Genomic DNA, 144,179 nt, shown 5'->3' on the forward strand with positions numbered 1-144,179 from the left:
CCCAAGTTAATGTTTCTTTCAGATCTCAGCTTAAATCACATTCCTCAGGGTAGCCCCTAAAAGCCCAAATTAAATGTTGTTTTCATAGCTCCCTATTCTTTTCTTTCCTATCAATCATCACAATTGAATTTACAATTTTGAGAGATTGTCTATTTTTTGCTTCTTAGTACATATATATATATTTTTTTACATTTTATTCACTTTTTAATTTTTATTGGTGAGGAAGTTTGGCCCTGAGCTAACATCTGTTGCCAATCTTCCTCTTTTTGCTTGAGGAAGATTGTCCCTGTCCTAACATCCATGCCAAGCTTCCTCTATTTTGTATGTGGGAAGCCACCACAGCATGGCTTAACGAGCTGTGTGTAGGTCCATGCCCAGGATTTGAACCCACGAAACCCAGGCCACCAAGGTGGAGCACACAAACTTAACCACTACACCACCTGGCCAGCCGCCTTAGTGCATATTTTATGTCCAACACATAAAACTCAATACTTGGGATTAGACACTGAAGTGCTTGAGTGAAAAGGTGCTCAGTTCACCAAGGATGTGGAACCTTTTCTCAGTTCCTCTCGCCATATACAAAACTATCATATGAATTTAGTTACATTGCAGAGCACTTTGAGCTGGCTGCAGTCTCTTAGAATTCTCCACCATTAGACAGCAATCTTGCTTCAGGGTCTTAAATCTCCCAAGTTAGTATTTTCTCCAATCTCTCTTTTCTGTATAATTCCTAGTTTCCTCCTTTACTAATTTTTCCCGAGATTAATTTATATTTACCTGAACCCAAATCTCAAGGTTGAGGAAAATCTATAACGGAAGTAAATCCACTTATACAGAAATTTTGTGTAAGAATCACTTTCGGTTAAGAAGAGTTGTTTCCCCACTACATTATGAACTAAATAAGGCTTTATAACTTACCTTCAAATTCACTGGAAAACGCTCCTACTCTTCCAACAACATATTTGTAAACAAACTTTTGGAACACAAACTATCCTTAAATGAGTTACATTCTCTGTGTAGCACATGGCTATTTTAATTTTCAGTTGACAGCCTCTAAACATATCTCGTTAGAATTTCATGTAGATAAGAACACTATTTTTAAGATTAATAATTGTCATTCTTAAAAATTTCAACACTTACACGTCTAAGTTTTTGCACATTTTTTGCTAGCTTTATTTCCAATTAAAAGAATTCTTTCAGAGGGCTGGCCCTGTGGCATAGTGGTTAAGTTGGGTGTGCTCTGCTTTGGCAGCCCAGGTTCATGGGTTTGGATCCTGGGTGTGGACCTACACCACTCATCAGCCATGCTGTGACAACAACCCACATTTACAGTGGAGGAAGAATGGCACAGATTTGGGCTCAGGGCTCATCTTCCTCAGCCAAAAAAAAAAAGAAAAATATTTACCTTTCAAATTAGTATGTTCTGAAATTCTTGAGGAAAAGACAATGCTTTTAACCCATATCTTAATGCTATTTTTCTAAAAATTATGTATATTTCTTTCCCCTTCAGAACTAGTATGAGTTAGAAAAACTTGAATGCAATAGAGAATAAAACTCTCTTTTAAGGAACAAATACACGACTCCCAAATGGCTATGCTTTTTAAATGACTTTGTATTTCAAACGAATGCCTTGGAAGGAGTGAGGGCTTAGAGATGGAGGTGGTAGTATAAAATCAACATGGCTGTCTCATCTGACTCATTCTAAATAAACAACCCTATGTAGATAATACCATTAAAATTACCAGCACAGAACTTTAAAGGGAAGTGACGGGGGGAATTAAAATCAAGATGCTGGTTGTAAATTATTCCATTTTACAATGGATGCCCCAATTTTTAAACAGTTGGTATTACTGGTATTTTTGAAGTAACTCCACTGTATTGAGAAATAATCTTAATAATTTCAGTCTACTCAATTTTTCTTAGTTATATTTCAAAGTATCTCACATATATGTAGATGAATAAGAAAAGTTCAACTTTAGGAAGAGAGTAATTTAACTATTTTAGCTTTCAATGATTCAGATGACATGTAAAAACTAGGAAAAACAATACTTTAAAAAATTCTGAAATTGAAACAACTTCATCTCTATGACTTCAACTTCGTAGCACTAAAATGGAAAGTGTGTGTATGTGTGGTATGAGCCACCCACATCCATACTACCCATCCCAAAAGAAGAGAGCAAGTACGAAAAGGGTATAAAATAAGGTTTATTCTGCAATACTTTATTATAATGAATTGCATCTCTTTGGTAAAAATAAACTTTATAAACATTTTAATAATTAGAGATTAGATACAAAAACTAAACATTTGTTAAGTTGTTTTTAATATGAGCAAAGACTGGCAACAGAGAAGTGGTTCACTTGTGACTGGTCATCTAATGGCAGTTTTAACTCAAACTCAGGGCAATTTTTATGCTACATTAGAAAAGAGGATAAAGAAACAGTTTAATAACCCAAATTTCTTGAATCAGAAAGCATTCTTACACTTTCATTTAAAAATAAATAATAGTTACAATGAATTGGCAATTATACATTTTTATACACTATATGATGGCAACATAATACTTTAAAATTAAGCACTTAGTTTAATAAGAAATATACAACAATTTTAAAAAACAAGTTTTGACAATGGCACTGGCAGTTAGATGCAAAAAAATGTGCTTTAAGAAAAAATGGCAGGTATAACATTAAAATAATTTGTCTTTCAATAAATATTTTTACTACATCATTAACATACTGAAGTAAACTTTGTTTAAATCAAAGCTTACACATTTCAAACTAACAAAAAACTATAAAATATATGTAAACCAGAAAGCCTCCAAGTTTAATTAAATGCTATGGTCTTCACAAAAGGTTGTTAAGTTACTGTAGTACTTAAGACAATAGTCTTTACAGCTTTGTGAAGTATTCACATTTGTTGCTAAAATTGCTGGGAAAGGCCTCCTGGTCTACCAAGACACACACATTCCCTTCTTAACATTTGCTCTAGCTTTGAATTTGTGGCAACATATTTAACTGACCATCTAGAATGAACCCTTTACATAATGCCTCAGAAAGTAGCAAAATAAAAAATATATATAAACTTCACTATATACAAAGAAATCTAAGTTAAGAGGAGACATGCCGGCTATAAGGAGGACAGGAAAGGCCCAAAGGTGAAAAAAAGGAGGTGATGCACCAATAATGAGCTTTTCCTTGAATACAAGTAATGTTTTCTTTCTCTGAATTTGAAAAGTAAAATATCAACTAACTTTGTAATATATTGCACAAATAAATTTCAAAAATACGTATTCAAGAAACACTGATTCTATTTGGGATATGAAAGATGAAAGATTAATTGTGCTGGGTCAAGACTTTTACTAGGGATCTATTATAAACAGGAATTGGTCATAACAATTTATATTGACATAAGGCAAATTATATATTAGCTTAAATCACAGTTTTAAAGTATGTTGGAAAATATATAACCTCTCCAGGATTGCCAAGTTGTTTTTATTACAGTAAAATTTGTTATCAATATACTATTGGAAATACAATTTCCAGTCCATAGGACTTGACATGACTTTCCTGAATGGGTGGTTATTAGCCATGTTTTCATCTCAACACATCTGAGGAATGGGATCATAATGTCTATGGAAGTAATAGGGGACCGTCATTAAAAAGGTTCCTCCCTTTGAAAATAACTCCCTTGGTAAATCAGCAAATGGAAAGTGATGCACTGAATTCTGAAAAAGAATTAAGTGTAAAATATCAGGTAAGGTCTTCCTGTTAGCTTTTAGTGCAAAAGTGTTTATTGTTCTTGCTAGTGATGAATATAAAGTAAACTTTTAAATTTGTGGGAAGAGTACATGAAGAGTGAGGGAAAATCAGGTTTAAAGAGTTATTCTTTATATCAAGACAAAATAATTTTGAAGATCCCTATTGAACTAGGAACAACTCTCCCCCTCCTTATCCTAGATCATTTTCCTTTACTTACAAAGAGTAATTATCTAATGGACAGGAACCAGAGAGAACATTTGTGGTACAGAATTTCAGTCGAACAAAATAAACTAGAACCAGATCACTGAAACAACGTTACTAAGGTCTACCTACAGGGCCATGGTAAATAGCTTAAAAATATTGTTATTAAAATTATTTTTATAATCTGTGTACTATTTATACTGTGGTAAAAGCAATTTTTTGTGTTATATTCACTGTCTACAGTAAAAAGTGTTAACTTGGGTTAGCCATTTTCTGTAGCACATGTGACATATATGAAGAACAAAAAAATCCAAATATCTCATCCTGCATACTTACGGACTATTTTTCATTATCAACAAATTTAAAAATTACTATATTTCAACAGCACCGATTCCATTAACGTGGCTATCCAGGTTCAATTACAATTAACATGGAAACAGGACAGATAATATTAATGTTGCTATCCCTGGCTTAACATTTTGCCAATTGAAAAAGACATTTCCATTACGCTTTTAATTCGACAACTTTGCCAAAATAAAATTTAGAAGTTAAAATTAAAATATTTTCTCTTGAAAAAAAAATCCAAGAAAATGCTTTATGGTTATAGAAACAGCTGAAAGTAACAAACCCAAATCATGAGCCTATGGGTCTATGCATGTATATAGGAAATTATCAGAAAAATGAGAATAAGGTCATTGTCCATGAAACAGGATGTAGCATGACCAGAGACTGAACTTTTTGAAAGTTGCTTCCACCATTGTAAAAAAAATATACGTAATGAATAACCTTAGTTTTCTTAGTATCCCTAGTTCTTTCTGAATAACATAGTCAAACTATACAAATGATATGAAAAAATGTCTCATACAAGCAGATTTGTTCAAATACTTAAAATGCCTCACTCAACGCATGTTTGGAACAGTAATATAAACCTTTTAGCATGGATTAATGGCACATAGCATGTAACACACTGCCTCCTCAAAAGGGTGTATTGTATAAGATTTAATTTTATACAAATTTTGAAATCCATAAAGATTTAATTTTATACAAATTTTTAAATCCATAAAGGTATTTTGTCTCTATAATTTTGTTAAATTTTTTAAATTTAATTAGGTATACACACAAACTTAATTCATACAAAGCTTAGACAGAAGTTTTTCCCTTTCCCTAAATGATCTACCTTTATTTTTGATAACATAATAAGTACTCAAAATGTTTACACTAGATTACACTCCATTCCTACTACAAGATTCTCAGAATGCAGTACATTTAACAAACAAATGAAAGATTCTCTTATTGCAACAGTGTGTCAAAATGGGTGTTAACTCCTTAACACATTCTATGGCTATATCCTCTCATTGGATAGTTTCTAATCAACAAAGACAGCTAGTGGCTAAAATTTAAACATAGTTGCAAAGCGCTATGGGAAAGAACAAAAGGCCCCAATAAATTCTATGCAACATCTGGGAAGTAAAAAATTCAAAGATAATATTGCAATAGGAATTGGAGTGTTCTTAGATGAAATTATACCACAAAACTGCCTTTTCTAAATCTTAGAATTCTTTGCTGCACAGTCAGGTGCCATATAGCGACATTTCAGTCAACAATGGATCACATACGTATACCATGGTGGTCCCATAAGATTAGTACCATATTGCCTAGTGAGTAGTAGGCTGTACCACCTAGGTTTGTGTAAGTGCACTCTATGATGTTCACACAATGATGAAATCGCCTAAAGATGCATTTTTCAGAATATATCCTTGTCATTAAGCAACACATGACTGTACTCTTTGCCTATGTCACCAAAAGGAACTTTCTGGACATCTAGCATCTTTTCCAATTTATATTCAATTTTGGTCACACTTCAACAAAAAATAATTAAAACCAAAAATTAAGACACGATAAAAAAATCCAAATCTCTTCCTACTGGATTGCATGTGTCAGGAGAGAAGTACATGGGAAACACATCAGCAGAATCTTTAGCTGGATCAGCAACTATGGTTAATTACAGATTGCAAAAGAAAATGAAAAAAGTTATAGAGTTGTAAATTCTTACATTTTTTTAATGTAAAGACTTCCATAAGTTTAAGACAGAGGCTGGGGACTTTTCTTTTATAAAAATGTTCAAATCTTGGAGACACTTATCACAAAAATTATGCCTTTAGGACTTCACACATTTATAGTTGGGCATGATCCTAACAGCAACTATTTAATAAAAACTAAACAAATGCTTTGAAATAAACAAGTAATTAGCATCCCTCCCCCACCCTAAAACAAAAGAAGTCCATTATGGCTTTGATATCCCTTGTAGAGAATTAAGTAGAAGAGTATTGCCACACTTTAAAAAAATCACACTAAGAAGTATTTCTATTTTTTCCGCTGCTTTTGATTTTGTGTCTTTGCAGTACTTATTAGGGAACCGAGACATGTACGAATTCCAGCCAGGTGGAGCAGAGATCCAGCTGCCTCTTTGAGCTCCTCATCAATTTCGGGACATGACTGTTTTCGCATCTTTTTGCCTGGCTGCCTTTTGTCAGAGGTATCTGCACAAGCCTGTGACGCATAGCCACTGTCTCCAAGAGGATCATCTTCATAATCAACGTCTGTATCTTCTTCACTGTGAAATCCTTCACTGCCATCACTTCCCACATGGCTACTCTTTGGGATAAATTCGTACACCTCATCCACAGAAGAAAGGGAAGACACACTAGACCTGGATGCACACCGCTGTGCTACCATGCTACTTGCACTGTAATTGTGGTCTTCTTTTGGATCAATGCTGGTGGCTAAAGAATCACTCTCTTGTAATTGCACAGCACTGGGATGATTAAATGCATTGCCATAACTCCTCTTTTTTTGCATTGCTGTTTTAAGAGGAAGAGGCTTCTCACCTGTGGAAAATAAAACTTCCATCAATAGGCCAAATGCATGATTGCAGAAACAGGCCATTTAAAACTACTATATCACTTCCGACTATTAAGCTTAGATAAGTAATGTTTTGTAGGGGTTTTTTTCTATGCAGACCATATCACCCTGTAGGTATTAATCTGAAACATTTTAACACATTTTAAAGCTTAACACTATGTCTTGACCTTTTCATGGAAAACATAATTACTTGGAGCTGCTTGCACAGAATGCCTCGATATGAATGTACCACTATTTAGCTACTCAACTCCTTGTTGATATTTAGGTTGTTCTCAATTTTTCACTACTACAAATAATACTGCAATGAAAAGCATTCTAGGAGCCTTTTCTCACACATACGCAAATATTTTTCTATGATACCAAGAAACAGAATTACTAAGTTAAATTGTAATTGGTATTTTCGAATTGCCCTCCAAAATGGTTGCACCAATTTATATCCTACAGTATATGACAATATCCAGTTCCCATACTCAACACCTCATATCAATTATTTTAATAACGGATAATCTCATGGACAAAAAAACACTATCTCAATACTGTTTCATTTTGCATTTCCCTGATTTCTAGAGAAGCTGCCTATCTTTTCAAGTGTGTGTTGTCCACACACATTTCCTCCTGAGACCCACCTATTCATACATTTTTCTGGCTTTTCTGTTGAACTGTTTTCCTTATTTCTTATCTGTAGGATCCTTTTATATACATATACTCAACCCTAACCCTTTGTTTGTTATATATGGTAAAAAAGTATGTTCTCACAATGTTTTGTTGCATTACTTTTCTTAAAGATATATTTTGTCAGAACTCTAAAATTTTGATGTTTAATTAAATTTACCCATCTTTTATAGATTTTACACTTTGTATCTTAAAGAAGGATTTTTTCCTATTCCACGGTTATACTTTTCTATATTTTCTGATGTATAGCTTTCATTTTTACTTTTAAATCTTCAAGCTTAATTTCTAAATATGCTATTTATTTCTTCATTTCTTCATCAGTGTAAAAAGATCTATCACGGCATTAACCTCAATCTCTCAATTGCTCACATAAACTAATCGAAATATAATAAAACGAAAACTAAGTAATTCAGATGAAAACACAATTTAGTTGGAAAGGAGTAACTTTGCCTGTAACATTTAAATATCCTACATTCTAAATTATATTTGATAAAGTGCTCACAAAAATCTATTTTAAAAAGAAAAGCACAATTGCTTACATTCTAAAATTCCTTGTTCTATAGAAGTATTTAAAAGCATCATCGCAGTGGCAGCATCAATATCAGATTCTGAAAAAGGAAAAGTGTGATAATATTAATATCCTTTATTAACAGAGAGGCTATTTTAAGTATCTGCATGCACCTAAAGGTAACCAACATTAAGATTTTGGAATATATTCTTCTATTTAAAAAATATTTATATAAATATATCAAACAAAATGAGAGATATGATTTTGCAATTTGCTTTTGTTCACTTAAAATTATGAACAGTTTTGTATAAAGAAGAATTGAGAGGTACTAGAGATAATAAAAGTTTTCTTCCTTAATTATTCACAATGAAAATAAAAACCTGAACTGCATTTCAATAAGGTTTGCCCTTAAATAGACTAAATTAGGTAAGAATGTACACTAAGGCATTATTACTTTTTAGCATTTTAAAAATATCCTTTCCTATACATATCTGCAGTTATGAAATACTGCATTAATTACATGCTAGTTATAGGTGATAAAAATGTATGTAATTGGTCAGTCTAGATCATGTGAATCTATACAGTAAATGCTAAATGAATAATTATTGCTGGAACAAAAATATCAGTAATGTGTCTTTAGTCATAATTATAAATGAGCCTACAAGTACTACAGAACTCAGGAGTTCAAACGTTAATTATGGATATTCCATAAGAAAAATAGGCTTTAAAAGGCTGGTAAAATCAGCAGGTTCTACTCCAGATAAGGTCATTATGCTCTCTTATCTAGCTGTACACCGAAAGTTCCTATCCATCTTGATGATCCATTAGTCTTAATTAACTGCACTGAATAAAATTCAATGGTATAATTTAACACACGGAGGAAAAGTTACAAAATGTTTATAAATTTTAGATTGTAAAGGATAAGTTTACAATAAGACAGATATGAAACCTCCCATTTCTATCGCAAAGCTGGAAGATTTTTATTCTCTCAAAGTTTTCCATTTTACTTGCAATATCTAATTATAAAGTTACTTCAGATAATAAAGCCATGAAGATATTGACTCGTTTTCTCCCCAATTTGAGCACAAACTCTGTGAAAGCAGGAAATCTTACTGTTATGACTTTAACAGGCTTAAGTAAATCAGAAGATGGTTGCTATGAAGGAGCACATAACATTATAGCTCTTTTCCCTTGAATAAAATGTGACTTCATGAAACAGAGTCTACATGAATGTCTTCTCAATGAGACTGTCAGCTTCTTTAAGGTAGGAACCAGGTCATATCTTCTATGTTCCATTTTGCCGGGAACAATAGTAGGTCCTTGATAAATGTGTAACAAATAAGTGCATTGCATCTCTGTCCTCCTTTCCCTAGGCTAAGCTAATTATCATGAAATTACTAACATTGAGTAATTTCAATGGGTTTGGCAAGTTCTAAGTATTATTAATGCATCTAATCCTCACAGCTTTATGATGTGGGAACTATTAGTATTTCCATCTTAAAGATGAGAAAACAGACACAAAGGGATCTCTATGAATGTTAGAGGTGGGACTTGAACCTCAGTAGTCTACCTCTAGAACCCACGCTTTCAATTTGTACTCTATCATCATCCCTTAATACTTACTAAGCATGCATCATTAGACTAGGAAATTTTGCAGAAAATTACAGAATATACTGGAAATTCTCTATTCTGTTATTCATTCAATAAATTGAGCTTTCTTTTATGAGCCTGACATCATTCCACACTGTGGGAATATAGCAGAAACCAAAACAGAAAAATCCCTAACCTCTCAGAACACAAAGAAATAATTCAAACACAGTTGTATGTCAGAGTGATCAACACTAGGGAGAAAAATTAAGAGGGAGGAGAGATAGAGAGTGTTGGGAAAGGTGGCTGTACTTTTAAATACAGAGGTTAGAGAAGGCCTCAAGGAGAGGTAATAGCTGAGCCAAGTCCTCAAGGAGGTGAAAGAATGAAACCACGCAGATATCTGAAGGAAAAGCATTTCAGGCGGAAGGAATAGCAAGTAAAAAGAATTCGAATCAATAATTCTCCCACGTCACAGCCAAGAGGCTAGCAAACCAAAGAACTCTCCAATTTCAGTCTTTTAGAAGGAGACCTGACTACAGTTTGATAGAGAGTTCAGTATTCTAAAATGTCTTTGAAGAAGAAAAGGTGCAGCCTCTAGCCCATATTGTATCTCTGTGTGAAATGGAAAAAAAGCAACTCTGCCTCCAGGAGAAGGCTTCCTCGTATCAAGGCACACAGCTTGAAGAGTGGGGCGTGGGCTGGATTTCAGACTCCACTCACTCCCTCAGCCAGGAGTCCTTGTGCAGGGCACAACGTGCACGGCATCACGCAAAAGCCCTAACAGACATTTCTGCCCCATGAAATAATTTTTCTTTTAATAGAAAAAGGTCTACATTGTTTCCAATTTTATTAAAAAAGGGAGGTGGTGGTGAGAGAGAGAATCTAACACTGAAATGCATTATAATAAGGAAACAATTTCAGGAAATTTATAATCTTATAAACGAAGCACCTATAAAACATTCTTCTTAAAAAATTCAAGGAGTCATATTTTATCCTGACAACATAAGAAAGCTGCATGAACACCATTTCTTTTCTTCGTTTCCAAATATTTAAAATGATAACAAAATTAGGTACTGTTTCTCTAACAGCAGAATGATAGGAAAAGTGTTCCCTGAATACATTTATTTCTTAGAGAGAATTTATTATAGCCAAGTTAATTTGAACTCTCCCACATGAAATTAACTTTATGAAACCAAAAACTTCTTTGCAAAAGGATTTATCTACATCTGATTTGTTTGGTTTACAACATTTCTAAGTATGCTTCCCACAATGCCTTGCGAATTAAATCTGAAAAAAAGTTTAACCTAACATTAAAATATGCATTAGAGAAATGACCCAAAACACCTGGTAATCAAGAACACCTGATTATCAGTGATTTGTCAAAGGTACAGTCTTGCACTTCTTGGAAAAAGAACAACAAAAAACTCTCTGTGTAGACTTTACGAACAATTTTTATTTATAGTATCCAACCTGTTTTGGTATTAAAATGGAACTGATGACTTATTTATTTATTCTCACAACTGAAAACACTTCATAATGTTATTTTTTCATTGCTAAGTAGTTTACACTATTTGAAAGGTGGCTCTGTGTTTTTAAAAAACGTACTATAAGCTATATTATTTAATATATCTAGTTCATAAAGAGTGAAAATTTGGCTCTTTTTATAAAGTCTTTTGGATATATTTTCTCTGACACTATTTAGATTAAGCAAGTAATTCACTTCCAGCTGAAAGGCATTGTCATTAAAGCCATGAGAGCCATCCAAATAGTAATTAAAAAAAAACCCTCAAAGTCATATTATTTTTCTTTTTATCCTTCATAGTCCTGATTGGAGTTCAAAACATGCTGCTGATTTAATAACTCATTCAAATAAATTCTGTCAAAAGTGTTCATTTGTGCCTCCTGGTTTATCTTTCTTTAGCCTGATGCTGGGAAATTATCAACACTAACTGAGGGAAAAAAAAGATACCAGCTTTAGTCTTCTGAAAGTGACGGTTATAAGACAAACCAACAAGTTTTTGTTACCTGATTCTCAGTCCATTTGCTTAAGGAATGATATGAGAATTGTAGAGGCAGAACTTACACGGTTATAAGCTCAGAAATAACTATAAGAGGATTTACTGCCTCTATCAAAGCTAACATACACATTCACAGAGCATCCAAATGGAGAAGCTGTCTCTTGCAATTCTTCAAAGCAGCAGGAGAACAATTTCAATAAATTACCAATACTTTAAGGTGCCTGGACCACCAGTTTACTTTTATTCCAATTAAGATACAAATTATGCTAATTTGCAACCGTAAATTTGAACTTAGATTTGCACTTAGCCCCTAACATCAACTCTCTAAATTTTATATTTGCTTGCAGTATACTAGTGCTTAAGTATAAATACTTAATATAGTATATAAGTATAAATACTCAATTTACTAAATAGAATGTGACTTCCATTTTTGTCTTTTTTGTTCACTGATATATCCTTGGTGCTTATACCAGTGCCTAGCATACAAGTGTGCTGAATATTTTTTTTTTTTTTTTTTGCTGAGGAAGACTGGCCCTGAGCTAACATCTGTTGCCAATCTTCCTCTTTTATTTTGCCTGAGGAAGATTCTCCCTGAGCTAACATCTGTGCCAATCTTCCTCTATTTTGTATGTGGGTCACCACCACAGCATAGCTACCAAAGCAGAGCGTGTTGAACTTAATCACTAGGCCACAGGACTGGCCCCTCAATAAGTATTTTTAAATAGATGCATTTATCCCAAATCCACACCAAATCAAAATACTGACCAAAAACAGGTTCTGTTTTGCTATCCCAGTATGAGATTCCTGTGTCTCCTGCACTTTGTTATACAATACTGTAACACAGACATTGGCACATAAAATTAGTCACTGTAAGATAAGCAAGAGAGACACCTATACTTTAAACAAACTGCTGCACCTGTTCTGGCTGATAGTGGTTCTGGAGTTCCTAAGCCTAACTTCTCTTGTTACTCTTACATGTCTAGAGGTAGCTCTGATATATTGATTAGGAAACATGAATCTAATATTGGATTCTAATACTGGAGCCCAACAATGACACCTAAGTGATCTTTGCAAAACACAAAGCTGACAATGTTGCCTCAGTCTTTAAAGCCCTTCAGCAGCTCCCCCAATGCTTCATAGCTGGTAGGAGCACAGGCTGTGAAATTAGAGTTCCTGGGTTTTTGCACACCATTTACTAGTCGTGTGACCTTGAGAAAGTTACTTAATCCTTCCAAACTTTAGTTTCCTAATTTGTAAAAGAGGGTAACAATACCTCAAAGCGTTGCTGTAAGGATTAAATGAGATAATGCATGCAAAGCACCATACTAAGGAACTCAATGCTAAACTCAATGCTATAGCTATTAGGAAGAAGTTCAAACTAGTCATGCTAGATAAGCTCTCCTTGATTTGGTTAATGCCTGCTTAAACAACTTCTTCATTTCCTTTGTCCATGCTAAATGATCACATCTATAACTACTGGACCAAGGCTACCTGGTCCTCTTCTATACTCCTAGGCTTCAGCCATACTCATCGACCTGCAGTTCCCAGAAAGCGCCCTCCAACAAACCTCTACCCAAGGTAAGCATCCTCCCAATTCTGAGGCCCAGTTCAAGCATCACACTTTCTTCTCTAAGATGCCTTTCCTGACCTACCTCTAAGCTTAATTTGCTACTCACTTCTTTTTCCCCCCAGTGTACTCGGCATAATTCTACTCAACCATCTTCAATTAACTGTACATTTTCTGAGAGCAGGAACTGGGTCTCTTTCATCTCTGAATATCCCAAAGCACCCGCTACAGTGCCTGGCACTACATAGGAACTCAACAATCACTTGTAGAATAAATAGCTGGATTTTTAATCCACTTAGTGTTGTGTTTTTCAAACTTTTCCCTAGAAATAATATCAAGAGAGAAGAAAAGCAAATCTCCTCAGCAGTATATGAATATACCCTATACCTGATCTAAATATAAATTTTCTTAAGTTTTTGTGCAGTCTTATGTTTTTCTCTTAAAACTAATGAGAATTTTGTATTCTATTCCAGGAAAGACCTGCATTTGCTTTAACTTAGAATACCAAACACCCTCCTCACCAAGTTAATTATTACTAGGGGAATAGGCCTAAGACTCACAAATATAGAGATGGAAGGAAGTAAGGTATTAGCAGCACTGGAGAGATGACACATCGTACGTATAAGTCATCAGAGGAAGGAGCAGTACCTATGCTCTAGTTATGAAAAACTGTGGTTGAAACTATCAGGAGAAAATTGTGAAAAGTGTCTGTTCCCCAAAGGAAGAAGCAGAATTTGGATGGAATGGAATGAGAGCAAGAAGAGATTCTACATAAACCCCAGAATTCACAAAGAAAATGTTCTCAAAATGTGTATATGAACTGAGCTTGAAAGATTAAAGGTTAGAACTTACTGAGGTAATAAAACAATAAAGGAAGTTTCAGCAATACCTAAATGTAAAGAGAAACCACATTCACCCATGCAGGTAACAGGAAAATGGATACTGGGGCCTTGCGTTAAGCCAGAACATTATATGAAGCAGACTCCTAATCCACTTAACTTCTTTGCAGAGTTCTCCTAAGCTTTTTCACACTCTTTCCCTCCCTTATTTTTACAGACACCATCACACTGCTTCCTAGGCTCGGGATGGTGTAGTTACAGCCAAAATAATTCTGATATACAGAAAGGCTTTTAGTCTGAGAATTTCTATTTTTAAAGGTTATAACAATGCCTCTAGGCTCCAAAGCAACAATGCTATAAAATCTTATGTCAATCCATCACTAATCTACAATATTAACTATGAGTAGGGAAAAAACCACTAATTCAGAATTTTAATATACTTTAAAAAAGAAGTCTACAAAATTCTAAAAGTTAACTTATTGCCTTCTTAAAGCTCTTTACATTTAACCTATTAAAAAAAAATATTCTGAACTATATTCCAACCCAGGGGTCAGCAAACTTCTGTAAAGAGTCAGTAAGTAAATATTTTTGGCTTTGCGGGCCAAGAGGCAAAAACCAAGGACACAATACAGAGGTCTCTGTTTCAACTACTTAAACTCTGCTGTTGTAGCAAATTTTCACGTATCTTGAAATATTTTTTTAAATTTTTTTCAACCACTTACAAATGTAAAACCATCTCTAAATTACAGGCATACAAAAACAGGTGGCAGGCCAGTATAGCCCATGGGCCATAGTTTGCCAACCTCTATTCTAGTCTAAGACACAAAAGATAACTCTCTACTGATGGCATTAATAAGAAATATTTTCCTATTTTCAAGGAAAACTATAGAAAAAGGGAAACAAAACAAGGGATATACAGCAGTATACACAGTATGAGTCCAGTATGTGGAGAGAAAGTGTGTGTGTGTGTGTATGTGTGCATGCATGCAAACATATCTATTCATGTATAAGGCTTAAAAAGGACCAAAGCAATTACATCAAAATGTTAACAGTAGAATAAAGGGTAAGTTTTCGTTTCTCTTTTATAAATGTTTTTATTTTCCAAGTCTTCTACAATGAACATATAACACTTTTATAATTAAAAAAAGCATAAAAATTCCTGATATTTGACCTGAGATTTTATGATTTAAAATACTGATCTTACACTTACCTTTGAGGGTTCGCACCTGGTCCTGCTTGAGTACAGAGCTTAAGTAATGAGGTGATAAAGAGCCACTGAAAAATAAAGAGATAAGACAAATGTGGTTACAAAAATCTTTATTTCACTTTTTACAGAACTTAGTCACAAATACAACTAATTTGTACAATAAAAAACACAAATTATTTTTACCTTGTTTTCTTTGCTAATACTATTCAGTTTAGGAAGAGACTGCCAAAGCAGAAAGAGCATAAGATCCAAGATTAAATCACAACTATTTGGATGTTCTCAGGCAAAATAATTAATCTCTTAGTTTCTTCATCTGTAAAATAGGAATAATTAAACCTCCCACATAGGGTTGCTGTGATAATTAAATAAGAATAATGCATTTAAAATGCCTGGAACAATAGACAATACATAATAGTTAATTATTTGGTTTTTTAGTGGATGCTTAAGTTTGATATGATATTAATACAGGTGTTACCACATAAACGAAAGGCTTTATCAAAACAAACGTTTAAGAAGGACTGCAGGGTAATGATGCAAAACAGGTAAGTTCTTGATTTTATCAATAAATATCAAAATCAAATTAAATTTTTTATATTCATGAAAAAGACCAGCAGTTCGGTTGTTTTTAAATTTCAAAAATTAAAACATTTTTGGAATGAATTTCTTCTGTTCTATGGAATTTGTGATAGTATAAAAGAATCCGTTTTGCTAACTAAATTAAAAGTTTATTTTGTAGTCACAGCTTGACACACCCTATATCTCATTCTCTTCCTCAGACTTACCAACTACGACATGAAAGGGCTACACAAAGGCATGTCAGATGGAACTGCCATTTTGCCAAACAATGAAAAAGAGAAAATGTTTCTAAAAATATTAAGGTAATGTTTTAAAGTCAAAGATTATAACCTTTATGCTGTTGTTCTTTTTCTTGAGCAATATTAGCCCTGAGCTAATATTTGCTGCCAATCTTCCTCGTTTTTTTTTCTTTTTTTGGCTTGAGGAAGATTAGTCCTGAGCGAACATCTGTGCCAGACTTCCTCGACTTTTTATGTGGGACACCACCACAGCATGGCTGATGAGTGGTGTAGGTTCATGCCCAGGATCTGAACTCGCAAACCTGGGCCACCAAAGTGGAGCACACTCAACTTAACCACTGTGCCACAGGGGTGGCCCCGTATGCTGTTGTCGTTTTATCTACTTGTTTTTAAACCACAAAATCATCTTTTTATTTAACATCTAAACATACGATAAAGCTACAAAATATAAACATGAGAATGCAACACATCAGATGCACAGTAAAGCATATTTCTGATGGTATACAAAAGAGTGCCAATTCTCCCATTTAATCTTTAATAAAAAAAAGGGGGCTGGCTCAGTGGCCTAGTGGTTAAGTTCGTGCTCTCCACATCGGAGGCCTGGGGTTCGCTGGTTCGGATCCCTGGTGCCAGTCCATGCACTGCTTATCAAGCCATGCTGTGGCAGGCGTCCCACGTATAAAGCAGAGGAAGATGGGAATGGAGTTTAGCTCAGGGATAATCTTCCTCAAAAAAACAAAAAACCTTTCATTTAAAATTCCCTATAAAAATTTCCAGACAGAAAATAAATAAATAAATAAAATAGCATACCTAAATGAAACACATAAGCGATCATCAGCAGAATTTACCACTAGTTTCTAAATCATTATTTTTCTTAACTAGGACACCTCAGATGCACCAACATTAACTAATAAAAAAGATATCAACTCCCAAACAATTAGGATATAAACTCTGATAACTTCTTTTCTTGGTTTCATTTCCTAAGGGTAAACCACTGAGTAGTTCTTATTACCATGATCCTTCTAATCTACTAACATGGTAATAAATAAGATTAAAATCTCAATAAGTATATATATATTACTGACATTTCAACTTTAACCTTACTAATTTTTACTGTATTTCAGCTACAGCCACTCCCCTAAAAATTTCCAATACTACTTTAAGAAATTAAATACCATATAAAATGCTGATAATTGTCACAGCTGGGAGTTTATTACAACACTCTCTCTACTTTCGTTTATGTCTGAAATTTTCTATTATTTCATTAAAAAGCTTTTAAAATTTTTCAGAGAACAAATTAATCATTATAGACTACAATTAAAAGTATCTTGACAAAATCTGGCATTTTCAACTCGAATGCACATTATAGAATTCAAAGAAAGATTCTGAAGGCTTATTTAGGAAAGAGAAACAAAATCAGATTTAAGGAGGTTCTATCACATTCAGATTTGACTTAAAATGGGAAAGTTATAAGGTCAATAGGAGTCACTGAGTTTGAAAACAAAAGCCAAGGAAATATACTACAATTCAAATACAAAAAAACCCAAAACATTATTTTACTTGTCAAACATTTTAAAATGTGAGACTTGAACATAATTTTCAAATATTAAATGTGCTAAGAGAAAAAAACTTAAAATAGATAAATATAAATATGTACATAAAAATGTTTCAATGACAAACTGTTAATCATCTTATTTAAAAAATTTTAAATTTCCCGCATCTTTAGGTCAGCATTAGTACTGCAGACAATTAAAATGATTTAACCTTTTTGTACCTAAAATCATATTATAACTTTCTTTAGAATTTAGTTATAACATATTCAGTATTGATTACATTCTCCGGAATTTAAGTTCTCCCCTATCCAGTATCTTGTTTCTGAATGAATGACACAAGTTAGACTATAAGTAAAAAATGCCTTAGGTGAATATCTTATCTATAAATAACTCTCTATACAATAAAAAACCCCAAAAAACCCTACAACTTTGTTAAATTTCTCCATCTCATACAATGAAATCTTATAAATTACCACTGATACTTATATGGAAGATCCTGTACCTTTGTGGAGATGCAGGAGAAGCAAAAGGTTGCTTCTTCAGTGCCTGCATAAGGTTGGGTTTATATTCTGGATCAACACACCATAAGGAACCTTTTCCATTAACCTAGAATAAAACACACAAATTAATAACCTGGAAATTTAAGACATACACAGTGTCTGAACATTTTTAATAAATGTGTGAAGGGAAAAAAGAAAACCCTATAGTACCTTTTGAGTACAAAGCAAAGGTTGAAGTAAGCTTGCTATGAATGTATTGTGTGATTAAAAGCCCTGGAGGCAGACTGTGTGGGTTCCCATCTCCAGCTCTGCCATTTACCTGCTGTGCAACCTTAGCAACATTAATTAACCTCTCTCTCTCTGGGACATCATTCCCTCATTTGTAAAGTAGGGATAATAACAGTACCTACCTCATAGGGTTGCTATGTGGATTAAATTATGCATAAAATACTCTGCATAGTGCCTGGCATATAGGGCCACAAGACTGCACAACCCCAGGACATGCCATCCACATCAGAGTCTGTGAGAATGGTACAAGCCAAAGCTGTAGAGTGAACAGCATGGAGGGCTGTCCAAGGTTGCCCTCCACATGCTAAGATGTCAACAAATGTTAGCTATTATTATTATTGTTATAGAAAAAAGCAAAAATTAAACAAACTTTCTATGCAGCATCATTTCCCCAGAAGTGATAAGCAATATGACATTAAGTGATGCATCAAAAAATAATTTTGGGAGGTGCCAGCCCAGTGGCATAGTGGTTAAGTTCGCCCGCTACACTTTGGCAGCCTGGGGTTCACAGGTTCAGATCTCAGGTATGGACTTAGCACAGCTCATCAAGCCACACTGTGGTGGCATCCCACAGAACAATAGAGAAGACTGGTATAGACGTTAGCTCCACCACAATCTTCCTCAAGCAAAAAGAGGAAGACTGGCAACAGATGTTACCTCAGGGCCAATCTTGCTCACAAAAAAAAGGAAAAGAAATGCTATATTATTTTACCTCCCACCTTTTAAGAAGGCCACACTACACTTTAGCAGATTAAGGGATCTAAACAGGCCTGCTATAATGAAACCTGTTTTAGGTGGTTTCCCAAAGTTATCTGACACAGAACCTCCTCCTCCCAGGTAACATCCAGGAAGCTAGTGTTCTGTGGAACGCTTATGAGAAAGATTGACATAATTAATAAATTCTTGTAGAATATAGTTTTCAAATACATATTAACAACTAGAAGGACCCACAACTAAAATATACAACTATGTACTGGGGGGATTTGGGGAGAAAAAGCAAAAAAAAAAAAAAAAAAGAAGAAGAAGAAGATAGGCAACAACAGTTGTTAGCTTAGGTGCCAATCTTTGGAGAAAAAAAAAAAACAAAAACAAATACATATTAATGGAACAAACTACAACCATTGATTAGGCCATGAAGAAAAACAAATTCCCTTTTAAAGATCACAATTTTAGACTCCAGTAGAAAAAGAAACAAAATTTAACTATCTCAACAATAAAATTCTCTGCACCTTGAAAATTTATAAACACGCCTGGATTAAAAAGATGTCCAAACTACAATTACAGATTGTCTAGTAAGTAAAAGGTATAAGAAACACAGTAATATCAAAACTAAGTGATGTAGCCAAAGCTCTATTTAAAGGCAAATTTATATCCTTGAACACTTTCATTCTTAAACAAAGATTGAAATAAGCTTTTATCACGTCTAGGAGGACAAAAGGAAAAAGAATTATATAATATTATACAATAGAAAATATTATATAAAATTATATAAAAATACAATTGGTAAACTAAAAATTAAGGAAAGAATGGAAGCGATCAATTCAAGAGAGTGTTCTAAAAAACCATCAATATGCTACACACACTAGTTGAGCTAGTCAAACAAAATAACTGCAGGACTTCAGGAGCTGTGATATCACCTCCTAACTCTTCCTTCAAGATAAATCTTTCCTGCTTCCTTAGCTGAACATCCCTACCTGCGTATCCTGAACAGAAGCCCGCCTACAAGCATATCCCTATAAATGTACCACATTCACACACAGCCTACACACAGAACTCAACAGTCATGCAAGAAGGACGTCCACCTGCAATCTCATCCCACTTCCCCAGAGCTAGACACTACTTGTACAGTGTTTAAGAGTCCAAGCCTTGGCGCCAGACTGCCTACTCTAGAATCCCGGACCTGTGACTTAACAGCTGTGTAACTTCCAGAAAAACATCTATGTTCTTTGTGTATTAGCATGCCCAAAATATATCTATATATAAAATAGCACCCACTTCAAGAATTACTGCTCAGAACATTGCCAGACACATAAGCACTCAATAACGTTGGCTACTGCTACTATTGATATGTTTTATGTTCATTTTATTTGCAGTTTTAAAAAGGGTTCTCATCTCCTCCAGCCTAATAGCATGCAAATTTGTTTTTGTTTCTATTCTACTAATTATTGGCATTAAATTTTAATAAATATTTTTAAAGATTTTTTTCTCTGCAAATGTTGAAAATTAAATATAAGGTATAATCTGACCCCTCTCCCACCATGTGATGTACAAAACTTCCTCAAGGGCCCAGCCCAGTGGCGCAGTGGTTAAGTTCTCACGTTCTGCTTTGGCGGCCCGGGGTTCACAGGTTCAGATCCCGGGTGCAGACATGGCACCGCTTGGCAAGCCATGCTGTGGCAGGCGACCCACATATAAATAGAGAAAGATGGGCATGGATGTTAGCTCAGGGCCAGTCTTCCTCAGCAAAAAGAGGAGGATTGGCAGCAGTTAGCTCAGGGCTAATCTTCCTCAAAAAAAAACAAAACAAACAACTTCCTCAAAACCTCAGAACTCACAAGATTGGTGAGATTCAAACTACTACTATTTTTTGTTTTTATATTATACCTTTTCTATTTCAAAAACCCTTTCTTAAAATTTGAATTACACTTTACAACTACATTAACAGTTACTTAGACAACAATAAAATCTACGTGTATTCTATTCCCCTGATCCTTTTTGCTTGTATAAAATCCTATACGATGTAAGCTATTATGATTGCTGGAAGATTTAATGTGATGCATTCCAGAGAGCTTCCACTTCCCAAATACTTTTTCAAGGTAATATTAGTGTATTACTGAGGCTCTTTTATCTCTGAATACCATGTCATAATTATTATAGTAGAATGGCATAATGTCAGAACACTCTTCCACAGGTTTAAAAACCAAAGTCCTAATCGTTGATTATTGATTGGCTATGTGATATTGAATAAATCATTTAATCTCTAAGAGTCAGCCTTCTCATTCATATTTTATCTGAAAAATAAAAAACGTAGGGCACTTCACTGAGTTGTGATGAGATTCAAATAAGGTAATTCAAATGTAAGTGACATAGAGTTGAAAAATATGTGAATACTAAGGGATTATTCTGAAATTGGCATATTGTAGGAGTTTATATGGTTTAATAAGAGTATATTCCTACTCCTTTACTTCTAAGAGATGAAGGAGTTTTAAACAAAAATCGACAATAAGAACAAAAATCAATTAATTCTGAATAAAAGACAAAAGTTAGGTAGTAAAGAACAAGAGATAAAGTAAATTTAGAAGGGAAAGAAGCTCTTGTCTGAGGAAAAATATGGTAATTGAGGGTAAGACAGTTTTTTTTTTTTTTTTGAGGAAGATCAGCACTGAGCTAACTACTGCCAATCCTCCTCATTTTGCTAAGGAAGGCTGGCCCTGAGCTACCATCCATGCCCATCTTCCTCTACTTTGTAAGTGGGACGCCTACCACAGCATGGCTTTTGCCAAGCGGTGCCATGTCCACACCTGGGATCCAAACCAGCGAACCCTGGGCCGCCGAGAAGTGGAACCGCTGCACCACCAGGCCGGCCCCCAAGACAGTTTTTAACACTCTAACAACTTAAATATATAAAAAAAGGAAAACCATGGGTGTCATATCACACTGTAATATAGAAAGAAACATACCATACTATCAGGTGAAACTTTTTTCTGGCCTTCAGCAGCAAGATATCACATCAACTATATTAAAAAAGCATTTGAAATTTTGATGTTTTTTCAAAGGACATCAAGTTTTACAACAAATGTATTTTTGGATTAAGTGATGAAACTTCTTAAATTAGACATATTTTCAGTTATTTGGCACAAATGATAAATGTGTTTCAATGAAAGGGAAATAAAACTTTAAATGTTAGCACCCACAACAGCCTTTGCCCCAAAACCACTTTAGTTTCATAGAGAAAAGATATGCACGAATTATTTTTCGCATATTGACTAAGACAATTATTTTAATAATTCTAGCCACATTCTATCTGGTTATTCCTGAGATTACACTCCTAGAAATTGTTCAGTTCAAGTCTACTTTTCAAATTCTATTGTGAGATAACTGCAAATTGTTTTGATCATAGAATTGCTATTTCCTTGAAATAGCAAATTGGAAGAACTGGTACTGAAAACTTGCAGTTCAGGGCAGTGAAGTATCTTGAGTAAGGTCTCCAAATAACAGTCTGGTTTATGTTACCATGGCAGCACTTCCTTTCACTGGGTCTGTTCACAAACTATCAGTAACAAGAGATAAAGCTATGTATTTGTTAATCTAGGTTTTAGAGTCTACAGCAAAAAGGAACTTATTTTTAATTAACTCTCACTTAAAAACTTTGGCTTTTTTTTTTTTTTTTTTTACTGTGTTTAGATGACAACACAAATAACAAAGAGTTTTAGAAGTCAAGAATGGTTTTACACTAAATTTGCCTATAACAAGATAAACCTTTTGTGCAATGGAAACAGGAAGTGTGCATTCTCTCATTTACTATTTTTGCATTTTGGAACTCTAAAGCTTCTGGACTTATTTGATAGAGAATTACTGAAGGTTTTGAAGAAATGAGAAATATACTAAGAAATAAATGTTGAAAAGATCTATCTTAATGGAAGTTGTAAAGAACAGACTGGGAGAAGAAGCAATGTTCTCTATTCCTGAAATGTTTTTACGTACTTGCCCTGTACATTTTAATAGTTTCCTCCTTGACTACTTTTTCAGTGGTTTTAAAAACCACTGAATCAAAAGGTATTAACTAATTAAAAAGGGAATTCATAACTCTTACTTATAGTGTGAACTTGATAGTGGGTAGCATCACCTCTTTGCCTGGAATTCAGCTATTGAAGCAAGTCATCACTATGCAAATGTACAGACTAAAATTGTACTAAACCAGGCAAAACTTCTAATTTCATGTTTCCCAGCTAAAATCTCACAGTTATAATGTCTTAGTTTGTCTTTATAAAAATTTTAAAAAGTAAATGTAAGACTTTGATGTTAATGTTTAAAACATAAAAACAAACCAAAACAAACAATAAAACACCATATTTAACTTTTGTAATTTTAAAATCCTGAGGCAGATAAATACCAAGGCAAGATTTTAGACCCGTCTTCTGAGAGCAGTAACTACGGTATGGACGATAGAGGAGAATCTAACGATAGAGGAGAATCTAATCAGCAGCTACACCAGCTGGCTGCATATCATTACCACTTTGTAGTTTGACCTGAACCTTGCCATCTTGCCTTCTTTTTGAGATTATCATCACTAGATAACAGCTATTCATCAGAAAAGTGTTGTCAAATTCAATTCCAACGTCTAATGGAAGTAAGTATAACTTACCTGCCTTCTGCAGATTGGAAGAGAAATACTATCATTTTGAGGCACTGATTCAAGAAGTATTTTATATTTAAAATATATATATTTAAAAAAAAGTATACTTAAAAAAAAATCCACCAGCATTCCCTTTCCTACTTAAATGTATCGCTTTCTGTCCAAATTTCAGACTTTTAAGCAAAATGGTCTATTGATTTTTGTGAAAACCATCACCTACCAGTTCCTTCCTTCCCACCCTGACTTGTGGTGATTCTATATTTATCCTTATATTATTATATCTTAAGATGACTTCTTTCTTTTTATCACACTCTCCTTGTACTCTTAGACTGTATGCTTTCCTGTTCATAAGGAATATTTTTCCTTAATTTCTTTCTCTAAGCACTCAAAAATGCTCAGGTTAATGATATAAATAATGCACACATTTAAAATTATGGACAAGAACAAGTCTCTTTTGATCACTACCACAAATTGTATCACACTGGACATACTGTTCTAAAATTTTTATTACAAACAATACCACCGTGAATATTCTTATATACATCTCCTTGCATGTAAGTATGAACGTTACTCTAGGGGAGAAATCAGAATTGGATTCACCAGATCAAAGGACATGCATATTTCTAACTACTGCCAAAATGCCCTCAAGAATGGTCAGACTAATTTACACTCCTATCAGTGGTGTAAAACTACTAATACTGATTTAATTTCCCACGTCCTCATCTAATTTGATATTATCAAACATTTAAAATTTTTACATTTTAATGGGTAAAAACTAGTGTTTTGGTCCTTTAGTTTGTATGTCCCTGTTTACTAGTGAGGACGATCATCTTTGCAAATGTTTATTGGCCATATGTATTTCCTTGTCTGTGAACTACCTATTCATATTCTTGTCCATTTTTCTATTAGGTTTTCTTTGTCTTATTGAATTATATGAGTTCCTTACATATAGTGGTGTGCTAATTATAAACATCTATCAACTTCACAGTTAATGACATAATAGTGATAGCGTGAACTGGCCAGGATGGAAATATTTACACCTTGGAAATCTGCAAAAGCTACATCCTCAGCCCCATCCCCCCCAATTGTTAAATAGTTACCAGCACACCACTGCTTATATATTTTGAATCTTGATCTTTTGGCTGCTACTTGTCTCAGTCACTTCTTCTTAGCCAATCATTTTCAAGTTTTCTGCAACATTTGACACTGTTGCTCATTCACACTTAAACTTACCCTCCTTAGCTTCCATTATACCATACGTTTCCTAAGAATCTTCTACTGAAAATCAATGCTGATAACTTCCAAACTTAGAGCTTTAATCCAAAAATATCACCACTATTTCTGTACCATATTTCTGAATATCTAGTAGATATTCCTAAAAGCTCCCCTTTTATGTACCACTGTGAGTATAAACACAATAGGTCTAAAATTAGAAAAGAATTAAGTGATACATTTAAAAAATGAAAGCTAATGATGCCCTTTAGAAAAGATATATCCAAAACTTCCAATACTTTCAGTTATCTAAAGGAAAGTTTGACTGGGGCTGGGGGAATCTACTACTAAGACGGCTCACTCACACTCTATTGGCAGGCAGCCTCATTTCCCAGCCATATGGGCATCTCCATAGGGCTGCTTAAGTGTCCTTATGATACGGTAGCTGGCTTCTCATAAAGCTAGTTACCCAAGAGCCCAAGATAGAAGCCATAATGTCTTTTATGACCTAGCCTCAAAAGGCATGCTCCACCATTTCCACAATATCCTCTTGGTTACACAAGTCAGCCCTACTCAGTATTGGAGGGGACACTACCAGGGCATGAATACTGGAAGGTGGGGCTCATTTGGGGACCATCTTGGAGGGTAGTTATGACAGAGACTGATCCTTTGAAATGACTGAGGCTTTTTTAAGGCCTAGCACATAACTTGTCTTCGTAAATATTCCATGTGTAGTAGAGAATGTGTTTACTAGCAATCTGTTACATACCAAAAGATAACTAATACAACCTCCTTTAAAATGAGCTAGCAGATGATGATGTGTCCTAACGTCTGGCTACTCAGGGTATGTCTGTGGACTAGCAACATCAGGATCACCTGGGAGCCTGCTAGAAATGAAAGCTTCAGTCTCCATTCTAGATTTGCTGAATCAGAATCTGCATTTTAACAAGATACCCAGATGATGAATATGTACATTCAAGTTTGAGCACCACTGTCCTAGAAAATCCTTCAGTCACCTGAAAATATAATTACTTGCTCTTTTTTTCTTTTACTTGCTTTTTTCTTCCCAAATTCCCCCAGTACACAGTTGTATATTTTAGTTGTGGGTCCTTCTAGTTGTGGTATGTGGGATGCCGCCTCAACATGGCCTGATGAGTGGTGCCATACCGCCCAGGATCTGAACAGGTGAAACCCCGGGCCACCGAAGCAGAGCATGCAAACCCAACCATTCGGCCGTGGGACCAGCCCCTAATTACTTGCTCTTTTAACTTTTATTCCAAATAAGAATAGGAGAGTTCTGCTACCACTTGGGGTATGGAAAGCCATAACAGAATATCACTCCCAGCCTTGCAAGAAAAAAACCTACAAAATCATAATTTTTTATAAGCCCATCTGAGAGCTAAGGCTGCAAGGCAAGTGAAAGAACTAAATTCTAAAGTATGACAGGTCCCTGTGAGGAGAGATGGAACATATGAACTGTTTTACCTTTGGCAGAGCCAAGAAGAAGTGGCAGGCATAAAAGAAGGTAAGGAAACACTACTCAAATTTCACCAAATGCTTAAAAGCCACGTGTGAGCAAGCAAGATAATTCAGCATCCCTGGCATTCCCAGACAGGCGAAGAGTCTGCATTTACTAGCTAGCATTTGTCCATGGGTCTCCATCTGGTGCTTCAGAGGAAGATTGTAGGCAGTGAAGGAGACCTAAGAGAGATATCCTTGGAGATGGAGACAGATGTGCAGAAACCACCAATATCCGAGGCTGGAGCAAGGATATCAGGTGAAGTCCATCCATGCTCCAGGCCCTGAATGAGAATAAGGTGAGATCAGGTGCCGTTATAGGACAGGCATGAAACCTGCCTACAGTACCCTGGACAAAACTCCAATATGAAGCAAAAGCTGTCTACCACTGACAGACAGGCAAAAAATCCAGTCCCAAGCAAAGAATGGCTGTTGCTGGGAGAGAAGTACAAAATCCAGCTATCCTCACACTTCACTGACACTAGGCAATGTGCCATGGGTCTTTAGGAGAAGGGCAGGAAATCTGCTCGCGCCCAGATCCTCCAATGATACAAAGCAGAGATCTGCTGCCACTGGGAAAGGAAATGGTCACTCATTTGTACCCAGGATCTCCCACTTACACTAGGCAGAGTTTACCTACCATGATGGCAATGAGCAGGTAATTGGCCTGAGCTCTGGAACAGCACTGTCCAACAGGACTTTCCATAATGACAGTTATATCCTATATCCGTGCTGTCCAATATGCCAATTACTAGCCACATGTAGATAATTGGCTAGTGATAAGTGCAGCTCTAGACTCCACTCTGAGTAGATGGGAGGGACTGTCAATTCCTGGAGGAGGCAAGGAAAGTCCCACTCTTGAGCCACAGGCAATCTAGAGCCTGCTTAAGACTAAAACTGGAGCAGAAGAACTGAGATACCCACCCTGCCCATACCCAGAGCCTTGTACCAAGTAGTAAGCTCTAGCAATCTATTGCTCTGGGAGGGGCAAGAGCACAGGGAGAACTATTAAATGACTCTCCCATCCCCAAATGTGTCACAAGCTGAAAGATGAAGGTGAAGCAGAAATGCTGATAAAAAATCATCCAATGCTCCAGGCCTCACACTAAGAACAAACTATCAGCAATCCATTTGAAGACTTCCGTACACTGGAGGTAACTATGACAACCACAAACTGTGAACCCAGCTCAATTATTAATTACATTGACCAATACCTGTTCACACTAACAACCTGACAGAAGTAGAGGCATATCCATTTCTGGGTAGAAATAATATTTACCTCTTACCATTCTTTTACAATGTCTGACATTTAATCCAAACTTATGAAACATGCAAAAATAGAAGATAAAATAGTCAACAAAACCAGACCCAGGGATAGACGAGAGGCTGAAATTACCAGACATTATGACTATGATTAATATCTTTTTGAATCTAGTTGGAAATATTAGCAGAGAGACGGAGACTATGCTTAAAAAGGAAAATGAAAATGCTAGAAATGAAAAATATGAAGAAGTCCTTTATCAAGATTATCAGCAGAACAAACATAATAGAGGAAAGAGTGAACCTGTAGAAAGATCAACAGAAATTATCCAAACCGAAACAAAGAGAGAAAAGAGTAGGAAGAGGGGCAGAGCAAACAAGAAGTGAGACAAAAGCAAATGGTCTAACATATTTTTATTTAGTCTCAGAGTAGGAAGTGAGCCACAAAAAATATCAGAAGAGATAATGAGCAAAAATTTTCTAAATTTAATGGACGACAACAAACCACAGATCCAATAACTTCTGAAAAACCAAAGCAGGATAAAAATAAAGAAAAACACACCTAGGTACATCATAGTCAAACTGCTGAAAAGTAGTGATAAGGAGAAAAATCTTGAAGAGAGTTAAAAAAAACCATTATAAACAGAGGAACAAAGATAAGAATGGCAGCACACTTCTCATCAGAAACTAGGCAAGCCAGAAGACAAGAAAGTAACATCTTTAAAAGTACTTAAAGAAAATACCTGTCAACTAAGCACTGTATACCTATCCTCCACAAAAAGGTTAAAAAAAATTTTTCAGTGCTAGCAGACTGGAACCATAAGAAATGTTAAATACACTTCTCCAGGAAAAAGGAATTCATCCAGATAGAGTAGGATTAGTCAACTTTTTCTGTAAAAGGCCAGATAATAAGTAGAATGGTATAATCTCATTTGAAGGTAGACTGATAAATTAAAGATATATACTGAAAACTGTACAGCAACCACTAAAAAAAAAAAAGAAAAGAAAAATTGCTAATAAGCCAATAGCAGAAATGAAACTGAATCATAAAAATATACTCAATCCAGAGCCAACCTCAGTGGCCTAGTGGTTAAAAGTTCAGCGCAATCCACTTCAGTGGCCCGGTTCAATTCTCAGGTGTGGACCTACACCACTCATCTGTCAATGGCCACACTGTGGTGGTGGCTCACATACCAAAAAAAAAAAAAAAAAGAGGAAGATTGGCAACAGATGTTAGCTCAAGGTAAATCTTCCTCAGCAAAAAAATAAAATAAAAAAGACTCAATCCATAAAAAGGCAGGAAAAAGAAAAAGAACTGATAGAGCAAACAGAAAACAAATAGCATGATGATAGATTTAAACCCAAACATATCAATGAATGTAAATGGTCTACATTCCAATTATAGGGCAGAGACTGTCACCCTGAACAAGAATATATTGATAGAGTGACAGGAACGCCATAGAAAGTAAGAAAAACTGGAACATTAAAAACCTAATTTATGTAGCTATTGTAGACTGAACATAATTCTGATAGGTTTATAGCAATATTTAAGAAATTTAAAAACATCTCCAATGAAAGCACATGATGAACATAATTAAGCTCAAGCTGAAATAATCTGACTTATCTTTTGTCTTCCTTTGATTTCCTCATATTTTAAAATCTGCATGTTAATTCTCTCCCACCTCCCCAAATATAGCAAATTTTCATAAACACTGACCTTGCCATGGCTTCTTTCCACTTTCTGAAAACATTTATTCAGGGACAGATTATGTCGAACAGAATTCTTCCAGCCTGTTGGTGCAGTAGCAAAATATGGGAAGCGGTCCAGAATCCAGTTATAAATTTCTTTGACAGGCAAACATTTATTTGGAGAGTGTTCAATAGCCATATAAATGAGAAGACTAAAGGAGTATGGGGGCTTTGAAGTTGCTGATTTTTTTTCTGGGTTCTGATAGCAAGATGGTCCTAAGGATGGCACATCATCTCCCTCTATGTCATACAATGGAGTAACACTGGGAAGACCCTCACTTCCGAAGCTGAAGTTTGTTAGAAGATTAGTACTTTCATGAAGCCAGTTCAAGTTTGTGAGTTCATCATCCGCTGACTCACTGTCCACTAGAGTGGCCTTTGGCCTGGCAGCATCAACAGCTTCAGGCAAGCTTCCCATTTTGTAAATCTGGCTTAATCCTGCAACCTTTTCAGCTCCTGGGATTTCAGCTCTTTTTTCTGGAGTCATTCCAATTACTGGACCCATTTACTTTTATAGTTCTGCAACAAAGGAAACAATTATCAATCAATGTAATACTTAAGATTTTTAAGCTCATAGACAGAGAAAACACATATTACCCCCAAATCAGAGAAATTCTGCAATTATTCTACATAATACTTAAGACCAATATTTGTATAACAAAGACACTAAAGGTTACAATACAAGGAACAGAACTTATTTCATATTATTTGAAATGGCTGTAAATAAAATGTAACATTATAGCACCACATGTATGGGTGATATTAATAAAATTAAATAATGTATTTTGAATATTTATTAAAGTCGCTAGCCCACAGTAACCACCTAATAAGTAATGGCTATTATTACTAAAAATGAACCGACTATTTCTTTGAATTACAAGAGTATAATCTACGCATCTTAAGGATCTATGACTTTACTATAACAGCCATACATATGGCTCAATACAAAAAGTAAGCAGGGGTCAGCCAGTGGCTGAGTGGTTAAGTGCACATGCTCTGCTTTGGCGGCCCAGGGTTGCAGTGGTTTGGATCCTGGGTGTGGACATAGTACCGCTCATCAGGCCACGTTGAGGTGACATCCCATATGCCACAACTAGAAGGACCCACAACTAAAATGTACAACTACATAATGGGGGGATTTGGGGAGAAAAAGGAAAAAGAAAAAGAAGATTGGCAACAGTTGTTAGCTCAAGTGCCAATCTTTAAAAAAAAAAAAAAGTAAGCAAACTTAAAATATTGCTTAAACAAAAATTCCAAATAACTCTTTCTTCAAATCTGAAATATTTACTATAAAGGGATAAACAATATCTGATTTTTTATAGAATATCATACTAAAAACATTTCTTATTTGCTAAAATTCATTACCAGCAAAATTATATTTACTGGAAATTTCTTTCTTTTGTAAATTCCCGTATTTTTAACTCTGCATTCTATATTATCTCATCAAGTACTGACATTGAAAGGCTGACTTTCTCTTAGTAAAGTGTGAAAAATCACTGTATTTTCAAGGAGAGGAAAAAAAGCTGTTCCTAAACTCTCCCTTTTTATTTCCATTTTTCTCAAATGACTTTTGTTTTCCTTCTGAAACACACTTCAATTCACAAAACTTGACGTGGGAGAATAACTGACCAAAGAGAAAAGTGATAGAACTAATTCATTTTCAATAGTTCATAAAGGTACATTGTTTCTGAATTCAGTGAAAAACCTTCTGTGTCTTCTGTTATCCTATTCAATCTACTTATGCTTATATAACTGAATAAGAGAAGTACCTCCAGAGTTTTATTTTACTTAGAAGATAGCTGGCAAATTACTCAAAGAATTACGAAAACCGGTCAATTTTAGATGTAGCACAGTCTATCTGGATTCTGGTAGCTATTAGTAGATGTAGTCTCTGAACACTCAATTATCAATAGCATCATCTAATACTTTTAAGGCCAGTCATTGTGCTATGTCTCAATTAACCATCAATTAAACCCTAGAAAGTGGGCATTAGTATTAACCCAATTTTATAGATGAGGAAAACGACTCCAGAGAGGTTAAGCATCCTGTTTGAGGTTGCTTGGCTAGTAACTGAAAACACCAGAATTTAAACCCAGGCAGACTGACTTCAGAACCAAAATTCTAACCACTATATCATCCTGCTAACAGTGTATACACATCATCCATGAGCACCAATGATCTGATTCTACCCATTTTAAATCTTATCACTGTTCTCTCCACATCTAGTTCCTATCTCTCTCATGTACACCTGTATCTATAACTTGACACACCAAGACAATGTAAAAAGTGAAAGATCAAACTATAACAAATTTGGTTTTTATTTCAATTATAAAAAATCACACATACATAAACATTCGCACATATGTGCACACAATATACTTCAGAGATGATTCTGTCCTATGTAACAGACCAAATTATTCATTTTACCACCAAAGTCTCTCTAACCATAGGGAATTTTTAAAAATGTAATGGATGAGGGGCTGGCCCCGTGGCCGAGTGGTTAAGTCTGTGCGCTCCGCTGCAGGCGGCCCAGTGTTTCGTTGGTTCGAATCCTGGGCACGGACATGGCACTGCTCATCAAACCACGCTGAGGCAGCATCCCACATGCTACAACTAGAAGGACCCACAACGAAGAATATACAACTATGTACTGGGGGGCTTTGGGGAGAAAAAGGAAAAAATAAAATAAAAAAAAATGTAATGGATGAGAATCATTCAAGAAAGTGCTGCTTGCTTTGAAAAAAAAAAGAATACTCAGTGTTAAAAGAAGGGAATGACTAATTTCTAATGGTTCACTTTTGTCTTTCCTCCCTTATCTCCATTTATCTTCTATTACATATAGAAATTAGAAAGTACCAAATAGCAGTGGCCAATATTTACTGAGATGTTACTATATTACAGGCACTATGCTACCAGCTTTAAAATGCATCAACTCTACTTACTCTGCACCACTAGTTAGTTCTACATACGGTCCTTTCTTCCAGCCTGTGAATTCCACAACGGTAAAAGTCTTTTACTTTTGTATTCCTAATGAATCTTAGTATGTTGGGCATAAGTAGGCACTCAAATCCTAATTATTTCAAACTGAAATGAACTTATAATGAACATATACATCTACTATGTACCAAGCGCTGTGCTACCTGCCTAAGAGTTACTTTATTTTAGAAACAAATTGTTAATGCTAGGAAACATCCTCAGTGGTAACAATCAGAAAACTGAAATTCACTGTTATGAATAAGGAAATGGAAGTGAAGCAAGCCATTCGCCTGAGGTTTTAAAGCTAACAAAAAGTAGAGCAAAAATTATAAACCAGGCTGAGCTCAATAATCAAGTTTTTTGTCCATTAGAGTACACTCAACCTCTTAAGGAACTTATATTTTTAGCAATATTACTTAAAACAGATATGAGAATATATTGATGACAGATACTCTCATCAGAAACTGATTCAGATAGTTGCAAATATACGTTATTCCTCTGAATAACAAGTTTAGAATAAAATCCCATTACTTTAAGATGTAAAGCAATACACCTTAGTAAATATGCCAAAGATTACACTAAGTGTACAGCCAAGCAAAGTTAAAAAATCAAGTACTGACAATGAAAGTCTCACATTCTCTTAGTAAGGTTTGAACTGTCACTGTATTTTCAAGGAGAGAAAAGAGCTGTTTCTAAACCATCCTGTTAGAATACTTTAGAACACCATCCACTTAGAACACTAAGTCTACCAAAACAAACAGGCAAATGATCTTTCCCACAAATAAGTATATAAATAGAAAATAAATATATTAGAAAATATTCAACTTCACTGATGATCAAAGAAATGCAAAGCACAGTGCTGGGCATGTAGTAAGGCCAAATATTAGCAATAAAAATATCTATTTTTGCCTAGTTTAGCAATGGTTTAAAAAAATACATAATATACAATTTTAGGCAAAGACCTAGGGCCATTTTGGAAAGCTAACACAATATGCAGCAAGAATCATTAAAAATGTCATATTCTAGGGCCAGCTCTGGTGCCCTTCTGGTTAAGTTCAGTGTGCTCCCCTTCAGGGACCTGGGTTCAGTTCCTGGGTGCAGACCTACACCGCTCTGTTAGCTGCCATGCTGTGCTGGCAGACCACACACTAAAAAATAGAGGAAGATTGGCACGTATGTTAGCTCATATTCTTTGACCCAATAATTCCACTTATGAGTCACTTCAATGAAATGATCTCATAAGGGAAAAAGATTCTCTCTCTCTCTCCCCTCTCTTTTTTTTTATAATTTTTTTTTTTAAAAGATTTTATTTTTTCCTTTTTCTCCCCAAAGCCCCCCGGTACATAGTTGTATATTCTTCGTTGTGGGTTCTTCTAGTTGTGGCATGTGGGACGCTGCCTCAGCGTGGTTTGATGAGCAGTGCCATGTCCGCGTCCAGGATTCGAACTAACGAAACACTGGGTCGCCTGCAGCGGAGCGCGCGAACTTAACCACTGGGCCACGAGGCCAGCCCCCTCTCTCCCCTCTCTTTTACACACACACACAGATGTTCATCCAAGAATTATGAAAGATAATAGAAAACTATAAACAACATATATATTTTATTTTAGAGAGATAGTTAAGTAAACTAAAGCACATCTATTCGATCTAATATTCAGCAGTCATTAAAAATGACTGTCTTGAAGATTGCAAACTAAACAAAAAAGCTAATTAGAAACTGAGGAAAAGTAAAAACTATACAAAAAGCTAACAGTTTATATTAGTAACTTGGTAATTTTTTTCTTTGTTCTATTTTCCAGTTTTTCTTTAATATGTTTATTATTTTTATAGTTTAAAATTAAAACAATATACTCAATGGGGAAAAAGTTGTGCTAGATTATTTTTAGTTGTAGTATTTCCATTTCAAAAAAATCAAATCACAAAAAGGTCACGGACTTATCAAAGGGCTGATGTCAAAAACAGAAACCATCTCTTATATTCTTAGTACAGCCTATTCTGTTACCAAGCTTTTCTATAACACAAATGAGCTCACTGGTAAATAGGGGAAAGATTTTAGTACAATGTGAAAATCACTTTGGTTTGTACGTGATTTTCCCCAGCCTATGTTTTTATACTACTAACAAGAGCTGAATCCAAAATAGGCTAACAGTGTAAAGAAGCAAGCTATTGAAAATATAGTACTGTACACAATTCTCATTCAACCCATCTTCTTCCTTCCTCTTAGCACAGTTTGGACACATGCATTCTCCTGAAAGTGCTTAATGAGCTCTTCTCTCCAAATCTTAATGCATTTTACCCTGGCCTCCGTAACCCTGTAGCTTCAACCCTTCCTTGCACACCCTGCCATCAGGCTACCTTTGTTTTTTGTTTTAAATCCTAAATTGATTGCAGTATTTCTTTATTTGTAACAAATTTAATATATCTTTCAAAATATTCTAGTATTCTTATCAAGATTTACTGCTAGTGTTCTGGTTACAAAGCTTCACAGGTTTGGGGTGACTTGACCCATCAGCTGGGTGCAATATTTTAGGGTTTTCAGAAAAGTATATGTAATACTACAACAGAAAAGTCTGTATACTTTACACCAAAATCAAGAAAACTTTTAGTTTTATTTATCTAGAAAATTCTAGTTTTACAAGAAACTACTTCTTAAAATGAACTGAAACCCTTCTGTAGCAGATCATTAATAACGTGAATGGAAGTTTGCTTCATAAAGCAAAACAAGTAAAGAAATAAGAGGAAATCTGGTTTAGTGATGTAACATTTCCTTTTACTAATCTTTTAAGAACAATACTTCAACAAACCACATATAATTGTTACACATAATAAATGTCACTCTAAATCAGCATTTAAGGGCAAGAGAATATGATGTGGGATTTGAAAAATGTACTCTAATTTCTTAGGAGTGTTAACTAGCACAAGCCAAGTAATGAACACATCCCCTAATAAACCACGTTCTAAAACCAAGACATTGCTACAAAATCAGGTAAATGTATAAAACAATTTAGCAAAGTATATATTTGTGTTAAGACTCCAAATCTTCTATATTTCAGGAAAGATCAGAATTTTTTTCTGACAAGAAGAATTTTAAAAGTGGACAGTTCAAATAAACCCAGTACAATAATCACTCTGGAACCCCTGTCTAGAGCTTCACTGTGGATTGGCCATGCAGTGTCTTGAGAAGAGGGCTCAGGATTAAAACGTACCATTTTTTCACAGCTGTGCAGCTCGTGCATCTGTTAAAGGTGTCTAACAGAGATCTGCATATTACACTCAATTTTACAGTGATATTCTACTCTATGACGAGAAAAATAAAATTCTATACTGGAATTCTTAGACCATTTTCCAAAAGGTTAGAGGAGAGCACTTTTGCTTAGGTTGGTAATTAACACTGGTCTGAGAGGAAATGCTTGACAGAGACTGGATAAGAGAAGGGAAACTAAGGCACAGAATTTTCAGTATTGTCTAAAACATAAGATGCTGGATTACAGACCAGTAGAGGTATTACACTGACAGCTTTTTTTTTGCCCAAAATAACTAAGAAACCTCTTAAAAACAAAATGTTGGTTATGACTGCACAGATTTTTTTACTTATTTTGTCTGTTTTTAACTAAGCAAACAAAAAAAATTTTTCTTTATAGTTTTACCATGTTAGGATCCCTAAACATTCTATTTAGCCCTCCATGTTTTTTAAACAACATATTAAATTGAATTGTACTCAAACTTATTTTTTCCCCATCAAATTCATTAACACTATTGCAGCAGTAATTCATTCATTTCTACGGATGACTAGTATTCTATTTTATGAATATACCACAATTTATTATACTCTTAAGGACATTCCTTTGTTTATGTTTGGGGCTACTACAAGTAGTATTGTTATGGACATTCTTGTTCACATCTCCTGGAACACAACTGCCAAGAATTTTTCTGGGGTATACAGCTAAAAGCAGAATATATGTGAAAGAGCAGAATTATTGGATCACAGAGTATTCTTCTCTTCAACTCTAACTGCTAATGATAAATTGCTACCAGGAATGCATGTGTATTCTGTTTGCTCCACATACTCATCAAATATTTTTCTTGCCAATCTCATGAGTATGAAATTGTATCTCCTTGCAGTTGAATTATCCTGTCCCAGATTAGTAATGGGGTTGAATATCTTTTCATATATATAAGAAAACTAATTTGCAAATAAATATTTAGGTTTCCTCTTCTATTGTCTATTGAAGTCATTTGTATTGTTTGGATACTAATCTTTTTATGTGATACAAATATCTTTCCATAGTAGGTGGCTTATCTTTTTTAGCCTTTCTTAATTGCCTATTAATGAAAAAATTCTTAACTTTCATATGGTTGAATTTACTAACCCTTCCCTTTATGGTTACTGTAGTTTGTTTCTCATTTAAGAATTCCTTCCCTACATCAAATTCATAAAGGTTTTATTCCCTATTGTCTTCTAAAAGTTTTACAGACTTTACCTTTCACATCTAAGTCTTCAATTAACCAAAAATCTATGTATTTTTAATCCAATTTCATTTTCTATATATGAATACATATGTACATATATATGTATTCATATATATATGAATATATATGAATTCCAGCATGATTTATGAAAAATTTCATTCTCCCTGTTGGGAGAACCAATCTGCCATTGGCCCCGAGCATCCCTGCACATTCTCGCAGGGTATGCCAAGAATGAAAGGACTTTACATGTGCCATTTCTCAGAGTTATGTTTGCCAAAAGCAAAGCTACGGAATGACCTAACCTCTTCTTCCAGACAAAAGGCAGTCCAAGCTCAGGGCCGACCCTGTGGCCGAGTGATTAAAGTTCTGTGAGCTCCTCCTGGGTGGCCCGGGTTAGCAGGTTCAGATCCCAGGTGTGGACCTACTCCACTCAGTGGCCATGCTGTGGAAGCATCCCATATACCAAGAGAGGAGGATTGGCATAGATATTAGCTCAGGAATAATCTTCCTCAAGCAAAGAAACAAGAAAGTTGGCAACGGATGTTAGCTCAGGGTGAATCTTTCTCACCAAAAACAACAAAAAAATGCAGTCCAAGCCTCACTAACATTTCTTCTTTCATTCATGAGTTATTTAGAAGAATGTTTCTTAATTTCCATGTGATTTTTTTCTTATTGATTTTCATCTTAAATGAAGTGGCCTATAGAATGCTACTCCTTTGAAATTTGTTGAAACTTGTTTGAAGGTCCAGTATGTCGTCAATTTTCATGATTCGGTTGATGTTTCCACAGCGATTAGATGAAAACATGCCCATTGTACCAAGCTTGTTAATTATACTGTTTAAATTTTCTATATTCCCACCAATTTTTTTCTTTTTGGTCTACTTTATCAAATACTGGGGAAGATACATTAAAATCTCCCCACTATACTGGTGAAATTTGTCAATTTTTCCCAGTAGTTCTGTTATTTTTTGTTTTGTGGTTATGGCTATTAGTTGCATACAAATTTAAAACCTATATATTCCTGGAAAAATGAAACATTTACCATTACACATCAATTCTTTTTATCTCTAGTAATTCTACTTGTCTTAAAGTCTATTTCAAATGATATGCCAGTTTTCTTTCCATTAATATTTGCCTGGTCTATCTTTTTCATTATTTTACTTTCAACATCCTTTCCTTTTGTTTCCCTGTAGTCCCTGTTCTAAATCCCATATATAGCTGAACATTTTAAAATATAAGGCATAGATATACTTGAATCTACTTCTATCACTTTATTTGGTGTTCTGCTCTTTGTTTCCTTCTTTTCTTGCCTTCTCTGGGATTGTATTCTTCTGGTTCCATTTTTTAGCATCTACTAGCTTGGAAGTTATATATTTATTTCTATAACTAAAGCGTTACCTGAAAAGTTTTACCCTGCATACTTATCAAAATCCAAAGTTACCTTTAGCTTCTCCTGAGTATTAAAAAGATCTTTCAAATACTAGCTCTAATCACCTCCTCCTGGTTTATAAAATAACTGGTATTTAGTAAATAACTAAAATAACTGGTACTTTAGTTCTTTTTTGCCCTGACCCCACAACACACTCTTCTTAATGTTTATATAGTTAATTTCTATTAATTTACCCATATACCTACCACTCTCTTTGATCACCATTCCTTCTTGAATCTTAAGACTCCCTATGAGCTTTTGCCTTCTACTTAAAAAATAGTCTGCTAGTGGATGTTCAGATTTTATTTCTCCGAGCATGTCTTTATTTTACCCTTGTTCTTGAAAGATATTTTTGCTACTTATAGAATTCTAGGTTGAACTAGAATAGGTTATAGTTGTTAAGATTTATTTTCCCTGAGTACATCATTTCATGGTCTTCTATCTCCATGACTCCTTTTGAACCCTGATATTACTTTGAAAGTGTTCTCCATTTTCTCCTAAAATTTTCTCCTTTATTAAACTCTTTTATATTTTCCATTTTCTTGTCCCTCTGTGTTGCATTCTGGATTTCTTCAGATTTATCTTTCATTATATCAATTTTTCTTCACTGGGGTCTATTTGCTTTTATCTATTCCTTGAATGTTACTTTCAATTACTCAACATTTTCATTTCTAGAATTTCTGATTCTTTTTACAAAATGTTTGCTCTTTTCCTCATTTTTAAGCTTTCATTGAACATATTAAATATACTTTTGGGGGGGGGAGGAAGATTAGCGCTGAGCTAACATCTGTCAATCCTCCTCTTTTTGCTGAGGAAGACTGGCCCTGAGCTAACATCCGTGCCCCTCTTCCTCCACTTTATATGTGGGACGCCTACCACAGCATGGTGTGCCAAGCGGTGCCATGTCTGCACCCAGGATCCGAACCAGCGAACCCCGGGCCACTGAAGCAGAATGTGTGCACTTAACCACTGCACCACTGGACCGGTCCCTAAATACGCTTATTTTATATTTTACATCTGATAGTTCCAAGATGTGAACTATTTGCAGGTTTGATTCTGCTGATTCTCTTATATTGTGCCCTGTTTCCTTGGATGGTTTGTAAACTTTTATTATAAGCCACCCATTTTCATTAGAACTTTACCAACAGGAATTCTTTGATGGTGATGATTTGTGTTGCTTCTGTCAGAGCCCTGGGATTAGTAACAATCCAAGATCACTTTAAATTCTTAGCTTGACGTTTAGTGTCAATTCAGGCTGTAAACCAGTGTGAGGGCCGGTTTGTGGCAACAAATTCTCAGTAGAGATTTTATTTTTCCCATCAGCAGCAATATTCTAGAAAGACAATTTTCCTCGTCATCCCTGGGGACATGAAGGGAAATAATTTCTAGATCACTCTTATACCTAGAAGGTATAGCCCTACAGGGCTCCAAATTAATGAAGAAGACTATTTCCTGCTGACGTTTTACCTTAGCTAGGTTTGTGCCTTGCTTCCTGATCCATAAGCCCCACAAGGTCATGAAGACAGAAGCTCACTTGATTTCGTAAATATCCTCAAGATAACAGCCAGCTTTAGTACTCAGCTTACCTCACTGAGTTTCCAATTAGTGTTCGGTCTAAATATTCTTTACTTTTGTGCCAGAGCATTGATGCATTTTGTCTAGCATTTTAGGTTGTTTTCAGCAGAAAGTCTGGTCCAGGTACTTAGTTCACCATACTGCTGGAAATAGACGTTGACATTAGTTTCTGATGGTAATATCTCTAATGTATGTTATCCTGTATCTTACAGCATTGGTTCTTAAGTTTCTTCTGCCTCAGCACACTTCAGGAATTTAACTCACTCCGTTCATTATGACAGTGATTCCCAACTGGAAGTAGATAGAGGACATTTGCCTGGAGGTAGAAGGTGGTTATCAAAAATTCTGTGCAGGGGCCAGCCCAGTGGCGCAGCGGTTAAGTGTGCACGTTCCGCTTCGGCAGCCAGGGGTTCGCCAGTTCAGATCCCAGGTGCGGACATGGCACCGCTTGGCAAAGGCCACGCTGTGGTAGGCGTCCCACATATAAAGTAGAGGAAGATGGGCATGGATGTTAGCTCAGGGCCAGTCTTCCTCAGTAAAAAGAGGAGGATTGGCAGTAGTTAGCTCAGGGCTAATCTTCCTCAAAAAAAAAAAAAATTCTGTGCACATTTTGTTAAAGAGGGTGCTTCTTGGGACCAGCCCCGTGGCCTAGTGGTTATGTTTGGTACACTCTGCTTCAGTGGCCCAAGTTCAGTTCCCAGGCGTGAACCTATACCACTCATCAGCAGCCATGCTGTGGTGGTGGCCCACATCCAAAATAGAGGAAGACTGGCATAGATGTTAGCTTAGGGCAAATCTTCCTCAAGTAAAAAGAGGAAGATTGGCAACAGATGTTAGCTCAGGGCAGCAAAAAAAGAAAAGAGGGTGCTTCTTCTCATCCCTTTTAAAAATCATACTCTTTAAATATATGAAAGCTATTCTAAACCCTTAGCTATGATTCAGGTTCATCACTATAAACAAAAACTTGATAAAGAATAATACTTACAGGGATTTCTCAAGGATATAGGACTAACTGCCACTTTATCAGTTTCTCAAATCAGGATGTCCCATGGAGACACTCTGGGAGTGACAAGTTTTGCAAATTTTCATTTTGTGCTTTCATTTCAATAACAGTATAATGTATTTCACCATTTTCAAAAAGAAAAATGAAGACAAAAAAAAAACTACTTCAGGAACTAAAGTCAGTGATTCTGAAAATGGAATCTGCCTATAATTTTTTTCTTTAAAAGAAATCCATACATTATTCAAGGTGAGAAATATGGCTCCACACTAAAAGGCCGAACACTGCTATGCTTGAGTTATTGGACTAATCTTCTTAGTTCTATATCCTAGTCTTCATTTGTCCTATCATCACTGCACCTGATTATACAAGTATACGATCCCTTATCTGAAATCCCTGAAGTATTTCAGAATTCAGAATATTTTGGATTTTAGAAAGGGACTACAATGCAAATATGATGTGTTATATGATGTATCAGTAAGGTCTGAGGCAGTACCCCTTAATAAACACACTAATATTTCTGCAGCAAAATGTATATTCACATGAAGAGGGAGGTAAATAAAGACCATAAGCAGTGTTATATTAGTTCAAATCATGTTTTGCCATTAAATGGGTTAAGAGAAAACTTTTGGTTTTCAGAGTATTTTAAATTTCTAAATCACAGAGATGGAATTATAGAACCATTATCTGCTACAGACTGGAAAGCCAGGTAAATTTCATTAGAATTTCATATAAGATCACAATAAGTAAGATCTGACAAGGCAAAGAGCTCATCTTAAGGTGCACGAATTTAATGCATAAACTTTGTAATTTTTTTCTCCAACTACTCAGGAGTCCCTTTTTGTCTATTTGTAATTTAACAGTTGAGGATACAGAATAAGTAACCTCCTGATAAGCAGGAAATGTATTATATTATAAATTCAAAATGTCAGAAGTACCTAAATGTATATAGAAATTTAAAATATATACCAAAGCTAAAGTTATAGCTATACCGGATTATGATTATGGTATTTCTACATCTAGCAATATGGATAAAAGGTAGAGAAAGAGACGTATAAGAGATATGCTATTCAGAATAGCCTCTCCTGGCCCTTTTCTATGAAACTTCAAAAAGAAATCTCTTACTCCTACTCCACTAATGGCTCTGCTGTTGTAGTTGTTAGATGCTATGGTAAAGTAGCGTACAACTGTAAAACAAAAGGCTTCTCCCTTGAACAAGGATTAATATATGTAATACTAGGAGATACTGAACAGAAATTTGAGGGAGTAGCATATTTGAAGTTAAAATTGTGAAGGATAAGAATTTCACATTATAAAAAAATCATAAAAGTAAAATCTATATCATTATTCTTGATACTATTATCACAACTGAAGGCAGTGAAGCAGAGGGTTAAAAGCATGAGCTGTGAAGAGACATTGTCTGGGTTCAAATCGCAGCTCTGCCGCTCAAGAAGCCGTAAGATCTTACCAATTTAGAATTCTAATAGTACTTACTTTCATAAGATTGTCAGTACACATTAAATGAGAATAATAATGAAGCACTTAGAACAGAGGTAGAGAGTAAATACACAATGAATACTAGCTATACACATGATAATTATTATTACTGTTGTTACTAATTTTTAAAATTATTGTTAGCTTTCTTCCTAAAGTAGTAGATTTATAAATGTTTTATCTTTCAGATACAAAAATTAGGGTACAAAATCAGTAACAATACTTTATATTTTAAAGTTTGGAAGTTTTTAAAAAACACTCTAGTATTAAGGATAGGTCTCCCTTATGACCAGTGACACACTGGCAAGGCAGGCAACTAAAATTAGGACTTCTGAGAAGAGGGCTGCAGTAAGTTTCATCATTTACTTTATGATGCGACTTTCACTTCCTTATTCTACTTGTTTCCATGAACTTTGTCCGTTATGCTATGTCAATATTTTACCAATCATGCTACATGACAGACCCTTCTTCAAATCTTTCTAGTTTAAGTAATTTAAATTAACTTAAACCATATAAGCTTTCAGAATTTTTTTAGTATTTTTTAATAGCCCCCAAAAAGTCTAAGTTCCTTTATTAACAGATCCGCCTGATGCTAACATTCTCACACACGTACACAAAATTTATAAAAAATAAAGAAAATAACTACACTATCTCTGAAATAAAATATGTTGAGTTTTCACTAGTAATAACATTCTTAACAACAAAAAAGAAAAGATGTATTGGCAAACATAATGCTATAATCAAAACAGGACAGGAATATAAATACCTACATATATAGTTACATTCATTTGTATAAAACTCATTCAGAATTTACTATCTTCTTACAGAATTCTTATCAAGTTAAAATATTCAAAATAATTTCTTCTCTACTTTCAAGATATTATTTATATTTTGAATTTCAGCATATTATCTATAGTACTTTAAAAATATAGGTTCGTGAACACAAAATTTAATGACCCAAAAAGTCAGGCTCTCAGTCTAGCAATTCTCACGAATACGAAAGTTTTTTAGTGTATACTTTAGTAAGTAATATGGATCCACAGCAAAAGAGGAAGAGCTGCAATTAACTCAGTTCTAATAATGATGTTTTATTAATACTTTTAAAAAATGCTTTTCAAATTACATTATTGAGTCTATTCATCCTACACTTTTCAATTTTAATTAAGTTTTAATCTTACCTATATATACTTCTTAGAGCCCTAAATCTATAAGTTATTGTTTGCAAGATGATTTTTTGTTAAAAATGTACATTTAATCCATTATATTATCTAGAAATTCTTATTAGGAAAAAAAATAGCACTGAAAAAAGACTCAGGTCAAAATAAAAATACGATAGTCAATTCTTGATATCCCAAAGCAAATTTATTCCAATTTATTTTTTTCCTTGCACCCCTGAGGCAATTACTGAATATGTCTTTCCTCATTACTCAGTAATGAGGAAAATCAATTTTGCTGTTTCTAAAAAGCTTTTACTACACTGAAGTCAAAAGAAACCATGCCATCTGTTATGTTCTACTAGAAGGGGGAAGAAGTTGAAACCAACACTTGAGCAATTGTACCAAGAGGCTCTGAAGAATATTGGCAGTCAGTTCTATGCTTAAGGCAAGGGATAATTAACCATGAACTACATGGCAGCATGTGACCTACAGATAAAGTTGTTTCACACCATTTTCACCCTACCATTCTAACTTCCTATTTAAAATCAGTCTCATTATAAACAATTACTTTAAATATCTAAATTCCTGAAGCATGTGTCAAATGAATATGATTTTTTGGGTTACATTTAATTAAACACATTTACAATTTCTAATTCTGTCTTTTTATGTGGTCTTAAGACATTTGGAAACTATTTTTATCGACTTATTTTACCTCCCACCAAGAACTTAATGTCATCAGTAAAATCAAACAATCTTACAAATATCAAAAGAGCAACCAGGGACTAGGCCCCACCTCAGATTTGTGGCTTTCCCATCCAATTACTTTAAAGTAACCAATATAAAAAAACCACTGACTTGGGCTAAGATAACCCTAGCAAAGGGAAATAGGCAGTCATTCACTTAGTTCAAGTCACTAAAAAAAGTTTTTCATAGAAAAAAATCTACAAAACTAGGGCATAGCATAGAAATCCAAAATGTTCGTGAATTTTATTAGAACTGCCTGGCAATTACCTCAGTTTTTTACTGTAATTTAAGCTTTGTCTCTGATTAAGATATATTATATAATAAAAGAAATTTCCACTCAATTCCCCTCTCTTTTCCTCACCTCCAATCTCCTTAAGAATGAACTATTTTTATTAATTAATTATAATAAGGTATCATTTCTCAAGACTAGGAGCCACAGCATTATATTTCCTAGATTTATTCAACAGTATAATAAGCTTATTATAATCAGCTCAACATAAAATATTTTAGCAGTTTACAGATACTAATTATTTCCTAAATCTTAAAATTCTTCATTTTCAAAAAATGAAAACAGGAGCTGGCCCGGCGGTGCAGTGGTTAAGTTCATGTGCTCCACTTTGGCGGACTGGGATTCACAAGTTCGGATCCTGGGCACAGACCTACACAACACTCATCAAGCCACGCTGTGGTGGCATCCCATATACAAATATGCAAAAGAGGGGAAGACTGGCACAGGTGTGAGCTCAGGGCCAGACTTTCTCACCAAAAAAAAGAAAGAAAGAAAAAGAAAAGAAAAACAATCTTCTTCTTGTTAATTTATCACATTGGTAGCAAAAGAAAGTGTATGGAGCACATACTATTTGCAAGGCACTATGTAACAAACCTAAGAAACGTTAGAACTTTAAAGATACTCTATTGACTCAAAATATCTAATAACTTTGGTAACCCTCAGGTAAGAAAAAAAATAAGACATATAAAAAGAAGGAAGTCAAAACCTTTCCTATTGAATTAACAATACATTCTTTGTTTTGATTAGAATCTCTATTAAAAATACTGTTCATACCACAAAATCCAATATTGAGATAAGAGGGTAGATTCAAATTCCAAATGTACCGCAAAAAGACGTATTTTAGATTATAATGCTACATGATGTCATGTATCCAGGACAACTGAAGCATTATGGTCTCTTTAGGAATAAAACTGCCTCTTGGTCATAGATTTAGGTGACACAGCATGTGATCCATTGTCTCTAAACAAAAAATGTGTGCAGCTGCATTTTCCAGTCAAGAAAGGAGGGGGGGAGCAGAACACAAAAGGGTCAAAGATTTGTCTCATAGGAAAACTGTTTTCCAATATGGGTGAAAAAAGAAATGAAATTGAGGGGGAAAAAACCTTTCTCAAACTCATGCTAAAAGCAGAAAACACAAAAATCTGGGGGGAAAATTCTGTTGCGGTAACCTTCCACCGAATCCACTTTTCTCCTACCCTAACTTGCCCAGATATACTGTGTAAACCACGGTTTAAATGCCACTTCTATCTAAATAATTTTGTGCTATTTGTACACAGTATACAGAGCTTCCCTACACATTTGTCTCCCCCCGAAAAAAGTCTAAGTTGTTCATTAGTTTCTTGGGGAAGTTAAAACAAAGCAACAGCTCCATAAGTAAAAAATGAAACACATTTGCTTCTAACCAGTAAACAAACCTGATATTTTCTGTATAAAGACCAAATGCTTTCCTTTACAATGAATCCCTAGCACATAACCTTCCCTTTCATACAAAGAAATACTGATTTCAAAAAGTAGTACCATAGAAGATCTATATTGAGTGAAAACCATCTTCTCTGACAAGAAAAATGGCTATTTCTAGTAAGTGTTAAAAAAAAGTTGATGACAAAATAATTTGTAAATTTCTATTGGTATCTAAAACATAGCACTAATTTATCCTACATGTTATTGAATATAGTGACAGAAAAGAAGCAATACTGGCTCTCACAGTAATTCTAGCTTAGAAAATCCAACTTCTCAACCTTTGGGATTGTAATCAATGAGGTGTCTGAACAAAAATACGTTAAAAGCTGAAAAAACTGACAGCACAGAAATCAAAAAAGAAAAATAACCACTAATGGAGGGAAATATCCTTACTATCTAGAATTAGAAGTAATATCACCTGTGCTACAATCCATATAGTAACCAATTAGCCAACTAGCACTTTGGTTCTTTGATAGTCTTATACTGCACTTGAAAAGTAAGGCTGAAAGGAACAAAGTTACAGAAACCTGAAAGTCAACAGATCTAACATCCTAAAGTCCAAAGGTAAATTTGGTTGGCAGTGAATACATACTGGTGGTATTCTTTGTCATCAAAGTTATTTACGTGTAATACCATTTTCAATGCCTTGAAGATAAGCCATAATTGTCACCATGCAGTAAATTTCGTACAGCCAACTGTTCCACTGAAAATAAGCATCTTTTAAAAGCACATTCATAATCAGAAATACCTTCAATAAAGGCAGATAACAGTATCTTATCTTACTAACAGCCCCCAATGTCAAATTTAGAAAGCAAAATTTAGGACTCTATACTGGTTGATTTAATATACTGATTTTATATGTACTTCTAAAATGACACAAAAGTATATATACGTATATATATATTGTTTTTTTCCTAAGATTCACCCAGAGCTAACATCTGTGCCAATCTTCCTTTATTTTGTATGTGGGTCACAGCCACAGCATGGCTGCTAATAAGTGGTGTAGGGCCACCCCCAGGAACAGAACCTGGGCTGGTGAAGCAGAGCGCGCCAAACTTTACTACTAGGCCACACACTAGCCCCAAAAGTAAGGTTAATTTAACATAGAATTGAGTCCATTTTAAATAGGACTAAACTAACCCTATATGTACACTTACTGAAATAAAATATATTTATGCTAAAAATTGTCAAAGATATTTATGTTATTAATTAGACTATCTCCAGAGCATTTTACAAAGTAATACCCTAACAAACATTCAAGTTTTTAAATAAACTTATGCGGAATATAATCTGAATTCTAAGCAGCCACATCAACTGCAGCTATATACAGCTAAGTAGTCTAGCTGTCACTTCTAGTAGACAGGATCAGCATCTGAGTGGATGCTAGTTCTATTTGATAATATAGAGAACATTGAAAGAGAAAATGGCTGTTATTCATCTTGGAGGTAGATCAATGTTTGTGGCAGGTTTTTTGTGTTTTTGTTTTGACCTGCTGAGTTTGAGATGCTCCAGAGGTCATTCTTAACTACTATACTAGGTGCCATCCCACCTAGACTGCTTGGTAAGTATGAAAGGAAGACAAAAAAAAGTATATGCTATCATCAATATATCTCACTCAATAGCTACATCCTCAAGCTAATGCTCGTCTACTTGAAGTTACTCCAAACCAGACTAATCCTGTTCAAATACTTCCTGTGCATTTTTTTATTTATATGCTTTCTCTGGACTATCTACTCTCCCTATCACCATTCAGCCAAAACCCTAATATTTAAGGCCTAATTTAATTACACTTCCTCCATGTAATTCCCACCTGAACTTCTTTCAGGGATTTTTTTGTCTCTCCTACTATGTTGCAATTGGATTTATATGTCCTCTTTTTACCATCGTTTTCATGTCAATAGCTCAAAAGAGACAGTAGACATGAAATTATTTTATAAACACTGAAGTTTCATACTTTATAAAGTACTTAATCCAGACTAAATGAAAAACCAGGAAAGGAGAAGAAAAAACAAAGGACACAAGACCCCTAAGCAGAGTACTTCAAGCAAGTATAATCTGGCCCTAATTTGTCGCCAATCAGATTAGAAATGCAAAGAGAAAATTATACCCAAATTATACATATTGTTAAGCTTTTTCAACTGAACAAAGGAGGTGTTTTTATCAAACTATATGGAACAAAAAGTTGAAGGGTGAAGTATGATATTCATTAAAAAAATTTACTGAGGAATGAACATTCAAGTACAGAATACTATGCTAGATACTATGTTTCCATTCTGCTTTGTGATATTTTCACTTCCTAAATTTTAGTTCTTCACTTAAGAAGTATTTCGAAAATAGTATTATCACAAAAGAAAACTCTTTAAATACTAATTATTTTAATTCCACCTGAACAATATGCCATTTTGAAGTAGTAACTGAAGGAAGTCTACAGAAGATCCATTTGTATGAACTACTACTAATGAAAAAGTTTACAAAAACAGATAGAGATAAGGAGTTTATTAAAGGTACGGATACACCATCATGACTATAAAAACCACCTCACCCAATCCCACTCCTTGGGAAAGTTAGTTCCTACTCTGCTTTCCCACAGTACTCCTGAATCTATGTTTAGAAGGGTATGTCTCACATTGCAACTATTTACTTACATACATCTGATTCCTAACACATGGTAAGCATTTGATATTTGCTAAATGAGTATCTTCACCTTGTAAAAATTATTTATATCTTTTTGTTCTAAATATCAAGAGAACTTCCCTCTAAGCTTTCTGATTATTTCATATTTCTCAATTATTATCTTTATATAAAGGGAAATCAACAAATTCTCAAAACTCTAACCAATCAATATTAAGCTATTAAACCCAATTCTTTTCTGTAATTTAAGAATGGCCTTAGAGTGGTGCACCTACAACATGACTAACAATAATGTACAACTGAAATTTCACAAGGTTGTAAACTATCATAATCTTAATAAAAAGTTAAAAAAAAAAATGGCCCTAGGTGTACGTAATGCAGGTTAGCTTTTCAATATTGGAAAGAGCTAAAGCATTAAATGTCAACACACTAAAGCTTTTGTATTTGCAACAGAAAGATAATCCCATGACCCTTTCACAATTTCCCAAAGGATCTTTAATAGATTTATTTGTAAATGCTCTCTCAACTAAGAAGAAATAATCAGGCCAAAACAACAGGTTCAGAGCGTTATGACATGTAAAATCAGTGGACATCATTAAGTGTCAGTAATTTCAGAAGAAATGAAAGTTTTTTGCCAAGATTTTTGGAAAAAAAGATGTGACAATGCCCAAAATTAAAATTACCAAGAAGAGGATTATGGGAAGATGGAAGAAAAGTTTTGATTCCTCATGAATCTTCAGCTAAAAACAGAGCAACTAGAGAACAAACGCAAAAACCCTTGGGTAACATTTACAACAAAACTATTTGACAAAGTCTCCCCACAAACCCCAAAACACAGAGCACTGAAAGAAACCACCAACAGCTACAGACTTGTTTTCTATCAGTGTCTAAGTGAGAGAAAGCAGAGGGAAGCAATGCGGTATCTGAGGGATGTGAGAACAGAAGCAAAAAACAGCCAACAGGTATTCACTGCAAAGCACTGAGAGACGGTCTGAGAAGCTGAAACTACTACAAGCGTGGATAAGTGCAAAGGGTCCAGAGTAAGGCCTTAGATCTCTTGAAACTGACACCTGGGGCTCTCTTCCAAGACAGACCCTACACTTAAGAGAAAGTGCTGGTAATAGAAACAAAATTGAGCAGGACAGGGACAAACAAGATGAAGGAAAGAGAAGGTCCTGATGGAAGTGCCAGAGTAGAACAGAGCCAGGAAATCTCAGCAAGCCATCTACCATTTTTCCTAATGATGCACAAAAATAACAGAACGCATGAAGTTAAAACAGCTATCTGAACCAAGCCTCCTCCTAGAAGTTCAAGAAAACCAGTTTAATATAAAGAAATGAGCAAAAGTATTGAGGCTGAATATCATACAAAGTCACAATAAGAAAAAAGAAATAGGAAAATAGTCAAACTCAGAAGCCGGGGGGGGGGGGGGGGGGAGGGGAAATGGGAGTTGTTCAATGGGTATAAAGTTTCCATTACACAAGATGAGTAAGTTCTAGAGATCTGCTGTACAACACAGTGCCTAGAGTTAACAATACTGTATTGTACACTCAAAACTTTGTTAAGAGGGAGATCTCATGTTAAGTGTTCTTACCACAATAAAAAAATTTTTTAAGGAAAAAAAGGAGAATAAAATAACATCCTGCAGACAATGAAAGCATGCCAGAAAGAGATGCTCACAGGATAGATAAAAACGAGCTTCTATTTCAAAATGAGAGTAAAAGAATTATACAAGATATGAAAGAAAAATACAAATAAGAACTGGAAAAGCTCAGAAATAAACTGACAGAGCTCAACAAAGAATTTGAGGTAAAAGAAAAAAAATCATTTCAGAAATGAAGACTTAAAGGAATACAGGAAAAAATAAACATCTAAGATAAAGCCTTAAGTGAAACAGAAGGTGAAAATGAAGAAAATGTGATCAAAAAATAAATAGAGAGAGAGGGACGGTGCAGGCAGGCTTAACTATAGCGTCTGGGTAATAAAAATCAAAAAGAGGGCTGGCCTGTGGCCGAGTGGTTAAGTTCGAGCTGCGCTTTGGCGGCCCAGGGTTTTGCTGGTTCAGATCCTGGATGCGGACATGGCATGGCACATCAGGCCATGGTGAGGCAGTGTCCCACACGCCACAACTAAAATATACAACTATGTACCAGGGGGGTTTGGAGAGAAAAAGCAGAAAAAAAAAAAGATCAAAAAGAAATTTAATTAAGTAATTTTCAAAAAAGTCAGGATAGTGGTTATTTTTTGAAGGAAGAAAGTTATTTTTGTGAAGAAGCACATGGAAGGGCTTCTAAAGTGGCTGGCAAAATTCTATTCCTTAATCTGGAAGACGGTTACATGGGTGCTGGCCTTATAACAAATTCAGTAAACTACACGTTTGTTTTGTGTAATTTTCTGCATCTACACTTTACAATAAAAAGGGTAAAAAAGGAATTTAGGAAAATCAAAAACTACAGATGACATTAATTTAAAACCACTTCTAGGTATCAACAGAAAACAGATTAGTGAAAAGCTTTTGGAATAATCTTCAAACCAACTTAAAATTACATAGCCAACCAAGAAACCAATTTTCGCACAATGTTTTGTCCTGACATTTGGCAAACATGACAATGAATTAAAAGTCTACAATCGTATTATACAGTACTCACCTGTTCTGTTTCTCATATGTAACCCATGATTTAAAAGTATCTGATATTTACTCATTCTTAGAATAAACTGCAACTAATATTTAAAATGTGTGAAAGATTCTTTCAGTTAAGAGGTACTCTAAAACTGCCAAGAAAACTCATCTTTGTGACAAACAAACATGGTAGTCTTAAAAATAAACATAATTAAATTCAACAAGCATTTATCCAGCACGTGTTATGTATGAGGTATTTACAATTTAGTTGAAGGGATAAGTGATACATAAAACTATAAATGGAAAGATATATTTACTAAATGCTTTAAGAAAGGTACAAAGTACTACCGGTTCAAAAGAAGAAAAGGGCATCTCATCTGTGCTATGGCATTTAAATTCTAACCAGACCCTTTTCATATGCCTCCAATCTATCCTCCCCAATACTGGCAGAATGATCTTTCAAAGACCAAAATCTCCTTTTTAAACACTTCATAAAGTACAGGACACAGCAGGCAATTCAAATGCCTTACAAGGCCTGGAAAGGCAACAAATGAGTGAAACTGGCCTGGTATAAGACAACAGAGAATGATGGAGACGGCCAAAAAGAAGGCAGTTACTTATAAGCTTCAGTCAGTACTGCCATGTAGGAACATGAAACCAATGCTGTCACAAGATGGCAGAACTCTAGATATTTCAGGTGAAGTGTACCAATATTTAGGCCCCAGGGCACAGTGGTTAAGTTCAGAACGCCCTGCTTTGTGGCCCAGGTTTGCAGGTTCGGATCTCAGGTGCGGACCTACACCACTAGTCAGCCATGCTGTGACAGCGACCCACATATAAAATAGAAGAAGACTGGCAGAGATGTTAGCTCAGGGTGAATCTTCCTCAAGCAAAAAAAGAGAAGGACTGGCAACAGATCTTAGCTCAGGGCAAATCTTCCTCAGCAAAAAAAAACACAAAAAACAGTTAGCAAATAAGGGAAATATGAAAAAATATTACAAGCCAAACTAAACACAACTGTAGGTAAAGTTTGTGAACTCTGACTTACACAAACTCTGATATTAATATTCCAATAGCTGACCCCTAGATGCCCTCAAAACTGAACAATAGCTGTCTTCCTAACTTAAAGGAAAAGCGAACAAACAACTTTCTCTCTTACAAAGTTATCTTAAAACTCTAGCACTTACTACCATTAGTCTGCTAGCAATAGGCAGCAGATGACAAAACAAGAAAAAGTAGGAAAGAACATTTGGTAGTCATCTCAAAACTACTTAACTGTTTTTTGGTTGTGATTGTTTTTATCAACAGCTGTGCTCATAAGTTACCATTTTACAGTGTATACATGTTATATGGTCAAATTTTCTATTCCTAAAATTGTTTCTACATTGTATGACAGAATAAAATACATAAATGTATTTGCTCTTTAGCAAAAGAACACCATGAGACTCCAGAAAAACTATAGGCCTAATAAAATTTAAAATCTTCGGTAGAGTGGCCTACAAATTCCCTAAAATCTCTGGCTCCTATGTGCCACTATTTCACACCACCCCAAGCATCCTGACTATACTATGCTCTTTCACTCCTTCATGCTTTTAGATATATTGAGGATCTCTACCCCATGTGTTAGAACTGCCTGAAGTCATCTCTCCAGGAGCCTTCCTTGAATTGTCTGTTTCTTCCATCATACTTCCTTAGCATCCTATATAGAATCCTATTATAGAACTTACTTGCTATTTATTATTATTCATAATTATTTGCTTACCTTTCCTTCTCTGTCACTAGACCAGCAGTTTTCAAATTTTTGACACTATCCCCCAATAAGAAATTTATTTTTATAGAGATCTACAACACACTACCTACACTACATAACACTTTTATCCTTACCACATACAACACAATAAAATTTTCTATTTGATTTTTTTTTTTTAAGAAACGCTGGTCACAGTTTGCTACATTGAGTCTATTATCCACTTAAGAAATACTGCACTAGAATATAAATCTTTCTACGCAGAATTCAATACATTCATTTTTATGTTCTAGCACAGACCACTTAAAAAACAAACGTTTCAATGAATGAATAAATATAGTAGCATCCTGTACTAGAAAAATGAAAGAGTAAGGCTTTGAAATCAAGCAGACCCATCAGCCACCAACTTCCTTATGCCGTCTTTGACAAATGACTTAACCTCCTTGAATCCCAAGGAATAACACTACTTACTTAACTCACTATAACAATAAGGTAGTAGCATTCTTGCCACAGAATAGGCATTCTATAAATATTAGTGTTCTCTCCCTACCATGTATACTTCCCTAATCCTTCTTGGGGACAGATCAAGATGCAAGCATCCGCATCCTGGGAAATAGCCATTTTTCAAAGGCTTCAGGTCACAGTACAAAGAATACAAAATTTTAAAGTCTGACAGACTTGGGTTCAAATATCCAGTACTGCATTTAAATAACTTTTTATTATCTGTTTATCTATAAGAATAAAACACTTTCTGCAGGGTTATGAGGAATTAAACTGTATACTCATGTGTTTAGTATAATACCATGACAGAACATAGTAGGTACTCAATAAAAGGTAATAATTGTTGCTATGATTATAATAAATGTTGTTCAATCAGCATAGAGGAGGTAGCACTTATGCTTATTTATTTTTTTATTTTTATTTTTTTGTTGTTGTTGAGGAAGATTCACCCTGAGGTAACATCTGTTGCCAATCTTCCTCTTTTCTGCTTGGGGAAGATTTGCCCTGAGCTAACATCTGTGCCATTCTTCCTCTATTTTGTAGGTGAGACACTGCCACAGCATGGCTGACGAGTGGTGTAGGTCTGCACCCAGGATCCAAAGCTGCAAACCTGGGCTGCTGAAGCAGAGTGCACCAAACTTAACCACTACATCACGGGGCCAGCCCCTGAGGAAGTAGCATTTAACTAAACTTTTAAGGATGGAGGAATTCGACAAAGGTATAGGGCAGGCAAAAGGAACTGCAAAATTTTAATTTACAAGAAATCCCTTCCCTTTTTTTCTGTATTTCCTCTTTTAAGAAACAAACCACAGGGGTTGTCCCATGGCCAAGTGGTTAAGTCTGTGCACTCCGCTTTGGTGGCCCAGAGTTTCACTGGTTCGGATCCTTGGCGCAGACATGGCACTGCTCATCAGGCCACGCTGAGGCAGTGTCCCACAAGCCACAACTAAAACGACCCACAACTAAAAAAATATGCAACTATGGACTGGGGGGATTCAGGGAGAAAAAGCAGAAAAGAAAAAAAAGAAAATAGGCAACAGTTGTTAGCTCAGGTGCCAATCTTTAAAAAAAAGATAAATAAATAAAATAAAAAGTTTATTTAAATAAAAAGACTTAGGGTAAGGGAAATAAGGAATACATGAATCAAAATCCCTTGGTAGCAAATGATGATAAACATTCTTTTGGTCCCTTTATATTTGGTGGTAAGACAGAGATAGCATTCTCATACAGTGGAAATAATGTTAATAATAAAACAATACCATAGGCATTGTACAAGTCTATAGTATTAATTATGAAGTCATATATGACCCAAAGAAAATACACCTTGAATTCTAGTTTCCCAAAGCATCATTCTTAGTCTTCAACACTTCAATTAACTCTCTGGCAAAATTTATAACATTAGCTGTCACATCTATATTAAACGGATTATCCCAAACCTCTAATCTCTAGTCACTAACGGTCATATTCACCTAGTTATCTCCCACTCACTTTATACTCAACTAACTAGACTCTCCATCTTCTTGATGATGCTCCCCTTCTAAACCGCCTTCTCAAAGTTACTAATTTTTTCTTCAAATAGATCTGTCTTCTTCCCATTCCTCTCCATTCCCAGTTAATAATTAGTCCTGCACACTGCTGTCAAATGAACTTTCCTCAAATAAGGATTTTATCCTATCATTCCCAGGCTCAAATGCCATCTTTTTTTTTTTTTTGACTAAACAATATTTAAATTCAGAAGTGACGTTTTCAAGGCCATCCATAATTGGCTATTTTTTTGTACCCTACACTTGTAAAGAAAGACCTTTCCATCCATCTCTCCACCTCATACCATAAGTGCTGCCTTTCCTTTACTCAGAAAATAATCAAATACCCACTAAGCATATAACATATATCTCAGAAAATAAGACTCCTCTGGGTGGTCAAAGACTCTATAACATGCTTGGAGTGATAAAACCTAAAAAGATAACTAACAAAGAATATGGTAATTTGTCTTATTCACTTAGTTCCTATAACAGTGCTTAGCACAAGGTAGGTGCTCAAAAAATATTTATTAAATGAAAACAAGGCAGTACAGAACGCCACAGCCGAAAAGAAACACACTATCAGAGAAAGGAAGAATTTTCAGTTAGAGAGGTGAAAGCAGGTCTAAAATTCTATGATTCTAAGGTTCGCAGGACAATCAAGATTTCAGCCAAGCCTCAAGATTGAGTAGATTTTCAGTTAAGAGGACGTATGTAGGTGCATTTCCAACAAAAAAATGTTATACCAGCAAAGGTTAAAAAGAAGTAAAATTGTTATACCATGTAAAAGTAGTGAATAATGAACAGTTCCTATAGGTTAGTGGAAGATAAGATGGAGAAGACTGGGACCCAAAGTTTGGAAAAGTCTTGAGAAGAAATTTGGTATTCATGCTTGATGTAATGGGTTTTGGTCATCAGAGTGATATAATCTTTAGGAAGATTAATCTAATGGGAGTAACATGAAGGCTAGACTTTAGAGAGCAAGAACCTTACTTTCTTCAAGAAGCCTCCCCTGCCTACTCAAACCCTCTAGTTTCCTTCTCCTCTTACCTCTTATAGCACCTGCCTGCAACAGACAATTTAACTCCTAATTATATCCTCTTACACTGCACTTTTTTTATGTGTATTAATCTTGTCTCTTCAATCTAAAAATAGGGATCAAATCTTAGATCTCTTTTTCTTCCCTAAAAAATCAGCAAAGCATTGGGCCCTCAAAACTTTATTTTGGAGGACCTTTTCGCATTTACGCAAAATCCAGTTACTAAAATGACAACAATCTAAAAGCAACACAAACACACATACAATGAGTAGCTAAGCAATAAGCTGCCATAAGAACAAGAATAAGTCTTGTTTGGATGACATTTTTTAAAGTTCCACTTGACAGCTGGATCCCATAACTAATAATGTAGTTATCTTCCAACATATGTTTTCAGTGCTTCCTGCTTTATATAAGTATTTCATCACCTCATTTACTTTTCTTTCTCAACTAAGCATTGCTCTCAGTGGTCAGCACACACACACATTTCTCAATTGAATTATCTTTTCTGCACTGAAGCCTCCCCAATCTTTTTATCTATTAACTTCACTGATTGAGAACCATTGTTATGGCGCAATTAAAATTGTAATAAATTGTGTTGCTATAACTTCTCTACACAATTCTTTTACACATTCTGAATGTTTTCTATGGTTTAGTACTCTTCAACTAAAACTGATTCAAATAAAAACATGTTACAAAAATAATTCAAATCCATCAAAGCATTCACAAAATGAAACAGGATACATTAGTAACTAAGGATTACATGTACTTAAATTCTAAAGATTTCCAAACTCCCCAAAAGCTCAGATTTTTAATCTTCAACTCTTTGACTTTTTACTTTGATATATTCTAAAAATTAAATTTCATTACCTTAAAATAAAATCTGTTCATGTTAAGATTCATATTAACTGTTAGTACTTTTCTCGAAAAGCTTAAGAAAGTGCACACGTACAAATCGAAGTATTTATTTCATCCCTAAACAAGTATTTTCACCAATAACATATTTATATCTTTTCAGATCACAATTTTTATATAAAAAGAAAAAATTGAGACTTTTATAAAACTATCAAAAAGAAATCCGCCAGAATGTGACTGTCTCTGATTACATTAGAACCTCTCATTAATGGTTCTGAAAGTCAAACGATTTTTTTCCAGAGTTAGGAAACTCCATAATGTAATATTTTAGTCTCCACCACTCCTTAATGGTACCTAACACTGCTGAGATTTTAAAGATGAATCATCAAAACGGCAGAGAAAGGCAAAAATGTCAATATACACCTTACAAGGACTGCAAGGAAACGGAGATAAGTCTCACAATTCGAATGAAACAGAGACAGACATGAACAGTTCAGCTTTTTCCACTTCCCCATCTGAAAAAAACACCAAAATAAATGTGGATGCGATGCTACAGCACGGTTACAAAGCCCCTGGCTACCAGCGAAGCCTCAGTCCCAGAGGCGCTAGGGCACTCTCTTACACTCAGCCGGCCACGTGGCTGTCACCAGCACAAGGAAGACAGGAGAAACAGCATAAAGTATCCTGGAAAAAAATAACCGACTTCCTCCCCCAACCTCAGAGTTGGGATAGAAGAAAGTCTATGTCATTTCTTTGCACGCTACTTTTTTCCAGTAAGGAGAAAACGAAGTACAGGGGATGCTTTAAAGAAAGTTTAAAGCAGAAATCAGGTCCAAGAAGATCCCGAGAGTGTGCCCCAATGAATGAAATACCCCAACTCCCGCGAGCCGCGGTGGAAACAGGCATCTTGCAAAGGGGTAGAGCTGAGTAAAACAGGAGGCTGGAGCGGTACGCACATGGGCCGCTTTCCCCCGACTCCCACCGTCCTCCGGGCTTCCAGACTCGCTGCAGCAGCGGTGGGGCGACCTCAGAGGACTGAGGGGCCTCGCACACGCCCTCCCGACCCCTCACCTTCCCGGGAGAGAGGAATGAAGGCTAGAGGTAAGCACCGGCCCGAGAGGGGCGGCGAACAGGAAGTGTCCATATTGCAGCGCTGAAACACTAACTCCCACCCCAGCGAGACCGCCACCCCCGGAGGCCCCCGGGGCGCCCGCTGGAGGAGGGGCCCGAGGGCGCCGGGGTCGGCCACCCCCACATCCGGGCCCCGCCCCTGTCCACCCCAGCGCCCCGCGCCCGAAGTTCAGTCCCGGCCGCGCCCGGCGCCTCCCCGAGCACTACCTGGCCGGGCCCAGCCCGTCCGCCCAGGGCCGGACGCGGACTCCACGCGCGGCACTTCCCTCTGCGCTCCAGCGGGGGAGGGGGCGCTGCAAAGCCTCCCGAGGGGCGTGGGGCACTTCCCCTAACCGCAGAGCCGCCCCGAGTGGAGCCCTAAGCGTCGCGAGCCTTCCCGGGGAGCCTGCACCCCTCGCCGCGGTTTCCGCCGCGCGACGCCGCTCCCGGGCGGTCATTACCTCTCAGGAAAAACTCCGAACTCCTCACGGGGCCGCCCGCCCCGCAGTCGACACGCCCCGCGAGCCCACACACGACCCACCCCGCGCGCCGGCGAGACCCCCGCGCCGGGGCCAGTTCCTCACGGGACGAAAATGTCCGGGCGCGTCACGGGACGGTCGCCCTCCGCGTCCCACGCCCGGCGCCGGCCGCACGCGCTGCCTCCGCGCCCGGGAGCGACGCCGCGGGCTGGGGCAGGGAGCGCGAACGCCGGGCGGCGCCGGCCCCGGAGAGCGCCGCTCCGCCCGGGACTCACCGTCAGCTCGGCCGCCGCAGCGGGGAGGCGAAGGACGGGCAGGGGAAGACACAATATGGCAGAGCACCGCAGCTACTCCGGCAGCTTCCAGCAGCCGCCTCCGGGAAGACGCGGCAACGAGCAGGCAGCTGCAGCTGCGGCGGCGGCCGCGGAGCCCCACATCCCCCGCCCGCTGGCTTCCTCCCCCGGCCCCCGCCCTCCCCCGCTGCCGTGGCAACGCGGCGCCAAGGAGATTAGCCCCGCCCCTCCCTCCTGTCCCCGCCTCTCGCGACCCTCGGGAGGGGGGCTCTGCCCGCCCCTCCCCGGCCCCTCCCGCCTCCTACCGAAGGGCCGGGTCGGGACCCCGCAGGCTGCCTAGAATGCCGGGTCGGGGAGGAAGGGGGATGCGGTGTCCGGAAGGGCGGGGCTCTCACGGAAGGCAGGGCGGAGACGTTGTGGGCTAGTGCGGGTTTCGGGCCGAGGAGGGGCTGGGGAAGGCGGGAAAATGGAAAGGCCTCGCCTGTCCCAGGAAGGGCCTATAGGAGTGCGGCAGGGCGCGGCGCAGCCTCTGAGTGGCCGAGCCGGGGCGGGGCGGGCCGGAGCGGGGCGGGGCGAAGGGGCCGCCCGGGCAGCTCAGTCCCGGGTGCCTGTGCTGGGACTGCGGGACGGTCCCCAAGGGTCCCCGCTTCTGTGGGGTTCGCCGAGAGCATTCCGCCTGTGGCCAGGCTTTGAAGCCGCTTTAGGAAGGATAAAGCCTTAATCTAAACTTAAAGTATTGTTACCCTCGCCTGACTTAAATTTCATCTGGAAACTCAGCTCAGTGTGTTTGCGATGAAAAAAAAAAAGGACTTTGGAATCAGATCCAAAATTTAATAAGCATAGCATTTGCTGAGTGCTCACTAAGTGCTAGGGACGCGGCTAAGTCCTTTACATGAACTGTCATAACCATAATGCTAAGATAGCATTGCCGGATAAAATACAGAAATGCCCAGTTAAATCCGAATTTCAGATAAATGTAGAAAATTTTTAATATAAGAATGCTCCATTTGAGATGTACTTCCTCTTTGTTTTATTTTTGTTTTAGTTGTTGTTTTTTGCTAAATCTGCCGACCTTATCCTAACTCTTACGAATTCCTACTTTACAGATAAGGAAACTGAGGCGTAGATAAATAACTTATAAAATATAAGGTAAGTGGCAGAACTATCATTATGATCCTGATAATTAAATCTCTAAATATCTGTATCTACATCTTCCAAAAATAGAATAGTGATACCTGTCTCACAAATGTGTTGAATGAATTAGAAGAAAATGTATATGAAAGAGACCTGAACAGTGACTGATGCATTGTAGGTGCTAATAGAAGTTCACTTCCTTCCTGAACAATTAATGTTAACTGGATATTCACTAAGTGCCAGGCTCTGAGTATAAAGTGAGCTGAGCAGGCTGCCTGCTGATAATAAAGTCAAGCTGTGGGGATGACAGAGAGATACAAGAATTATAGGCATCAGAATATGTAAAAACAAAAATGGAAGTGTTCGACCCTCATTCTACAGATGAAAACGCGTTTATATGATATGTCCAAAGTCATCTGCTGGTTCCATTTGTTTTTCATTGCACTGTCCTGAAGGGCCTCATAGCTGCATTCAGAGTAAAAGACCATAAGGAGAATGTACAATATGCTTCAATTGAAGCAAGAGTTGCTTCATTTTCTCCCTTCAAAGCAATCACTGTTGCCCCCCCATGTGGATGAATTGAAGGAAGTTCCTGGAGGAAGAGTGTAGCAGAAAGGGAGCAGAGGAAAGAAGGAAGGGAAGATGGACAGAAAGTGGCTTCTGGAGAGCTACAGCTTCCTCAGACCCCAGTCTTGTTTCATCTCTGCTGGCCATTGTCATGGTGGCCAGCAACGTAATATAGTTGTTCATCTCCTTACAGGTTATTGTACTCATATCTTACTTGATATATTGAACTGTAGTTTTTATTTTCCCTTCTAATCTCTTTTAAACTCAGGTGGCCAAACAGACCTCCACAACTCTAGAAGAATCGCAGAATATGAGAGCTGAAAGTTCTGTATACTTTATAGATATATCATCTAGGAGCCCAATCTATCATGGATGCAAAAACCAAGCCAGAAAAGTTATATAATTTGTCCGAGGTCAAGTAATGAATCTACAGCATCCTCATCCACTAAGTTCTCTCTGCTTTTCCTCTCTACTGACTGATTGACCCCAGGGAGTCTGGGCACGTTGAAATCATCTCTGCCAGTAAGGCTCCCATCTCCTAGGAAATCTGTCACACTTAGAGTCCAGGGACACTAGTATACTTAGAGGCTATTTTAGAGGACTTTGAACAACTACCAAGGAAAAGTTCTGATTAAAAATAATGATGATTCAGAATGAGTAGCTTTTCCCAGGAGTTTTCAAGAGTAAAACGGCTAGGAAACCAGAGCTTAACTCTTTAGGAAAAAGAAGATCCTTGCATTTAAGATCTCTTGTGAAGCCTGTGTTCTTGCTTCTCCACAATACTTTAAAAGAACATATTCAATAATAAACTTTAAGTTCTAAAAATATATTGTTTTAAATGCCCTCTTGTTTAGGCTGAAAGGTGATAGGAACTCAAATATACCTGTTTATAGTTTAAATGTGTCTATCATTGTGTTACGTATATTTAACAAAATATATCAACTTTTTGATCATGAATTAATGATTCTAAAAATAACCAGTTTACCAATAAGGAATGGTGACTTCAAGCACCTTAGGTCAATAACCACGTCTTTTTCATCTTTATAGTCTAATTTCTTAGAACAGCTTTTGGGACAGAGGTGATGTTCAATAATATTTGTTAATAAAAGAAGTAGCTTTCCTCAAATTACATGATGCCAGGACTTGGATACAGCATTCCTAAATATTGAACTGCCACTTGGGTTAAAAAGGTGGAATTGTAAATAAAAGTCTAATTGTTTTTTCTTTAAGGATCTTTTTCAATGCACTTCTTAAGAGCAACTACCTCTATTTAATAATGTCTTCATTTCTATACCCCCTGGTATTGGCAGTAGTTTGGACAAATCCTCCTACTAGATTTGGCACTACTAGAGGGCACTAGAAAAACTTAGCAAAATATAAAAAGTATCAGCATAAAGGCATCAGAGAGTTAATAAGATGGGAATTACCAGCCCAGGATCTGAGGAATGATGGAGGCCCAGGGAAGTCCGTTTATCCTTTCAGTAAGGATTGCTTTGTTGAACTCTGTTGAAGCTCCCTTGCTTTGGATGAGGAATCCAAATGGCTACATCTTAGCAGTAAAGGGATGACATCTCAGTTTCAAATCATCTCAACCCTGAGATTGGATTAGGGTAATTCCTTTGGGCTAATGCCCCCAAGCCCTTGGCAGAAGCAAACTAAAATCCTCTCAGCAGTAATGTAATATTCTAGGCCTCAAGTCATTTCCACAAACAGTTCTGCAAATGCAATATCTAGTACATGATAAGAAATAACCAGTCACGCAAAGAAACAAGAAAAACAGCAGAAACAATAGACAACAGAAACAGACCCAAAAGGGATTCCAATAGTGAATTTATCAGACACAGATTTAAAAATAACAATGCTTACTATGTATAAGTAAATAAAACACAAGATTAAAAATTTAGGCAGATAACTAAAACCTGGAAAAAAAATCACATGAAAATTTTAGAACCAAAAAATTCACTGACTGAAAATAACAACTCAATGATGGGTATAACAGCATGTTAGACACAGATAAAGATAGAATTAGTGAACTAGAAGATGTCAGAAGGTAATATGCAGAATGAAGCACAAAGAAGAAAAAGGATGAAAAATACAAAACATAGAGAAAGTACATAGAAGATACAGTGATAAAGTTTCATATGCACAGAAATGGAATTCCAGAAGAAAAGAAAAGACAGCATTGGGAAGAAATAATATTTTGAACTAATGAATCCCCAGCAGGATAAAATTTTTCTTAAATCCACACAATTGACACATAGTCACACCATGAAAAAATTGCTAAATCCAAAGAAAAAGAGAAAAATCTTAAGAGGAACTAGAGAAAATGAGTTGACCTTTAAAGAAACAACGATTAGACTTACAACTGACCTTTTTTTCAGATTTTATTTTTCCTTTTTTCTCCCCAAAGCCCCCCAGTACATAGTTGTATATTTTTAGTTGTGGGTCCTTCTAGTTGTGGCATGTGGGATGCCCCCTCAGCATGGCTTGATGAGTAGTGCCATGTCTGTGCCCAGGATCTGAGCTGGCAAAACCCTGGGCCACCGAAGTGGAGCCCGCGAACTTAACCACTTGGCCACAGGGCTGGCCCCACAACTGACTTTTTAACAGAACTATCTGAAGCCAGAAAATGATGGGCTGATAATGTTAAAGGACTGAAAGCAAATATTTTAAGAATGAAGGTGAAATTAAGAAATTTTCAGGGGCCAGCCCCATGGCCGAGTGGTTAAGTTCGCGCGCTTTGCTGCAGGTGGTGCAGTGTTTCCTTGGTTTGAATCCTGGGCATGGACATGGCACCGCTCATCAAGCCACACTGAGGTGGCATCCCACATGCCACAAGTGGAAGGACCCACAACTAAGAATGTACAACTATGTACAGGGGGGCTTTGGGGATAAAAAGGAAAAAAATAAAATCTTTAAAAAAAAAAAAAAGAAATTTTCAGGGGCTGGTCCAGTGGCATAGGGGTTAAGTTTGCACACTCCACTTCAGTGGTCCAGGGTTTGCAGGTTTGTATCCTGTGCATGGACCTAACACTGCTTGTCAAACCATGCTGTGGCAGCATCCCACATAAAATAGAGGAAGATTGGCACAGATGTTAGCTCAGTGACAATCTTCCTCAAGCAAAAAGAGGAAGACTGGTAACAGATGTTAGCTGAGGGCTAATCTTCCTCACACAAAAAAAGGAAATTTTCAAGCAAACAGAACCAAGTATTTGTACCAGCAGATTCACAGTGGCATTGTTGAGGCAGAAGGAAAATGATCACAATTGTAATAAGGTCAGAGATACATGACGAAATAAAGATCAATTAAAATGATAAATATGTGGGTAAATCTAAATAAATATTGATATCAACTATAATACAAGAATAGTAATGTCTTTTGTATTTAAAAATAAAAAACAATGGTATATAAGTCAGGAGAGGGTAAATGGAATCAAGCGTTCTAAAATCTCTGCATTATCTAGGTGGATGGAAAAAGTTACAATTAATAGTAGACTGATGAGTCAAGAATGCAGCTCGTAAGCTCTAGAACAACCACTAAGAGAATAGTAAAAGACCATGTGTATTATTCAAGGTTCTCCAGAGAAACTGAAACAACAGGATGTTTATAAACATAGAAAGAGAGAGACTTATTTTAAGGAGTTGGCTTAAGCAATTGTGGAGGCTTGGTAAATCCAAAGTCTGCAGAGTAGGCTGGCAATTTGGAGACCCAGGGAAGAGTTGCAGTTCAAGTCCAAATCCAGTCTGCTAGGAGAACTCCTTGCTCATGGGAGGTCAGTCTTTCTTCTATAAAGGTCTCCAACCGATTAGATGAGGCCCACTCACATTATGGAGGATAATCTGCTTTACACAAAGTCCACTGATATAAATGTTGATCTCATCCCAAAACACCTTCACAGAAACATCTAGAATAAAGTTTGAACAAATTCTGGGCACTGTGGCACAGCCAAATTGAAACGTAAAATTGACTATCACACTATGCAATTTCCAATCTAAAAGGGGAATAAAGGGAATGGAATAATAAAAAGTAATCAATATAAATGCCAGATAAGAGAAAAATGAGGACATATAACAGGCAAGACAGAGAAAGTACTTAATGAGATGTTATATTTAAACCCAAATATATCACTAATTACATTAAGTGGAAACAGATCCTGATCTGATTGTTTTGGTTACCTATTGGTATGTAACAAATGATACCAAAATTGAATAACTTTAAACTACTACCATTTGATTATATTTCATGATTCTGTGGGTCAGGCATTTGGGTAGGACACAGGGAGTGGCTCATCTCATCTCTGGGTGATGTCTGCTGGAGCTGAAACATCCCAGATAGCTTCTTCACTTTCATGTCTGGCAGCTCAGCTGGATGGCTTCAATGGCTGGGGGTTAGCTGGATCGGCTTAATTGAAATCATGCGTATGGGGCCTGGTTCTCACTGTTGATTGGGTTCTTTGGTTTTTGTATAAGTAGTTCCATGACGTTTTCCTTTCCACATGGCCTCTCCACGTAGTATCTCCAAGGAGGAAGGCAGACTTCTTATACACAAGCTTGGGGCTTCCAAAAGGATTAGGCTTAGAACTAGGATATTGTCACTTCTGCCACATTCTGTTGGATAAAGTGAATTCTAGGCTCATCCCAGAGTCAAGAGGAGGAAACTACATAAGGGCATAAATATTAGTCGGTGTGATAAACCTCGGGGCCACCAATCCATGTAACCAGCTAGCAGAGATTGTCAGACTGGACAGAAAAATCAAAACCCAAATACATGCTATCTACAAGGGATGTATCTAGAACATAAAAATGCAGAAAGGTCAAAAGAAAAGAGATGGAGAAAACTAACCATGCAACACTACCAAAAGAAAACTGGAATAGCTATATTAATATCAGATTAAGTAGACTCCAAGACAAAAAACACTACTGGAGATAGAGGGAGACTCTTCATAGTGATAAAGATTTAATTCACCAGGAAAATAAAAAAGAATTCTAAGTTTGTATTCTCCTAGTAACATAACCTCATAGTACATAAAGCAAAAATTACAGAACTACAAATGAGGACTAAAAAATCAACTATTTTATTGGGAGATGTTAGTATATTTAGTTACTGATAAAATAGGCAGACAAAAAATTCAGTAAGAACATTGCTTTGAACAACACTACTAGCAAAGCTAAGTGTAAAGGCATATTGAGTACATTCCTGTAGTCCTTTACGTATGAATAAATTCATCAGATCATATTATTTCTGTTTTGGCTCATGAAGCTGGAAGGGACATCTGAGGATCCCGAGCCTTCAGACTGGTTAGAACTTACCTCTATTTTACAGATATATTTACCACTGTGTACCTCTACCTCATTCATTAAATAAATATATTAAGTTTCTACTCTGTGCCAGACCCTGTACTTAGCACAGAGATGAAAGCTACAGTTAAAACTATAGACAAGCAAATCAGAAAACATAATGTTGCATGATAAGCACAGTCATAGAGCTTTACATGAGGAGGATGGGAACGAAGTCCTAACCCAGACTCAGGAGGGATGTGTGAGCAAAGTCCAAAGAAAGAAAAGAATATGGAATAGAAGTGGCAATGTGGAGGTGGGGCTGGAACCGCACCTAGCAATGCTTAGTTGTGCGAGAACATGACTGTTCAAGTCAGAGACCTGCCAGTCATTTGAAATGTCTGGAGTATAAAAGGTTGCTTGAGTTAGGGGTTTTCTGGTTGCAAGGAACGGGAACTCATGCCAGCTGGCTGAAGTAAAGGAGGAGCGAATATAAAAATAGGCAGGGATTATGTGAGACCCAACTGTGGGAAGCACAGCCAATACTACAAGAATTCTCCTTCCCTCTTTCTCTCATCTTCTGGTCTCTAGTCTCAGCTTTTCTTTGTATGCCTGCTTCATTCCCTCATGCAGACCGGCTTCTTTGCTCATTTGTCTGCTTGCCTGTGACCTACTATGGCTGTCCCAAATAGTGGCCCTGGCTTTCCATTTCTGTCCTCCACCCAGTTTGCCCAACTTTCCTGCTTAGCAACCCACAGTTATTGCTTAACACACTCTCAGGGGCCCAATTCCGAATTCCCAGGAGCTGTAATCTGACTGGTCCAGTTTCAATATGCATGTAGATCAGGGGTCAGCAACTATGGCCTGGGGGTGGGGGAGGACAAATCTGGCCTGCCTTTTGCTTTTATAAATGAAGTTTTAACAGAAAACAGCTACACACATTCATTTACATGTTATCTATGGCTGCTTTGGCATTACAAGGACAGAGTTGAGTAATTACAGCAAAAAACCTATGCACCGCAAAGCCGAAGCTATTTACTATCTAGATCTTGACAGAAAAAGTTTGCTGACCCCTGCATTAGACAGTTGGGTGCGGAGACGTAGGGCTGCATCGAGGCTTAGGTAGAGGCAGCTCTGGTCATCGAAACTCTGAGAGTGAATAACCCTTTCCTCTTCCTTGCAGAAAAAAGATAATGTGGGAAAGGGCAGTTGAGGAAGTATTTTGAGAAAGAAACTGTTTGAAGGCTCTAACACAGGGAAGAAAATAATCAGTCTCAAGTATGTGCTAAATTTTTTACACAAAGGGTGGAAGAGTGCAAGACAGTTACTCCTTAATCTGGAGAAGTTCATTATGATGCTAAATTTAGGAGAGCATGTCACCACAACTACCTTTAAATAACTCACTTGTGGCAAATTTCCCAGACCCTCCATAGTTAGCTCTTGCTGAGATGAACTAGCTGAGGTGCAATGTTCACTGTACTTAGAAACATTTTTAAATGCGTGTCCAGAAGGTTAAATATTATTTACCTTTCAAAAGAGAAAAAGACAGAAAAGAGGCACAGAGAGAATGAGACAGATAGTTGGAAAGACAGAGGCAGGTAAACTGAGACTTGGAGGGGTAGGGGAAGATGAAATCTAGAATTTACCATTTTGGTAAACTTAAGATCATTGTTGGGAAAATCCTTCATAAGCAGTCTTTTTAGTTGATTAGAAAAACTATTAGAGTTTTAAAAACCTTAGAGATCGTTCTAGTCCTTGCTATTCAAAGTGTCCTGCCTTGAGAGAGCTGGAATTTTTAAAGACTTGGCAGTCACTGATCTAGATCCTTTCTCTCAGCTTCAAGATGAGGAATCCAGCATTCAGCATGTGACCAATGAAATTCCCTTAAAACACGGCCACATGTAAAACCATACTGATCTCTAACAAAAGAGGGTGCTGTAGATCGAATGTCTCCCCCAAAATTCATATGTTGAAACCTAATGCCCAATGTGATGGTATTAGGATGTGGGACCTTTGGGAGGTTATTAGGTCATGAGAGTGGAGCCCTAAGGAATGGGATTAGTGCCTTTCTAAGAGACCCCACAGAACTCCCTCTTCCCTTCTACCATGGGAGGTTACAGTGAGAAGATGGCAGTCTATGAACCAGGAATTGGGTTCTCACCAGACACCAAATGGTGGGACTTCCCAGCCTCCAGAACTGACAGAAATAAATATTTGTTTTTTATAAGCTACCTAGTCTATGGTATTTTGTTATAGCAGCATCAGTGGACTAAGACAGGGGCAAACCTCAATCTTCAATAATTCTTGAGGACAAAAAAGTGCTGAAATTCTATACCCCTTCCCTAGTCCCTCCCTACTTAGCAGTCAAGTGAAGAGACAGTATGAGCAGTTTTTAAAAGCCCTAGACTTACACAGACTTGGGTTCGAATCCTGGGTCTGCTGCTTACTAGCCCAGGCAGAGTAGTACAACAGTTTCTTAACCTCTTCATGTCTAAAATGGAGGGGTGCTGTGAGGCAAATGTATGTGAAACAATTTCGCACATGGCCTGGTGAGTAATAAGTGGCCAATAAATGTGAGCTGCTATTAATACTATTTTTAAATGAACAACTAAAAAGTCAACCTACTTCAAGGTTAGAAATCGCCTCAAAGGATTGCACATGAGAAGCTAGAGAAGACTGTTGTCTTCCTCACTGCTAGAAGAGTAAAACAAATTCTATCTGTGGCAATAGGCTGTCTAGTAAATGGAGCTTATTCAAAATTAAATACTGCAGTTGTGGAAATGATTTTTGAGAAATGAGGTGTTTAGGGAAGGCAGTGAATATTAAAGAGATTTCAAATTATCTTACAGCAAATGCAGCTTTTCGTTCCATGGTAGTATTGCATTTAGAGTCAGGCGTTTTTAGCAACAGTGGTCGATTGCTTCACTGTCGTTTTGATTGTGCAAGCCCCAAACCTTGGGGTCATCCTTGGCTCCTCTCTCTTCAAAATATGTCTAGAATCTGACCCTTCTCCCCACCTCTACTGCCACCACCCTGGTCAAAGCCACAGTCATCTCTCACCTGAATGACTAATACCTCCTAATGCGCTGCTTCTGCTCTTGTCCCCAGGCGGTGTTGTCTTACCACAGCAGCCAGAGTGATCCCTAACATCTATCAGTTCATGTTACTCCTCAGAGTGAAACTACTCAATGGCTTCCCCATTTCACTCAGAATAATGCTAGAGTCCGTATTACAGCCCACAAAGTCTTAAATGACACCACCACCACCACCATGGGCCTCCCTCCTCTTTCTTGACAATGCCAGACACACTCTGCCCTATGACCTTTGCTCTCTGCCTGGAATGTTCATCTCCCAGATATCTGCCTAGCTAACTCTCACCTCCTTTAAGTCTTTGCTTAAATGTTACTGTCTCGATGAGGCTTACCTTGACCTCTTTGTTTAATACTGAAAATGACCCCTAACCAGATCCCAAGAATCCCACTCCCCTTTCCCTGTTGTGCTTTATTTTCCCATAGCAATCATCATCTTGTAACACACTAGATAGCTTATTTATTATGTTTGGTTAAGTCTGGCTGCCTCGCTAGAGTATAAGCTTCACAGGCGCAGCTTTGTTTGTTCACTGGTGTATTCTCAGCATCTAAAACACTGCTTGGCATATAGTACACACTCAACAAATATTTGTCAAATTAATTTATTTGTTTTGTGGTTACTAGTTTTTCATGTGTTTGTTGCACTGTCTTATTTGGACAAAGATTAAAGCAAATTGATAATCTTTTAACAGAACCAGTAATTGCATAAGTTGGGGGGTTTGCATTTTCTTTCTACTTTTCTTTGTTTTCATTTCTTCTTCATAATACTATAAAACCCCTAAATGTTGTAAATACAACTCTAGTTTAGGATGACGTGCACATTTCCTCACCTAAGAACCCATGCTCCTCATGTTGCCATTTCCACTCCCTTTTTAGTCCTCAACCATACCCAATCTATTTACAGAACACTATTTTTGTGTCTAAATAGTGTCGACGAAAATAATCCATAACCAATCTATAAGTGAAAATTTGGGAGAATTTATTCTGAGCTGAAATCTGAGGACCATGGCCCGGGGCCTTTCTTCCCGAAGGAAGAAAGGGCACCAAAGAAGTGAGGTATACAGAGTGGTTATATACCCCCATACAGGACGTTTCACATATGATTGAAATGTCCCTCCCACAATAATCACAAGATTGCCCTGTTGGCACAGTGCTTGATGGACACAGCAGGTAGTGGGTCTGCTCTCTCGGAGGGCGTAGCAGGAGGCAAGTCTATTATCTCCAGCTGGGTGGCCACAGGTGAGCGCAGCAATCAGTTCCTAGCCTAAGGAAAGATGCTTAATCCCTAAGGGAATGCCAACTTTGGGAGGGGGAGGGAAGTTGCACCTTTATCTCAAGGGCCTCTGTTCTTGCCATAGGGAATATCTAAAGCAGATATACAATGCATGCTCCATGGCCAGGTCAGGCCCTTTTGGAAAGACAAGGTCAGGCCAAATTAGGTTTACACAAAATGGCTTCCTCATATACTCCCATATATCCTATTACTTGCCATTTTTATTTGTCAATAGCCATTATTTTTAGGACTGCCTGGTCTTATTTATTGGCTAAGAGGCCCTCATCCCCAGGCCAATAGTCTAGGTTGAGACTATTGCAGTAAAGAACAGAGAGAATAGGAGTAACAGGGCATAGAGGAAGATCTGGGAGTTGCCTCCGTTATGGGAAAATGTTGAATCTTTGTTACCCCTCTCACCATGTGACAAGAGAAGGAAGACAAATTGAAGGGGGGAGGGGCATTACTATAGTGGTGTGCTATATGCTGTGGTTTATAAAATCGTCCCTTGGCTCCTTGACAAAATCTTCAGTAGAATCTGCATTGCTTATAACTGTTTGAAGGGTGGATTTTCTTTCGAAGGGATTCACATATGTTCTGATTCCTACTTCAAGGTTGACATGGGGTAAAGTGGAGTCTTCCCATGGCAGGACTACACAAGAAAAATTTTAGGTGTAGAATTAGCAGAACTAACAAGGACCTAGTCAAGTAACCAAAAGAAGTGTTGGGAGAGGTACCATAAAAGTGACAAAAAGTCACATGGTTAGAGTCCTCCTTTTGGGTTAGGAATCTGTCTCCCAAAAACATGCTTTAAATGTATAAATGTTGCCTACAAAGGGAGATAGTGATAGGCTCCATCCCATCTTTCATTAACTCACTTCTTGAGGTTAGTCAGTTTCTCACACTACAGTGTGAGCCCTGGCATGGGGAAAGGGCATAGTTGAAGGTACAGCTCCTTTGTGTGAGAGGATGGATCATGTTCTACTCAATTGCATCACATTTTTGCCTAATATCATTCTTGGCCTAAGGTTTTATGGTCATGAATATCCTCATATCCTGCTGTCCTTTTATTTCCGATGAAGATTTTCCTCCCATTTAAGCAAGGTCTTAAAAACAAAGACAATTTGGAGCCCTTTTTTGTTGTTGTTGTTGATTAGGTATGTACAATATAAGGCAGATTATTAAGTCATGAATAGAGAGAGAAACAAAGAATCACAGAAAATACTAGAAGATTCTAGCTTTCCACTCAAATAAAATTCTGGTTTGGAAACACATATTGTGGAAAGGTAATGAACAATAAACAGTGGTAAATAAGAGACGAGCAAAACACAGACAACTTTGGGATGGTTGGGGAAGGCATTAAAGGCCTTAAGGAAAAGATGGGATTTGATTGGGCATTGAAGATTGGGGAGGATTACTAAATGGAATGTGGAAGAGAAGAAAGAGATAACATTCCAGGTAGTAGAAGAAATTGATGGTACCCTGTAATTGAAGACCCCAAAGCCTCCAAAATTAGACATATGATTCTCTGTATTTCATATGGTAGCTAAAAATCTTTTAAAATTTATAAGTATTTTGTATACAATATTTTCCCATCTGTCTCTTTATCAAAGCTGTATAATGTATTTGAAAGAACTGTCTTTACTATTTTGACTGCTTGGCGCTTAACTTGACTTGAATCCTACCAGCAATAGTTTTTTCATCTAAAAAGATATTTCAGGGGCTGGCCTATGGTTAAAGTTTGGGGCACTCTGCTTTGGTGGCCCGGGTTTGTGGGTTTGGTTCCCAGGCGTGAACCTACACCACTCATCAGCCTTGCTGTGGCGGCGGCCCACATACGAAATAGAGGAAGATTGACATAGATGTTGGTTCAGCTGACAATCTTCCTCAAGAAAAAAAAGAGGAAGATTGGCAACATATGTTAGCTCAGGGTGAATCTTCCTCGGCAAAAAAATAAAAAATTAAAAGATTTTTCAGTGCCAGGCCAGTGGTGTAGTGGTGAAGTTCACTCTCTGCTTCAAAGGCCTGGGGTTCACCAGTTCAGATCCTGGATGTGGACCTACACACTGCTTATCAAGCCATGCTGTGGCGGGCATCCCACATATAAATTAGAGGAAGATGGGCACGGATGTTAGCTCAGGGCCAATATTCCTCAGCAAAAAGTGGAGGATTGGTGGCAGATGTTAACTCAGGGCTAATCTTCCTGAAAAAAAGAGAAAAGATATTTCAACACAGACACAAACATGTACACACAAATACGCATAGGTATTTGAGATTTTTGGGGGACATGCTCTGGGAGTAACTATAGTTCTGTAGACAGGGCTGGCTTCATGCATATGTGACCAGTACAGTCCCATAGGGCCTGTGCTTAGAATGGCCCACTTTTAGGGTATAATGTCTACAGTCTTCTCTTATAATTCTTAATAACTTTGTCTTTGAATTTGTGTTTTGTAAGTGAACTTTGATGGGACAATGAGGAAATGATGGGGGCTTAGAGCCTTAGTTCACACGTGGTCCAACCTCCTGCCATCTGCCTGCCTCCCAAGATGGGTTCTCAGCTGCTGGCTCCCCCATGTCCTGGCACCCCAAGTCCACCCAGCCTCCCCATCTTTGCCCTTGCCCAGGATGGCAACCAGGTCCTGAGGGAGTGGGGCAGGTTGTGTCCTGCCAGCACCCTCCAGCAGGGACTGGGTACATCTAGGGAGAGTTAGGGTTCTGCACGTGCACCCCACAGTAGCTTGGGACAGGACGTGATGGTGTCATCCTGGCCATCCCTGCCCTGGGCTGGCAGTGCCATGGTGCATTTGGTGGGTGTCCTGGCAGCGGTGAGCTCTCACCCACTAGAATCCAGGTGCCAAATATCTTTTGGCATGGAGGTTGCAATCTTTTGGGGGTTGCCTATTTGCCATGGGTTAGGGTGACAAGCCATGGAAAGGGAGGTTGACTTCCTAACCCTGGCAAGGGCACTGCGTGAAGGTCCTGTGGCTGGTGAGAGGTGACCCCAGTGGCTGTATTTGCCCTGAAATTATCCCCATGCAAGAGAGCAAGACATTAAGTAGCAGATAAAAAACACCGTGATGAGAGAGAACAAAGAAAAATGTTTCATATTTTTGTATCCTTAACATTACAGTACATTGACACTTTCTCTGCTTTTTGAACAAGGCACTACATTTTCACTTTTCACTGGGCCCTGCAAATAATGTGGTCAGTCCTATCTGTGGCAGTCTACTTCTTTTTCCTTTCTAAGTAACATTCTGTAGCGTTAGATGTGGTGATGTGTCTTCCATTAGTGAAAATAAGCCAATTTTTACAACACGTAGTATTATTAATCTTCAATTACCTTTGATGGGTGTAGCAAAGGGGAAGCAATTTTTTCCCATATCCATAAGAATCACTGTATCATTAAATTCACCTTATTCTATGATTTAAAATTAATAAGCAGGGAAGAAAATTTAGTATTTGTCAGTAAAATTCCATTTGAAATTGCAGTAATTTCTTTTCTGGATGTTCTTGAGAGCCAGCAATCATGATATAAAGTGTTGCTTATGTCTAGCTATTATATTACATCGGAGAATTTATTTTCAGTTCTGAGGCAGTCTAGTCTTCTAAGAATAAAATAAGCAATAAAAATAATTGAATCTTTGAAATATGCACTTCTTGCTGATCTGATATGGTTGCTGTCTCTTCTCATGTGAGGGAAGTTGTATGGCTTGGTAGAAAGAACACAGGATTCTGAATTAGAAGAAAATAATGGGCAAGTTATTTAATTTTTCTAGCTCTCAATTTTATTTTTGTTAAATAAAGACCTTGAACTAATTAGAAAATTTCTCAGTTTTCTTCCAACCCTGGAGTTCAATGAGGTTTGAATAGCATGTTTTAAATGCATGCACACACACACACACACACACACACACACACTTTATTTATTTGAATGAATACTACTACTATTAAACTATCTTTAATAACTATGGGTCTTGGAACATGTGTGCATGAAAGGAATAGAAACCTACTGAATTTGCTCATGTAAAAATTCTTTTTTTCATTTGAGAAATTGTGTTATATAGAACAAGAATGTATAAAATGCACATGTATGAATATTAAAAATAACTATAAAGGGCTGGCCCGGTGGCGCAGCAGTTAAGTTCACACGTTCTGCTTCTTGGCAGCCCAGGGTTCTCTGGTTTGGATCCCAGGTCCAGACATGGCACTGCTTGGCACGCCATGCTGTGTAGGCGTCCCACATAGAAAGTAGAGGAAGATGGGCACAGATGTTAGCTCAGGGCCAGGCTTCCTCAGCAAAAAAGAGGAGGATTGGCAGTAGTTAGCTCAGGGCTAATCTTCCTCAAAGAAAAAAAAAAGAAAAAGAAAAAAACCCCAAAACTATAAAGTAACCACCACCCAGCCTAAGAAATAGAATACTGCCATACCTTAGAAGCCCCTTGTTTGCGTCCCTCTGAAAACATCTCCCTCTCTCCCCTTCAGAGGTAAGTATTATACTGCTTTTTTGAGATAATCATTCTCTTGTTATTCTTTATAGATTTTACCATCTATATAGGTGTTATTAAATAATATGTTGTTTTAAAAGGAGTTGCATTATAAAAATATCATTCTGTAATCCACAAAGAAACAGGGAACAACTAAGCCTCGGGAAGGACAGGAATCGGTACATTTTGGGACTCTCAGTATCGAGACTTTAGAGACTGTTGGTCTAGTGCTCCACCGTTGATGTGTCTCAACTTCCAACGTGTTGAGATAGAAAATATGATTGGCTGAAATGGCTTATTTCTCCTTAGATGTCTGTCTTTGATCCAATCACCTATTGCTGGGGAGAATGCAGTGCAGTGGAAACGAGGCAGCCAGAATAGTCCCAGTCAGGATTTATTAAAAGGTTATACGCAATTCAGGTAGTAGCTAGATACAATGTATAATTCAGCCAATGAAGATGTCACTTTGAACAATCCTGAACTACCATTCGCTTTATTTTCTCATCAGCAAATACTGCATTTCACATTCTTTTAAAAGAAATCTTCAGATCTCTAAGAGAAAAATGCTAACCTTAATTAAGTTTATCTGGCAAACGAAATAATTTCCCCCTTTTATCTACTGGGCCTTTCTTAGGTGTCTGTGTTGCCACTTAAGGGAGAAATGTGTTGAACCTCAGCCACTGCTGCTCTGCATTGGACTTCTGCTCTTGCTCCAGGCCCATATCTTCTCCCTTTCCCAAACCAATTAAGAAGCTCAAATGCCACATATTCAGTAAAAAAACATGTGATGGAATGAAATGCATTCTTTTCTATTTACCACATAATTTTAAACATAAATTGTATATTAGAAATACACATCATTGATTCCTCTCACCCTCTCTTCTGAAAGATTCTGACTCTTGCCTCCATCACAACAGAGCCCTTGCTGGCCTGTTTGTACTATGTGACCTCACCCCTCCCCAGGACTCAGGCAAATAAATCATGGGCAAACACTTGGCTGGTCCAAGGAGATGCACTCTGTTTTGTAGCTAAACCAATCAAATCTTTCCTTTTGAACATTTAAGAGAGGAGACACAGAAACCTAGGGAGTGGGTAGCTGTGTCACTTTCATGGGGAAGCCAGAGAGAGTGACTGCCCTGTGCCCACCCTTGCCTTCTCCTTGAATTCTGTAAGATCAGGAATTCTGTTTTTTTTCCCCTCTATTTTGGTGAGGAAGATTGGCCCTCAGCAAACATCTGTTGCCAATCTTCCTCTTTTTGTTTTTCTCCCCAAAGCCCTAGTACATGGTGATATATCCTAGTTGTAAGTCATTCTAGTTCTTCTATGTGGGATGCTGACACAGCATGACCTGACGAGCGGTGGGTAGGTCTGCACCCAGGATCCAAACCGATGAACCCCAGCCCGCAGTAGCAGAGTGTGTGAACTTAACCGCTTGGCCACGGGGCCAGCCCCAGATCAGTAATTCTTATGGTACAGATCCAGAGTATAATTAACACTTGAACTAATCTGAGTAGGTTACTGAAATAAAACTTGCTCTGAAACAAATAGAAAAAATTTTTTAATATTTTTTTCCTTAAAAAAACTAAGTTATTTCCTAAAACAGTGGTTCTCAAACTTGAGTATGCATCAGAATCAGCTCCAGCTGATTGCACAGCTAAAGCACAGATTGCTGGGCCCCATCCCAGACTTTCTGATTCAGTACATCCGGGATGAGGCTGGGGCATTACAATTCACATTTCTAACAAGTTCCCAGGTGATGCACATCTTCCTGGTCCAAGGACCACTCTTTGAGCAACAATGCCCTATGCATAATCCTCTAAGATGACCATATCTAACATGATTTTTTTTAAGCAAAAATTAAGATTCTTCAGAAAAGTGCAGTGGTTAAGAGTTCATGCCCTGGATGAAGCGAGATAACCTAAATGCAAATCCTGGCTCTGCCATTTACAAAGTCTACCCACTTGGGCACCAGCTTGGGCAAGATACTTAATCTTTGTGTGCCTCTTCATCTGTAAAGTGGATAGTGTAATAGACAATACCAACAGGCAGCCTAGGACTATACAGTTCCAGGGATCCCATTCATATAGACTACAATGTGAATGGCATCCCCTAAGGTTGTGCAAAGGGGCCATCCTGTTATGAGTACCTACCTCATGGACCTGTGATGATTAAGATCATTGTAAGGACTAAATAAACTGTAATGAATATGAATGGTTCAGAATAGTGCCTAGCACATGGTAAAGGCTCATTAGGTGCTAGCTATTAGGAAATGGTCCGCCTCTTGGCTATGCAAAGAAAATCCTGAAAACATGGTCGTGATAACTGTATCCTTAGTTAAGAATTAAAGGAATGCAGGTACCACCTTTCAAGTGTAGTCAATTAAAAATGTTTTTTCTAAGAAAGATGTGCTTTGGAGAGCAGGGAGGTGGCAAAAAAAAAAAAAAATATGACCCTGATTCTCCCAGGGCAAAACTACCCTTTACTCTGTATACATATCTAGTACAAAATTAAGCAAATAGTCACTGCTGTCCCCAAATTATATTTTAATATTCTGAGACATTAGTACTCTATCAAGAAGCAGTGTTCTGTATAGATTGGACCCTAATGGTTTTTAAAATTAAGTCAATTTACTTCTCCAAAATACTGTGCCTGATTTAAAATATCACTGAAGGGCACAGGTGGTAGATTGCACAATTTTATTTGACAAGATAAGAAAGTGCTTTAAGCAAGGAAACTTAAAAAATCAAGCTATATTTGGAACTGTAGGAATAATACAAACTAGGTGAGCTAGGCGCCGTAAGAAAAGTCCTTTGAGACATGTATGTGAATGTTCATAGTAATATTATTCTTAAAAGCCAAAACCCAGAAAAAATTCAAAGGTCCATCAACTGGTGAACAGATAAACAAAATGTAGTGTATTAGTTATGTATCGCTATGACCAAATCACCCCAAAATGTAGTAGTTAAAAACAACGAATGTTTATTTTCTTACCATTCCTATGGGTCAGGAATGTGGACCCTGTTGAGTAACTCTGGCTTACTCTCTCCTAAGTTTGCAGTCAAGGTGCTGGCCAGGGCTGCAGTCTCATCTGAAGACTAGACTTCAGAGGAAGGGGTATCTGCTTCCATGCTCACTCACATGGTGTTAGCAGGCCTCAGATTCTCATTGGCTATTGGCCAGAAACATCAGTTCCTTGCCATGTGGATCTCTCTATGTGGCTGCTTACAACATGGCAGCTCAGAACAAGGGATTCAAGAAAGAGAGAGAGAATGAGAGCCCTCAAGATGGAAGCCATAGTCTTTTTATAACCTAATCTCAGGAGTGACATCCCACCACATTCTACTCATTAGGAGCAAGTCACTAGCTCCAGCCCACACTCAATGGGAAGGAGTTATACAAAGGCATGAATACCAGGAATCAGGGATCATTGAGGGCCACCTTAGAAGCTGCCCACCATTGTGGTATATCCATACCATGGTACTATTCAGCAATAAAAAGAAACAAACATGGGGCCAGCCCTATGGCCAGTGGTTAAGTTCACGCATTCTGCTTCAGCAGCCTGGGGTTTCACCGGTTCAAACCCTCGGCCAGGACATGGCACTGCTTGTCAGGCCATGCTGAGGCGGTGTCCCACGTACCACAACTAGAAGGATCCACAACTAAAATATATGCAACTGTGCACTGGGGGGCTTTGGGGAGAAAAAAGGAAAAATAAAATCTTTAAAAAAAAAAAGAAACAAACCACAGAGCTATGCTACAAATGGATGAACTTCAAAACATTAAGCTAAGTACAAGAAGTTAGACACAAAAGATCACATACTGTATGGTTCTATTATTTGACTTTCTGAAAAGATGAAAATATACAGACGGAAAGCAGATTAGTAGTTACTAAGGCCTGGGAGTGGGAGTGGGGGAAAGGGGAAGTTTTGAGGGGTGATGGACATGTTCTAAAACTAGATTGTAGTGATGGCTGGACAACTCTATGTATTTACTAAAAATCATGAAATTGTACACATACAGAATAGATGGCATGGGATACAGAACAACTGGCTTGTACTTTTCAAAAAATGTTAATATCGCGAAAGGAAGAGAAATTATGTCAGGTTAAAAGAAACTAAAGAGGGGGGCTGGCCCCATGACATAGTGGTTAAGTGTGCACACTCCGCTTTGGCGGCCTGGGTTTGGGGGTTTGGGTCCTGGGCACGGACCTACACACTGCTCATTGGGCCATGCTGTGGCAGCATCCCACATCCAAAAAAAAGAAAGGAAGATTGGCACAGATGTTAGTTCAGGGCCAATCTTCCTCACCAAAAAAAAAAAAAAAGAAAGAAAGAAAGAAAAAGAAAAGAAAAGAAAAGAAACTAAAGAGGCATGACGACCAACTGTAATGCATGATCCTGGATTGGATCCTGAATGTGGGGAGGAGGACATGGGAGGTCCCATAACGACATTATTGGGAAAATCAGGGAAATTACATACGGACTGTTGATTAGATAATAGTATTGTATCAATGTTAAATTTTTCAGATAACTGTCCTGTGGTTATGTAAGAGAATGCCCTTGTTCTGAATAAGTACATGCTATTTAGGGGTAAAGTTGCATGTTTTCTGCAACTACCTCTCAATGAGTTCAGGAAAAGAATTATATGTATATAGAGCATGTGGAGGAGTGATAGAGCAAATGTGGTTAACTGCTAACAATTGGTGAATCTGGGTGAAGGATATATGGGAATTCTTTGTACTGTTCTTGCAATTCTTTCATAAGTTTAAAATTATTTCAAAATAAAAAGTCTAAAAACATAAAACAAATCTTTGAACGAAATTCTCCCTCTGTCCCTTAGTTTCCAATCAGGATCAAACGCAACTACCAACGAAAAAGAAAAACCAACTGGAGAAAAAAGGAAACAAATGATTTTTAGCCTACTACTTGTCAGGTACTGTTTTTCTTTGTTGTATTTAATTCTTGTAACACCCAGGAGAACACTGGTTCTTGACCTCATCTGTACATTACAGTCACTTAGGGAATTTTAAAACTCCCTACGCCCTGGCAACAACCATACTTATGAACTTAGAAACTCTGGGAATGGGACCCAGTCATCAGTATTTTTAAAGCTGTCCAGGAGATTCCTTTGCGCAGCCAAGGTTGAGACCACTGCCTTGAATCTAAAGCTTTATTATCTCCCTTTTACAGTTGTCAAAACTGACCCAGGGAGATTTAGTAACTTGCCCGTGGCTGCACAGCCTGTGGAAGCGGCAGAGAGGGTAGAAGTGAACACGGGCATACAGAAGAGGGGGGGCGTCTGCATGACCCCATTTTCGGGCTCCTTCCACCACACCTCCTGGCCTTTTTGGGTCTTTACCCAGCTTTCCACGCCTAGCCTACAGACAAGGAGCTGAGTTGGATGCTGCAAAATACAATCAATCAGACCTGCCCTTGGATTTTAAGAATCTTATAAAATGAATGCAAACACGTGAAAGGTCATGAATATTTATAGAAAAGATTCTATAAAAGCACATAGCTCCTTTGCAAGAGGGTAAAATCACATGATGGGAGTAGGTTCAATCCAGAGAGTCTTCTTTGATAAATGGTCAAGAAAGAGAAATTGACATCGCTAAACATTCCTTCTATGAAAACTTAAATTTCCTTCAACTAGACAAAACAGACCTAAATTTTTTAAATTGTAAACTAAGAAATTTCTAAAAGACTTCACTCCAAATTTAGAATAATTAAATGTTTCCTTTAAGCCATGTTTCTCAATAACTTGTAAGTCATTAAGAATTATGTCTCATTTTAGTTTAGTCCCATCTATTCATTTTTCATATTGCTGAACAATGTTCATGTAATAAACTTCAATTGTTGCTGCTCCTACGTTTCCCAATCATTTAGAAATAAACCTTTTCAAGTGCTGTTTAAACTGGAGAAGGGGAAATTTGACCCACAGTTTATCACTTAGCTCATTAGCATACTAATATGACTACAATTTACATTTGACTAGGGGGTTGCTCTTCACCCCTGTAATCTTCTTGGTGGAATATCACGGTTTTGGGTTGGTTTTTAAAACAAATTGTCTATCTACACGAGGGAAATAAGGTGGTGTTAATACAAGACGCTCGGAAGTGAATTAATTGCTGTGAAACAATCCCATGTTGGTTTAGCCCCTTAGGTGGTGTTATTTGCACAGCTCTTGAAAATGCTAATGATCAATTCACAATGGCATTTAAACAAAATCAACCCTAAGACATTTCTCACGCTTCCTAATGAATGATTCCTTTTTTCTCAGTCTCAAATTACCTAGGTCCTGCGGTGATCAAGGATAGACCTACTTTGACAAGTGAAAGTGTGGCTGAGGCCTTTTCATGTAAACTAGTTTTTGTTGGACAATTATATGCATTATATATATAATATAATAAAGTATAATATGTTATATATAACAAAATATAATTTTATATATATGTATATATAAAATTGGCCAAGAGAAACATTTCTGTCTTTTTAGGAGACATCAGATACTCAGTAGGGTTAGGGTTAGGGTTAGGTTTAGGGTTATTATCATCAAATACTCAGCCCAGCTGGTGAGGTTGTCTTAGATTAAAACTATCCCTTTCACAGCCCCACTATATACCTTGGCAATAGTTTGCATCAGATTCCTCTGTTCGGGGACAAAGTGCCTAATAAACTCCCTTACAGTGGAGAAGGGACTTAAAACAATTAGTCAATTAGGAGTCCAAAATAATTAATTGGTAGAATTTCTGGAATGCTGACAAAAGGAGAGGTTGTTTTTGGTGGATTGTGGTGGAGGTCTTTCCAGTCACAAAGGTGACTTCTTACTCCATCTCTACTTAAGAAGAAATATCTGACAGTACTTCAGGAGGAGAGAGAAGAATAAAACAGTACTGACACTAACACTTACCAAGCACCTGCTATATGCCGGCCCCTATGATTAACACACTTAACCTGTGTTATCCTGTTTAACTCTCTCAGCAATCATAGGAGAGACGTGCTGATTTCCCCACCTGACAAGTGGCGATGATTTAGTAACTTGCCTAACATAACACAGTAAAGTAATAGAGCAGAGATTCAAACCCATTCTATCCACTCCAAAGCCTGCTTTCTTTTCACTCTAACGTGAGGCTGTCAAAATGAAAGAAGGTTCAGTAAAATCTGACAAGAAAATAAGTCTGAATATTTGATATCTTGTTGAGGGAAACACAACAAGGTTTGGAAGTAGATATGGCAAAAAGGGTATATTGCTCAGGGCATGGGAGGAGAAGATTAGAGGACAGCTACATATAGAGAACGGAGGGGAACCCAGACTTCTCAGGGAGCAATGACTGAGACTGGCATGAGCGTGGATAACTGAGCAGACTAAAGACTCTCGGTAACAGATTTCTTCTAAGTTGAACAGAGGTTAACTCTGAGCTTATATATGCTGACCTACGTGTAGCTATGGTTTTCAAGGAATAGTTTCATCACATGTAGTGGCTTCAAGAAGATTAGCCTAAGTGTTTGTTGCCATCATTGAGAATTTACTAAGAGGAGGAACGTAAGGGAAAAATGAGAGCACTTGTGAGAGAATTTCTATAGGTTATATACAGAGGAATGAAATTATTGGGGCAATGGGTGTGTGGATCTCCATCTTAACTAGGTATTACCAAAGTGGGGGAAGATAGCTCTTCCAAGGAAGTCACTCCAAGAATGTGACCTGACTTCTCTGTGGGAGGACAAGGAAACTACCTTAACTCTATCAACAATTCACCAAGCTCTTCAAGAACCCGTTGTGAATGTGGCACTGGATCTGGAAGATGCCAATAAATCCTCAGCATGGTTCCTATGCTCAATAGTTTGTATAATATTTTATTTTTTAAACTGCGTAATGGGCACATGGGTGCTTATTTTGTTGATCTCTAGCACTTCGTATGCCTGTAATATTTCAACTTAAAAACATTAGAAGAGGTAAAAAGAAGACTGAAAAGATACATGGTGAAATGTTTAATAGTATTTGTTGGGATTATGTGTGGATTAAAATTTCTTCTTTATATTCTTCTACATTTTTCAAAGTAAATATATCACACTTTTATTTAAAATTTTGTAAATAAATTTTTTTAAAACAGAGTGCATTACAGAGACATGCTATATTGCAAGAGCCTAGAACAGTAATTGGCATGTATTAAAGTATCAATAAATATTTACTGAATGAATGAATGAAATGGGTGGGTGAATAAATGAGACCTTAGCAATAGAGGCCAGCAGGAAGGAAGAGAAAGCTAGGAATGGTGGAGGCAGGCTAGTACCTAAAACAGATAATCCTATATGGTATAATATATGGTGGCTACATTTGTTTCTAAGGAGAAGAATAAAGTCAGGTATAATCAGATTCCTTCTGGCAGATGGGATCAGGCAGTGGCAGAAATGGTAACCTGATCTCTCCACCCTCAACCAATCTGTTCTTACCCTCCTTCTCTTTCCCACCTACCTGAGTTCCTGAGATTCCATCATTCCTAGCACCTGAGCCTGCCCGTCACCATCTGTAGGACAAGTGGAAATGTCTATATGTGAATAGCATCCATGATCTAAACAGCTAGCCTAAGTAGCCTGTGTTGTGTCTAGACATGGAATAGATGAAAGCTAGTTAATTTGCACCAGTATGGTCTTAGTTTGAACTGCTGTAACAAAGTACCATAGATTGGGTGGTTTATAAACAACAGAAATTTATTTCTCACAGTTCTGGAGGCTAGAAGTCTGAGATCAGGGTGCCAGCATGCTTGGGTTCTAGTAGAACTCACTTCTGGGTTGCAGACTGCTGACTCCTCGTTGTATCCTCACGTAGCAAAAAGAGGGTGAGAGAGCTCTCTGGGATCCCTTTTATAAGGGCATTAATCCCATTCATGAGGGCTTCACCCTCATGCCCTAATTATCTCCCAAAGGTCCCACCTCCCAATGTCATTACATTAGGAGTTGGGATTTCAACGTACGAATTTTGGGGGGGACACAAACATTCAGTCCATAATAAGTATCAAACCCCACAAATATCATCTCAAACATTTCAGAAAGTTAGGGCCGAGACACTATAGACAGATTCTGTAGATTTGATAATACATTTGCAGGCTTTAAGTGAGTATTTATATTTGTACCGAAGTTCTTATATACCCAAGCAGAATTATATACCATTTGGTAAGATTCTGCTTATTAAACTGACTAACAAGGTAATTCTTTGGGCTGAGGCAATTCGAGGAAGATACAACAAGAATCTGCACAGAAAGTAGCAGTAATCTTCTAAATACAGCCAAGTCAATTGTATCTGTTGTGCACTAACAGAAAGACTCCCGGGTTTAGCAGATAACCCACGATGTAATCATCCTGGCTGAATAGCCTCGGATACTTTGTTTTGAAGGGAGTGCAGAAATCCTGCCGGTTTAATTGCCAATAAATCAGCATGACCTCCACTCCCTGGCAGTCCTTTTCTACAATGATCTTTTCAACCAGAAAATGAAGAGATGGATTTTACAGTGTGTGCGTGCTGCTTATGGTAAGATAACAGAATTACGCTTGGCGATTTCTCCATTACAGGCTATGCTAGATAATGAAGGACTCTATTAATGACATGTTCTGTTTGCTTTTAGGTTATTTTCATCTTGTATTATAGTTATTTCCTTTCATTATTATGGAGAGCTGTCTTTCTTTCTCTTTTTTTTTAAAGTGTTCTGTCATTTGTTAGTTCAATATTTTACCATCACCAGAGATTTTATTCCCTAGTTAATTCACAAGAATTTGCATTAAAATATTCTGGTTCATCCAAAAAGCTATTTACAAACTGATTGAACTGGATATTGTTCTTAGCTGATTTTCAGATTTGTTTTAAAAAGTAACTATTTTAAATTAATATTTCCAATTCATGACTATACCTAATGCAGAAATATTAACACTCATCTATACCCAAATGTAACATAAACCTGCTGTTTGTACTTTTGAATTGCTTGTATGTTTATTTTAATTTGAATGAGTAATAGTCACACTATAGGAAAACATCCAGATTTAAAACTAGTAAACAATAGTTTCCACTCCCTACTTAGTTTTGGAGTGCTACTGCTACCTATTCTGAATTCAGGGTGATGCTTTTCTTGCCTCACCACAGGGAGCTGGACCAGATGATTTCCTGGAGCTCCGTCTAGCTCTAAGATCTATGAGACAGCCTGCTGGGTCAGGAGGCCATCTTCCTATGGGCTGTATGCTGGACAATACTGTTGTCCTTTAAATACACATTTAAAAAATGTTTTAGGATTGAGAAGATTCTAGGATGATGGCAGCAGTGACATAGTTTTTTTAATCTCTCCAAATCCCCATGTAACAACAAATAGAGCCCCTAGATAGCAAAACCAAAAACACTTACAATAAAATTAGGTGATAAGATATCCCCAGAAGACCTAAAATATAGGCAAATGAGAACAAGTCACCAAAATCCACAAGAGCTGCCGTTTGTGCAAGAGAAAGCAGAAGAAAGCAATAGGACCTCTAATGAACCTGAGAACAAAGTAGAAAAAATAGCCAATGGATATTTATTGGAAAGTGCAAAAGACTAATTTGAGAATAGCAGCTGAAATTTGGAGGTGTTTCCCCCACTCCAGTAGCAGATGAATTCAAGAGGTCTACAGTGAGGACGGCAGGGACTAGAACAATTTGGTCCCAATGACCTCATGAAACTGACCCGCCAGGGCTGCCTTCCAGAATAGAGCCTGACCCAGGCTAGTGAGAGTGGAATCAAAATTGATCAGGACAAAGACAATAGGGACAAAGGAAAGAGAAGAGCCACAGCCAAGAAAACTCAGAAAATGAGCAGTTAATTTTTTAACATTTCACGGAAACAAAAGTGGGAACTCTGTGAAGTTAGCAAAGCTACCCTGAACCATGCCTCCCCCTAAAAATTCAGAGAAACTCTCTTCACGTAAAAATGGGCAACAAATCAGTTACTATATGAAAATAAGAGGATAAGGAGCAGAATGATATCACTTCATCAATGAAAGCACATCAGAAACATGTGTCCACAGAATACATCAAGACCATAACCTTCAATTTCAAAATAATCTCAAAGGTATTAATAAAAATAATCTAAAACATATTGACATGAGAAAAACCATAAAGCAGATTTTATTTTAAACTCAGAAACGAGATGATAGAACTCAGAGAATGAAAAAGAAAAATCATTTCAGAAATGAAGTCTTAACTAGAAAGAACACAAGAGAACATACAAATAATATCTTAAGAGAAATAGAAGGTGAAAAGAACAAGAATTTTAAAAATGAGAAAGAAGTTAAAAGAGATAGAAACAGTTCAAGAAAAAGCGACAAGTTAAAGGCAACGAAGACCCAACCTATAGATAAAAGGAAGTCCTTGAAAGAGAAGACAAAGTGAGAGAACAAAACAAATACTAAAAAACATAATTCAAGAAAACCTTCCCAAATTAAAAAGCAGAAAGAATTTAAATTACATATTGAGGGGCCCAGTGGCACAGGGGTTAAGTTCACACGTTCTGCTTCAGCTACCCAGGGTTTGCTGGTTCAGATCCTGGGTGCGGACATGCCACCGCTTAGCAAGCCATGTGGTAGGCGTCCCACATATAAAGTGGAGGAAGATGGGCATGGATGTTAGCTCAGGGCCAGTCTTCCTCAGCAAAAAGAGGAGGATTGGTGGTGGATGTTAGCTCAGGGCTAATCTTCCTCAAAAAAAAAAAAAAAAATACATATTGAAAGAGTACACCATGTATCTGAGAACATCCACCCAGAACAACTAACACCAAGACATAATTTAGTAAAATGATTAGACTTTAAAGAAAAAGGGAAAAAAATCCTTTAGGCATCTAGGCAAAAGGAATGGATGATTTACATAACAAACACAATTAGATTATCATCAGACTTGTCAACACTTTATGTCCGACAAAAACGGAATAACATATTTGAGGCACTCAAATAAAACAAATGTGAACCAAGGATACTATATTCAGCAAAACTGACCTTCAAGTATAAAAAGCACAGACAAATGTTTAACATGCAAGAACTCAGGGACTATTGCTATCATTTTCTGAGGAGTCTACTAGAGAACAAGCTGCAGAGAACCAAAATGACTAGAGAGACCTTGACATAAAGCCTATTTGTGAGCATTAAACAAATAATTACGTGTAGGACTAAGACTAAATCAGGCTGAAAGGGACAGCTGAGTATGTCCTGGTTCTCTGACAACGTAGATACAGTACAACTATTAAAACTGGGGAGAGAATATGTGAAAACATTTTACCTGTTCTCGGTAATTGTATTTGTCTTTTTCTGAGCCTGTGCTGTACATAATCTGGGATAAAGAAAACAGCAATTATGGGATATTTGACTTCTGTTTTACCCTCTGCCTTTGAGAACCAGGATTTTCTAGTGTAGAAGACTAAATACAGGCATTAAATAAGAAACTTATAGTCCTGAATTTGAATTGGAAATATCAATATTAACTCAGAGGTATTTTATGTTTAAATGTATGTTTTTTTCTATCTGTGTGTTGTTTTACAATAAAAATATTTTTTTAAAGGAGGTTGGTTTTTTTTTTTTTTAATTTTCCTATCTCTGTCCACTGAAGAGGCCTAGAAATAGTGACCAGTTCTGTAACCTTGAGCATCCCTAGGAGCCAGATTGTGGTCTTGAAATACCATAATACCGTTTCTCTCGAAAAGAAACCTGAGCTTCATAGGGAAATGGCTGATTGTAAGTAGCGGGCAGTGTATTAGTTTGCTAGGGCTGCTATAACAAAGTACCACACTGGGTGGCTTAAACAATGGAAATTTATTATCCCTGAGTTCTGGAGGCTAGAAATCCAAAATCAAGGTATTGGCAGGGTTGGTTCCTTCTGAGAGTTGTGAGGCAAGGATCTGTTTCAGGCCTCTCTTCTTGGCTTGTAGGTGGCCATCTTTTCCCTGTATTTATTCACATTGTCTTCTTTCTATATGAATCTCTGTATCCAAATTTCCTCTTTTTAAAATAAGAACATCGGTCAAATTAGATGAGAGCCCACTCGACTTCATTTTAACTTAATTACCTCTCTAAAGACCCTGTCTCTAAATAAGGTCACATTCTGAGGTAGTAGGGTGTTAGGACTTCTACGTATAAATATTGGAGTTAGAATTCAACCCATAACAAACAGTATATATACAGAATGAACTTCACACACCTTGTTATGCTAGCTACTGAGAAAGTTATTAAGATTTACCAGGGTCATGTCCAGAAGCAAACCTAGAGGCTCCCACTAGCCAAAGAAAAGATAGGATAAATACGATTTGAGCTTCAAAGTTGATTTTATATGTAGATATAAAATTGGTCTCTTTTGGAGGATGATAGATAAAGAACTAATTTATTGTTTTGAAAACTGACAATGCAAAAGAATCAACTCTTTGTTGATTCTTTCCTATATAATTCTTTCCTACCTTTCCTACGTGAACAGTGCCATTGTGTCACTAAATAGTAAATGAGGGGAAGCATCTTTTTATAAAAATATTCCAACTAATAATTGAAAAAGAAATGATAGAGTTAGAGTATCACCATTTTTCAACCCTCAAAAAATGAATGGCTATTACTGAGCATCAATAAGCTGCTGACATCACAAAAAGAGAGACATCCAGACATGTGCCTCCTGGTGAAAGAAAACATCACCATCTAGTGTCTTAGTCTGTTCAGGATGCTATAACAAAATACCACTGACTGGATGGCTATAAACAGTAGAAATTTATTGCTCACAGTTCTAGAGGCTGGAAGCTGGAGCTCAGGGTGCCAGGATGGTCAGGTAAGGGCCCTCTTCTGGATGGCAGAGTTATTGTCGTATCTTCACATGGTGGAAGAGGGAAGGGAGCTCTGTGGGATCTCTTTTATAAGGGCACTAATCCCATCCATGAGGGCTCCTCCCTTAGGACCTAATCACCTCCCAAAGGCCCCACCTATTAATACAATCACCTTTGGGGGTTAGGATTTCAATATATGAATTTAGAGGGGACGCAAACATTCAAACCACAGCACCTAGTCTTCCCAAAGGAATCAAACTTCAATCTGATCATGCCTCTGGATCCAGCAACTAATATGCAGGAAATAAAGAGGACAGAGAAACTTGTTGAAGTGCACTGTGGGTGTATAGTCAGCAACATTTAGAGTATAGGAGAGTATATGGGTTAAGTTGTCTGGGTTCTTCAACAGATAGGATGTAAAGAAAAGAATTGGAGGAGGAACATATAGATTAAAAGAGACAAAAGAAAAACCTTGCATAACAGACAAGACTAAACAATAGTCTAGGGTGTTTTATTACACTTGGGTAACAATACCGTAAAGAAAGCAAGGATCCCTTTATTACTCAGAATAGTGGAGAGAGGAGGTTATCATTGGAACGAGTATATGGAGGGGCTTCTGGGTGGGGATTGGGGTTGGCAGTGTTCTATTTCTTGGCCTGGACGGTGGTTACAAAGATGTTTGCCCTATAGTAACTCATTAAGCGACACATTTGTTTTGGGTGTTTTTCTGTACCTGTTTTGTTTTCCAGTAAAAAAGTTTGTCTTCTTTTTTGTTTTTGTGTTTTGTTTTGTTTTGTTTTGTTTTGTTTTAAGAGCCATACAAAACACAAAGAGCTTTAGAAGAGACTTGTGCTGTGTGCTGCTTTCATTTCAGGACACTTGTCAATGTCTTCCAAAAGACCTAGTGTGATCCCATTTTTCCATAAATTCAGCAAAGCCTGTTCTTGGGATAATAGACAAGCACTCATTCCTGTCTGCAGCCTGACTTAAGGACATGGTAGGAAGAAAGCAAGTGAGAGGCCAGTAGAAAAGCAGAAAAGAAAAATGTTTTGCCATCCAAGCATATTCCTGCAAAAAATAATATTAAACAAAACTGAGAGAGCATAGGTACAGGGATGGCAGCGTTAGTATGGCGGTATCACAAACCTTGCTGAGAGCTACAGAATCCCTCACCCTCTGTTCAGGTTTACAGCTTCACTCCGTTCAGATTAGACAAACTAAATGGCTTTTATCCATTCGATCCATTGACCTTTTGACTTTAAGCTGCAAAGGGCTACCTGGAGGTCAGTTTGCAACCCGAATCAATCTTTAGTTATCAGCAAAGATCTTTCTGAAAGCTAACTTTCCTGAAGTATTCATTAAAGCAAAGGACTGGAGTCCACTGTGTAGAGTAATAACACATTCTCCGTGACAAGTGAGAAGAGGGCCATGGGATCTGTATCAGAGAATTTGCAAGTATTTATTGAGCAGAGATTTTTCTAGACAGTCTCAATTTCAAATATGGGATTGGAGCTCCAGTAATAAGGTCACCATATCTATTTTACAAAATCATTCTCTGTCTTCCTTCTTCTACTCTTACTGAAAACAGTACTGCGCTTCTAGGTAGATCTGACAGACGGATTTAAGGCATTCTTAAATTTGTAAGTCACTAGAACCCCCCCAAGAGGTTCTGAGGATGTGCTCCAGACCCCTCAAAGTGCCACTTGGAGAAGAGGAGTTAGTAAGCAGGCAGTTATTTAAATCCTGTCAATTATTTAAGGCCCAGGTCAGCATCATCTCTCTGCTCTCCACGCCCCTAAGAGCATTATAGACTGAACCACCCATAACCTAGCTGTCACTCTTGCCACTATTGCATATTATTCTCCATCTACTCTGGGATTGTTAACTTTGTGTCCCTATCTGGTTACAAAGCTTCTTGAAGGCGCAATTATGTCTTATACTATCCTGTATTCTCCACTGCATATAGAAAACACTCAATACTCATTGATCTCATTGATTGATCCTTTAATTCATCCATTATATTCAATCAACAGTATTTATTGAGGATCAACTATGTGCTGACCTTTATGCCGGCGTTATAGCTGTGAACAAATTTGTGCTCTTGTGAAACTTCCATTTTAATAATTGGAATAAGGAAAAACCCCAGGGTGCTTTTTTTCCCCCCAAAACTATGGATTCTAAATGACTAACTTTCTAGCAATAGCAGGGGCTAAACTGCCCTTGTCCAAAAAGAATTCCCAGACTTTTCTGCTGCTTAGTGGTAAGCATACTAAAAGAAAAGAATAAACAAAACAGGCTCAGCAGGTATGAATTCTTTCTGACAATTCTCCCCTTTAGTGAGGTGAGTACTTCAAAAAGCCAAGTAGAATCTTTCGAAATCCTGGAGCAGGAGGGGATTCACACAGTTCCCCTTTGACTCCCATACTTCTCCTCATTACTTTCCCTCAGACGTATACTATTTTACATAATGTGTACATACATGTGTATACATGTGCATATGTGTGTAAATAGATACATGTGTGTACATAGATATATGTGTATACACATCTGCGTATATGTATGTTTCCGTATAGATATATATGTATACACGGATGTGTATATATGTATGTACACATGTGTGTATATGTATAATAAGGTTTGTCTCTCCTCCCCACTTCACAGTGTTTCTAGGGAGACTTTTATTGTTAAAGCAGTAGTCACTCTAGTGCCCTTTGCCCTCTAGAGAGATTTCTCAAAGGCAGGGCAGTGCCAAAGCTGTAAACTTTTATCTTGTGATTCTTTTTGATGTTGGAGCTTTCTCACCATCTGCTCTTTTTGTCTAAGCAGTTCCTAGGCTTCCACAAGCCTGGGAAGTTGGCTACTTCTTAACCACTGTTTATTTATTTTATCAGTAGTGTTGAGGTGGCAAATTTTATAGTACTGTGAAAACGGTAACATTGATTCTCAAAGTATGTATTTTCCTGGTTTTATTTGGTTTGACAAAATAATCTTTGGCAGAAAGAACTAAAGTGGTGAATACACTTTAGTGCCCCCAGTGAACTGCCCAAGCTTGATAATGCATATAGCATGAAAATGATAAAGCTCTGCCCTTAAAATAAATTTTAGTGCAAATTGGTGCAATGCTGCAGATAATGTTAAAAATCAATTAATTAATAAATAAATACAGATAGCTTCTGAATGAGGAAAAAAGTGAAAAAGTCATAGAGTCTCAATAAATATAAATGCACCCTGCATCCCAGTACTGCTACCAGGCCAACACAGAGTAAGCACAATAATATTTGAATGAATGAATTACATTCATTTCTTTATCCACCACTCCCAAATCCCTAAAACTTAAAGAGTGGGTTATCTATGAAGATAAGGAAACATGTTACAAATATAAATAATAGGATTATGACAAAGCATACATCCTTTTAAACTAGTGTTGGTATGGTCAAAACTTCGTGCTTTAAGCCAGAGCTCATGTAAATAATTGTTCACCCACTCTTTGTACATCATCTGAGTAATCCGATTACAGATAGACGGGAACCTCAAAGTTTCCAAAAAAGGAAATCAAGAGTATTTTTTCCTGTGGAAATGCACGAATGTTCTAAATGCTTCCAAGGTTTGCTCTAGGTGATCCATTCTTGATAACCAAAGAATTGCTGTCCCAGGTGTTATACTTCTGAGGTGGGGCTGAGTGTCTTTGAAGGAACATGAATTAATGGGTTTTCACATGGGGTGATTGTTTTTATTTGTCCAAGTAGAAAGGGCACATGGGAAGCAGATGGCTGTCATTCGGCACAGAATGGCTCCAGATGACTGTACAGTTCCCGAGTTGAGCCAGAGGAAGCTCAGACCCAGTTGGCTGTGGACGGACACTCAGTGAAACCTGTGGGTAACTGTGGATAGTCTTTCCTGTGTGTACTCTGACCTGAACTTTATGCTGCAGCACCTCCTTGTGAAGACAGATTTGTTTACCTCACAGGAGACTTTTGAAATGATTCAAAGTCCTAAAGGACTAAAGGATTCTAGCCAACCAGTACAGTTCATGTCTCTTTTCTGTACCAGAAATGACAGAGAAAATATCAAAATTGCTTACATTTCCCCTTTATTCATACAAATGGAACAACAGTCATGGAGTGACCCTGTAGAGCCTTAGGCTGAGTTAAACAGTTGGTTTTATCGAAGCAGTTTCTCTAAGAGTAGATCACTGTGGGCTCCATCTATTAGACAGCCAGTTGAGTATTTCTTACCCCTTAAAGATATGATAGCTTACAACCCCTGAAGTAGGTATAGGACAATTAATGTTATGTTAATATGTTGCTCATGACCTGTGAATTCAAGCTATAATTTCCTCATATGAGATATTTCAAATATTTTTGAAATACTTCTATTTCAGTTTGTCTATTTCCATAGCCCACAAAGCTAGAATATTCTTTCTAATTTGTCTAACAAGTGGATGCAGCTCAAAGTTTTGGGACAGGAAGAATTTGAAACTTGACCAAGTCCCCATTTATTTGTATTATGTATTTGTATTAAGTATTTGGAATACATAATCCACATTGACTACTGAGTTTTATGGGAGATCTTTCCTAAAAAGCAGTGTGGGTCAAAGTGTATAACTTAAATAAATTTGTGTGTATACTTAGGTCTCTCAATATTTACCCGTTTGAGCTGTGTTGAGTCACATATTCATTCATTTATTTAACAAATGTTTATCAAGCTCCTACTATGTGCCAGGCTCTGATCTAGGCGCTGGGAACATACTGATCAAAACAGATAAAAATTGTGAAGCTTACACTCTAGTGTATTTAAGGATAACGATTCAGTGTACAAGACACATTCTTCAAATTCTTTCAAGATTGCTCCCACCGACCCGTTTTACTTTAGTCTGTCTCTGACCACTGTTGGCTCTCAATTATTCTTCAATTTCTTTTCTGCCTGATCACTTTAGTTTGGCACATTGATTGACAAACTTTCACTTTGTTCTTCGTATTCTTCACTTTGTTCTTAGTATTCCAAAAACTGTCTTTCCCTTCTGGTGTGTCTCCCCTCAGAATGAATGACCCATATTAAGCTTCCTGGCTTGTAATTCCCAGAGCCTATCTCATTTCTGAACAGCTCGTACCAGAGATGGCCTGGGCCATGAGCAGACACTAGACAGTAGACCTGTGCCAAGTTACAGAGTGCATGGTTGGGCACAATAAGGAGTATTTCTTCTCCTTATAATGAGCACAGCTTCAACTTGGCTCAATGGAAGCTGAAAATAAACAAGGTAGTAGAGGGAAAAATTAAGAAGCAGGTAAAGATGACTTCCACCACCTTAATCTCCTATTTTCTTTCCCTTTCCCCACTTAGTAAACTTTTTCTTTGTCCATACTGCTTCAGTCGTTGTAGAGGGTAAGAAAAGGAAATATCATTCCTCTGACCTGCCCTCCTGCTCTCATGGAAGGGAGCCCTGGCTGCAGCAGCCAGAGAACTGATCCCTATGAACTACTAAGAGTGGGAGAAGATGCCTTAGGATTTCCTTCCCTGCCTCCTTATTTCTAAGTCTCCATTCGTTATGCTATGCCCTAAGCCCCCAAGGCACCAATGTCCAGAGCAACTACCCACAGATCTGTTTCTGTATAATAGTGGTAACTAGCATTGGTTGAATGCTTACTCTGTGCTAGGCTCACACTGAGTGCTTTACATGTATTAGCCAGCTCAGTCCTCCCAACCTGGTGAGGTAGGTACCGTTACTACCACAGAATAGGCTGAATAGACATTTCTTTTACTGCTGGTCAGGAGGACAGCACAGAGTTTTGGTTCTAGGGGCTGAGGTTCAAGAGAGAAAAGGCATTTTGTATTCATTATGTATTGCTGTGCACCTCCAAAAGTTGCCTCAAACTTAGCAGCTTAAAGCAACAAACGTTTATTATATCATAGTTTCCGAGGGTTAGGAACCTAGGAGCAGCTTAGCTGGATGATTCTGGCTCAGGGTCTCATGAGGTTGCAGTCTAGATGTGAGACAGGGCTCTTGTGATCTGAAGACTTGACCGGGACTAGAGGACCAACTTCTAAGATGGCTGACACATGTGGCTTTTAGCAAGAAGCCTTAGTTCCTTGCCGGCTGTTGGCTGAAGATCTCAATTCCTTGCCTCATCAGTCTCTTCACAAGCCTACCTCGAGCCATGGCAGTTGGCATGCTCCAGAAAGATTGATGCAAGAGAGAGCAAGGCAGAAGCCACAAGTCTTTATAATCTAGCCTCCGAAGTGACATTCCATCACTTCTGCCATATTCTATCTGTCACATAGACCAACTCTGATACAACGTAGGAGAGAACTACATGAGGGCATGAATACCTGTAGGTGTGGATCATTGGGGGACCATCTTGGAGTGGGCTAGCACATCTTTTAAAGCTCAAAACCACAAAGTAACTCCTTTCCATATTAAGAAAACAAACTTTTAGAGTGTCTCTGATTGGCTAGCAATATTTGGCCTTAACAATTAAATGTTGTGTAAGTGCTGTGCTAGCTGGAGGTGGTCTCTGCTCACTCAGGTGGCTGTCAGGCTAGTCATGTCAAGAGTGTGTGATTTCCATTCTATAGGCTTTGAGAATTTAGATGTTCCTCAAGATAATGCTACCGTTGGTGGAGGAGACAAGGATTCTAATGCAGGCAGTCAGACTGCAGAGGCCACCCTTATAACCACAAGTCTATAGGGCCCCACCCTCCAAGGGTAGGCCCTACCCTCATAGTTGCTTCCAGCCACCAGCCTAAACCCAAGGAACAGGGGGAGGGGGAGCTAGGACAGGAAATGGGGTGCAGCCAGAGTGCTACTCGAGATTCCTTTGAGGACGCATATGGCAGAGCAACCTAGAAGACTGAAAGTAAATGTATTGTTAGATCACAAGAACACTCAGGACTGAAGACAGAATGAGAGGGTTGAAGAAAGGGATCTCCTGCTTCTTACGGACTGATTGAGGGTCTCTGTTTCCTAATTTGTTTGAAAGTGACATAAGAAATCCAGTATTGCTAAAAAGTATTGTAAGGATGATTCTCATTGATGCTGAATAATCAACAGAATGAAAGGAAAAGATACAGACACTCACTTTGGTAATGTAAAAGGAACACAAATTACAGTCATTAATGTGAAATGTTTGCCATTTGTGTCTGGCTAGTATAATCACATTCAGGAATAAATGCAAGGAAATCATGGTCTCTGAAGTACAGCTAGGAAACTCTAACACATTCTTCCACTGGTTATTTCTCTTGGGACTGGTTCTTCCCTACCTTCTCCTTCCAAAAACTAAATAGAAAGTAGCTATTCCTTTTGGAAAATGATGTTTGCCCTAGAGATCCCATGGATGCTGACCCAGAAGGAAGCATCATACAAGAATTCTTTTAGGGGCCGGCTCCGCGGCCGAGTGGTTAAGTTTGCACGCTCCACTGCGGCAGCCCAGGGTTCAGATCCTAGGCGCGGACATGGGACTGCTCGTCAGGCCACGTTGAGGCGGCGTCCCACATCCCACAACTAGAGGAACCTGCAACTAAGACATACAGCTATGTATGGGAGGTTTGGGGAGATAAAGCAGAAAAAAAATTAAAAAAGATTGGCAATGGTTGTTAGCTCAGGTGCCAATCTTTAAAAAAAAAAAAAAAAGAATTCTTTTAGAGATGATGCCAAATTAAGAAGCTCATATGTGTCTTCCTCATCTGCAAAGCCTTGCTCCATCTTGCCATGTTGGTCCAAGCTCTTCCTCTTCCTCTTTTGCCCAAATGGGAGTTTGGACTAAGGATAAGGAAGGAAAGGTCATTTGAAGACATGAAGCACTTAGGGAGGACAAGCATTGGGGAAAGAGGACTGTACTCTTCCAGGGGTTGTTGGGGAACCCTAAGGCTATCTTCCCAGGTAGAGTCTCAGTGACCCAACCCCTTGAACCTCTTTTCCACTTTCCATAGTTCTGAGAAATTCAACTTGCTTTCTTTTCTTTTCTGAGCTGTTAGCACCTACTCTATTTCTTGGCTCTCATTTGTCTCCAAGAGTGGATGTGAAGTGGGATGTACCCCTGTCTAATTGTGCACCAAAATAAGCACACAGGCCCTTTCCATTTTAAGGGCTTTGTTTTGGGAGCACAATGGGGAAACAGAAGGGGATAAAAAGAATAACAACAGGGGACAGTAGTGAAGTCTCCAAAAACCTTACATGGTGTCCAACTTTATCCTTATCTGGTACCCAGAAGTGTAGATGGCTCCTTTTCTGCTCCCAAGGGTGGAGCTCTCATCAGAGCGCCTCTTTTCTGCACCACTTCCCTCCCTTATCTTGTTCCCACAGATCCCCTCCTCCTTCCCTGAGGGCCTCTCTTTCAAGATGTGTAAGTACAGTTTGGGTGTGGGCACATAGACATTAAAGTGCTCCCAGACCCAAGGAATCATCTATTCCAAGACGATTCTCTTTTTCTCTCTCCATGCCTCCCTTGTGCCACTGCACAAGTTCAACACTAGAGTTAAGAGCATGAAAACTGTGGTTGAGGAGAAGGGACACAGGGAGAGTCAAAGATGTGGGCTTTGGGAAGGCACCAAAGACACACCATATTTATTTTGCCATTTTGCTGAGGGCCCTTGGTAACTGGTCATCTCTAAGTGAAGCACTTAATAGGTGGCTCTCTGTCAGTGTGACTCTGGATGCTGCAGATGCTAAAGGGTGTGAATCAGAGGAATCCAACCTGGCATAACTTGGTAGTCAGTGCTTGTGGTACAGACCAGTGACTCACCACAACTTGATAATACCGCACACAAGGACAAATCTTGGCAGCTGTGGTTTACTAACTGGGAATAAAAAATACTAGTCATTTTTTATAGTGGAAGAGAGACTGCATCCAAAGTCAGCTTTTTAAAATGTCTCCAATTGTTGGTGTGCTTAATGCAGTCAACAAGAAGAGGTGAACTCTAAGTTGGAAAAGGCAGTTGATGACACTCAATTGTTTGGAGAAGTAAAAAGAAAACAAAAAATCTCACTGAAGGATTTTGAGAAACTCCAGATGGACTCAAACATCTTGAGGGAGGCAGCGGGCAGCAATATGACAGATTAGATCTGACTTGAGTATCTATAATTTACAAATGGAACTTTGAGATTCTTAGATAAGCTAAATTTGCTGAAAGAAAGAAAGAATTCTAGAATTCATAATTCTCTGTCCACGGGTTTCAAAGAACTATTTACAAGTATGGAACAGCCCTAAGGGTAAAATGGAAGCAATGGACTTGTTGCCCTGTCCACGACAGCTAGACCTTCTGTTTTTGTCCAGCCATGTGGAAGTGGTTATGCTTCTCTGGATACTCCATGTTGTGACCCCTCCCACCACATCCCCGGCCCACTTTTAACGATCCTGTCGGGTTCTTGTAGCACCATATACTTTCCTTCCATATACTTTACAGTTTGTAATTAGATATTTATTTGTTTGACAATTTGATTGTCTGAGTCTATCATACTGCATACTTTAAGAACAGGAACTATGTTTGTGCTGTTCAGAATTGTATCCCCAGTGCCTACCTAGTATAAGATATCTAGCAGTACTTGATAAATATTTTTTTAACAAATGCATAAATGAGCCTTAACACATGATTTATGCTTTTTGTTTTCTCTGCTTGGAGTGTCTTCTCTCTTCCTCTTTAGCTGGTGATCTCATATTTATGTCTTTCAAAACCCCGCTTGAATCACCACTCCAAAATACTGCTATTGCAAGGGAAATTACAGCCTCCTTTCTCTCTACATCTTCTAAGCATTTGGATTGCTGTAGGAACTTCTGTCCTATAGCACAACACTGTACCGTAATTGTTTGTTTACATGGCTCTCTTGACAATTAGATTGTGAGCTTCTTGAAGACAGGGACTGAGTCTCATTCATCATTTTATTCCCAGTGATGTGGGCTTGGTGTGATGCGGGGTCGGTGAGCCGAGGAGTCGAAAGAAAGATTTTTTGGACTCTCAAGATCTGGCAGTAGTGCTCTTTTATTTAGAGAATAGTGTGGAATAGCATGGGGACAGGACCCATGGGCAGTCAGGCTGCTGCGTGGGGACAGGGCCCATGGGCAGGAGGAGCCGCTGCTGCTGCCCCCGCTACTGCTGCCAGCATGCGGACAGGACCCATGGGCAGTCAGAGCTGCTGCGTGGGGACAGGACCCGCGGGCAGGAGGAGCTGCTGCTGCCGCTTCTGCTGCAAACATGAGTGGAGAGAAAGGCTAAATTTAAGGCATAGGTATGTGAGCCATCTCTTTACAAGACAAAGGAAAGAACAGGGAAAAAAGTTAAAATGGTATCAGTGCAGGTGGGGTCTGGCTATTGGGTGATCCCATGACTTTTAGATAAGAATCAAATCGGATTAAGTAAAGGTCAGAAACCACCACCCTAAATCAGTTACATGAGATTGCCAGACAGTAACCAACTTAAGTTCTTGCTTTCCCCATTAAGAGTTTCTAGAGACAAGGTCATCTCCCTTCTTTCACAAATGCAAATGTCTCTCAAAGGGCAAGCAAATTCCAGTCCTTGGAGCCTGCTTCTCATCTGCAGTTTTAAAATTAACCAGCCTAAAATAATCCTCATCAGGTGAGTCAAGGAGTCAAAAGAAAGATTTCTTGGACTCTCAAGGTCTGACAGTAGTGCTCTTGTATTCAGAGAATAGTATGGAATAGCATGGGGACAGGACCCACGGGCAGTAAGAGCTGCAATGTGTTGAGGGTTAGAGCTAAATGTATAAGGCATAGGTATGTGGGTTATTTCTTTACAAGACAAAGGAAAGATCATGAAAAAAATCGTTAAAATGGTAGCAGTGTAGTTGGGGTCTGGTTATTGGGTGGTCCTATAACTTTAGATAAGAAATCAGATCAGATTAAGTCAGGAGGTCCTATGCTTCTCGGAAGATGATATAGATCAGTCTGTAGGGCAGGACGCCTTGGGCTTCTCTCCCTGGGGCAGCCTTGATCCTCATCACCAGTACTCAGTGGCATTCAGTAGGTGATCATAGATGTTTTGGAAGTGAAGTAATAAATGAACCTTGTGTTTTCTAGCCACCTTGACAAGGGAGAAGTCTATTTAGGGGCAGTGATGAGCTGTAGGTCAACAGTTTAGTGAATAGTCAGGACACCAATGATGCCCCAGGTAACATTGGTGTTCCTTTCCCTTCCTTTAGGGACTTGCCACTTTTCTCCCTTACTCTTGTGATCCAAATAGAGCTTCCCAGGCCACTGTGGGGCAAGTCCATGATGCAAGCTGGGACAGGCAATGAAATTCTCTAGGTTTTTTCTTCCAATAGCTGAGTAATAGATAGCAGTTCTTTCCTCTCTGATGGTATTAATATTCAGGTATGCACACAAGTCATTCCCAATGACTTGGAGAATGTAGCCATCTCTAGAGAGAGTCTTGGAAGGATCAGGTACCTAGTTCTAGCAAGATCTAGCCATCCCTGTCCTTTCAACGGTTTGCTTATCTAAGCAAGTACATTCCCCTTTGGCCAAGACTAGTTCAAGTTTAGAGGCAGAGCTCAGCTTCTCTACCACTGTTGGTCCTCTTTCTCCACCCTTTCCCAACACAGCCTCTCCTCTAAAAACTACTTGAACAAATAATAAAGAATATCTGTGAGATAATAAAAAAATATATATATTAGTCTCTGCCTCCAGGTCCTGGCACAGAACTCCTAAAACCCTTGTAATTTCCTAAGTGATAAGAGCACTAGGGGCACCTTTTGTTCTAATATTTGGTCTTTGACCCTGGTTCCTGACACAGAGTTCTAAATCCCTTGGAATTTCCTGGGTGATAGTAGTGTCTTTTGTTCTAATGAAGTGACTCTGGATGGGTTCCTGGATGGCTCCTGAATCGCTCCTGAATGGGGGCTGGGTGCCAGAACGACCAAGCCATGATTAGAAGCTTGGAATTTTCGGCCCCACCTCTCATTCTCCAGAGAAGGGAAAGGGGCTGGAAGTGGAGTTAATGATCCATCTTGCCTACGTGATGAAGGCTCCATAAAAATCCCAAAAGTACAGGGTTCTGACGGCTTTCAGGTTGGTGAGCACATCCATGTATGGGGAGGGTGATGCCCCCCAACTCCACAGGGACAGAAGCTCCTGTAGTTGGGACCCTCCCAGACCTCCCCCTATATATTTCTTCATCTCATTGTTCATCTGTATCCTTTATCATATCCTTTAGTAGACTGGTAAACATAAGTAAGTGTTTCCCTGAGTTCTGTGAGCCGCTCCAGCAAACAATCAAAACCAAGGGGGAGGAGGTCATGGGAACCTCCGATTTGTAGCCAAATCAGACAAAAGTTGTGGGTAACCTGGAGACCTACTACCTGCAACTGGCATCTGAAGTGGGGAGCAGTCTCGTGGTGGGACTAAGCTCTTAACCTGTGGGATCTGATGTTATCTCCAGGTAGACAGTGTCAGAACTGAGTTAAATGGTAGGACACCCAGCTGGTGTTGCAGAATTGTTTGGTGTGGGGGGACAAACCTCCACACATCCGGTGTCAGAAATATTGTGTGTGTGGTAATTGTGTGAGAGTAAAGGAGAAACCCTGGAGGAAAACCTGGGTTTTTTCTTAATACAGTATTCATTTGGAAGATTCCAGTTTTAAGATGACAGAATAAAGATCTGCCCTCCCTATTCTCTCAAAAATTGCCGTAAAACAACAAGAATAAAAAATAAGAAACATAGAGTTTATCTTTAGTAAAACTAGGAGACAATTGTGACTCTGAACCAAAAAGGAGGAAGGTCAAACGAAATTTCCCGCCCAGGGCATGTTAATCAGAAGGAGCTGACTCACTCCGCCCAGCTGCAGGAAGGCTCAGGAACTGGTGGCACCAAGTACCTGGAAGGGAGAGGTGAGGCAAGGGAGTGAAATGAGGACTGTTTAAGAGTGTGTAAGGAACCACTAGACCTCTAGGTTCCCACCCACACTATGAGAGGGCTACCTTTCCCCCACCCTCAAAGATGAGAGTAGAGTCTCTGGAGAAGCTGATCTAGAAAGTCTCAGGAAGGGGCCTGCCCATTGCATAGTGGTTAAGTTCATATGCTCCGCATCAGTGGCCCGGGGGTTCACAGGTTCAGATCCTGGGCATAGACCTACGCACCGCTCATCAAGCCATGCTGTGGTGGCATCCCACATAGAGGAACTAAAAGGACTTATAACTAGGATACACAACTATGTACTGGGGCTTTTGGGAGGAAAATAAAAAGAAGAAGATTGGCAACAGATGCTAGCTCAGGGCCCATCTTCCTCACCAAAAATTAAACAAAAAAAAAAGTCTCAAGTACAGAAGAGAGCCAGTAGTGAGGTGCTAGAGTCTGAAAGGGGAGTGAGGACTTCAGTGCCAGGTTTTAAGCACACTGCCTCCCTCCCCTCTTCCCATAGGAGATGGAGGATCCTTCTCTGAGGAAACTGAACACCATCAGAGAAGAGACCTAACTATAGCAACACTTAGGGATACCAAATGAAAAAGTTGGCCACCTGCTTATATTACAGTTCACCAGAACACAAGCCCACTCTCCCATAAACAGCTTCATTTTAAGTTATAAGTGGATGGACAAAGATCACTGGAGATCTGAGGAACACCTCCAATATGGAAATTAGAAACCAGAACAAGAAAAATAACAACCACAAAAACTCAGAAGGAAAAAAAGCTTTCAGGGAGAGAAAAAATCATTCCAAAGCATTAGGAAAAAGAATAACACTGGATTTCTTAATGATAATACTGACAGTTAGACGCTAATGAAGTAATGCCATTTAAAAGTCTGAATAAAAGTTATTTTCAATCTAGGATTCTATAGACAACCACCCAAACCATTGGTTATGTGTGAGGATGATATATACATTTTCATCCTTGTAAAAATCTCAAAAACACGTTCCTTTCACATTTCCTTTCTCAAGAAACTACTGGATGATATGTTCCACCAAACAAGAAAATAAACTAAGAACACAGTGGATCCAGGGAACAGGGATCCAACACAGGATAGAAGCAAAGGGCATCTCCAGGATGATGGCAAAAGGGAGTACCGGAAGACCAACACTGACTATGCTGTGTGGTAGACCTAGCAGTAACCCATATAAATTAAGTGGAATGGAGGGCTCGAGGAAGGATGCTGTCAGGGGGAACCTATTAGATTACCTAATAGGTTTGGTCATGTGAAAATTTTTAGTGAGCAGCGTTTTCTAGAGCTATGGGTGGGTGTGGGAACACTTACAATTGGTTCAATGAAATCTAAGGAAATGAAAAAACAGAGCAGTTTTTAACTTCAAGAGAAAGTGAAAATAAACAAGAAAGAAAATGCAGTCACCATACACTTCTTGATTCATCAACAGGTATTACCTACAATCATATTAACAATGAATATGGGTTTAACCAAAAAATATGATACAACTATGTTGCGAGGTTAGAGGGAGCGGGCAGGGGAAAAGTCAGAGCACTAATCGCCTCATGCCTACAATAAAAGGAAATCAATAGATAATATCTAACCTGATGAATAGAGAGAATCACATTCTTGGAGGCAAATAGAAACAGCTATAAAAGCTGGAAATGATTGTCTCTGGATAATAGGATGGTGGGGGTGGGACAGAGCTGTGAAAATAATGCTATTTTTTGTTATAAGCCTTTGACACTATTTGACCTTTTAAATTATGTACAGATATTGCTTTTTTTTGTTTTGTTGTTGTTGTGGTTGTTGTTGTTGTTGTTTGAGGAAAATTAGCCCTGAGCTAACTGCTGCCAATCCTCCTGTTTTTGCTGAGGAAGACTGGCCCTGAGCTAACATCCATGCCCATCTTCCTCTACTTTGTATGTGGGACACCTACCACAGCATGGCTTTTGCCAAGCAGTGCCATGTCTGCACCCGGCATCCGAACCGGCAAACCCCAGGCCGCCGAAGCAGAACATGCGCACTTAACCACTGTGCCACCAGGCTGGCCCCCAGATATTGCTTTGATAAGTAAAAATTAGTTTAAAAATATCATATTGAAGGAGCACTAAATTATCAGCCGACTTGGTCGCCCACATGTGTCGTTACAGTTCTGCTCTTATGCTTGGAGGTTTGAAGATGTGGTCAGAGAGCGGGTCAGGGGACAGGTTATGAAGTGCCTTGTGTGCCGAGCCAAAGAGGTGAGATTTTATTGGACTGGGGATGGAGAGCCTTTAGTGATCTGAAACAATGGAATAATAGAGTCAGACACGCTCTCTGAGCATTGGTTTCCAAGACCAGGTTGGCCTAGGGAGGACTATTCCGCCACTTTTTTCCCCTCAACATTTTATTATGAAAAATTTCAAATGTTTTACTAGTTCCTAGTTTTAAACTTCTATTTTTTATTTTCCTAGGATTTATTATATATTATTAAATAATTATAAATTATTTACATTTACTGAGAAAATTTTTCAGAAAAATTGTTATATAGTGAGCATCCGTATAACTGCCTAGATTCTACGATCATTTTACTATATTTGCCTTCTCACATAATGATCCATCTATCTATCCCTCTGTCCATCCATCTATCCATCTGATATTTTTTATACATTGACAGACGTCAATATATGTCATCTCTAAACACTTCGGCATGTCTATCATTTATTAGAGGTTTTTTTCTTTTACAGTTTTTTTTGGTAAAATCTGCACAACAATGGAATTCACAAATCTGTAGCATACCATTCCAGAATTTTGTCAAAAGCCTATGCCTGTATAACCCACCCTCTTTTCAATATGTGGAACATTATCATCACTCCAAAATGTTCCCTCATCATTCTGCCACTTTTTAGTTTCTTTGCAACAGTAAAGTCCCAACAGGGCTGGGTGCTGACACTGAAGCCATTGCAAGAATGTAGGGAGGAGGAGGTGTGGGATTTGGGAGTAGGGCTGTCAACACAGCTCCTTTCCTTGATGGGGATTCCAGGAAAACCAGAGACAGTGACAGAGTATGAGAGGTATATCTTGGTTAAAGATACTGGATAAAGCTTTAAAATCTACTGGTTGGCAAAGCCTACACTAGATGACCTCAGACATCCCTTCCAGCTCTGATGCTCCGTCTTCGTTTCTGGGATTTGGAAAGCCGACTGTTTTCAATGAATTTCACAAGCACTTATTAAGTGTACAACTGTAACAGGCCCTGAAAGGCTCACAGCATATTAGCTACTACTAATGCCATCTGTTGATGGGCAGAGTTTTTGCTCTAGCTTGGGCTTTGATTATATCTGTCTGATTTTGTAAGGCAGAAGTTGGTAAGGTGAAGAGCTTCTTTAATAACCATCCTTGCCATCTGGGGATGGCACCTCTTACTCACCTTCCTTAAAAATTCCACAGTGAAGAGGGTGGCCCCGTGGCCGAGTGGTTAAGTTCGCGTACTCCGCTGCAGGCGGCCCAGTGTTTCGTTGGTTCAAATCCTGGGAGTGGACATGGCACTGCTCATCAAACCACGCTGAGGCAGCATCCCACATGCCACAACTAGAAGGACCCACAAGGAAGAATATACAACTATATACCGGGGGGCTTTGGGGAGAAAAAGGAAAAAAATAAAATCTTTAAAAAAAAAATTCCACAGTGAATAATCATCCTGTCATGACCAGTGATGGGCATTTGTAAGATTGCTGGCTAGAGTTAGAGTTTCAAGCGTGCAACTTTTCTCACTGTGAACCAAAGTGACCTCAGGACCTGTAATCTCGTGTCCCACTTAACCAGACATGACTTTAATAAACACTCAGTAAAAACTGTTTGGTAGTATTCAATCAGAACTCTGGCACTTCTATAAAACTTCAGAATATGTTTAGGATGGTGAAGATCAGAAGTAACTTCCTAAGCAATAAAGAAAAGACCCCATCAGTCAGGCAGTGGCTTCTGAGCTACTAACTACATCCCCTCGCCCGGGGCTGGGCCCCAGGGGGGATTCAGAATGACTCTACTTTCAAAGAGAAGACAGAACTCACACCAACTAGGCAAATACCCAAGTGCTCAGCTGTGTACTAAAGTCCCTCCTCAGGGCTAGGGCAGGTCCCCCCTGCTACAGACCCTGCTCTTTCTCTATCACAATGTTCACACTTCCACTTACTTCCTTAGCGTCAGTCTCACTGCCAGACTGTGAGTAAAGATCTGCCTGCTTCACTGATGCATTCTCAGGACCTAGGCCAGTTCCTGGCACAGACCAGGTCCCCAGTAGATGTTGAGTAAATGCACGGAAGTTATAAAAAGACATTTCTATTAAATAAAATGGTTTGAAAATGCACGTTGAGTCAGGTTAGGTTTTTCAAGGTCTTTCCTTTACAACACAGGCATGCTATTCTCCGAAAGCCTTCTTTGATCCCTGACAGCAGCCTCATCCCCACAAAGTCTGGTCCCACTTCTGTGCCTTGACCCTATTATATCTTAAGCATCTTTTATGCTATTTATCACTCTCTACTGTATATTTTTTTGTTTTCTTGACTGTATCCCCCACCAGACAGAGTGCACCTTGAGAGAAAGATCCCTTCATCTTTGCATCCTAGAGTCAAGAGGTTGTGGTTGAATAAATAAGCTTCCTTTCCTGAAGTTACTAAAGCTGAACACATTTATTAAACATGCTGTAGACAGGATTAACCGGCAGCAGAGTTTATAGTATTTTGATGAGATTTCTCTCAATGAATATTTGTTGAAAACTATTAAAGATAAATTATTAATCTATTGTAATTAGTGTTTCCCAAAGGCCTCTAAGAGCTCATTTCCTGTTCTGAGTAAACTCCACCGTCTTCCAAGATCTAAGCCTTATTTCCCAGGAAAATGAGGCAGATTCTCTCTGATGGCAGATCGAACAGTGGTGGTGAGTCTCATTGAGAGGATTATTTTCCTTCTCTTTGGTAGAGAAAATTATCAAGATCTAGGATCTCTGAGGTTGACATATGAAGGCTGATAGTCTAGAACTAGTCTTAGAAAATGGTAATTCCCAGGGGAGTAATTATTTAACTGGAAAAGTAGATGCTTAAGTTACATAAGAACATCAAAAAACAAAAAAAGAGTAGGTTATACCAAGGCAAATGGAATTTGACGCTACTGAAAGCCAAGGAATAAACACTTAATAATTTTACTCTTTTTTAAAAAAATGAAGACCCATAAATCTGCTGTTAAGTTGAATAATCTAAGAACAAACTTATAATCTGAGAGTGAACCAGGTCTGTCTGACTCCGGGGTCTGTGCTTTCCCCCTCTCTATGTCATAACTCTATGGAGAAACAAGTGGAACACCTTATATGAAAGCACTCTAAGAATGGGTTATAGCCCTTTGATATTATGGTAGAATCTCCTGCCCCTTGGCTGCAGAGGCTTGATGATGAATGTTACTTCTAACTGAGTCGCTGGTGCAATGGAAAGAGCAGGGACTGGTATTCAATTCTCAGCTCTAGGGCTCACTACTCAGCATCTTTGGAAAATTCACTTTAAGTTCAGCAGACCTCCATTTTCCCTCAATGAGCATCACTATGTGCCAAGCTCTAGCTTAAGCACTTTATGGTATTGCCATATTTAACCCTCACATCATATGGATAATAAAAATAGATAGCTTTCTTTTCCAGTTTGGAAACAGGCTTAGAGAAATTAAATAACTTGCTCAAGGTCACCAAGCTCCACTACTCACAGCTTCAGACTCATATCTAATAGTTTACTCACAATCTCCATCTAAATGTCAAATAGGCAACTCAGACTTAACATGTTGAAAAGTGATTTTTTTTATTCACCCATTGCCATCCCTCCTTCCAAGTCATCCACATTCTAGTAGATGGTACCACCTTTTCTCAGATCAAAACCTGGGAACCATCATTGATTTCTCCTTCTTTCAATGCCCCCTCCCCCACCCCATCAATCCATTAGCTAGTCCTCTGAACTCTGTCTCAAAAATACATTCCTTATTAGCTACTTCTTGCTATCTCTACCACTACCACAACCTAAGCCACGATCATCCTTTGTCTGGGTTCCTGTAATAGCCCAATGCTTCTGATAGCTCCACCTCCCCTAGCCTCCTCCACACCATTCACAGGAGAGATGACAGAGCCCCAGAGCCTGTGTGCTCCTGGCAAGACCCTCATCCTTTCTTCCTACACCAGAGTCACAGCCTCACTACCACAGTCTACCTGGGAGACCACTGGCACAAGTCCCATCTTGTCCTTTATCCAGATTGCCACAAGACAGAACTGTATCTCCTAGATTTGCATGCCCACACTACTCTGTATATTTTTCTTTTCTTTTTTTTTTTTTTTGCTTAAGGAAGATTAGCCTTGAGCTAACATCTGTGCCAATCTCCGCCACTTTATATGTGGGTCACTACCACAGCATGGCTGATGAGTGAACCACGCCTGCGGATTGAACCCACAAACCTGGGTCACTGAAGAGGAGTGCACTGAACTTAGCCACTATGCCACAGGGCCAGCCCAGCCCCCTACTCTGTATATTTTCTAATCTGATCCTATCTGCTTCCTCTCCACAACACAAGAAAACTTTCCTTGTGTCCCCTGGAACTCATGGTTCATCATCAGTTCTCTTCACCTTCTTGGCCTAACTGAAAACTAGACATCCCCTGCAGGCACTGCTTCCTTTTCAGTTCTCTCAAGTGGCAGTTGATCTTCCTGCCACATTGTGTGTTCCACTGGGCCTGGAGTTGGGATAGGTAGTCTTCATGCTCCTTAGTGCTGCTTTAAGATGATTGTCCCTCCCTCATCCTAAACCCTCCCCCTCCCAAGTTTGAATTTCTTTACATTACACTAACAATTGCCAACTTTTCTTTTTGCAGTCATCTGCAGGCCCTGGATCATTCACCCTCATTCATTGAAGAGTTTAGCTCCTTTCTCACTGTCACCTTCTCCAAAGATAATCCTGTCTTAATTCTGGGTAATTTTGATGACATACAGATGATCATTCCTATATACTGTCCTCTCCATTCCTATATACCATCCTATACTTTGATCTCTGCTTCTCTCCTCCTTCAGTGGCCTTGTCCTTCACCCTATCTCAGTCATCCCCTCCATGATCATGTCTTGTCACTACCAACAACTGCAACCTATCATGTCAATTTCAAGTAACCCAGTCTCTGAGCCCATCTTCCAACTTTCCCATGCCCTCCCTCTAGTACCCTGTCAGGATTCTACTACCATTTCATCATCCCTCACCTCCTCATGGCCTCAATTCTTTGCTCTCCCACTTTCATTACGTGGTCCCCCCCTATGATCACCTTTTGCATATCCATCTGGTCTCTTACTCCTCTCTCCTTTTATTGTACTCACCTGACAAACCCCCAACCCTGATAATGCCAACTTCCCATGTCCTCTGAAACACCATCCACACAGATAAACACAACTGGAAAACATGCTGACTGATTTCACTTTAAATTCTTTACCATCAACCTCAATTAGCCCCTTAGTGCTGCCAGGTAATCCTCCTACCCTTCCTTAATATATTCATTTTCCACATCTTTTAGTTGACTATCTCACGTTTCAAATTTATTCTCCAACATCCAACACCTCTTCCCCTCCTTACTCTCAGCTGAGGATCTTGCTTCATATCTTAGCAAGAAAGCAGAAAGAAGCCATGAAAATAAAAATTCCACATACTCCCACCGCTACACCTAACCACTTACCTACGTCTATACCTGCAGACCCCTGCCTGTCCTTCAGTTGTGGATGAATTGTTTACAATCCCAAGACCAACTTCTGTACTTGGGCATCAGATTCCATTGCGCTTTTCCTCTCAAGGACATCCCCTCCCCATCTACTATCATTAATTTTCCCCTCTCAACTGGATGATTTCCTCCACCATACCTTGTTATTTCTCTCATCTTAAAAACAACTGAAACAAAATACCCTCCGGCAACACTCCATTTTTCTCCTCCTCTTTGTAGCAAAACTCCTTAAAAGAGTTTTGTCTTGTCTGTATCTCTCTCCAATTCCTCTCCTTCTCCCCCTCTTTTTGCATTTGTTTATATACTTTCATTTTATCTCTGTATTTAAAAAAATATACAAAAAAGAGAAAAATGGCCAGTTAAATATGGCAGTTCTTATCTGAGCTTTTTAAAAAAGGTGATCAATTTAAGTAAGATGATGATAAGTAAATGTCAATTTTTTTCCCTGAATAGTTGGAATCAAAAAATCATAATATAAGTAATAGCAATAGCTAATACTTGTTAAGGACTTATATATACTAGACCTTTACTAGGTACTTCAGATATGTTATTTCCTTTAATTTTTACAACAACTTTATGAGGAAAGTACTAACATATCCCTTTTTATATATAAGGAAACCAAGGCATAGAGAATTTAAGTAGTTAAACACTATTTTCTCTCAGATGCGCTCCAACCAAGCACTCACCTCCATGCTCCACCAAAGCAGCTCTTGGGAAAGTCACTACTAACTCCATGCTGCTAAGTCCAATGGTCCAATCTTAGACCTCATGGATCTTGACCTTTCTTCAGTGTTTGACACAGTTGCTCACATCCTCTTCCTCAAAACATATCTTTTCCCTTGACTTCGAGGACTCTCTTGGTTCTCTTTTTATCTCTATGCCTGTTCTTTCTCAGTCTTCTTTGCTGGTTCTGCCTCAGTTCCATGACCTTTGACTGTTGGAGTGCCCCTGAGGCCCGCGGCTCAGTTATTAGACATTTTCTCTATCTACACTCACTCCCCTGGGATTGTCATCCAGTGTCATGACTCTGAACCAATATAAGCTGGGAACTTCCAATTTATGCTTTAGCTGTACTTCTTCCATGAACTCTAGACCTTTATATATAAAAGCCAGTTGATATCTCCATGTCCATCTAATAAGGATCTCAAACTTGATGTGTCCAAAAACAAATGTCTGACTCTCTGCCTACTCCCACCCCAAATCTGCTCTCCCTACGGGCTTCCCATGGCAGCTCAATGCCTCTAGTGGCTCAGACCAGCAACTTGGGAGTTATTCACGACTATTTTGCTTTCTTTCACATCTGATATCCAATCTCTCAGCAAATCTTGTTGATTCCACCTTCAACATATACCTAGACTATGATGACTTCAACTACTGCCATTCCAGTCCAAACCACCGTTGGTTTCTCCTGGATTATTGTGATAGTCTCCTAATTGGTGACACTATTTCCACCTTTGCCCCTTTCAGTCTCCTCAACAGAGCAGACAAAATGATTCCTTTCAAACCTAGGTCAGACCATACCATTCTCTATTTAAAGCCCTCTAGTGAGCTCCATCTCACGTACTGCACATGCCAACATCCTGACCATGGCCTCAAATACCCTACGTGATGGGAGCATGGCCCCCCTCTCAACCTCTACCACTTCCTCTCCCAATACTCTTTGCCTCCCTCCTCCTACTCCAGTCACATTGGTCTCCTAACACACGTGGCATGTTCCCATCTCCAGAACTTTGTGCTTGCTGTTCCCTTGGCCTCTACTTCTTCACACAGGGCTCCTTTCCTCCCTGCCTTCCGTCCTCTGCTCAAATATCACTCTTAGTGAGGCCCTCCCCAGCCGTCATCTAAAAATTAGTGACATCCTTTCCCTCATCCCAAACTTCCCTTACTTTTTCCTTTGCTCTATTGTTTTCCAGAGCTTTTATCATAATCTGATATATTATGTATTTACTTGTCTGTGTATTTATTGACTGTCTCCCCCTACACTTCATGACAGAGGGACTTTATCTTTTTCACTTCCATATCTCCAGCACATAGAACTGTGCCTGGCACCTAGTATTTGATAAACATTAGTTGGATAAATAATATAGGAATAGTAGCTTTATTACTATAAAATATGTTACTACTAATATTATTATGATAGTTCAGATTTTTCCTCCTTTAGCTGGCTAACTTCTATTCACCCTTCAAGACTCTACTTAGGAATTCCAAATTCCAACGAGCTTTCCCTTCATCTCCAAGGCTGCATTAGTGTCCCTTCTCTGAGTTCCCATGGCAACCTGAGCACGTCTCTATCACAGTCTTGGTCACATGACAATTTCTGTTTACTTGGGGTGTTTCCATGCTGCTGAACTATGAGCGGGGCATAGTGTCCTTTATCTGAGACTCCCAGGGCCTCGCACAATGTTTGGCATGTGTTGAGTAGCCTATAGATGTTTGAAGGAAGGAAGGAGGGAGGGATTGAGGAAGAAAAGAAAGCAGAAAGGAACAAAGGGAAGAAGGGATGGAAGATAGGCTATGATTTTCATTTCTAATTACAAAAAGAATCCTTTACAAATTCAGTTAACATACTGCAGGAATACTGCAGACTTCCTTTGTAAAAAAAATTGTGGTAAAATACGTAGAACAAAAAACTTATCATCTTAACTGTTCAGTGGCATTAAGTACATCCACATTTTTGTGCAACCATCTCCACCATCCATCTCCAGAACTCTTTTCATCTTGTGAAACTGAATCTCTGTACCTATAAATACTAACTCGCTATTTCTCCTTACCCTAGCCCTTGACAACCACTATTCTACTTTCTGTCTCTAAGAATTTGACTATTCTAGGTACTCCATAAAATTGAAATCACACAGTATTTGTCTTTTTGTGACTGGCTTATTTCACTTAGCATAATGTCCTCAAGGTTCATCCATGTTATAGCATGAGTCAAAATTTAATTCCTTTTTAAGGCTGAATAATATTCTATTGTATGTATAGACCACATTTATTTATCCATTCATCTGTCGATGGACACTTGGGTTGTTTCTACCTTTTAGCTCTTGCATAATGTTGCTATGAACATGGGTGTATGAACATCTGTTCAAGTTCTTGCTTTCACTTCTTTTGATATCTACCCAGAAGTGGAATTGCTGGATCATATGGTAATCTATTTTTAAATTTTGGGGGGAACTGCCATACTATTTCAATAGCAGCTGTACCATTTCACATTCCCACAGCAGTGCATAAGGATTATAATTTCTCCACATCCTCACTAACACTTGTTATTTTTCTTTCTTTCTTTCTTTTCTTTCTTTTTTTTTTTTTGGTAGTAGCCATCCTAATGGGTGTGAGGTGTTGCAGACTTGCTTTGAAATGTAAGTACACAGGGGCCGGCCTGGTGGCGCAGCAGTTAAGTTCACATATTCCGCTTCGGCGGCCCAGGGATCGCCAGTTTGGATCCCAGGTGCAGACATGGCACCGCTTGGCAAGCCATGCTGTGGTAGGCATCCCACATAAAAAGTAGAGGAAGATGGGCATGGATGTTAGCTCAGGGCCAGTCTTCCTCAGCAAAAAGAGGAGGATTGGCAGCAGATGTTAGCTCAGGGCTAATCTTCCACCAAAAAAAGTAATAATAAAATAAAATCTAGGTACATTACAAATACATGTAAGCCTCCAACTGTGGGTCTTTAGCCTAAAAGGTAGCCAGTGGTGCTGAGGTGAGCTTCTGGAATTTGTTCACTGGCTGCATAGACACTTGTTTCTCTCTCTGTGTGTGCTCGCTCCTAGCAGAGCCCCACCAACCACTGTTGAGCAGCTTCAGTGGTGTAAATTCTCATGATTCCTAACACCCAGCTGCTTGGCATTAAATACACACTGCGAACCTTGCTCTCTTCTCTTCTCATGGAGCTGTAGTGCATTCTCTGTGCTAGTCCGTGGGCAGTCTCTCTAGATTCCCTGTAGGTCCAGCTTCTCTCTAAGATTCTACATTTCACAGAAGGCAACTAAAGGGGAACTATACAATGTTGACTTGCAGGAAAGAGATACAGAAATGTAATAAGCAATCTGAGGGAGTTATAAAATAAGAGAGTGATGGCAGATTCTGAAGACCCCTTGCAATGCCCGCAACAAAGCGGAGTGAAGGAATACTTGGTGGGTCCCTTCCCCCAACCACATACCCCCATCACCCCATCAGCCCTTCACCCCTGGCATCCAGCTCTGTTCTTAGGGAGGTTCGATGTGGATCATTTCCCCCATATTGCAGACAATTCTAAAAATATTTCCAAAAATTTATGTACAAGCTAATGGAAGGGAAGCTATGATTTAAACGTTTTAATTTCACAATTAAGTGTTACTTTGGGCAGGTCTGTAAATCTCACTACACTTGTTTTCTCAGCTATGAAATGAAACTGTTGGACAAGAAGTTTTTAAGGGGCCTGCCAGCTCGAAATAATTTTAATTCCCAAACTTTCAATGATCCAAAAAACATTTCCTTCTAGTTTTAGAAATGTTTTATATTTATATATATATATTTTTTATCTCGGACATTCACCCCATACAGGTTTGCGTCATCTATGTTTAAATAAGTTAGTATTTCCTAAATATAACTCAGGCAGAACAGGTCACTTGGGGTTCTGCTGGCTGAATTTCAAGGAAACAGTAATCAGCCAAGTGGATAATTCACATATGGTCAAGAATTGGAAAGCTCCAACCAGCCTTTAGGAGGCCTGAGAGTCAAAGCAATTCTGTCTTATTCTGCCCTCAATGGTAAGCTTATTGATATTGAGTAAATCTCTGAAAACTCAGAATCAGATGTTTGTTGCTGTTTGTTTTCTGCCAGAAAATTGTTAATTTGTGTGTCTGCATTTGCAGAGAGCTGTGACTTCTGTCATCTGCCCTCTTATCCACGACCACCTTCAAATATCTCTTTTCTGAAAGCACACGCAAAAATGTCACTGGACTAAATGTAAATATAAAATGAGGCCTCAGAAACAAACATTATATCAATGCTCTGTGGTACTCAAAGGCTGTATATGCTCACGTATCAGTATCACTCCCTTTTACCAGCTCACTGTCAAATTCACATTGCAAACAATGTAAAAAGAGATGAAATTCAGAATTGTCATCATCTCCCACAGTATTATCATGATTGGAAGGTAATGTACCTGTTATTGTTATGGGCCAGGAGATATTTTAATGGGTTTCACAGCCTATTGAGAATCACTTCAGGGCTCTGAGTCAAGGCAAGTGAAACCTGGAATCATCCAGTTGTTTCTGACCTCCCTTTTAATTGATGTCACCAGGCATTTCTTAGAGAGTAGAGTAATCCACTGCCCACCTGCCAGTCATGTTCATTTGCATCGATTTTTTAAAATTAAAATTTTTTTTTATTGAAAATAATCCTTAATACCTATTCATTCACTCATTCTATGTTCTGGGTAAACTTTAAAATAAAGTTAAACATGCTGCCCCTGATTTGCTGTGTATGTTTTGACATACCAGTAGCTGTTAGCACATGCAAAAGAGAATCTTGTAGATAATTCTCAATTTTTAAACACTTTAACACACGCTTTGGTAGCATACAAAGTACAAGATAGATACAAATAAAGTAAATTACTTTAATGATTCTAAAATATGGTTTGCAGTTTCTCTATGTTAAAAGTCCATTTTATTAATTATATCCGTTAAAGTTCAGTTGCAGGAAACAAATCATTGCCTGTGTTAAGCAGAAGAGCATTTGATACAGGGGATCCGGCACTTACAGAATTGTTAGGGAGGCTGATTGGAGTGGGATAAGCTTGGGTTTTTTTTTTTTTTCCTTGAGGAAGGCTAGCCCTGAGCTAACTACTGCCAGTCCTCCTCTTTTTTTTGCTGAGGAAGCCTGGCCCTGAACTAACATCCGTGCCCATCTTCCTCTACTTTACATGTGGGATGCCTACCACAGCATGGTGTGCCAAGCGGTGCCATGTTCGCACCCGGGATCTGAACAGGCAAACCCCGGGCCACTGTGCCACTGGGCCGGCTCCAGCTTGGATTTTTCTAATGACCCACAGAACATCACCACTGAACTGTCTCATCAGAGGAGAGCTGCAGTCAGGGAGGTGGGGCGTCAGGAGCCCCCTCTGGAAGTGTTGAGTTTAAGAATGCACTACTGAGACTGTGATCCAGGAATCAGGAAGCTGCCACTGCAACTGCCTTTTGACATCTGTGAGGCTACGCTCTGGACACTTGGACACTGTTGCAGAAAACCTCTGTAATTCCATGCCTGTGACTGTCAGCAGCAACAGCGAAGACCACAAGAAGGTGGTACCTACCCCTTCTGCTTTCCAAATCTGCACAATGTACTGAATTGTTGTGATCTATTTCACACTCAGAACCAGCTGCAAGGGAGTATGAGAAGTGCGAGATTTTGTTTTAAACGCAAATAATAATTATTACTGTCATAAGTATCACAAAGGCACAGCACAGAATAGAATGACAATATATAAAAGGGTGATCTGTCTTAGTTTGCAGGGTCAGAGACATTCTTTCCCTGTATTTTTACAACAAATCATACACTCTCTTCCACACCTTGCCTTTTTCACTTAGAATATCTTGGGTATTATTCAATATCAACACACAATGAGCTCTTACATTCTTTTTTTAAGACTGCAAAGCATTCTACAGTATAGATATACTTAATTTATCTTACCATTTCCCTCTCAGTGGACATTTGAGCAGCATCCAGTCTTTTGCTATCACAAATAACGCTGCATTGAATGGCCTTGTATCCATAGGATAAATTCCTAAAAGTAGAATTGCTCAATGAGCACGTGGTTTGTAATCTTTTAAAGAAAATATATTTTATTCATTAGTTCATTTTTTGAATAGCTAATACATGCAGAGGGTAAAAAGATAAATAAAAAGGAACAAAAAAGTAGATAGTGGAAAGTAAGTTTCCTTCATAATCCATCCAGAGATATTCTATGTATAGACAAACACACAGACACACACATACATATATATACCCATACACAACATATGAATATATAAATTAATATGTGGAATGTCTCTTCTTTGGGCAGACTTTTTTTTTCTGCACTATAGTCTGTGGGGGCCAGGAGAGTTTTACTAAGACATGGAGAGGCCCCAGTTTTCAGTGTACCATTGTGTTGGAAACATCCTTTGTTATCGTCTCATCCTTTCATCTTTATTGTCCATGTATGGGCTTTCACTATGCCTTGTAGTTACTCTGGAGGCAAGGACAGCTATGGATATGGGCTTTCCACAGTCCTTGGTCTCAGATTTTCTAACAAGACCTTCTACACTTTGTGAAGAGCAGTCATCCCGGGGGTCAGTCTTCTCTATAATCTGACAGGTTCCCTTTGCCTCTTTCCTGTTTTGAATCTCCTGTTTCATGTCACCTGTATATTCTTTCTTGCTTTACTCTGTTGATTTCATGGAGTATATTTTCCAGCAGTTTTCTGAAAAAGGGTACAAGGAGGGTAAATTTTTTAAGATCTCGGATGTCTGAAAATTGTTGTTTTCTATCTTCCCGCTTGATTGATAAAGTGTTTGGATATAGAATTCTAGATTAGGAATATTTTCCCTTCAGTTTTGAAGGCTTTGCTCCATTGACTTCTAGTTTTAAGTGCTGCTGTTGAGAAAACTGAAGCTCTTCTAATTCCTGCTATGTGACCATTTTTTAGTAGGATTTTCTCTTTGTTCTCAGTGAAATTTCATAATGATATGCCTCTGTGTGAGTCTAATTTTCATCCATTCTCTTGGGCATCCAGTAGGCCCTTTCAATCTGGAAACCCTGAGTATTCTCTTGAATTATTCATTACTTCTTTCTTCCCCTCTGTGATTTAAATGTTGGATCTCCTGACTGGGCTCTACTTTTCTTATCATTTCTCTCCTATTTTCCTTCTTTTGGTCTTTTTGCTCTATTTTCTGGGAAATTTTCCCAACTTTATCTTCCAAAATTTCTATTGAGTTTTTTTTCCATGGCTGTTATCATGTTTTCAATTTCTAAGAGGTCTTTTTTTGTTCTTTGAATTTTTTTCATAGCATTCAGTGTGCAGACTCTTCTCATCTCCCTAAGGATATTAATATAATTTTTAAAAATATGTTTTGTTTTTCCTAAAAAGATTCTCTTCTCTAAGTTGCTTTTTTTTTTGGTTTTTTGTTTATTTGGTATTTTTGCTTATTTGTTTGCTTTGGTCTTTATCTTCCATGTTAGGGTCTCTCCTCAGACGTCTGATAATTCTTAGGTGTCTGTTCATCATTTAAAGCAAGGGACTGATTTTCTGGGGTGTTGGAAATGTTCCATATCGTGTTAGGGATGTGAATTACACAGATGTGTGCAGTTACCAAAACTGCTCAAGTACGTTTAGGGTCTGTGTGTTTCAATACTGTATATAAATTATACCTCCAAAAAACCCCACCCTATTAAAAAAGCTAAAAACAAGTGAGGAATGAAAACCCTGGAAGCTCTGAGCAAGTGGGTGGGACTGACTTAGCTAGAGGTTTACCTTTGGAACATCTAGGCTGACCATTTGTTGGTACAGGATCCAGTCCTCAGTCAGGCCTGGCATTCCCCAGTCCTGACACCCTGTTTTACCTCCGTAGCGATTAAATCCCCCGGCCGTGCTAAGATAAAAGAGGGCAGTTACCCAGTAGTGTGGAATGGGGAGAGGTTCTAAAGATTTAACTGCTTCTCAAACAGCTTTCACCCACGCCTCCTTATTTCACCATGACACCCCTTCACCTCAGCTCCAGTATTTCCTAGTACGATGAGTTCTTCAACCTTTTGAGAATCCTGCAATGTACATTGGTTTCTCGACTTCTTCACTGTCCCTATCCAGCTTCCAAAATGTTATTGTTTTTGCCTCTTGTTTTCCCAGCCCCAGAGAGTTTTTTTTTTTTAATCTCTTTATTGTACTTTGTGTAGGATTTCAAGAGGAAGCAAAGTTAGATGTGTGTCTTCAATCAACTATCTTAACTCAGGAGTCAGGAAATCAGAAATGTGTGGGTTTTTTTAAGGATTGGCACCTGGGCTAACAACTGTTGACAATCTTTTTTTTTCTGCTTTATCTCCCCAACCCCCCCCCCCAACCCCCCCAGTACACAGTTGCATATCTTAGTTGCAGGTCCTTCTAGTTGTGGGATGTGGGACGCTGCCTCAAGGTGGCCTGACGAGCAGTGCCATGTCCGCGCCCAGGATCTGAACCCTGGGCCGCCGCAGCGGAGCGCGCGAACTTAACCACTCGGCCACGGAGCCAGCCCCAGAAATGTGCTTTTTGACTCTCCAGCTTCTGTGGTACAGGAAGGCCCTTGAGAAGGAGTTTGGAATAGATGCTGAAAGGGAGTCACTAAAGCTGTCACCGCCCACTCCTCTGACTTCACAACATCCATGTATACCCTCTACCCATACTTTAATTTCTGAGCCATAGCAATCTGAATATGTTTTCACCTAACAAAATGCAATGATCCTTTATGCAAATGAAAACGTGCTCAGTATCTCTCTGAAGGAGAAATTAAAAAGTCCCCTTCCTTGGACCCCATTCTGGGTAATGCGCATTCTTCTAGTTCAGGAACAATCTCTCCTGGATATCCTATAACCTGAAAACTAAATTATAAAATTAACCACCACCAGTATACCTTATATGAAGTAGTTAGGAAGAGGGGGTACTGGTTATTATCTATAATTATGTGTGTTGTAGGAAGAAAGTATGTGTGTCTTCTATGATCCTTGTTTCTGCAACTGATCATGAGGCCACAGTTGGCATTTATAATTTCCTTCCTTTATACCAGCAACTTAGCTATTTGGGGTTCATTTTGTCTGTTAATTCAATTAGTGGCAGGGCTAGACATTTTGGACTGCCAACAAGAAAGTTTTAAATGGGTCCTCCCTTATCCTTTGTTACATTCAAAATGCAAATCTCCAGCCTTCTGGCCTTGCAGGGATAGTTTTGATATTATTGATTCCTATGAAAAGAGGAAAGCAAACAGGGGTCATGTGTTACGTGTTTCTGTGTAGATGACAGTCCCAGGTGAAAATTACAACTTGACAGCTGAGTGCTTTTACAAAGTGAAGCAAAAATGGATTCATTTACCCATGGAAGGAAGATGGACATGCCTTGGATTGAAGGCTAGCAAGTAATAAGGTTGCCATTGTTCATAATCGAAATTGTGAAACCTGACTTTGTGTTCGGGAAAACCACCAGCTTCGATCCAGAGATGGCCAGCAAGGGTAATTGCAAGCAGAATTAAGATAGCCCTCAAAAAGCGTTTTTGGGAGGGTAGTACAATTTAGTTTGGTGCCTTCCTTCCTTTCTCATCAGCCTCAGCTTTCTCTTCCCTCCCTGGCCCATTTGTACCAATCTCTTAAAATATTAACTGGTAATAACATGTCATCTCATAAAAGATTGGTATAACCCCTTCAAGAGGTATTTGCATTTCAATAGAGTAGTCATCAAAATCAAAAAGATTTCAAAATTTGAAAAAGTAGAACCTTACCAATAGATGAACAGATGACAGAATTAATTTGCCCCTCCCCCACGTGATTTTGAGCAGAAGGTTCCAATAGCCTGTAAATCAGTTCCACTGAATTGATCTGTAATATAGATTATAATTAGTGATGGGGGACAGGATTATATTCATGTTTCTTGACATCTGGCCCACTTTCAGACCCTATTGTTACTGAGTTCTGTCACCACAAATAATCCATAATCAATCTGTACATCAAAGTTGGAGTGAGTTTATTATGAGCTAGGTTTGAGGACGATGGCCAGGGGCCTGGCTTCCCCAAGGAAGGAAGGGCACCAAAGAAGTGGGGTGTACAGAGTGGTTATACACTGTCTCGGAACAAAGAGCACACGTCACATGTGATAGAAAAGTCCCTTTTATAATAGTCACGAGATTGCTTTGCTGGCATAGCAGGTGAGTGGTCACAAGGTGAGCAGAGCAGGTCAGTAATTAATCCTTTGTTTTTAGGAAGAGATGCTTATCCTTAAGGGAATGCCAATATGGGGGAAGATACAGCCTTATCTTTAAGGGCATCATTCTTGTCTTTGGGACATCATAAATGTTTAAAGCAGATGTACGATGCATGCTCGCCAGGCCACATCAGGCCCTTTTGGAAAAACAAGGTCGGGCCAAATTAGTTTTAAACCAAATGGCTCCTTTGTATAGTCCAATATAGCCTATTTCTTTTCATTTATTTATCAGCTCAAAGATGGATTTATTAATTTATAGTTCTATTACTATCAAGCCCAGAATATGTGGGTAATGGTTAGCGTAGATGTTTAGGACATAGAGCTCTAGTCTGTCAACACAACTTATATCTCAGACCATCAACCATCTCCGAAATTCATACCTGGTCACTAAAAGAAATGGCTCAAGAACCAATAGTAATGTTCCCAGGTCCTTTTTATCTGGCAATTAAAAAACACTTCTAGGTGCTGTTTTCACATCGGGAAACTCTTCAGCAATGTTGAGTTGAGAAACGAGTGCATTTTAGGTATGAAGTAGCCTGCCTTAAGACTGAGGATTTTTCCAGTGGGGAAATAGGCAAATACTGAGTAATGCCCTAGACTCCAAGGCCCAGCGTAGCAAAATGTAAAAAGATTACTTTAGGTTTACTTTAGGGTAAGAAGGCGGAGGAAGCCTTTGGTACTCCTTGGGAGAACTAAAATACACACCAACTCCTGCCTTAGGCAAATCGAAGGATGCTTCCAGCCCTAAAACTCAGAATCCACTAATTTGGAGTCTGTGATCTTTTGGCTTTGCTTTTGTGCTATCTATGAGAATAAGATTTATTAAAGGATTGACTAAGAGGAGACATTTTTGGAGGGAAAAAATGAAACTATTTTAGAGAAAGAACACTTTTCATAGAAACAATTGATATGCTAATTAATGAATGCCACTTACCTGTTAATTATAACAGGCCTAGAAGAGCCTTCCCTTGAAATATTTTATTAGATTTAAATGTAGTTACTCCAAGTGCTCGCAATTAATTATGTCACACCTCTGTGGCTGAGTTGATAATTCATACCCGCCCCTGTCCGCCAACAAACGGTTCAAAAAGTGGGATTTTTCCTAAGAGCTGTGAAATGAGACCGTGTGCTGCAGAGCCCAGGCTGAAGGAAACCTTGATCTTTGCTCAGGAAGAAAGGGGCTGGTGGCAGCAGTAAAAAGCCTTCAGCAGGAAGGAAGCAAATGACTTAGGTAAAGTATTTGGATAGTCTGTCAAATAACAAACCAGAGGAAATTGTGGGGTGGGTCAGGAAAAAGGTTAACTGAAAAGACCTTCAAAGTGGATGTAAACAACACGATAGGAGTTAGTGTACTTGTGGGTTTGGGTGCCAGGAGCTGAATGTCGGATGAATGAGAGAAAATGGACAGTTTAAGAATTTAAAAGACCAGGAAAATCCATGCTTTTGAAAGCTTCTGGTCATTTTGTAATCTTTAAACCTTGCAGAGAAGGTTGGCCCCAGGGAAACTGAATACAGACGTCTGGAGAAGGTTTACTCTGAAACTTGCTGTTAGAATGAAGACACGTTAACATCAGCCTAGCTGATTAATGGGATGGGAACCTGTTTTACTGTAGGGAGATTCCACCATAAAATACTCTGTTATCTTAGCCTAAATGTTTTTATTGCAATTTAAAAATAAAGGTATTTCCTTAAGTTCAACTTGAAAGTGTGCCTGTTAGCACCTTTATTTATTTATTTTTTTGAGGAAGATTAGCCTTGAGCTAGCATCTGCTGCCAATCCTCCTCTTTTTGCTGAGGGAGACTGGCCCTGAGTTAACACCTGTGCCCATCGTCCTCCACTTCATATGTGGGACGCCTGCCACAGTATGGCTTGCCAAGAGGCGCCATGTCCGCACCCGGGATCTGAACTGGCGAACCTGGGCCGCCAAAGCGGAGCATGGGAACTTAACCACTGTGCAGCTGGGCCAGCCCCCGTTAGCACCTTTAAATAGAGATTTTATTAAAAGAGGTGAAGTCAAACTAAAACAAAACAAAAGGCATTGTAATTGCTGGGTCTGAGTGGACACTTTGCTCATATCATAACACATGTGCACATAGGTGTCGGGCACTAAGCCCTGTGCCAAGGAGGCAGGGCAGAGAAGAGACTGAGGGAAACCAGAGCACTTGCTCATTAAAATGTTCACTCAAGAAATAAAGTCAGGGAAAGGGGAGGCAGAATAGAATTCCTTCTGTTTCTGTTCACTTTTCAGGTCCAGGCGTCTCTACTCTTTTGTTTGCTATGGAAACAACTATTGATAATACTGGAAATTAACTTAATTATGTTAGTTGCATTTTTAAAATATTTAAATCATGATTTTCTATTTGGGATGCTACATTTTGGCCCTGAGATTTTATTTATACCAGTGAGCTTGTTTGGTTGTTCACAAATGTCTCTCTCCCCTGCTAAACCAGAAGCTCCTTGGGGGTAAATTTCCATCCTCTCAACCCTCAAGATTCTTTGCTTTTTCCCTTCCCTGTAAATCAACCACAGATATCTTTGGACAGTGCTTTGATGCTGCCAGTCCCAGAGGCATTGTTTTGGTATTAGAAATTACTGGAAGGTAGCCAATATCCCAAGTAGCAAAAATAAGCCAGCATCTGAAATTGTCACTTAGATGTTATCCTAGTCACGCTAGAACTCTTGAACCATTTGCAATCAATTAGAAGGAAAATGCAAGATAACCAAGTCTTCAAGGGAGGATGCCAAGGAGCAAATGAAAAGAAGGCCTTCTTTGTTTATTGCCCCCCCACCACCATCGCTTATGACATCTGCTAACAGATGCCACAAAACTGGAAATCAGCACCCCTATGGGCTGTGTGTTTTGGAAAGCACTCTATTAACACCACTGTCTCCAGAACATTGAGGAAATAAATGCATTTCAAAAACAGCCCATGAATAAATACAATCATGTACTCTTTTGACTGCTTGAATCGTTTTCAACTTGGAAATAGAGACAACGGATGCCAAAAGGGGAAATTGCACCTAGTGTTCTGAAACAGCGTAAATCAGATCAGGCACAAATCTGAAGGGTTTGAATGGCTTTCAGGACCTCCAGCTGATGATCCTGGAGGAAGCCAGGGCCATCTGGAAGCCCAAAGACAATTCTATCAGGTAAATAGAATGAGTAGAGTTAATTACAGCAATAAATAGAGTTCAGAGCACCTGAGTCACAGGAGCCATGCTGAATGGTACTTCATATTTCTCACCGATGCCAGGCAAACCTGGCTGTGTGGCTATTTCATTAGGAATGACCGTAATTTGATTTTCTCCCTCTGTAGCTAGAGTGATTGTTTAAACTGCAATATTTGGAGGAGAACTGACGAAGTCAGCAAGCCCTTTCAATATTTCCTTTTTAATTTCCCTTGGCAATGAAGCTCCTTCTCCCCAATACCACCACCTAATTATCTCAGCCTCAGCAAGAGCCTCACAATTCCTCCAAGTTTGGTCCCTTCAGCCTTGCTCTTCCCTGGATGCATTATGAGTCGTCTGGGAGCACGATTCTCAAGTCACTCTCCCCAACAGGAAACTGCAAAATGGATTGCAGTGCTTTTCAAAGTGTGGTCCCTGGACCAGCAGCATCAGCATCACTTGGAACTTCAAATCAAAAACTGTGAAGATGGGCCCCAGCAATCTGTCATTCAACAAGCCCTCCAGGTGATTCTGATTCATGCTAAGAGTTGAGAACCCCTGGGCTATTGGATCAAGTGGAGTTTTCTTTTTCCCTATCCGTCAGGGCTCTTAGTCATCTACTCTGGCCTATCAGTTCAATTCTGCTGCTATTTAGTAAGCACCTGTTCTGTGTTGGGGATTTACATTTGCTCTTTACCTAGTGTGAACCCTAATTTGTCAAACTTCGTATTGCACTGTATTTTTTTATTTATTAACAATATCAAGGAATAAGATGTTCATATATGTGAAAGAAAATCCCATATGATCAAGACATATTCTTTCATATTCCAAAATGTTAAAAACTGGTAAAGATTTTTACACAAAACATTCTTGTATTAATTATCCTTTGTTGGGTAACAAATTATCACCAAAATTAAAGGCTGAAAACAACAAACATTTATCATCTTACAGTTTCTGTAGATCAGGAATCTGGGTGCAGCTTGGCTGAGTGCCTCTGTCTCAAGGTCTCTTACAAGGCTCCAGTCAAGGTGTCAGCGGGGCTATTGACTCATCCGCTCCCATGCTCACCCGTGGTTTGTTGGCAGGATTCAGTTCCTTGTGAGTTGTTGACCTGAGGGCCTCGCTTCCTCCCTGGGTGTTGGCCAGAGGCCTCCCTCAGTTCCTTGCCCTGTGGACCTCTCCAGAGAGAGCTCACAACATGGCAGCAGGCTTCCCTCAGAGCAAGTGAAGGAGAGAGAGAGCAAGAGAAGGAAAACAAGACAGAATCTTTCTGTAACCTAATCTCAGATGTGATATCCATCTTCATTGCTGTATTCTATTTTTTAGAAGCACGTCCCTAGGTCCACCTGCTCATTCTTAAAGTATTTGGACCTCTCTGTAAATGTCTATGCCAAATACCTGCGTTGTCAGTTTTGTGCTAGAAAACATGATTTTGTGTTCTCTGCTATCCATTCCTTATTTTTATTTATTTATTTTTGCTGAGGAAGATTCACCCTGAGCTAACACCTATGGGAATCTTCCTCTGTTTTGCATGTGGGTCGCTGCCACAGAATGGCCACCAATGAGTGGCGTAGGTCCACTCCCGGGAACCGAACCTGGGCCACCAAAGTGGTACATGCTGAACTTAACCTCTAGGTCGTGGGGCTGGCGTCCCATTCCTTATTTTTTAAAACTTCCCAAGGGGATTGTGATGTAGCAGGTCTGTGGGCCAGCATTGAAGAACACCAGTCTAGAGCTGTGCTCCTTGAAACTTTAGTGTCCACAAGAATTACTTGGTAATCAGTTAACAATGTAAATCCCTAGCCTTCAACCCAAGAAAGTCTGGAACAGAAGGGCTGGGTGGTAAATTGATAGCTTCTTGAGGGCCACTTCACATCCTCACGTCCTCCTCCAGCCACTGCTATGGAGACCAGTTATATGGCTTCTGCAGCTGCCAGGTGTGACCTTGATGGCACCTTTCACTGGGCCTGCGTACTAGTACCTCTCGCTTTCTGTCCCAGAACCTCTCTGAACACCAGGGTGGAGAACGCCTGAAGAAACCACTTGCCATTCATGTACAATACTTTACTTGATGTATACCCGTGTATTTGTTATAGTCGATTTTTCATTTGGATAGTGAATTTTCGTAAGTATTTTTAGCAGATTTTATACACATATTTTGATTGCTAGAATGCAGATGGTAAGGGACACCTACACTTGTGGAACTCTCCCATAATCCTAGGGACCTCTGTATCCTGTACGCCTACCAGCCCCTTGGATTTTGTTTTCTTGCTCTTCTCTTCCAATGTGACCCCCTTAGCTATTTATTTCATCATTTGGTTTTGTTTGTTTATAAGTCTTCTTCAGTCTTATGTGGAAGGAAGAAAATAGAAAATCATTTAAGATAAATAGAGTGCTTGCATATTTATTCAAACCAAGCCCTGGGGTTGATATCACAGGTGGGCTTTACTTCAGTAAATACTAAAAAGTAGAACTTAACCAAACAGATCCATGGGAGGTAGAGCTTGGAGGAAAGAATTGGAGATCATTTGTTTGCCAGACAGAATTTACTATATAAGAAGATTCATGTCAAAGTTTTCTCTTAGTAAGGATTTTCCTTGGTAAATGTTTGTTTCAGATGTTCAGAATCATATTCATGCCGGCCCTGTATCAGTTCACCTACATTAAACCCAGCATATGTAGGGTTAAAACCAAAGCACTCTTTTCCTGCTTACTCCCTGGCTCCCTGGCTCCAGAATCCACTATCCACCATGGAAACAAATGGCCAAGGACAGCCACCTGGATTCCTTATCATCTCCTTCTCCTCCCTACAAACAGCCTCCCAAGGCCAAACACAGGCTGGTGGGAAAGCTCCCCCTAGCTAGGCCATTGACTCCCCCTGCCTCTCTACAAGCAGCCACATTCCTCACAAACCTTTAAAACCTCTTGCCTCCCTTCTTTCGGGGAGACGAGATGAAACAAGACAGATCCGATGGCTCACTCTTGTTTCCCGGCTGATATCATCCAAAATAAAAACCCTTTCCTTGCCATATGTTTGGTGTTCCAGTTTTTATTTGGCCCCACTTGTGTGGCAGGTAAAGAACCTATGTTTGTAGGCACTAAAAATATTTCTCAGAAGTTTGGTAAATCCCTCTGGTAGATCGTGTTAGTTCTCTAGCTAGGGTTCATCCTCACTCTCCTCCTTATTAGTAGAATCCTGATTTTGTTTAGGGCAGCCGTGTGCCCAGCTGAAAAATTCAGAGCTGGTCCTATTCTGCTAATGAGTTGTAAGTGGGAATTGCTAGATGAGGCTTCTGGGAAAACTCTTTAAAAGGAGGCAAAGTAAGCTGACAGTTAAGTTTTACCCTTGACCCTTATCTTCTTTCTGCCTGAAACACTGGTACAGTGTTGCAGGAGTTTCCATCTGCTATCTTGCAACCATGAAACAACAATCTTGAGGAAGAAAGCCTGTGGTAAAGATGGCTAAGAGCAGCCTGCCCTGCAAGCATTGGGTTGCCATACTAGCTTTGGAGTAACTGGATTTGGACTTCTTGATTCATGAGAAAAACAAACCCCTTATCCTTTAAGCCACTATTATTTGGTATTTCTGACTGTTACATACAGCCAAACCTATTTCCTAATATAATCCCCTATACCTCTTTTATTTGAGATTTTCTAAAGATTCCTGTTCAGATTTCCTTTGGTTTTAGTACTTCTATTTTTAAAAAGTACAAATTTATCTGCAGATATATCTTCTATTAAACTAATTCAGCAAGAAAAGAACGTAATTTGTTACAAAGGTGACCTGGTATTTTATAATTTTCAAGCTGAAGCAAACCTTAGAGATTACCCAGTTACTGAATATTTTATCACTACCTGAAAAATTACATTATTTATAGCTTATTTGCTTGTTTATTATATGGTTCAACCTAAGAGTGGCAGAATGGAGATGAGAATCAAAATTTTCTCGTTATTGACCCAACGTTCTTTTCATTACAATATGCTGGCTACTGGTTATGATTCAGATTGCAAAATGATTCTTCATCAAAAAAAATAGTTTAGTATATATTACAATTTATACTCATGTTTAAAATAGGGTCTAATTAATAAAAGTGTCAATTATACTCAACTTCCTAGGAAAAAGAAGAAAAAAAAATTAAAATTTTTTTGAGGAAGAATAAGGCATTTAGTATGTGTCATTACACTTAATCCTCATAATAGTTCCATTTCTCAGATTATGAAACTGAACATCAGTTGGGCCAAGCAGGCTTGCTTGAGGTTTCCCAACTGCTAAGTGGTGAAATGGGTCTGAGGCTGGGCATATCTCATTCTAAAACCTGTGCCTTCCTAGTAGACCAAAGGTTATTTTACTGATTGTGATCTATAAAGCACTTGATAAATGTGAATTATTAAAATACCTACATCTTCCGTTTAACTGACTTCATCAACCTCAGAAGTGTAGTGATATTTATATTTAATAAAGAACATTCCTGTTACTTTTAAAATGGATCTACATTTTTAACTGTAGACAGCTGCTTCTGGTTAGATAATTTTCAAAGTTAGAACATGAAACATTCTAAGGCAAGACATTTGAAAATTTTCTCCAGTTCTTGTTCGTGCCTCAGATCTACAGTCTCTTGACCACATAAGATTTGTACAGACTGAATACTTGAGTTAGTTAGCTGGTGGTTTCGAAAAAAGGAGAAGTGTGAATTCAGAAAAGCAGCTGCTCTTAAATGGAATGATATCAGACAGTCTCAAAATAAGCTTGGCCCAAGATTGCTTATTTTTCTATGAATTGGTTGGTACTTCTTGAAACTTCCTCACTTTGCAATGATTATATTAAATCACCTCTCTATTTCTGTAAGACTAGGCAATCAGTGATTTTAAACCTATTTGTAGAAATCATGCCTCTTTTTCAAATGGAATCTTATGTGGAACATTAATATGTAAATCAGATAAGGGAAGAAAACCAGTGAAGACTGAAACGGGAGCCTAGAGGCGCATTAGATGGGCTCCGGTTTGGGCCCAGAGCCGGGGCTGCTGAGGCTGGCTGCAGAATCCCCACGTTAGACCATCTCTAAGGTCCCTGGCAAGTTGAAAATTCTGTGAACCAATGGCTCTGTTGGGTATGTGTTGGTTATCTTATTGCCGTGAAAACCAGTTGTACCCATCAAGGGGAAAATAACAATAACTATCTCTCTCCGAGAACATCTGGTCTGGAAATTAGAACATTTTCGCTCTAATCCCAGCTCTGCCACTATTTAGGTCTGTTACCTTGGATGCTGCTTGCCCATCTATGAAATGAGGATACAACATTCCCTACTTACTTTATTTTTAACTACATTTTCTGCTGAGGTTAAAAATTCCCTTTGACAAAAATAAAATGAGTACAATTATAAAGTATTGCTTTCAGGAAGATGCATGACAGAAGGTGTGAATATTAACTTTTCATTCCAAAGTTGCTACTATACAGTTATTACCTCTGTTTATAATTATAATAAAATTAAAAACTTGAAGTAGAAGTTCTATTAGTGCCTGGGCATAGAGGCAGGTATTCATTTTCATTTTTGCATAGTCACAAAATTTTTCCAGAAGAAAGTGGGAGAATGCCTTTGTTTAAAAAAAGAAAACTTGGTTTTTAGAGAGTTGATATATTTTATCAAATTAATACATGATCTTTATTAAAATACAGAAACAAGAAAAGAAAGTCCACCATTTAGACTTAGAACAAATGACATTTGTTGAAGATCTTTGAAGACATCCTGTATGCATCTAAGATCTAGACAGAAAGATAGTAGGTGGGTAGATAGATAAGTATAGGCAGAGTGAGGGAAAGACAGACTGGTGGACAAAAATGGGAATCATACTCTACATGCTATTTTAAAAGAAAAAATAATAACTTTATACTTGCATTTAACAGAGGTAAAGGAAATTGAAGTGAAACTGTCAGAATTGCTGAAATTTAGATAAATGTTTCTTCACTATGAAAGTTATTAGTTCCTAAATTTTTTTTAAAAGTTATGAAAAATACTAAGAGGTTCGAATCATTATGTAAAAGGTTTTTTAAAATTCCATTTTAGACTATATCTATGGATCCCGTGTGATGCAAGATGAGAAAATTAGCACATTTACTCTTCCACCATACTCTTGATTTTTGTATTATGACTTACATTATGTTCTGTAAGCGTAATTCTCACAGTTATTTAGTCTTAGTTTTGTATTCTAGTGGATTAAAATTTCTTCATTAATCCTCATACAATGGCTTCCATAGTCCCTATTCCTATATTATTTTGATTTGATTTTTGTTGGCTGAGTTTCGTCTAATTTTCTTCCCAAGCTTGAGAAGGTCTGTTCCTTTTCTTTAGATCTGAGAGACAGCTGCCTGGTATAATCATTTAGAGTTAAGTTGGGCTGAATATATAGAATCTTTTTCCCCCAATACACATACACATGAGAGATTTTAACAAGTTGGAAGTTTATTGCTGTCTCACATAATAGAAGTCCAGAGCTGGCATGATGGCTCCAAGAACTCATCAGGGACCTGCAGTCTTTCCAGCTCACTGCTCTTCCATTTCTTAGCGAATTGGTCCTTGTCCTTATGGTCCATGAAGTTTGCTTGTGTACAGCCATCATATCCATTTTTCCGGCAGCAGGATGAAGGAAGGAGTCAGGAAGGATAGGCCCCCACCTTTCAGGAGACTTCTCTGAAGTGGCACACAACATTTCTACTTATATTTCACTAGACAAAATTTAATTACATGGCTGTGGGATATATAGTCTTTTAGCTGACGGCAATTTTCCAGCTCAAAATCTGGGTTCTTTGTGTTAAGAAGAAAGAGGAAAATGGATATGGAGAAATAACCAGCAGTCTTTGCCTGCCACTCCTGGATACGGAGTTTGGGGTCATGTTTCCTTGCTCTCAAAACTATGTAGTCATGCACCACTTATCTTCAAACATTTGAATATCACAGTGGAGATATCTGAAGTCAACCTAATTCTTTCCTCCTTGTAAGTAACCTGCTTTTTCTGCTTAGATTCTCACAGGATTAGTTCCTTATCCTTGAAGCACAGTAGTTTCTGCAGGATATATCTTGGGTTCATCTTTCTGTATCTTTTTTTCCAACTACGTGGTACACCTTTTTGATGTGCTTATTAAAGTCTTTATTTCAAGAAACATTTCTTCAATTATATCTTTAAATATTATTTCCATCACATCTCTATTTTTCAAGAAGTTGAATATTCTTTTCTTTGTACACCTTCTTTGTACACATCCTTTGTACACCTTCTCTATATCATTTTTATATTTTTGTTCTTCTATCTTTCTCTCTAGAATATCTCTCATGTCTTAACATGCTTTTGTCATACTTTCCCCCTTTTTTTGGCTGTTTCTAATGTAGCATTTATTTCTGAGATTTTTTTTTTTGGAGGAAGATTATCCCTGAGCTAACATCTGCTGCCAATCTTCCTCTTTTTTGGTGAGGAAGACTGGCCCTGAGCTAACATCCGTGCCCATCATCCTCTACTTTATATGTGGGACCCCTACCACAGCATGGCTTGCCAAGCAGTGCCATGTCCACACCCAGGATCCAAACTGGTGAACTCCGAGCCGCCAAAGTGGAATGTGTGAACTTGAACACTGCGCCACTGGGCAGGACCTCTGAGATGTTTTTATTTCTTTTTTTTACCAGTCTGCTTTTATCTTCTTTTGCTGTATGTTTTTTTAAGCCTTTGAGGTCTTTGAGGTCTATTTTTAGAGCAATCATTTATGTTTAACACATTTTGTTCTTCTATTTATGTATTTATTTGATTAGTTATTTTTAAATAATGTAATAAACACCTGAAAAATCTAACACGAAATTCCTTGACAATAATCTGTATCTAATATATGACTCCTTCATTGCATCCCAATGCCTCCCCACATCCAAAGTAAGCAACACCCTGAATTCTATGTTCATCATTCCTTTGATTTCTTTTTATATTGTGTTACTGCATCACTATGTGTTCCTGAAAAGGATTATATATGTTATATATATATATATTATATATATATATATATAACATATATGTAGAATACATATATTCTTTATGTTGGTTGTTTTTAACTTATGAATAGGATACCATGTTGTATGTAAGGGACTTAGTTTTTAATTATATTATATTGCTATTATTCATCCATATTTTAATGTGTCATTATAGTTCATCTGTTTTGGCTACTATATAATATTCTATGGCACAAATATACCACAATTTATCTACTTTCCTGTTCATGGGCATTTGAATTATTTCCCAGGTTATTTTTATGTGAACAATGTTTCTTTTTTTTTTTATTAAAGATTTTATCTTTTTCCTTTCTCTCCCCAAAGACCCCCTGTACATAGTTGTATATTCTTTGTTGTGGGTCCTTCTAGTTCTGGCATGTGGGACGCTGCCTCAGCGTGGTTTGATGAGCGGTGTCACGTCCGCTCCCAGGATTGAACCAACGAAACACTGGGCCGCCTGTAGCAGAGCGTGCGACAGCATGCGAACTTAACCACTCGGCCACGGGGCCAGCCCCTGAACAATGTTTCACTGAAAATTCTTCCACATGTATCTTGTTAGACAAGTCCAAAAGTTTCTTTGGGGTCTATGCCTATGTGTGGAATTGTTGAGTTGTAGAATATATCCAAAACAGAATTCATTATGTTACCCTCAAAACCAGCCTCCTCTCTACCTCCCTATTTCTGTTAGTAACATCCCAATCACCAGCTTCTTTGACTTCCCAATCCTTCCTTGTTCCCTATATCCAATTGTTTGCCAAGCCTGGAAAATTCTTGCCTTCCCGTGGCATTACCCATCTCTCTTGTTCAAGCTTTATTAATTCTCCCCAGTAATTCCTATCCTTCCTGAACACCATTGTTAATAAATTCCAATCACATAATTTCCCTCTTCAGCTTCCTTTGGTGGCTCCATATTGTCTATGAGATTAAATGGATCCATAATCCAGCATTTAAAGCTCTGCACAGTAAGGCTCCAGTCTACCTTTCAAGTCTGATGTCTCTCTATTTTGGTAGCAAAGAATGTTAGAATTGGAAGGGACCTTAGAGATTATCTGATCAGACCCACTTACCTACAAATGAGGAAATGGAGGCCTAGAGAGGAACAAGGATTTTATCAAGGTTAGATATGTGATCTATTTGAACAATTTTATGACTATTGCAGGCACTTCAGGAAAAAGGCAAAGAAAAGCTTGTGCTCTTGCATCTTAAGGATGGTGGAGTGGAATAGTGTAGGCAGGGAGAATGAGCATGATTATATCTTATCAAGAGAAATATTGAGACTATTGGGCTGGTAGAAAAGAATCATAAAGAATGGACTCTTCTGTTACTACGTTGAATTTAACAATTATTGCACTATATGAAGATACAATTGTTCTCTGGGACTGAAAGAGTGAAGCTGTGCTCTTCAAAATAGTCATTGTGTATGAGAGGCATGTTTTTCAAAGAGAAAACCAGAAAGAGGAGGTGGAGGGGCCCTAGATGGGTGGTTTGGGTAGTAGGGTTGAAATTGACATTCTCTCTCGCACTCTGTCTCTCTCTCCCCAACTCCCACTCCCTCTCTCTTTCTCTCTCCGCATCTGCTGTCTAGTTGTGAAATAATAATCAATAGTATTTACTGAGTGCTTTCCATTTGCCAACTCCTTTACCTAGATTACCTCACTCAATCTTTACATCACCTTTATGAGATAGGTACTATTATCATACTCTTTTTACAGATGAGTCAACTGGGCAAAGAGAGAATATGGGACACACAGCCAAAAAGTGAGTAGTGGGTTATACAATGTCACTCTTCAACTTGAGACCATTTGAGGAATAGGAAACGAGAACCCACGTATTTACACCTAAAAATTTTGCTGTCTTTATTTAGGTGTAGAGTGTGGACATTGCAGGTGGCTGTGGAATAGGACAGGTCTTGAACAACTTGGGATTGAGCTCATGTTGCAATGATTCAAAATTCATAATGAGTAAGTTTTTTTAATATTTTTTATTTGTGTTTGTTTTCCTTTTGGCCTCTCATAGTAATTAATAAAGCTTTCCATCTTGTGCTAAGGTGACCCACCTTGAGTCCGAGTGCTTAAGAGGCAGCAGCATGCTCCTGAGGAGGAGGATCCTTGACAAAAGAAAGGTGAAAGTCATGGAGATAACCATCCTGTACCTTGAAGAGCTTCCATCTCTCCTAGAGAGTTCCCTTCTAGGGCTAAAACCTGGAATTCCAGGCAAGTTCCAACCAGAAGGGAAAATGTTGGCCTTTTGGAACTGGAGTGGTTCATGATAAAAAGTAAGTAGGAAAGGTTATGGGGAAAGATGAAAGCAAAGTGTTTCATCTTTTAACTGTCAATCAGTTTAAATTAGTAAATATTTATTGTGAGTCCACTGTGTAGATATGATCCTTGCCCTCAAACATCAAACAGGACAAAGTAAATATGTACATAAGTAGAATAGAAAAACAAGTTAAAAATACAAGGCCTGTTGTAAGACAACATGCCAAATGAGGGGAACAGACAGTAAATAGGTTCTGTAGGTGTAACAAGGAGAGAGAACTCACTGGGCTAGGTGATCTTCCATTACGCAGGAGGAAGGACTTGAGCTAGATATTTAAAATGCTGTAAATGTTGGATAAGTGGAAAGGAAGGAGAAATGGCAGGAGTGGAGATGAGGTATCAGGAATAGGTAAGATAGTTAACAGGGGCAGTGAGCAGATCTTTCTGGCTTGAGTGAAGAATTCCTTGAGGGGACTGGTAAGGCCTAATGGAAGGCTTTGAATGCCAAGGTGAGGAGCTTGACCTCCCCCTGAAGAACATGAGATACTCTTAAAGATGTTTGAGACAGGGAGTGAAATAAGGACAGCTATTTTTTAGGATGACTGGTCGATAGAGGATGAGTTAAGACGTTGTGGCAGAGAAACCTCAACATTGCAACAGGAAATGAGTCGTAAGGAGACGTTTTTTTTTAAAGATTTTATTTTTTCCTTTTTCTCCCCAAAGCCCCCTGGTACCTAGTTGCATATTCTTCGTTGTGGGTCCTTCTAGTTGTGGCATGTGGGATGCTGCCTCAGCATGGTCTGATGAGCAGTGCCATGTCCGCGCCCAGGATTCGAACCAACGAAACACTGGGCCGCCTGCAGCGGAGCACGCGAACTTAACCACTCGGCCACGGGGCCGGCCCCTTAAGGAGACTTTTAAATGTATCAAATGTTTAGGAAATTGTGAATTCTTTTTTTCTTATGCTAACTGCTGACTTGTGTTGGGGAGAAAGGACAGAAAAGAGCAGGCAGAATTTTACCTAAAGCAGAACACAGTTACTTTGCTAGCATTTACTTGCATTGTTGACATTTTGGGGACAGCTGTGACAGGGGCCACTTCCCTGGAAAAAGTGGAACACAGTTCTCAGTCCACAGATTGAATGTGGGAAGACAGACGACCTTCAAAACTGGAGACAGATAAAGCCCTCAATGGCCAATGTGATGTTTCGTCCTCTTTTAAAATATGTTTCTACTTCATTAAAAAACAAAAACAAAAAAAAGCAAAAAACTTTGGGTAAAGATATCTCCTTATACTAATATGACTAGGACATTTCATACAGAGAGAGAACTGGTTCCCTCTCCCTAGCTAGAAGTTTCTGTAGGCCCAACATGTGTCAAGATTTCCTTTGGAAATTAAATGCTTCATAGACAGGGTTCTCAGCTGATAAGGACACAAGACTCTCACTCTCAGGGATCAAAGTGTTGCCAAGATGGTAATAGTGATGGTTTGTCAATAATGCTAGGAATGCTCCATTACCAAACAGACCTGAAGGGACCAAGCACCAAGGAGCCATCAGAGTCAGGTGGAAGATGGATGTAGAACATGTTCCTGGAACCAGGGATGCTGAATTGAAAGCAAGGAGGCCTCATTCGGCAAGATTTGGGGTCAGGGTGGAAGTCACTGGAACAAATGACGTAGAGAGTACTTAGGAGCAATACTCAGGTTTTCCAGCACCGAGTCTAGTGCTCTCTCCACCGCACTAAGCTGCATATATACTTATTAAAATGTCTAGAACCTTTTGCCACTCTCTTGCCCCCTCCTTGGCCACCTATGATTGCTTACCTGAGTGAGATGCTTTGAGCACACTCCCATATCAAACCTGCCTTGGCAAAGAGTAGTCTGGGGCAAACCTCCCCTCAGAATCAGAGTTTATATATCACAGGCCTCTGATTGCTTGACCTGACATATCCTTGATTGGTCCTAACTTCTGCTAGCCATTATCCATTAACCTACTTGCCCTCCTATTTTTCTGACATCTGATAACTAAGGGCCTGTACTTGTACTAGCCAAATCTTTGCTCCATTGGAGTCCATCATCCTGAATTAAATCTGTATCGATATGATTATTCCTTTTTCATGTGGTTGCAGGTAGCTGTGTTCACAGACCAAGTCATTCCAAGCAGAGCTCCCATCTAACCTGTGATGTGAATTTCAACCAACAACCAGGTTATGAGGCCCCATGGTGCTGCATTCCCTTTGGGATGATAGTGCTGACCCGGAGAGCTGGGATCTAGGAACAAGATCAGACCAATGTGGGGAAGGGTCATTAGAGAACAGATGCAGCTGCAGGTTCTAGGAGCAAGTTCAGTCCTGATCTGAGAGACCAGAGGTACAGGCACGTACTTCGTGATTGGTGGGAACAGGAGCCATTCAGAAATTTAGGCAGGTGGGCAGGCAGCTCAGAGAAGTCTGGAACAGGGTAGCAGAGGCCTAGCCACATGATTCAGTTCAGGGATGGGTGTTGGTGATGGCAGGGGTGCTTGGAAAGAGAAGCCAGAGCTTTGGTTCTGGAAGAACAAGGGTCTGAACTTGTTCCCTACCTTTTTCCAACCAGAGGCTTGGTTATTGCTTCTTCATAAAAGGCTTCTTCAGTTCTGTCACCTCAGGGGACGTCTGTCGTCCTTCCTCCTCTCAGCCTGTTCCCCTATCATTTCTGCGCTCTCCTATCAGCCCAAACCTAGGGCTATTGTTTTGTTCTCTGCTTACTCCTTTAAAATGACCATTGCGTTTTTCTTTCCTCCCGGCGTGTGCATAGCAAGAGTAAGGAAGGAGCTGTTGCCAGCTTTGTGCATGTTTAGATGGATCCTGGTTCCGGATACACTGACCACAGTCAGTGGTCCAGACCCCTACAGACCTGGCAAAAGAGGTTGGACATGGTGGAACTAAGTAGTTTATTGAGACAGAGATGAGGTCATGGGGATAGGGAACTAGTTAATAGAGCTAAGGTACTGGGAGAGGTTAGACTGGATTTGAGAAACAGGGCAAAATTCTACCTTTTGGAACGGGGACAGCAAATCTCAAAGTGCTCTGCAAATTTTTCCTCCCTAAAGTCAGTGCTTATCAAACTTTAGTGAGCTTTAGAAGCCCTGCCTGTACAGATTCTGCCTCAGTAGGTCTGGGGTAGGGATAATAGTCTAGCAACTTGCAATTTTTCTTGCATATCTTTCCAGAAATATTTTATGCATATTAAGCAAAAACTACATATGTATTTTTCCCTTTTCATTCCCATGGTAGCATACCCTACACACTGTTCTGAACCTTGTTTTGTTTTATTTTTTCACTTAATGATGGTTCTTTGCCATACCAGTATATAAAGTTTCCTCATTCTTTTTGATGACTACATAGTATTCCACTGTGGGAATACACCATAATTCATTTAACAGTCCACTGCTGATGGACATGCAGGTTGTTTCTCATCTCTCCCAACTGTAAAAAATGCAGCAAGAAGTACCATGTACATATGTCATTTCACACACAGTCAATTATATCTGGATAAATTCTTAGAAGTGGAATTAGTGGGCCAAGTGGCAAATGATTTTGTGATTTTGATAGATATTGCCAAGTTGCCCTTCACAGAAGTTATATCAATTTATACTCATCAGCATGAGTACCATTTTTTCACAAACTCTAGCCAACAAAGTGTATTATTAAACTTTTTAAACTGGCCAATATGACAGATGAAAATATTATCTCATTGATGTTTAAATTTACAATTATTTTACCATGAGAGAGGAGGGTGAGCATATTTTAATGTTTTAAGAGTCATTTGTATTTTGTTTTTGTGAACTCTGTTCATTTCCTTTGACCATTTCCTACTGGATCTTTTGATCTTTATTTTACTGGTTTGTGGGACCACTTTATATATCAGGGAAATTAAGCCTTTGGCTGTGATATGAGTTGCAAATATTTTTCCCAGTTTGTCGTTTCTCTTTTTTTAAAAAGATTTTATTTTTTCCTTCTTCTCTCCAAAGTCCCCAGTACATAGTTGTATATTCTTTTTTAGTTGTGGGTCCTTTTAGTTGTGGCATGTGGGACACCACCTCAGCATGTTTTGATGAGCAGTGCTAGGTCCATGCCCAGGATCGGAACCCTGAAACCCTGGGCCACTGAAGCAGAGTTCTCAAACGCTTGGCCACAGGGCTGACCCCGTGTCATTTATCTTTTGACTTCCCTTTTGGTGACTTCAGTAGGATAGCTTTTTATAAAAGTTTAACTGTTATTGAATTCATTAATATTTTATTTAGTGTCTTCTGAGTCTTATGTTATACCTAGAAACATCTTCCCCACTCTAAGATTATGAAAAATTATTCCATAGTTCCTTCTAGTATCTTTACACATTTTTAAAAAATATTCAAATCTTCAATCCACGTAGAATCTATTCTAGAATAAGACGTAGAATTTGGTTGTAACTTGTTTTTTCCAGATGGCTGTGCAGTTCCCCCAAAATCATTTAGCGAATAATCTATTCCTTACTTCATCATTGCCCATTACTTGAATTACCTCTTTTATCATATTCTAGGTTTCTGGATGGATTTGGGCTTAACTCTGAACTTTGTCTTCTGTGACACTACTGCATCTGTCTCTTCATGCACCAATACGACACTATTTTAATTATACTAGCTCTATAAGGTAGTTCTAATGCAGGTGATCCATGGGGTGCACTTTGAGAAACACTGTCCCTGAGACTAGTGCAGTACCAGCCCTGTGCAGAGTAGGATTATGAGTTGATTTTAACAATGAGGAAAGGACGGCTACAAAGAATGGCATTTGGAACAAATGAATATTTCATAATTCAAGCTGAGTTCACGTGTTTCACAAATTTGAGGCAACGCCTGTATCTTTTTTTTAAGATTTTATTTTTCCTTGTTCTCCCCAAAGCCCCCCAGTACATAGTTGTGCATTTTAGTTGTGGGTCCTTCTAGTTGTGGCATGTGGGATGCCACCTCAGCATGGCTTGATGAGTGGTGCCATGTCAGCGCCCAGGATACGAACTGGGGAAACCCTGGGCCGCTGAAGCAGAGAGCACGAACTTAACCACTAGGCCACAGGGCCGGCCCCAACTCCTACATCTTGCAGCAGCAAAAGATGTATACAGATAATGGGTTGTATCGTTCTTTGCTCTACTTTCCAAGTCAATGATATTGACTATTAAATAGACTAGAATCTATCATTGAGGATTTAGCTGTGGCAGTGACTGGTATGACTGGCATGACTGATCAAGTTCAACAATTTCAGAGAAAACGTGGAGAAGAGATGACAGACCACTCCTTTTGAAAATCTTCATATTTTCTTATTAACAAAAAGTAACTTCATTTTGATTTTTTGGTGGGAATTTTTGTCAGTTGTTAGTTTTGTTATTTGTAAGTCTCTTAATATAAGAAGTACATTTATGTGATAGGCATTATTTATTCAGTCCACATGCATGGATTTATAGATTCATGGGCCCCTTGCAATAGTAAACAACTGAAATAGATCAGAAAGTATATCAATACACCTCTACATAAAAAGATTGTACACATACATAATCAGTTCACTCATGCGTTCAACACGTGTTAATTGAGCTCCCGTTATGCTGCCAAGAGCTTTGGTAAGTGCTGGGGATGCAACAGGCAGTAAAACCAGGAAAAAAAAGAAAAGATTAATGCATATGAAAGAACTTGTATTCATTTCCTAAGACTGCTATAACAAAGTTCCACAAACTGGGTGGGTTTAAAAAAGAGAAATTTATTCTCTCACAGTTCTGGAGGCTAGAAGTCCAAAATCAAGATGTTGGCAGGGCCAAGCTCCTCTGAAGGCTCCAGGGGAAAATCCTTCCTTACCTCTTCCTAGCTTCTAATGGTTGTCTGCCATCCTTGCATTCCCCGGCTTATGGCTGCATCACTCCAGTCTCTGCCTCCATCTTCACATGACTGCCTTCCCTGTGTATGTGTCTGTGTCTCTTCACAGCCTTCTTTTAAGGACACCAGTCATTGGATTTAGGGCCCATTCTAATCTAGTATGATCTCATCTTAACTTGATTACATCTGTGAAGACCCTTTTTCCAAATAAGGTCATATTCACAGTTATCAGGGGTTAGGACTTCGACATATCTTTTTGGGAGACACAATAGCACTTTATCAAAATATAAGGAAGAAATAATATCTGTGTTGATCAGAACCTGCTTAACTGACCAAGTTGATTTTAAAAGATAATTTAAAAACAGTTGCCTAATTAACTATTTAATTAAATCAAACGGGAAGGGAAATAAGAGATGGTGGAGTTGTCAAATTTCTTGGACTTGCCGTTGACCCAGACCATTTTACTGTACACGGAAGCTGCATTAACTAAGCTGGTGGCTTAGATGGTCAGGAGTAGTAGGATTTGGGACACCCAGGGGAGAGAGAGGCCCTTTGGAAGGGGAACTGGAATGGGGCCACAGGAAATGTCTCCACAATTTTATGGAGGGTCTGCAGTCTGCCCAGCTTAAGGCAAACTACTCCTACTTCCATGCAGCAAACACTAACTGGGGCTGCTCTTTCCCTTGGAAGACGGAGCAGAAACCAATTACACCCTCCCCGACTGCCCTGCTCCACTGAGGCTGCAGAAAAACAAACTGCTCGGCGTCCCCCGCTTCCTGCCCTTGGGAACCTTGGCCTCAGCCAACCTTGCTCAATGTGAGATCTGTTTCAGGCCAAGAACATGATTCTCAAAACAGATTTCTATGTCTTTGGTCTCCGACCAGGCCGTCCCTTTTCCAGAGCCAATATTTTCATACAGACAACAAAGTGACTGTGGGTAAGATTCCATTTTATTATACCTATTAACATTATTTTGAAAAAGTGTAGTAACAGATTCAAAATCAAGAGCTCTAGGAGGATCCCATATTTTCCTACTGGTGACATAAAGAGCTGTAACAGAAGTTCTATCTGGCAGTAGATGTAAAAAAAATTGTAGTTGCTACATAGAGAGCTAGCCGTCAGCTAACAAGTAAACTTATTTTCATTTTTCTTCAGCTGCACACAGCTGGTTTCTTCCCTCATCCCTACTGAGGGGCTCAATGTCCCCCTTCTACATTCGCCCTCCAGCCTGTGAAAACCCACTCTCAAAAAGCATTTGAGGGGCTGGCCCCGTGGACAAGTGGTTAAGTTCACGCGCTCCGCTGCAGCGGCCCAGAGTTTCGCTGGTTCGGATCTTGGGCGCGGACATGGCACCACTCATCAGGCCATATTGAGGTGGCGTCCCACATGCCACAACTAGAAGGACCTGCAACTAAGATATACAACTATGTACCAGGAGGGATTTGGGGAGATAAAGCAGAAAAATAAAAAAAGATTGGCAACAGTTGTTAGCTCAGGTGCCAATCTTTAAGGAAAAAAAAAAAGAAATTAGTTTAAAAAAAAAGCATTTGATAATTTCACTTGCACAGTTATGTTAATAGCTGATAAATGGTAAAAGGATGTCAGTGGAGTGTGGCTGAAGGGATACTTGAATGGGAATCCAAGGCCTGGCTCCTTTGGATTTTATTATATCTTAGTCTTGAGGGAAAAGACTTTTGGAGGCAGGCAAAGTCTTTGAATCCTGTCTCCATCACTTATTAACTGTGTAACCTAAGATGCTTACTTAATCTTGATGCTCCTAAATTTCCTTTTCTTTAAAGTGGATATTGCAATGCTTCACCAGATTATTTGCCACGTAGCACAGTACTTGACATATAGAAAGGCACTGAAATGACAGCCATAGTAATTTGCTGATAGAAGAGGACGGAGGATGCTGTACTCTTTAAGAGACAGTGCCTTTGTCTTTTTGCCCAGCCAGTTAGTGAGTGTTTACTTCTTATGACAAATATCGAACAGCATCGTGGCTCTGATGACCAGTGACGACATTCCATAGAACTAGCTCATATCAAGCTTGCCTGTAGTCACACCTAGGGAGGCAGAGATGCCCTGGCAGAAGGGCAGTCTGTGTCGCCTCTGCGAAGCTTTGCCAACCCGCAGCCGGGGAACAGCCTCCGTCTCTGACCAACTGCTAGACTGTTGCTTCTCCAGCGCCCTCACCTATGTTTCAAGAGCCTTGCTTACCCAAGAAGCAGACAGAAACATGGAAACAGAAAGGAGACAAGCAAACACCCCCTGGTCTCTTCTTTTCCTGGTTCTTCTCTGTGATCAGGTTCTCTCTTATCTCTGGAGAATCCATCTTTTCAAGGATTAAGTTAGGCCCTTTGGAAGGTGCCACTCCCCATCTTTTATCTGACCCCTTCTGTGGGTCACTGGTATGAATCATAAACAGTTTTCTACGTTATCTGGTCATCCCTCATTAGACTGGAGTGCCCCAAGAAAGAGGACTATGTATTTCATTCATCTATTCATTCGTTCACTCATTTATGTATTTATTCATTCATCACTATAAGATTAATATTAATAGTCGATATTGATTGAGCTCTTCCTATATGCCATATAATTTGTTAATATTTGCCCATATTATCTAATTTAATTATCCCAACAACCCAGTGACGTAGGTACTATTTCTATCTCATTTTTTAAATAAGGAAACTGAGGTACAAATATTACCTGCCCAGTCACATGGCTAGCAAATAGGAGAGTTGAGTTTCTACAGTTTGCCCAAGTCAGTGCTAAGTAGACACTGAATGGTAAAAAAGGCATACAAATGATGGTTCTTGTCCTCCAGGAACTTGCAACTGAGGTGAGCACATAAGACATAAAACAATTAAGTAGCCAGATGGGACAAAATGGGGTTAAATATTAAAATAAATATAATTGGACCAAGGAAATTAGCATGGGCTGGGCCAGTAATAGAATTCCTAGGCTCTGACTGATGATAGTGGTTTGCAAAGGCTTGGGATTCAGAACTCTGTGTGGTGAGGAATGGTAGGGAGGTAGACAGGTGTGTATGGGCATGGCAGGTAGAGTAAAGAGGCGGGAACTACACAGCCATGACAGAGTGGTTGGAGATAAGGCCAGACTGGGCCTTGAATGTTTGAGAAAGAAGTTTAGACTGTTCTATTGAACTGAGTAACTGCTGAACATTTTTTATTAAGACTGTGATACAATCAAAGCTGTGCCTTAAGAGGATTAAGAGGTGTCAAGGGGGAGAAGTAGGAATCTAGAAAAGTAGTTAGGACATTTCTTGAGCAGTCTAGAAAAGAAATACAATTCTGAACTAAGCTAATTGCAGTGTAAATGGCCAGGAAGAAAAGGTGAGAATGATAGGCCAGCCCTGGTGGCCGAGTGGTTAAGTTCGGCATGCTCCACTTCATCGGCCTGGGTTCGGTTCTTGGGCATGCACCTACACCACTCATCTGTCAGTGGCCATGCTTTGGAGGCAACTCACGTACAAAAAGAGGAGGATTGGCAACAGATGTTAGCTCAGAGTGAATCTTCCTCAGAAGAAAAAAAGAAGAAGAAGGTAAGAATGAGATATTTCAAAGGCAGAATTGATAGAACTTTGTGATTGATTGGTTATGAGTGATGAAGAAGATGGAATTAAAAAATGACTCCTAGGGAGCCAGCCCTGGTGATCTAGTGGTTCAGATTAGGCACTCTCACTGTCACAGCCTGGGTTCGTTTCTGGTCGTGGGACCACACTACCTGTCTGTCAGTTGTCATACTCTGGCAGTGGTGGTTCACAGCGAGTACTAAAAAAAATTAACAACTAACAACACACAACCATGCCCTGAAGCTTTAAAAAAAAAGAAAAAAATGACTCCTAGGGTTAGAACTGGTAAGATAAGGAAAACGGTAGTAATAAACTGGAAAGTTAGGAAAGAAAGATGTACATAGCTTTAGACATCCTAACTTTGACTTTTGAAGAAATCTGTATGGAATGTTCAATTGGAGGAGGAAATTTGTGATTAGAGCTTGGGGGAGGGGTTAGGACTGGAAAAGTAAAGTTTCTATCGCCTGAGGAATAAACATGCCAGTGCCGGGATGTGAATGGACAGGGGCCTTTTTCAAGACAACTCTCCACGAGGACCTCGCATTTCTGCACATCTTGTGAGTGAAGTACTTACTGTCCTTCATTCAAGATATCTTTTCAAGGATGTCTGTATAATAAATAGCCTGGAAGGTATAGTGCTTCCATCCAGATAACAAGCCACACGTGCTTTTACTGTCCAGTTAGTAAAGACAATCTCTCTCCAAAGTAAAGAGCAGGCATGTTCACTACCCATGATAAAAGATTTAGATTCCCTAAGCTCAGACTCCCTCCACTGTGACACAACCCACAGCTTATGCAAACATCCATTTGGGCCCATCCACATGGTTCCCAGGGGACTAGGGAGCAAGGGGAACTGGTGTAAATGTGATAATGCTCAGCCACTTGCTGTAATAGGCAGTTAGAGATTGGAGCAGTGTACTCAAAGGCTCAGTCATGATGCCTGCCCCACCCGTGTCCCCTTCCCAGAGAAACCACCCCATCTACAACTCTGCTGCTCCCGGAAGGTTCCCGGAAGTGATGTTCTCCTCTATATGACCTGTCAATCTGACTGCACCACATAATCCCTGCTATAGACTGTACGTTTGTGCCCCCTTCCAAAATCGTATGTTGAAATCCTAACCCCTGATATGATA

The 144,179-nt window shown here is 38.6% G+C and overlaps 1 protein-coding gene across 4 annotated transcripts; it reads right to left on the reverse strand.

Moving 5' to 3' along the window:
• Window positions 1-2,197: 2,197 nt before the first annotated feature.
• FOXN2 (forkhead box N2) lies at window positions 2,198-59,273 on the reverse strand. Of its 4 annotated transcripts, none has more exons than XM_046663142.1 (6): window positions 59,224-59,273; window positions 29,500-30,050; window positions 18,151-18,254; window positions 15,284-15,348; window positions 8,091-8,159; window positions 2,198-6,845 (listed from the first exon to the last, which is right to left on the reverse strand). In XM_046663142.1, the coding sequence occupies exons 2-6, from the start codon at window positions 30,034-30,036 to the stop codon at window positions 6,322-6,324; spliced, it is 1,299 nt and encodes a 432-aa protein (XP_046519098.1). In that variant the 5' UTR covers window positions 30,037-30,050; window positions 59,224-59,273; the 3' UTR covers window positions 2,198-6,321. The 4 variants fall into 4 exon arrangements, with proteins under 4 accessions (XP_046519098.1, XP_046519097.1, XP_046519099.1 ...); XM_046663141.1 differs by lacking the exon at window positions 59,224-59,273 and adding an exon at window positions 58,901-59,152; XM_046663143.1 differs by lacking the exon at window positions 59,224-59,273 and adding an exon at window positions 58,608-58,883.
• Between the last annotated feature and the right edge of the window lie 84,906 nt (window positions 59,274-144,179).

Source organism: Equus quagga, chromosome 5 (assembly GCF_021613505.1).
Source record: "Equus quagga isolate Etosha38 chromosome 5, UCLA_HA_Equagga_1.0, whole genome shotgun sequence".
Lineage (NCBI taxonomy): Eukaryota > Metazoa > Chordata > Mammalia > Perissodactyla > Equidae > Equus > Equus quagga.

Coding starts and splice junctions, on each gene's coding strand:
- FOXN2 (XM_046663142.1), bottom strand. CDS start 30,036: ATGGGTCCAGTAATTGGAATGACTCCAGAAAAAAGAGCTGAAATCCCA. Junction 8,160..15,283: donor CCAGGTGCGAACCCTCAAAG/GTAAGTGTAAGA, acceptor TTCCTTTTTCAG/AATCTGATATTGATGCTGCC. Junction 6,846..8,090: donor AGAACAAGGAATTTTAGAAT/GTAAGCAATTGT, acceptor TATTTTCCACAG/GTGAGAAGCCTCTTCCTCTT.